The sequence below is a fragment of the Fistularia commersonii genome, chromosome 9 (genome assembly GCF_037954325.1).
Source record: "Fistularia commersonii isolate RoL2024-O1a breed Wild chromosome 9, RoL_Fcom_v1.0, whole genome shotgun sequence".
Taxonomy (NCBI): domain Eukaryota; kingdom Metazoa; phylum Chordata; class Actinopteri; order Syngnathiformes; family Fistulariidae; genus Fistularia; species Fistularia commersonii.
Genome location: NC_141292.1, coordinates 419,503 through 556,566, shown reverse-complemented (window position 1 = coordinate 556,566; position 137,064 = coordinate 419,503). Strand labels below are relative to the sequence as shown.

The 137,064-nt window shown below is 54.2% G+C and overlaps 9 protein-coding genes and 1 long non-coding RNA gene across 21 annotated transcripts in view; 5 read left to right on the top strand and 5 right to left on the bottom strand.

Moving 5' to 3' along the window:
- The window catches only part of kdm2bb (lysine (K)-specific demethylase 2Bb), a 30,682-nt gene extending 17,673 nt beyond the window's left edge, over window positions 1–13,009 (top strand). The window contains exons 13-21 of one of the 2 annotated variants that reach the window (XM_086151737.1): window positions 1,122–1,352; window positions 3,042–3,185; window positions 3,257–3,343; window positions 3,454–3,774; window positions 5,437–6,386; window positions 6,476–6,639; window positions 8,388–8,549; window positions 9,164–9,382; window positions 11,655–13,009. In XM_086151737.1, the coding sequence (XP_086007863.1) occupies window positions 1,122–1,352; window positions 3,042–3,185; window positions 3,257–3,343; window positions 3,454–3,774; window positions 5,437–6,386; window positions 6,476–6,639; window positions 8,388–8,549; window positions 9,164–9,382; window positions 11,655–11,836 (2,460 nt within the window). In that variant the 3' untranslated portion in view covers window positions 11,837–13,009. Of the gene's footprint in view, window positions 1–1,121; window positions 1,353–3,041; window positions 3,186–3,256; window positions 3,345–3,445; window positions 3,775–5,436; window positions 6,387–6,475; window positions 6,640–8,387; window positions 8,550–9,163; window positions 9,383–11,654 lie in introns of both variants that reach the window. The other variant, XM_086151736.1, reaches the window with a different exon arrangement.
- Window positions 7,559–9,533, bottom strand: LOC147230840 (uncharacterized). The gene is made up of 2 exons (XR_015106553.1): window positions 8,365–9,533; window positions 7,559–8,278 (listed from the first exon to the last, which is right to left on the bottom strand). It is a non-coding gene; the product is annotated as an uncharacterized LOC147230840 (long non-coding RNA).
- A 2,332-nt stretch (window positions 13,010–15,341) lies between the features above and the next one.
- On the bottom strand, window positions 15,342–30,760 carry rnf34b (ring finger protein 34b). Of its 2 annotated transcripts, XM_086151741.1 has the most exons (8): window positions 30,670–30,760; window positions 26,051–26,269; window positions 22,934–23,473; window positions 19,949–20,011; window positions 19,292–19,493; window positions 19,182–19,205; window positions 18,054–18,095; window positions 15,342–16,882 (listed from the first exon to the last, which is right to left on the bottom strand). In XM_086151741.1, the coding sequence occupies exons 1-8, from the start codon at window positions 30,673–30,675 to the stop codon at window positions 16,698–16,700; spliced, it is 1,281 nt and encodes a 426-aa protein (XP_086007867.1). In that variant the 5' UTR covers window positions 30,676–30,760; the 3' UTR covers window positions 15,342–16,697. The 2 variants fall into 2 exon arrangements, with proteins under 2 accessions (XP_086007867.1, XP_086007868.1); XM_086151742.1 differs by lacking the exon at window positions 18,054–18,095.
- A 5,815-nt stretch (window positions 30,761–36,575) lies between these two features.
- Window positions 36,576–65,055, bottom strand: lrrc75bb (leucine rich repeat containing 75Bb). The gene is made up of 4 exons (XM_086151743.1): window positions 64,637–65,055; window positions 60,138–60,266; window positions 56,378–56,490; window positions 36,576–38,325 (listed from the first exon to the last, which is right to left on the bottom strand). The coding sequence occupies exons 1-4, from the start codon at window positions 64,997–64,999 to the stop codon at window positions 37,722–37,724; spliced, it is 1,209 nt and encodes a 402-aa protein (XP_086007869.1). The 5' UTR covers window positions 65,000–65,055; the 3' UTR covers window positions 36,576–37,721.
- A 5,042-nt stretch (window positions 65,056–70,097) lies between these two features.
- Window positions 70,098–80,878, top strand: ggt1b (gamma-glutamyltransferase 1b). Of its 2 annotated transcripts, XM_086151740.1 has the most exons (13): window positions 70,098–70,800; window positions 73,648–73,846; window positions 74,300–74,430; window positions 74,506–74,595; window positions 75,693–75,885; window positions 75,962–76,122; window positions 76,666–76,815; window positions 77,967–78,103; window positions 78,852–79,039; window positions 79,116–79,243; window positions 79,315–79,427; window positions 79,497–79,610; window positions 80,401–80,878. In XM_086151740.1, the coding sequence occupies exons 2-13, from the start codon at window positions 73,683–73,685 to the stop codon at window positions 80,545–80,547; spliced, it is 1,716 nt and encodes a 571-aa protein (XP_086007866.1). In that variant the 5' UTR covers window positions 70,098–70,800; window positions 73,648–73,682; the 3' UTR covers window positions 80,548–80,878. The 2 variants fall into 2 exon arrangements, with proteins under 2 accessions (XP_086007866.1, XP_086007864.1); XM_086151738.1 differs by lacking the exons at window positions 70,098–70,800; window positions 73,648–73,846 and having other exon boundaries at window positions 74,303–74,430.
- Window positions 80,879–82,291: 1,413 nt separating this feature from the next.
- Window positions 82,292–88,427, bottom strand: ggt5b (gamma-glutamyltransferase 5b). Of its 3 annotated transcripts, XM_086151725.1 has the most exons (12): window positions 88,132–88,427; window positions 86,387–86,514; window positions 86,178–86,273; window positions 85,914–86,109; window positions 85,317–85,477; window positions 85,100–85,246; window positions 84,890–85,020; window positions 84,335–84,522; window positions 84,170–84,261; window positions 83,583–83,692; window positions 83,383–83,493; window positions 82,292–83,278 (listed from the first exon to the last, which is right to left on the bottom strand). In XM_086151725.1, the coding sequence occupies exons 1-12, from the start codon at window positions 88,293–88,295 to the stop codon at window positions 83,132–83,134; spliced, it is 1,671 nt and encodes a 556-aa protein (XP_086007851.1). In that variant the 5' UTR covers window positions 88,296–88,427; the 3' UTR covers window positions 82,292–83,131. The 3 variants fall into 3 exon arrangements, with proteins under 3 accessions (XP_086007851.1, XP_086007850.1, XP_086007852.1); XM_086151724.1 differs by having other exon boundaries at window positions 82,840–83,278; window positions 84,890–85,246; XM_086151726.1 differs by lacking the exons at window positions 85,914–86,109; window positions 86,178–86,273; window positions 86,387–86,514 and having other exon boundaries at window positions 82,840–83,278; window positions 84,890–85,246; window positions 88,132–88,426.
- Window positions 88,428–95,387: 6,960 nt separating this feature from the next.
- cabp1b (calcium binding protein 1b) lies at window positions 95,388–108,830 on the top strand. Of its 7 annotated transcripts, XM_086151722.1 has the most exons (9): window positions 101,730–102,281; window positions 102,350–102,480; window positions 104,514–104,681; window positions 105,491–105,521; window positions 105,629–105,772; window positions 106,123–106,232; window positions 106,373–106,447; window positions 106,514–106,598; window positions 107,524–108,830. In XM_086151722.1, the coding sequence occupies exons 3-9, from the start codon at window positions 104,616–104,618 to the stop codon at window positions 107,547–107,549; spliced, it is 537 nt and encodes a 178-aa protein (XP_086007848.1). In that variant the 5' UTR covers window positions 101,730–102,281; window positions 102,350–102,480; window positions 104,514–104,615; the 3' UTR covers window positions 107,550–108,830. The 7 variants fall into 7 exon arrangements, with proteins under 7 accessions (XP_086007843.1, XP_086007844.1, XP_086007849.1 ...); XM_086151723.1 differs by lacking the exons at window positions 101,730–102,281; window positions 102,350–102,480 and adding an exon at window positions 99,920–99,999; XM_086151721.1 differs by lacking the exon at window positions 102,350–102,480 and having other exon boundaries at window positions 101,730–102,020.
- A 7,142-nt stretch (window positions 108,831–115,972) lies between these two features.
- rab11fip1b (RAB11 family interacting protein 1 (class I) b) lies at window positions 115,973–126,147 on the top strand. The gene is made up of 6 exons (XM_086151734.1): window positions 115,973–116,372; window positions 120,903–121,327; window positions 121,402–123,496; window positions 123,573–124,088; window positions 124,167–124,272; window positions 125,314–126,147. Exons 1-6 carry the CDS (start codon window positions 116,041–116,043, stop codon window positions 125,551–125,553), a joined length of 3,714 nt encoding a protein of 1,237 aa, XP_086007860.1. The 5' UTR covers window positions 115,973–116,040; the 3' UTR covers window positions 125,554–126,147.
- Window positions 126,148–126,825: 678 nt separating this feature from the next.
- On the top strand, window positions 126,826–130,195 carry brf2 (BRF2 general transcription factor IIIB subunit). The gene is made up of 4 exons (XM_086151735.1): window positions 126,826–127,094; window positions 128,341–128,400; window positions 128,476–128,797; window positions 129,201–130,195. Exons 1-4 carry the CDS (start codon window positions 126,938–126,940, stop codon window positions 129,985–129,987), a joined length of 1,326 nt encoding a protein of 441 aa, XP_086007861.1. The 5' UTR covers window positions 126,826–126,937; the 3' UTR covers window positions 129,988–130,195.
- A 2,788-nt stretch (window positions 130,196–132,983) lies between these two features.
- Window positions 132,984–135,147, bottom strand: prlhr2b (prolactin releasing hormone receptor 2b). The gene is made up of 3 exons (XM_086153027.1): window positions 135,113–135,147; window positions 134,222–134,646; window positions 132,984–133,620 (listed from the first exon to the last, which is right to left on the bottom strand). Exons 2-3 carry the CDS (start codon window positions 134,635–134,637, stop codon window positions 132,984–132,986), a joined length of 1,053 nt encoding a protein of 350 aa, XP_086009153.1. The 5' UTR covers window positions 134,638–134,646; window positions 135,113–135,147.
- Between the last annotated feature and the right edge of the window lie 1,917 nt (window positions 135,148–137,064).

The following is a 137,064-nucleotide window of genomic DNA, read 5'->3' as shown; positions in this document are numbered from 1 at the left end:
GTCCACATACATGCAGGAGGTTCATTGGAGACCCTACACGGTCCAGACCTGCGAATGACGGGTGAATAGTGGTATGTCTCTGCTTGTGAAGTGTGTGGAGGTTTGCCTCTACATGATGTGTGGAAGGGATCCTCGCCAGGAACGGCTCCGGATCCAAAACACCTTCCTGCGGGATGAGCGGAATAGATGATGAATGAATGGATCTCCTCCCGGTAACACGCAGAGGCGGTGGAGAAGGACAGTCTCCTCATGAAATCCTAATGTTACAAATCAGCCTTGGACCTGTCGAGGCCTCCGGGCCAACAGGTCCAAGGTGACGGACCAAAACAGCTAAAATCAGTGGACCCACTGGGCGGAAGACCCTAAAGGACTCCTGGGGTTGGGGCTCGGAGCTGGAGCTGGAGCTGGAGCTGGAGCTGGAGCTGGAGCTGGAGCTGGAGCTGGAGCTGGAGCTGGAGCTGGCCGTGGGGAAGTGGAACATCTCCTCTCCGGTGGGGAAGTAACCCGAGCCGGTGGGCCAGGTCAGATTAATGCACAGCTCCAGAAGCAGTCTCCTTGAGAGAGGTTGGACTCTGCTCCAACCCGGGCTTGTCCCTCGTGAGAGGTGCCAAGCATACCTGTGGGCGAACCGTTAGCCCCCAAGGCTCGCCACCGGTACGTAGCGCTGGAGGTGAAGGTAGGGAACGGGTTCTGACCGTCCCTCGTGCTCCCGTGCGTCGAGCAGCAGCGAAGACAACCGGCCCTTTCTGGAGTCCCTGGAGGGTCTGACAGAGCACTCCTGCCAGGGACTCTCTCATTCTTCTGGGAAAGGACAACAAGACCTGGAACGGCTCCTCGGATGTCAACCCGGGCAGGGGCCGTCCATAACAATCGCCAAGTTGAGGTTGAAGGTCTCCACGGCCGTAGGACTTCTCGGACATTCATCTCTAGCTGCATATCTACGCCCTCTGTGTAGACTAGGAGTGTACAGATCCATCAGTCTGAACTGAAGTGCTAAATATACCGTCAATGAATCGAGCGTAATTAGTTTGTGTTGAATGAAATAGATTTTTTTTGCTTTGTGGTCTATAATACTGTTTAACTCCTTCAACTCCCGGCAGTGACTACTTTTCTTCCTCCAGCCTCGTCCGCCCAATCGGACAAAACCCAAGATGGCGGCATCGCCTGCGTCCGCCGTCAAGATGTCTGCAAGTCGGGGAACGTCGGGCGCCAGGAGGCGGCGGACGCGTTGTCGGAAGTGTGAGGCGTGTCTGCGGACGGAGTGCGGAGAGTGCCACTTCTGCAAGGACATGAAGAAGTTCGGGGGTCCCGGCCGCATGAAGCAGTCCTGCATCATGAGGCAGTGCATCGCCGTGAGTCTGCGCTTCTTCTCCATGAACGGCCGCCACGACACACCGCCGTTTCAACACTACATCGCATTCACCCGCTCACAGACACTCCGCCGCCATGCAGGTGCTCACCAGACCAGCGGCAGCAACCGGGGTTCAGGGTCTTGCTCGAGGACTTCGGCATCCAGGCAGGAGGAGTCTTGGTCCAAATGCCGACCTTTCAATTGGCAAAAATACCTAAAAAAAAAATCAAATGACATCTTTTCAAATATGTACCGTCATTTCCGGACTTTTTTCACGTAAACAACGACGCGGCTAATATATGGACTTTTTTGGGTGGGGGGCGCTAACGAGCTTCACGCCGCTAAAACGTTTATCCTCGTCACGTGGGACGGATGAAATGACCGGGAGATTCTGAGTCCGTTCAACTCCGACACCGAAGAAGACGACTTTGACGGTTTTAGTGCAGGAGGAAGCCTGAGATGGCGAGCGGCTCGCCCAGGGGTCGGCAACCCGCGGCTCCAGAGCTTGGGTAAATAAATTATGAATATTTAATTGAAGTGTATTTCATGTGGGTTAATTCCCTTTTTTAACTTTTCGTTCTAAGTTGAAAGATTATTGTGATCTTGAAATATTAAATCAAATTATATTTATTATTTTTCGCCGCTCAAAATAACGTCACACTGGCGGATGCCGGTAAAGTCCCGATGTGCAGATGCTGTGCGCAGAAGTTCAGGAGCAAAAGTCCCATAAACCCGGTAAAATAAACATTTATGAAGATATTTTGCAAATATTTATTTTTTATTGTTTACTGACACAGTGATTTTTTTCCCCAATTTATTTTTAAAATTCAGGTCAAGGCTCCGCTACACGCTCTGAAAGCCCAAAGCTCAAAATGAGTTCATCACATAAATAAAATTTCATTTTTTCCGTAATACTTTGTGAATTTTAGGAGCAACACACTTGTTTATACAAAGTGTAAAGGTACTAAAAAGCAATATATACAGTGGTGCCTTTATTTTAGACGTCAAAAAGTAAGCGCGGCTCCCGGCGTTTTCTTTTCCGAGGAAACCGGGTCCAAATGTCTCTTTGGGTGTTACGGGTTGCCGACCCCTGGACTAGCCGGTGCGGCTTATACTCAGGGTTGTCTTTGGGCGAGAGGTGGGGTTGGAGAGTCAAACGTTGACTTCAATATGAACTTTGATCCCCTGCTTACGATGGGGTTCGGAGGTGTAACACGGGGGTCGGACAGCTCCGCGGAGACGGACCGAGGAGCCTGGGTCTGGCCGGGAGTCTGAAGGATTTCCGAGCAAACAGAAGGCGGCGCCTCCCGCCGGTCCACCGCGCCGTTCGCGTCTCGCTTCCGAAGTCGGTAAACTTCGAAGTAAAAGCGTCGCGGGCTCGCGGCACAAATGGCGGAGAACCTCCTTGTCCCGCACGAGTCGCCTGGCGTCGGGCGGCGTGGCTTCAGACGTGGGATCGACCGTGAAAACTACAGACAGATACGGATGAGCGGCGACAACAGCTAGACCTGGTTCCTCCGTAGGAGCCGACAGCTAACACGAGGAGAGGAGCTCCGACGTGCTCGGCGCGACGCCCAAAGACAACCCGCATCCCGCCTGACAGAATTGGGCCGAAAGGACGGGTAAGCGTGTTTGTCAACGGCGGCTTTACCTTCAACCCCGGGACGGTTTCCTTCTTCTCCTCCGCCAGCCGGTGCTGCCGCACACGGCGGTGTGCCTCATCTGCGGGGAGGCCGGGAAGGAGGACACGGTGGAGGACGAGGAGGAGAAGTTCAACCTCATGCTGATGGAGTGCTCCATCTGCAATGAGATCGTCCATCCCAACTGCCTGAAGGTGGGGCCCGGAAGATCTGAGGGCGAAAGCCGCTTGTCCGCTTCTCCGTCCTGATGTTCCCTTTTCTCCAGGTGAAGGACTCCAGCGGCGTGGTCAACGACGAGCTGCCCAACTGCTGGGAATGTCCCAAGTGCAACCACGCCGGCAAAACGGGGAAAGTAAGCATCTCCAAGGGCTCCTCGCCGCGTCCGGCGGAAGGCATCTCCGACCCTTCAGGACGAGAAAAATAAAGTTGTGCTGTTTGTTTTCTAACCTTTTGGCCTCAAAGCAAAAAAGGGGTCCAGGATTCAAGTACGCGTCGAACCTCCCCGGCTCGCTCCTGAAGGAGCCCCGCCTCCTGCGTGACCCGAAGGAGGAACCCGAGCCTCCCGCCGCGCCCGCCGTCGTCGCCGGCATGATGGCTGCTTGTCCCCTGAAGAGGAGGGCGGACAGGGACGACGCCCCGAAGAAGAAGGAAGAGGAGCCGCCGAAGAAACGCCCCCCGTTGCTGTCAATGGACGGCTCGCCTCGGCCCAGGCTGGAGGAGAACCCGCTGAGGAGGAAGAGGAAGCTCTTCGACACCGGCGACGAGCCCGTCCTTCTGAAGAAGGTAACCGTCGCCCATCGCCCGGGTTGCGTTGCGTCGTCATGTCAGGTCAGATGTTACTTGTGAGGACCCACCAGGTCAGGACCACACTCAGAATCCTGATGTTCCTCCAGGAGCAAACGCCGCCTTCCACCGGGGGCGAGAACCCTGTGAGGAACAGACACGGATGATCTATGGCCACAAATACCGGTAACGCTAACAGCTACATGCTAACAGCTGTCATAGCATTAATATTCCTCAGAGGAATAGCAACGCAGTAGATCCAGCCACGCCCCCTGGAAACCTGACCAATGAGGGACTCTGGAGAAGACTGATGCAGGCGGGTTAGATGTGAGACAGGTGCATCATGGGATGTCCCTGATGGGCCTATGGAAGCATACTTAGGAGCTAGGCTAACGCTAACCATAAGCTTTCCCACTAAATTGCCTCAAGGTTTCTCAAGGTTGTCGTGGAACAAGAGATTTGATAGCGTGTTCTTCATGTGGTAGCACGTATGAAGGAGTGATCTTTGTATTTGGTGACAGGTGCTAACGGTAGCGTCAGAAGACACTTGAACATCTGCTGCCGCTCAGAGGACATGTGGAGTCCTTCCTTCCTCCGCTTTGAAGGAGGCAGGTGAAATCGACCGTTCCTCTCAGGTCTTCTAGAAGGTCTCCAGTGCCACACAGGGTTTCACCTCTGGTTCAGAATCAGTTGTCGGGGACAAAGAAGTGGATTCAAAGGCAATGGTCTTCTTCTCCTCCCTTCAGGGTCTCCACAGCCAATCCACCTTCTCCATCTCACCCTGTCCTCTGGATCCTCCTCTCTCACACCGACTACCTTCATTTCCTCTCTCAACGTCCATCCATCTTCTCTTTGGTCTTCCTTGAGACCTTCTGCCTGGCAGCACCGATTCCAGCATCCGTCTACCAATATGTTCACTCAACATCTAACGTTCGGTCCCTCTGATGGACTCATTCTTGATTCTTCCAAAGAGAACCTCAACATCTTGATCTCGGTGACCTCCAGCTGTGCCTCCTGTCTTCTCCTCAGGTGTCACCATCTCCAAACCGCCCAGCACCAAAGGTCTCACATCCATCCCCTCCACCTTTCCTTTCCTTCTGGCTGATACTCTTTCATCACCCGACACTTCCCTCCACCCGTTCCAACCTGTTTCCTCACCTCTTCTCCAACCTCTCCGTGGCTCAGGGATGTTGACGCTCCTCCACCTGCTTGATCTCCACCCCCTGCAGCCTCATGGTTCCACCCAGGCTCCTCTTATTCACACACACACATATTCTGTCTTGCTGCAACTAACCTTCATACCTCTCCTTTCCAGAGCATACCTCCACCTGCTCCCTGCACTCACTACAGATCACAATGTCATCTGCAAACATCACGGTCCATGGAGATTCCTGTCTAACCTCATCTGTCAGCCTGGCCTTCATCACTGCAAACGAGAAGTGGCTCAGAGCTGATCTCTGATGAAGTCCCAACTCCACCTTGAACTTCTCCGTCACGCCTACAGCACACCTCAGCTGGCATACATGTCCTGCACCAGTCTAACATACCTATTCAAAGGCAACTTTTAGAATTTGTTTCTGGAAAAAAAAAAAAACAGTAGGAAGTGCTATTGATGTCTACACAGGTGATGATACTCTCTGACCTTCTCGCCGCTCCTCCTAGAACAAACTGCTGGACCAGGAGGATCCCTCAGCGCCGCGGCAGATCAAGATGGAGAGCGACCAAGCCGAGGACGAGGACGAGCAGGAGGGTCCAGAGGAGGACGCGTTTCCCTCGGACGGGACGGACTTAAGGGAGAAGAAGCACGACCAAGAGGAGGAGGAGGACAAAGCCAAGGTCCTCTTAAATCCACTGCTGAGAACGGCGGCGGACAGAGATGGCGAGCAGGCCGCCGTCAGCTCCCCCCGCGCCGGAACGAGCGGCGAATCGCGAGACGGCGAAGAGAAAGCCCGGCAGACGCCGCGCAGACGCCTCCCCGACCAGGAGCCGAGCCCGGAGGTCCCCGGCTCAGAAGACCGCCAGAACAATCGGACCCCCGGCTCGGTGAAGAGGGAGGGAAGCCCGGCCAACCACAGCCGGCGCCAGCTGACCCCGGAGGACGCCGCCGCCGCCGCCGCCGCCGCCGCCGATCAGGACCGTAAGCCGCTGAAGACGGAGGAGCCGCCCCTGAAAATGGAGGACGGCGGGAGCAGTCAGAGCAGGCGGACGCTGAAAACGGAGGAGACCAACCAGAACCACAAGCAGGAGGCCGACGATCCCAGGTGGACGCTCAACAACGGCAGCGGCGACCTGGGCGACTGGCTGCGGCGCCGCGGCCGCGAGCTCAACGGGTCGCCGCGCGGGTTCTCGCCGCTCGGCTGGAACAAAAGCGTGGCGGCGGCGGCGGCGCCGGCGAGCCCCCGCCCGCTGCCCTGCCGCTCGCCGCCAAAGTGCATTCAGATGGAACGCCACGTGATCCGGCCCCCTCCCATCAGCCCGCCGCCCGACAGGCTGGCGCTGGACGACGGCGAGGCGCACGTGATGCGGCGCGAGATGTGGATGAAGGTGTTCGGACACCTGACCCACAGAGACCTCTGCGTCTGCATGAGGGTCTGCAGGACCTGGAACAGATGGTGAGTCCAGGACCGCCCGCCGCCATGGCCGCCGCCGCCGCCACCGCCGCCGCCGCCACACTCAGGCTCTCCTGCGGGTTCCTCACCAGGTGCTGCGACAAGAGGCTGTGGAAGCAGATCAACCTGAACCGCTGCAAGTCCATCACGCCGCTCATGCTGAGCGGCATCATCCGGAGGCAGCCGGCCGCTCTGGATCTCAGCTGGACCAACATCTCCAAGAAGCAGCTGAGCTGGCTCATCAACAGGCTCCCAGGTACCTTCAGATAGCAGCGGGAAGCTCCTGACCCGCTCCTGAAGGAGCTCGGTGCTGAGAGAACCTCTCGGCGAAGCAGGTTTGAAGGGAGGAGGAGCTTCAGCACCGATTGTCAGGGATCATCTCAAAGAGAGCAGGAGATCGATGCGTCAGGTGTTCCCGGTGTTCAGGGTGAACGAGGGGCAGCTGAAAGGAAGGGATGCATCACTTGAACCCTCCTTCTGGTTCCTGAAGGATCTGTTCTTCCCAGGAGGAGGTGGTGGTCACCACAGGGAAAGGTTCTCATTTGTCTCAACGTGAGTGCAAATAGAATCTGAGGTAGTTCCACCAGGACTCCAGGGCCTGATGGAGATCCATCCATCCATCCATCCATCCATCCATCCATCCATCCATCCATCCATCCATCCATCCATCCATCCATCCATCCATCCATCCATCCGTGAAGGCCAAGTGTTCCAGCTGACCCCTTTGAGAAGACCAAGTCCACATTCTGTCATAAGCTGGCTTTGGGGTCTCAAAAAGAAGTTCAGCTGTTGTCACGAACGTTAAGAGTTCAGTTTTATTTCTGAGGACGCTTTCGACGTAAAGGACGAGGACTGTGATCTTTCAGATGACCTACAGAACCCCACCAGGAGCAAAGGCAGAAGGTAGAACCTCCAGGGCTGGATCCCTTTCAGACCCCAGTTCAAACCAGGGGAGAAGTTTGATCTGAAAGCCACCAACGCCGGGCGCCATTCGTTAAAGATGGCCGCCAGACGTGCACGGCGGTCACTTCCAGGCCATGAGCGGAGGACCTGCTGGGGTCCAAACCCCCCAGGAGTAGAAATCCCTCAAGAGAACAAACATAGTGTTTTGAACCCTTTCAGCTGCAGAAACGGTTCGAGCGACCAGCGAGTAAATCATGCAGGTGTCCACGTTGTAGCATGAGATATTTACACACAAACATTTTTTAATCCTTTAACTAAATAGCAGTAACATCCACAAATACAAACTGGAAATTTCCCAAACAGTGGCTGCAACACAGCAGATGAAAAAGATGAATAATAAGACAATCCATCCATTTTCTTTCTCCTCCTCCAGCTGACGGTTATCTCGTTCCTCCTCCCGCGCGCTTAAACCGCTAAAGTCGTCTTCCTCCGTGTCGGAATTGAACGGCCTCGGAATTTCACGCTCATTTCATCGGCCCGTTGTGACGAGGCTGAACATTTAGCGGCGTGAAACCGGTCAATCCTTAAATGACCCGCATGTTTGTTGAAGCTGCAGCGTTCGAAGCGAGTGGGAAAAGTAGCAGCTCACAGTCTGGAGATGATGGGAGTCCCTGCTGCCAGGTAGCGCGAGCGACCACAACGGAGAAACTTCTGTTTATCTTCTGCTGACACACATTCAGCACGCAGGCAGCAGTACGGGGGTGGGGGGGTAGTTTCCCAGTTTCCATGACGACGGCCAAACGGCGCCCACCCGGTCTATTGACGAATCATCCCCGGCGTGGAACCGGCGTGGAACCGGTGTGGAACCGGTGTGGAGCTGCCTCCGTAGCGTCTCCGTGCCGAGCTCCTCCAGATGGGCCGTCGGTTCTGCGTACGTTTCTTCACTCTGCGAGGAGGTCGGCTCTCGTCGGACGTCCAGACCGGCTGAAGCTCTGCAGACCAAAGTGGGGCGCGCACATAAATCCTTTGCGGTTTTCCGTTAAACGCGACGCTTTTGGCGTATTCTGTGTTTTCCCACCTGGACCTCCATGTCGCCGGCAGGCCTGCGGGTGCTGCTGCTGTCGGGCTGCTCCTGGGTGGCCGTCTCGGCCCTCTGCACCTCCAGCTGCCCCCTCCTGAGGACCCTGGACGTTCAGTGGGTGGAGGGCCTGAAAGACGCCCAGATGAGGGACCTGCTGTCGCCGCCCACCGATCACAGGCCAGGTACGACCAAACCCTGAACGCAAACACCTTGAATCCAAACATGTGACAAGCTCCCGATTGGAGGACGCAGTTAAATGAATGGTAAAGTAAGAAACTAAAAGTGATCTATCAGAAATGACACATTTATCAGTCCCACTGCTGCAAAGCGGGCAGAGATAACAGATGGAGGAAATACAGATCAATGAGGTGAGGTGAGGTGATGCAGAAATGGTCAATATGTGACTTTGAGGTGGAAGAGGAAGCCAAAGCATCAGAACCAGGAACCGGTGGATGTGTAAGCGGTGTTTTGGCCGAGGGCACCGTCACAGGCAGGCGGGAGGAGCTGGCTTTCCCTCCGACAACCAAGTTCATTTGTTTTGAAGTCCACGGGGTCATCGCAGAACGGCTCAAACCGAGAGACGCGGAGATGTGAAGCCAAACTCACAACTAAACATCTCCTTCAGAGCGAGCGGGAGGAGCTCTGCATGAGGAGAAGGTCACCAAACATTGAAATCCAAAATAACCTGAAGGGAATGCGCAAATAAACCCGTGAATACAGAGTTCTGGAAAGAATCGCAAATCCAAAGTTCAGCGGATCTAAGGGAACCTCTGAACCTTCGCTCTCTGTCCGGCAGGTCAGCTGGAAAACAGAAGCAAGCTACGCAACGTGGAGGACCTGCGACTGGCGGGTCTGGACATCACCGACACGTCTCTGCGCCTCATCATCCGCTACATGCCCTCGCTGTCCAAGCTGGACCTCAGCTACTGCAACCACGTCACCGACCAGTCCGTCAACATCCTGACGGCGGCGGGGACGACCTCCAGGGACTCCCTCACGCACGTCAACCTATCAGGTGAGACCCTGTGGAACGACCATCCATCCATCGTCCATCCATCCACACACTTTGTCCTGCAGTCGGGAGGTGGAGGTGGAGACCGCGCCGGGCGGGATCCCGTTCACCCTCTCGTTCACACCTCACGTGGAGACACACATTCGCCTCCTGGTTCACAAGTCCAAGAGGAAGAAACAAGCATTCAGTCGTTCTGATGTCGACACAAACGAGCATTAGCTTGGTTGTTTACGTCAGTGATTCTTAACTTGGGCCTCGAGCGCCTCCTAGTGGGCTGCAAAAAAAATGTTTTGTCCGTGTGGGCCGCGAGGCTGCGGGACGCAATAACAACTCCAGACCATGTAGCGGCGCTAACGCATCAGTCGGTTGTTACTTTAACCAGCTCCATAAATAAGGAGACACTCAGCTGGCTGGAAACAAACAAGATGGAGAAATATTTAAAAGGAAAAAATGAAGACGACCCCCCCGCCAAAAAGTAAATTTTTGCGCAAGTACAATCCCGACTTCATGAAGTACGGCTTCGTAAACGGAGGTAGAGCCCAGTGTGTGGAGTGTGTGTTAACGCTGGCTAACGAAGCACTTGAAACGTCAAAACTACAGCGGCGCCTGGAGACCGAGCATCCCACGCTTGTGGGAAAGCCGGTGGAATTTTTCAAGAGAAATGAAGATGGGCTGCAGATGCAGAAAAGATGGATGGTGTCACTGACTGGCAACTCTAAACGTGCACTGAAAGCTAGCTAGCTCGTATGTCATTTTATTTGACAAGGTTTTTGCTTGGTAAACTGTAAGTGGATTTGAATTATTGAATTGAATTGAATACAAATCAAACCAAGAGTGAGATAATTATAAACCTATATAGTGTATATATATCAAATAATACATATTAGACAATATATATATATATAATTAATAATAATAAATGATATATATTAAAATTATATTTAATGGGCCCTGGGCCACCATGTACTGAAAAAAATGGGCCTCAGGGTCAGAAAGGTTAAGAACCCCTGGTTTACATGATATAGAGACAAACGTTCACCCTCTCGTTCGAACGTCATCTCTCATCGTTAGCCTAGCACGTAGCAGCATTCACCCCGTTGTTCGCTCGTCATCTCTCATCGTTAGCCTAGCACGTAGCAGCATTCACCCTGTTTCGCTCGTCATCTCTCATCGTTAGCCTAGCACGTAGCAGCATTCACCCTGTTTCGCTCGTCATCTCTCATCGTTAGCCTAGCGTGTAGCAACATTCACCCCGTTGTTCACTCATCATCTCTCATCATTAGCCTAGCCCAGGGGTCGGCAACCCGTAACACCCAAAGAGCCATTTGGACCCGGTTTCCTCGGAAAAGAAAACACTTGGAGCCGCAATTACTTTTTGACGTCTAAAATAAAGGCACCACTGTATATATTGCTTTTTATTACCTTTACACTTTGTATAAACAAGTGTGAAGTGTGCTGCTTCTGAAATTCACAAAGTATTACGGAAAAAAAAAAGAATTATTTATGTAATTTTTTATTTATGTTAAGCTCCCTGTCATTCATGCGTCATCTCTCATCGTTAGCCTAGCACGTAGCAGCATTCACCCTGTCATTCGCACGTCGTCTCTCATCGTTAGCCTAGCACGTAGCAGCATTCACCCGTCATTCAGACGTCATCGTTAGCCTAGCACGTAGCAGCATTCACCCTGTCATTCCTACGTCATTGTTAGCCTAGCACGTAGCAGCATTCACCCTGTCATTCCTACGTCATCATTAGCCTAGCATGTAGCAGCATTCCCCCTGTCATTCACGTGTCATCTCTCATCGTTAGCCTAGCACATAGCAGCATTCACCCTGTCATTCCTACGTCATCGTTAGCCTAGCACGTAGCAGCATTCACCCTGTCATTCACGCGTCATCTCTCATCGTTAGCCTAGCACGTAGCAGCATTCACCCTGTTTCGCTCGTCATCTCTCATCATTAGCCTAGCACGTAGCAGCATTCACCCTGTTTCGCTCGTCATCTCTCATCATTAGCCTAGCACGTAGCAGCATTCACCCTGTTTCGCTCGTCATCTCTCATCATTAGCCTAGCACGTAGCAGCATTCACCCGTCATTCAGATGTCATCTCTCATTGAGACATGCGACTATTCGCGCGTTGCCGACGTTGGTAGTCTCGTTGTCGGGCGGCGGCGTTCACCCTGCCACCCCCGCCTGTGAGGAGGCGCAGGTTTGGCGATGTGGCGTCTGCAGGAGCTCCTGGTTCTTGACCGAAGCGCCTCCTTTGTCCCCCCAGTGTGTAACCGTGTGACGGACCTTTCCCTGACCTACTTCAAGCGCTGTGGCAGCATCTGCCACATCGACCTGCGCTACTGCAAGCAGGTCACCAAGGAGGGCTGCGACCAGTTCATCGCCGAGATGTCCGTCAGCGTGCAGTTCCAGCTCATCGACGACAAGCTGCTGCAGAAGATCAGCTAGGAGGGGCGGCGGGCGGCGGGAACCGGGCCGTCCACCGGGGGGCGCCGTCGAGGCCGGAACATAAGCCGCGAGCGACGTCCCGTGAAGGCAATACTGCAAAAATCTTCTCTTCGGGGTTCGTGTTCCTCTTTGCGCCCGTTTCTATAATTTATTTCGTTATATCTGCGTATCTCTTGGTGTCCACAGAGTATTTTTTTGTTCCTATGCGAACCGGATTGCATTACAGAGTAAATATTTTTGTATCGGAAAGTGTTTGATACCTCCCACGCGCCGTCTCGAACGATCTCGCCGTCGGAATCGATAGTCGGTCGGTTTTTATATTTGATTCTGGGTGCCGGGCTCAGGGGGCGTCTCCGGCACCGACTCCAGCCAATACGCCGCCGTATTCGCGCATACACTATACAATGTACAGTGTGGAAAGCCTCCTTTTTTTGAAGGCGTCTCGTCGGCCATCTTTTTTGTTTTCCCGGTGCCGTGCGTGTTTTGTGTAAGGAAATGTTTTAGCTCTGCATGCAGCCGAAACCCAGCCGGAGCGGAGGAGGGGAGGAGGACGGCGAGGAGAGCGGCGAAGGTCGGAGGTGTTTTCCAGCCTCGACACCAATCTCCTTTCTTTGTTTGTTTTTGTTTCAAATGTTTGTTTCGGGGTCGAAGTCGCGCCTCCGTCTGAGCGTCCCGTGACGTCCTCCGGCTCCGAACGCCCTCGGAGGAGCCGGAGGAAGGAGGAAAAAGTTTGGGAGAAAAGAACACCTTTTGGAGCTCCGTGGTTCTGCTGGGTCCGAAGGAGCTCCGCTGGCCTCCGGATACTTTCTTCTCCTCCAGGCGCAAAAAAGCCTCAGGTTTTCCAGGTGCACCGGGACGTGCCGGCCTTCATCCTCCTCCTCCTCCTCCTCCTCAGCGAGCCCAGAGCCGCCGGGACGTCAGAAGAAGACGCTTTTAACGGGAATGTTTTCATAGGTTTGCATTTTTCTTAATCTTGAAAAGGTGAAAAGAAGTTTTTTGGTTAAAAAAAAAGGAATGTCTTTGAAAGAGTCGGCGTCGCTGTTGTCCGTTTCTATGGATATTTGTTTCCGTTTCCATGGCGATTTTTAGTACATGAATGTTCTTATTGTACATAATGTACATGTAAAAGTCTAGAGAGAACTACGTCGACCTTTAAGAGATTAAATTCATATTAAATATGGAACAGACTGTGTGTGTGTGTGCGTGTGCGTGTGTGTGTGCATGTGTGTGTGTGTGTGTGTGTGTGTGTGTGTGATCTGCTGCACGCTCGCCATCAGAAGGTGGGCTGTTCCTCTCGGCCTGCTGACACCAGGTCAGATGTTATTTCTGTGGGTCCGACCTGGACGTCTGAAGACCCTCCCCATGCAGAGCAGGTCTGGACCACTGAAGGTCGGGAGGCACCAAGATCTCGTACTTCGGACAGCAGTTAGTAGCGTGCGCTAACAGCTACGTGCTAATGGCCGACATGATGCAATGGCTTCAATATTCCTAGAAGTAACAAGAATGAGATGCTGCCGGGGCTCAAGCCCCGCCCCTTTAGAATCTGACCAATGAGAGCCCAGGGACACTGGAGAAGATAGGAGGTTCCTGTTGTGCAGATGAAGGGACGCCAGCGGAGACAGGAGGTGGACGAGACGGTCATCCCTCAGCATCACCGTCGGCTAAGCTAACGCTAACTATGACCTTTCTCAAAAGGAATTTCAGGCAGGGAGGTTTAAAACCATTCTTTTTGAAGCGTCCTCGGCAAGCAGTTTTGTTTTTCTTCTTCCTTCCTTCTGTTCATTGGGAAATTCCAAAACCACAGGATTCTGAGATCACCAGCGCTCCTGAAGACCCGCTGCTCCGCCGCCGCCAGGAAGGTCGCCGGGGCCACGAAGCCGTCAATGGTTAAAGAGACGATCGGACGACGTCCACGAGGACCTGCGAGTACATTCCTGAAAGAACCCCGATCTTCTTCTCAGCCTTTCAAATGACGCGCTCTCAAGAGAAGATGTAAAAATATACATTTAATAACTCATCAGTAAACAACCATAGAAGCTATCTATCCACGCTACCTAGTACAGTTACAGACATCCAGTTGGCTTGTTTCTGGTTTCTTTTTTTGGACCACAAACACACACTCACACACTCTCACTCACACACACACACACACACACGCAGGTCTGAGCGGGGTGTCTGCTGCGACCAGAAAAACAAGACGTTGTAAAGAACAGAGGTTTGCATACGGGGTTGTGCTGGCGGAGGAGGCTGCGGCGCCGCCCGCCTGCAGACCCTCCGCCGACGCCACAAACAACCAAAGGAAAAGAAAAGTTCCTTTTATTTTTGTCCGGCGGTTCTCTCCTCTCAGAACCGAGAGTTCTCTCCTCTCAGAAACTCCAGATCCGAATGAGTACCGTCATTTCCGGACCAGAAGCCGCGACTCTTTCCACGCTTTGAACGCGGCGGCTTAAACAACCATGCGGACGGTCGATGATGAGCTGACGAGCTTCACGCCGCCGAAACATTTAGTCGGGTCACAGCGGAGCCGCGACGCGAGCGTGAAATTCTGAGGCCGTTGGATTCCGACGGCGAAGACGACCGCGGCACTGGTTTTATCGCGCGGGAGGACCAAGACAAAAGCGGGGATAGAAAACGGATGGACTTTTCCTTTTCTTATTTATTATCATTAATATTATAAATGATTTATCTTTGTCATCAGCCGTGTTACAGGCACCGTTTGGAAAAATGCATTTCCAGTACATTTTGTGGACGTTCCTGATATGTATTCAACTCAAAGTAAAAATGTGTGTAAATATCTCATGTTATAACGTGGACACCCGCGGCTTCTGGACAAGTGCGGCGTTGATGTGTAGATTTATTTTGTTATTTCCAGCCGCTGCGGCTTATATTCAGGTGCCCTCAAGGGTCCGGAAATGACGGTATTCCATTTAGCGTGAACGCTCGTCGTCTCCTGTTGAGAAAATAAAGTCTGACGGGCGCCTACTCGCTTTCAACCGATGCTACTTGAATACTTTCACTTCCCTCCAGCTCAGAGGGAAACCCGGGACTTCCAGCGGCAGTCACAGTTCCAGTAAGTAGAAATCAAACAGTAATATTTTCTAAAAAGTCTCTAAAAAGGCTGAAAGTATTGCTGTGCGGCGTTCCGACCAGGCGCCCGAGTACCGCCATGCTTTGCGACGCGGGACTCGGAGCTGAAGCTTGGCGTGCGGGTACAGCGGCCCTTAACATACCAGCTGAAGTGCGTTAGAATGGGATTTTCTTTGGATCCTAAATGAATTTTCCCCGTTTCAAAGAACAGAAAAGAAAATAAGGATATTCGTTCAGATAAAGCCTGAAAAAGAAGGATGACGTGAGCCAGATTGAAAAGAACAATCGTGGTTTTCGTCAACTTAGCGTCCAGATGGAGGCCAGTGCTTACAGGACAAAAACACACGTTCATTAACATCTCAATGAACTCTTGATGATTGTGAATGAAATCAACTTCAATTTTACTTTTGAATTTTAGTTTTCTTTTTTTTTATTCATTTTCCTCTGACTCACTGTGGCTAAATAACACTCTTTTCTTACAGAATGAATCTACTGCGCTTTGCTTTCGCCTATTTTTTTTCAAATGTTCGGGAAATGTGTCGGAACTGGGTCCGTGCACGGCTGCCGTGCACTTCTGCCCGGTGTTTTCGCTCAATGACATCAGTCCATTTCTGATACTAGCCTGGCGTTTCTTTTACATCCTCCACCTCCTGGCCGCCGTTCTTCAGGCGAGAGCGGCGAGCGGCGCCGATTCCGAATCCTGAGGTGCTCTGGAGCTGCGGGAGCTGCCTTGGCTCCTGCCGCCCAGATCAATTTGGACATTTTTTCCGTATTTCAAGGATAAAATTGACTGGAATCGCACTTCGTATCTTGAAAGAAGCAGAAGAAGTGACTGGTATGTTCAGGGGCCACTGGACCTCCAAACTCACAGGAATACTGGAGCGACTCGGCGACCTGCCATCAGCTGAACTTTGACCTCCACCGGCTCACGTGTCCACCTCCGGCGGGTGGACCTGCTTTCTCCACCGGAAGATGTTCCTCCTCTCGTCCCGCAGGCTTCCTCAGCTCTGACACACACACACACACACACACACACACACACTTGCACAACTCATTAGCATAACAAACCCTTTCTGCTGTGATAGACCTGGAAACCCTCCTCTGGGATGAAGAGGAGGAACATCTTCAAGGGGAGAAACCAAGTCCGGCCGCTATCAAGAGACCTGGAGGACCCGACAGGACCTGGAGGAGCCGAGAACAAGCGAGATCCAGGCCCGGAGGACGAAGAGCAGAGGTAAAACAAAAACCAGAAAAAGAACGGGAGCTTTATCACCCCAAACTGAGGCTGGAGACGGCGAGATGCTGCGAGAAGAACCTTCACTGGGAGCCTGCTGGTTGCACGAGGCGTGCCGATGCGGCGTCGCCGTGGTGTTTGGTATCCTTTCGGACGGAGGTTGCCGTGGAGACGGCGGGACGGACGCGGGTTCGGTTCTAATATTGCACATCCTGGGGGGTGAATATGTAAACCATGTCGACTCCAAAACCCTGGGAGCTCATCTCCTCATCCAGCTGCTTCTCCACAACACCTCAGTGAGGGGCGGAGCCTGACCTGACCTGACCTCCGACCTTACACGTGTGTGTGTGTGAGTGTGTGTGTGTGTGTGTGTGTGTGTGTGTGCGTGTGTGTGGAGGGTCCGCTGCAGCTGATGTTGTCCTACCAGGGTGGGGGGGTAGCCAGGAGTTAGGGGGGGTCCGTGGTGGACGCCGTTCCACACTGGACCCTGGAAACCTCATGCACAGCAGTTCACGTGCACGCCCGGCCGCCGCCACAGTTTTAGGACTTGAAGACGTGCACGGCCCGCACCACGTACTGCCTGCAGATGGGACACTCGCTCATCCTCTTCCCGCATTTGGTGCAGGTGACCATGTGGCCGCACTCCAGCAGCACGCAGTCGATGATGGCGTCCATGCAGATCCGACACAGGTTCTCGTCCGAGGCCAGCTGGGCTTTCACGCCGTCTGCGGAGAAGACAGACGGAGCGTCGACGTCTAACCTGGAGAAGTCTGAGGACCAGCAGAAGTCTGAGGACCAACAGAAGTCTGAGGACCAGCAGAAGTCTGAGGACCAGCAGAAGTCTGAGGACCAGCAGAAGTCTGAGGACCAACAGAAGTCTGAGGACCAACAGAAGTCTGAGGACCAACAGAAGTCTGAGGACCAGCAGAAGTCTGAGGACCAGCAGAAGTCTGAGGACCAGCAGACCCCTGGGTATCAGACATCTCTCAACATCGTGGGACTGAGAAAAGTAACAGCATGGAAACAAAGGGAACATGCAGAGTGATGTATATGACACACACACACACATACACACACACACACACACACACACACACACACACACACACACACACACACACACACACACACTTCTGGATGTGGATGAAGATCATTGAGCCCAGGGACAAAAACCTCCATTTTTGTTTGCCTCGGTGGTCCTTCATTCTTCGGGAACGCCACCGTCCTGCTGTGATTGGCCGAGAGGCGGAGCTCATTCTCGACCAATCACAGGGCCTCATGTAGAGACATGGATCCATTCCCATATCTGGACCATGGAGGGTCTCTGTGAAGCTCCCGCATGTGTTTGGACGGTGGGAGGAACCCGGAGAACCCTGAGGAACCCTGAGGAACCCCACGCAGACCCGGGGAGAACATGGAGACTGGGAATCCAACCTTGGACCTTCTGCTGCCAGGTGGAAGCTCCAGCCACTGGCCTCCTAATTTGCATTTCATTTGAGACTTTGTGTCCTTCACGGGGAGAAATGAAGTCAACGGGAATTAAAATTCTTAAAGTTTGATTTAGTTTGATTTAAACCAGCCTCCTGTCTCATGACAGGATGGAGGCCTCTTTTCCATCTTCTCATCCCCTTCTAAGCCCCGCCCCCACGCCCCAAGCCCCGCCCCCTCCACGCCGGGCTGATAAGGTCCGCTTGGACCTGATGGATGGAGATCCTCCACCGCGAGGGGAGGTGATGAGAGCTCTTAGAGACTGGAGGATGAGAAGATGTCCTCACAATGGAGCGAGATGATGCAGAGCAGAGGGACGGTGGGGGGGTGAAGACCTTCATGCCATGATGCACAGGATGAGGAGGTACCTCGGTGCTCGGAGCAGAAGCAAACATCTAAAGGTCTTACCTGCCACTCCACCGTCACACAGCGGCGGAGGGTACGCTACCACTTTAGGGGCGGGGCGGCATCAGAGGAAACAGAGCGGCACGTTAGCACGTTAGCATGTTAGCATGTTAGCATATGACCATTAAACACACACGTGATGTTCAGTGCAGAAGGTGCGGCCGTGAAGGGTCTCCGCGGACCTTCACGCCCTGGGCTGTCTGGTGCTTCCTTCATCCATCCAACGCCGTCCGAGATGTTACCGAGCCTCTTTCTCCCCGCGGGACCTTCTGCAGCTCCGAGAACCTTCTCCAGAACCGAGCTGTTCATCAAGAGGAACCAGGGAACCAGGGACTGTGGACCTTCACTTCCTAGAGCCATCTCAGCTCCTCCTCCCAGGGAGGATCTTCTTACGTCTCCACGGGAACTCCTAGTAGCTCGGCGATTGGTGAAACTTATAAGCCACGCCCATTAGCAGGTCCTTCTTTATGAGCGCTAGTTTTGAAGACCGCCAAGGTCACTGGTCAGATGTTTTCTCTGACCAGCTAACCACAAAGAGGTCCAGGCTCTTGTGTCCTGCAACACCTGGGAGGGGTTTCCAGGGCTCGCAGAGGAACATCTACACTTCTCCAGAGTAAGTGTGGAGTTAGCTAACTGCTAACGGAGGCGGTGCAGGGAGAAGATAGAAACATCTCAACCGTCTGATGGTCCATGCTTGTTATTCCACGGACGCTGTGGCAGCTTCCACCTCCATGGCGTCCACGTCCTCTTTCTCTTCTTCTTCTTCACAGGTTTGTTTTGGAGTGAGGCGCCGGAGGTGCACGTCACACCGGTCCATACCGTGGTCCCTCGCTGTCTGCAGGAACGCTAAGCTAACGGGTTCCCCTGGAGGAGGCTACTTCCTGCAATGGCATTGGAGCCGGACACTTCTTGGAGGTAGACTAGAACTCCCGGACACTAGCCTGAGGTGGTAGCTTCGCATTAAACTGTACGTCCGGGTCACACCGAGTGTAAGCCAAATTTCCCTGAGTTTGAAGTGGCTCATGAACCACCTTCACGTCCACAGCGGACGAGGTCCAACCTCTGGACGCGTCCCGGGTTGGAGGACAAAGGTTAGAAAAGCATGAAGCCAGGAAGCACGGGCAGATTTACCTGCGGTTATGCTCACGTTTTCCACTGCGGGGAACAGAGAGAGAGAAGACGCGTCACATTCGGGACATCTGGACTCAGAAGCTGCTGAGAAGGAGAAGACGAGGGCCTACTGGATCTCCGGTTCTGCTCGTTCTCTCTGTAGAGCCGGTGGACTCGCTCCAGAAGCTCCCACTTCTCGCAGCAGCCGGAGTAGTTCACAAAGTTCCTGGCCAGGATCTCCTTCAGCTGGCGGACGGAGAGGTTCTCGATGGCCTCCTCGTTGTCCAGGTCTGACAGCGAGGCCCTGATCCTCCTCTGCGTGGCCGGGCTGACCTGCAGCCAACACAGGAACCAGTCCTGAGAACCTCGCCGAGCTTCTGGGGACTCAACGCTCGGTATCTTCTGTCAAAGCATCGAAGCCCGTTACAGGGAGACACCGTGGAGAACCGAGCGGCGGAGAGGCTGCAGGAGAGCTGGAGGAACGTGCGAGAAGGTTGCGACGGCCGGAGGAACGTGCGAGGGGGGACGGAGGAGTATGAAAGGAAAGGTGGAGAAGATGGAGGTGAGAGCAGCTCTGTGGCGTCTGCTTTGGAGACACCGAGGAGATGACAGGAGGCAGCAGAGATGGAGATGTGGAGGTTCCTCTTTGGGAGGGAGGAGGTTTATGGATGGAGGGAGACAGGACAAGAAGGTAGCTGGTGTGGAAGGAGAGGGTTGGATGGAAGGAGATGATTGGCTGAGGGTCAGATGGAAACCTTCATGCTCTGAAGTCTTTCTGAAGCGTTTACCTCCAGCATGTCCTCGGCGCGATCCAGATTCAGGAGGGACATCGTCGGCGTGTCCTCGTGCTCCTGGGTGAGAAGGAGAGAAGGAGTTACAAAGATCTGGACAACCACCAGACAGCCTCGTGAACATGGAGAACCAAACCAAACTCGAAAAACGGACGTTTTAAGGGTTTGCTTGTGTCTTCAGGAGAATCCACATCTCAGCAACTTGTGAGGGGCAACCAAGAGGAGGGTTGGAAAGGGTGACTTTTGACAGCAGAAGCTTATCTTCATTTGAGGGAACCTTGAGGAACCGGAAGTTTCCAACACAGCGGAGCTCCAAGACGCTCCTCGTCGTCTCACCTCGAAGAACGAGGAGAAGACCAGATGTGAGGTATCTCAGCGGGAACCTGGGCCTCCTCCCACCACGTGGCAGACCTCCCTCCTCCTCTGAAGCTGCCGTTAATAATGCATCCTTCAGCGCGGCGCCGCCAGACGGCCTCCCTCGACACAAAACACCAGCAGCTCCTCTTCTTCTTCTTCTTCTTCTTCTTCTTCTTCTTCTTCTTCTTCTTCTCTTCTCCGAGTTTTCAATCCCTCTGTGGTTTCCAGGCTTCAGACGTCAGAACGTACTAGAAAGTGCAAACATCAGCTGCCGACTGCTTCACCGGAGGAGGCCCTGGAGATGCTTCTGGACGCAAAGCCCCTGGATGGACACATGAACGCACCATCTGACGGACGTCCCTCTCCACCTCCAGCCAAACATCTTCAAACCCGAAGCAGCCTCGCTGACACGTTTCCCAGAATCCCAGAGGACGGAAGAAAACAATCCTGACGTTCTGCTCCAGACAGCCAGCAGACTCCCCACAACTTGTCTGCTCGAAGAAGAGGAGGGGGAGATGTTTGAAGAGGGTTCCTCAGCAGAGGCGGCTCCGAGCCGTCAAAGAGTAAATATGGATTTGAAGAACCCGTCGCGCTACAATATTTAGCATCCGCACACCGACGGCTGAGGAGGATCTCCAGGAAGTCCTACTGGATCTTCATGCAGACGGAGACGCATCGTCACGGCGACAAGGCGGCTGTATTTCTGAGTGACGTGGAGAACATCCTGGAGACCTTGTCAGGTGATGGACCACACCGAGGAGCATCTGTGAGAGGTTCCCAGTCCTCCAAGATGTTCTACAAGGATTCTATGAGAGCGTGAACGGCTGGACGTCTCAAGATGGGGCCCTGTCATTGGTCCAGGTGAAGGTCTCCTCACGTCCAATCACAGCAGCGATGGACTCCGACCCCGACTGCAGGATAATCGATGAACGAGTGAATATCGGCAACGTGCTTCTCCCACGCTATTCGTCTTCGTGAGCGAGAGCAGCCAATCAGCACGGCTCGCGAGCTGCTGGAACATCACGCAGCTCCACCACCATCACGCAGCTCCACCATCACGCAACTCCACCATCATGCAGCTTTGAGCTCCACCATCACGCAGCTCCACCATCATGCAGCTTCACCATTCCACAGCTCCACCATCACGCAGATCCACCACAAGCAGTTCCACCATCACGCAGCTTCGAGCTCCACGTCTCGCCTCAAACCAACTCGGCACAACTGTTTTTGGAAAGCGACCCAACGAGCAGATCCCATCCGGCCGCCGTTGAACAGGCCGCCCTCCACGTGCACGCTCCTGGCCGTGCACGGGGCGGGGGGGTGGAAGCCCTCTGACACATCATCTCTGGAGACGTGCAGCTTCTGCTGCAGCTGCTGCCGCTGGAGGTTCTCACCAGGAGTTACGTAACAGACTCAGACCTAAAAAAAGGCAGAGGGCTTAAGCTGGCGTGCCGGCCGGGATGAAGGCTCCGCGCACGTGCACGGCGTGCACGGCGTGCACGGCGTGCACGGCCACGCAGCTGTTTCCAGCCGTCACATGGACGCCAGCTGAGATCTTTTCAGGGTGAATGGAGAGCGAGAAGGAAACACGGAGGAGGCTTTCATTCAAGAGAAGCAGCTGCTTCCATGTCTGACTGCAGCTCTGCTGCACCAGGATGGAGGACCAGGGAGGAACATCCACAGGTGGAGCTCTGTGGAGCTCTGTGGAGCTCTGTGGAGGGCTGTGAAGGTGTGTGGAGGGGTGTGGAGGTGCATGGAGGTGTGTGAGGTGTGTGAAGGTGTGCGGAGGTGTGTGAGGCGTGTGGAGGGGTGTGAAGGTGTGTGAAGGTACGTGAAGGTGTGTGAAAGGATGTGGGGGGGTGGAAAGGTGCATGAAGGTGTGTGAAGGTGCATGAAGGTGCGTGAAGGTGTGTGAAGGTGTGTAAAAAGGCATGGGAAGGTGTGTGAAGGTGCGTGAAGGTGCATGAAGGTGCGTGAAGGTGTGTGTGAAAGTGTGTGAAAGTGTGCGAAGGTGTGTGAAGGTGCGCAAAGGTGTATGGAGGTGTCTGAAGTTGCGTGAAGGTGTGTGAAGGTGTGTATGCAGCTGTGTGACGGTATGTGTGAAGGTGTGTGAAGGTCTGTGAAGGTGTATGGAGGTGTGTGAAGGTGTGTGTGAAGGTGTGTGTGAAGCGCTGTGAAAGTGCGTGAAGATGTGTGAAGGTGTGTAAAGGTGTGTGAAGGTGTGTGTGAAGGTGTGTGAAGGTTTGTGAAGGTGTGTGAAGGTGTGTGTGAAGGTGTGTGAAGGTGTGTGAAGATGTGTGAAGGTGTGTGAAGGTGTGTGTGAAGGTGTGTGAAGGTGTGTGAAGGTGTGTGAAGGTGTGTGTGAAGGTGCATGGAGGTTTGTGAAGGTGTGTGAAGGTGTGTGAAGGTGTGTGTGAAGGTGTGTGAAGGTGTGTGAAGGTGTGTGAAGGTGTGTGTGAAGGTGTGTGAAGGTGTGTGAAGGTGTGTGAAGGTGTGTGAAGGTGTGTGTGAAGGTGTGTGAAGGTGTGTGAAGGTGTGTGAAGGTGTGTGTGAAGGTGTGTGAAGGTGTGTGAAGGTGTGTGTGAAGGTGTGTGAAGGTGTGTGAAGGTGTGTGTGGTGTCCCACCTGGCTGGTGGTCCCTGAGCTGCCGCTGGGGCTGAGCAGGACTCCCTGAGAGGTGGAGATCTGGGAGTGCTGGGAGGCGGAGCGGGTGGGGGAGGGGGGCGAGCGCAGACTGTCCGAGTCTTCTTCTTCTCCTTCTTCTTCTCCTTCTTCTCCTTCTTCTTCTTCTTCTTCCTCCTCACGTGTGTCCTCCTCCTCCACCACCTCCTCCTCCTCCTCCTCTTCTTCTCCCTCTTCTTCTTCCTCCTCCTCCTCCTCCTCCTCCTCCTCGTCCTCCTCCACCACCACCACCGCCCTGGGTGTCTCCCTGGCGCCCTGGTGGCAGAGCACCAGGTCCACCAGGTCCTCCTTCTCCCTGCAGGTGTCGGTGGGGATGTTCCTCAGCAGCAGGTACTGGCGGAGGTCCTTCACCCGCAGCTGCATGAGCCGCGGCCGCTGGAAGGCGGTGCCGCGCAGGAGGTGGCAGGTGGTGCAGCAGCGGAGGTTCTCCTGGAGGACGGAGCAGAGGGCGCAGAAGCTCTTCTTACAGTCGCAGCAGATGTGCTGCGGAGAGGAAACACAATCAGACGCCGGCTCAAGTCGATGAAAGGTCGACGGGATTCCACAGAGGAGATGCTCCTCAAACACTCATTCGTTCATTCTCAAAAGACCTTCTCCGGCTTCAACCGGGGAACACATGGAGACACGGACGTCAAGCCATCTGGACCATGCAGGGTCTCCATGAACCTCCGTCCAAACACATCCGGAGAACCCCGAGGAACCCCGAGGAACCCTGAGGAACCCCGAGGAACCCTGAGGAACCCCGAGGAACCCCGAGGAAACCTGAGGAACCCTGAGGAACCCTGAGGAACCCTGAGGAAACCTGAGGAACCCCGAGGAACCCCGAGGAAACCTGAGGAACCCTGAGGAACCCTGAGGAACCCCGAGGAAGCCCACGCAGACACGAGGAGACCACGGAGGCTCCGCGCAGGAAGGAGCCTTGTCACCTGAACGACGCAGACATGAATCCAGACGGCGGCGAGAAGCTCCGCAGACGTGAGCTGACTCCATGAGAGCGTCTGAAATGAGGCCGTCACGTGACGGCGTGCAAACATACAAGTCACTGCAGACTGGAAGAGGAAATAGAATTCATTTGGTGTGAAAGAGTTCCATCACCTACTGGACCTTCTGCTGGTGCTTCCATGAATGATGGAGGATGGAGGAGACCTGGAGGTTCATTATTGATCAACCTGCTCCGTCTGATTGGGCGGATGAATAATTGAGGAGGCATCAAGGGGGGTAAATACTTCCATCCACCTGCTGACGGCGGGAGGAGCTTTTAATTTGGGGAAAAGCGATGAACTAGAAGATAGAAATCGCGACGGACCGGTTCCCTCGCCGCCCCTCGGAGGTTCGGCGAGAACGCTGCTTTTTCAGGAAAAGAAAAAGGCGAAGTGACGAGACGGCGGCGGTTGAAGTTTGACATTTGAGCGTCTCCTCGGCCTCCTGACGCCTCCTGACGCCTCCTGACGCTTCAAACGGCGGAGAAAGGAGGTCAGTCCCGGCCGGAGACGCTTCCTTATCGCAGATGCACAAACACGCTCTACTTCTGCAGACACCAACTTCACACACACTTCTCTGGGATCCTTGCTAGCTAATCTGTCTTTCACACACACACACACACACACACACACACACACACGGGTGTGTCTGCGAGGTGTTTGCCGCCCGCCATTAAACCCCTGACACGCCGCGGCGAGGAGATCCTGGAAATGCCAGCATGAATAAATATGGCGGCGTGTCTGAACGCCGTTGTTAGCATCTCCACGACGCTTCCCTACATGAGGGTGGATGAGGAGAACGCTGAGGTGGAGAAGGTGGAGCACGGGAGAGGGTGGAGAAGATGGAGGTGAGGAGCAGCCGTGGCGTCGGGTTTGGAGACACGGAGGAGAAGACAGGAGGTAGAGATGGACGAGGACGGAGAGGAGGGAGTCCATCACAGGGACGGGACATGGTAGATGGTCTGGAGATAAGGTCAGGCTGAGATGGTTTGGACGTGGACAGAGGAGCGATGGAGAAGATCTGGGGAGAAGGATGCTGAAGGTGGAGGTTCTGGATGGAGGGAAAGAGGACGGGAAGTTAGCGAGGGTGAAAGGAGAAGGTTAGATGGAGGCAGGTGATTGGTTGAGGGTCTTTCAGAGCTTCTCATTGAGAAACAGCATAAGAGTGTGAGGAACCCGAACCATCAGCAGGTCCTCAAACGCACCGTGAAAATAACAGACAGATCACGCAACCAGCAACCATTACATCACCTTGACACGGCGCAGAGGAGGATTACACAACCACACACACACACACACACTCATCCCTGTCATCCCTGGGCGCTGTGATGTAATGTCTGTTTGTTTGTGTGTGTGTGTGTGTGTGTGTGTGTGTGTGTGTGTGTGTGTGTGTGTGTGTGTGTGTGTGTGTGTGTGCGCGCGCTGCGTTCGGAGGCCACAGGCAGTGGAAGCTGTGGATGAGGAAGTGGACTTCAGAAGGTCAACACACACACTCCTCCTCCAACCCCCAGGTTAGAGACATCTGGATGATTGTGGACGTTACCTCCCCCAAACCAGACCCCGACCCCTGACCTCCGACCCCTGACCCCCGACCCCCGGACCAAGAAGGTCCCTTTGTGGAGCCTCCATGTTCTCCCCGTGCCTGCGTGAGGTTCCTCAGGTTCTCCGCGTTCCTCCCGCCATCCAAACACCAGCAGGGGGTTCAGCGGAGACCCTACATGGTGCAGACGTGTGAATGGTTGTCTGTCTCTATATGTGGCCCTGATTGGTCCGGCGTAACTCCGCCTCTCACCCAATCACAGCTGGGACAGGCTCCGCCCCCAAAGGCCTGACAGAAGGATGATGAACGAACGAATGAATGAACGAACGAATGAATGAATGAATGAAGGGTGAATAAATACAGCTTGAATTACAAGGAGGACGAGCCAGATGGAAAAAAAAGGATGAATGTTTGAATCCTCATGTGTTTATTGTCCACAATGTTTACATTTACCGCTAATCAAACATGCTAACCGTCTTTCTCCATTCACGCTGATGCACAGCGACGTTCCCCCGAGTCCGCGGAACTCTCCGGGCTCACCTTGCGTCTGAACACGGAGAAGGCCAGCCCGCAGGCCTTGCAGAGCTGGCCGGCCCCCCCCGCCGTGGTGGGGGGGTAGGTGGAGTACCCGGCGCTGGGGGCGAAGCGGAAGGGCCCGGCGCCGGCCCCGAAGCCCGGCTGCTGCGCCCGCACCGTGCCGGTGCCCATCACCTCGTTCAGCAGCCCGCAGCATGACGCCCACATGGACGAGGCCCCCGCCTGCACACACACACACACACACACACACACACACACACACACACACATACACACATATCAGAGAAACGTGGACAAGCTGGAGTGTGTTTCCCTCTGGTCCCGGTGGAGCAGCCTGGGAAAACGCAGACGCAGCGGCCAGCTAGCGGCGCCACAAGCTCATTAAGACGTCCATGAGGCGCGGCGGCAACCAGAAAATGGATTTATCACACACAGATGTGTTTTCAGGAAGGTTCACGGCACGTTTGCCCGCCGCGCACACGCCACAGACTTCCTGCCGTCGAGGTTTCCCGGGATTTCCGGCAAAGTGCGCGGCTGGCGTCTCCGCTCGGAGGGATCTCCTCCTCGCCACCGACCTCCGGTTTCACCCAGCCGGTCGACGCTGCGCATCTGATCTGAAATCAATACGCTCCGGGATTCTGGGAAACTGTGCTTTCAGAGCCCTCGCAAGTACAACCGCCCCCCCCGTCCACGCACGAGCGGAGCCGCCGGGCAATCCGCCGCCGAGCGGGGAATCCGACCGCCGACCTTCTGATCGGAAGCCATCGGAGCAGAGCTTTTAAGGATCACGGGATTTTCGAATCCCCAGGAATACGTTATAAAAGATAAAACTAGTGAGTCACTGAAATATTGAGCACGGCAGCCTCAGTGAGGCTGATCTGGTTTAGCCTGCATTTGAATCCTTTTCATGTCCGAGTGATTGACAGCCGCCGTTAAATGTCCCCGCCGGGGGGGGGGGGGGGGGGGGGGGGGGGGGGGGGGGGGGGCGTGTCGGCCTTCAAATCGCTCCGTCAAACCCGCCGGGCGACTGGCTGACCTTTAAATGAGGTCTTCTGGTTGTGGAGCAGCTCAGGAGGGTTTCTGGAGGCGGGTCTGACTCCGTTGTTTTTGGGGTTGGAGGCTCACTGATGCAACTTTGCCCCGCTCCCCGCTCTCAGTAAGACGGGAGGTTGCAATTGGAGCGCAACCATCGCTTCCAGACCGGGTTTCTTCTGCCATGTTCTTGGACCTCCAGGAGAACCTCCCCCGACGGAGACGCCTCGGGCTCAGACACCGGATACCCCAGGCGGGCCGGGACATTGACGCGCCGGCCCGTGCACGGCCGGGCTCGCCTCCGGACGCATTAACCCGATCGATAACCCGGCGTCGTGGACGGCCGAGGACGAGGAGCGGCTTCAGGAGACACGGCGGCTTCAGCAGAGCTCTTAAGCAGCGCCTGAGGTTAAAGCTCATTAGACAGAAGGAGCCCCTCAGAGCTGCTATTAATGATCCTCTCCCAGGAGACGCCCGTTAAAACCCATTATTTGGTTTTACGACCTGATAAACAAGCCGGGCACGCGGCGGGCCGAAGGCCGGCGAGAGGGAGGCCGGCCGTCCGATGGCGGCGGAGCTCCTGCCGCGGGAGAACACGGCCGCCTTGTGTTCCTCCTCCCTCGGGGTCAGGAATCGACGGGCGACAGGAGCAGAATGGAAGCCCTGTGGCCCCGAACAATGGGCTCCACAGGCCGGCCCCCCGGGCTCCCGGCCCCCGGGCTCCCGGCACCAGCGCTCCGACCTCGGACACCCGCTTAAGGACTCCTTATGTAATCCCAGAGCAGGCGCTATATGCGGCGCCCGCTCAGAGGCCGGGACGCCACGGCGCCGCCGCCGCTGAGGGACGGATAAAAATGCCCTCCAGGACGTGGCTTTTTCAGTGGCCGCTTGTGGCAGGAGGTCAGGAGGAACATGACGGCTCTGAGGAAACATCCAGAACACATCTTCTCCTCCTGAGGGACAGCGCTCGGTAGATGTTCTGGAGATGAAGCCACGTGGAGACGGTTGGGACGTGGACAGCGGAGGAGGTCCGGGCAGAAAGATGCCGAGGGTGGAGGAGGTCTGGAGGAAGACCGGAGAGGAGGTTTATGGGCAGCGGCGAGGAGGACAGGCTGTGGGATGGAGGCAGATGATTGGCTGTGGAGACCCTGAAGGGAGCAGCACAAAGGAGGAGATACTTCCTGTCTCTGGAACGCCGCCGTTCACGCACGTTTGTGCGTCAGCCCGTGGAGGCGCCGCCATTTCACCAACATGCACCCACTTTACGTGCACGGTCAAACCCCGACCCCTGACAGCCGATCTGCCAGAAACAAGAAACACTCGGCGGGCCCCGCATTAATTTTGACAGACTGTGTGTGTGTGTGTGTGTGTGTGTGTGTGTGTGTGTGTGTGTGTGTGAGGCCCCGGACAGGCCTAAATGGGTCACGGGGGAAACGGATATATTCAAGACCTGGAGCGAGTGGGACGCCACAAACTGGCCTTGAGATGAACGCCCTGAATATTTCATATCTTTCAGGGCTCTGGTGCATGCAGACGCTAAGAACGCCATCGCTACTGCTGCCGCTGCTGCCGCCGCTGCCGCCGCCGCCGCCGCCACTGCCGCCGCCGCCGCCAGGCCTCACGCCTGTTTGGAGATTTCTATTTTCCATTATCCTCATTCGCATATGTCAGGTGAACCCTGTTAGGCGGCGGCCTCACGCCTGCAGACACACACTCCTGCAGCGAGCCGCTGATTCATTCAGCAACCTGGCGTAGCATCAGCTACATTCCAGCACTCTGGTGTGTGTGTGTGTGTGTGTGTGTGTGTGTGTGTGTGTGTGTGTGTGTGTGTATTTGGGGGCTGCAAAGAGTTGAGCTTGAGGGGGGAAACTTTGAATCTGCATGCATGGTAAAGGGATTTGCAAACTGTGCCTTAAAAAGGCAGTGTGTGTGTGTGTGTGTGTGTGTGTGAGCAGAACATCTAAACATGATGAGCAGCTCCAGCAGCCTGGACCCTCTGCCTCCCAGCAGGCAGGAGTGTGGGTTTAGTCAGTCCAGATCCTGCCTGGCCAGGTCAGAGTGTGTGACCCGCCTGGGATGCAGGGGGGACCAGGAGGACCAGGAGGACCTGCAGCTCATCCCACCTCCACACCTTGGACCAGGGCTCTCTGAGGAACCCATGGGCTCGGTTTGGTGCAGAGGGTCCAGTCAGACCTGCCAACCTTCAGCTCCTGCTCCTGGAGACTCTGTCCTCCTCCTCCTCCTCCTCTTCTCCTCCTCTACTTCTCCTCCTCCTCTTCTTCTCCTCCTCTTCTTCTCCTCCTCTACTTCTTCTCCTCCTCCTCTTCTCCTCCTCCTCTTCTTCTTCTCCTCCTCCTCTTCTTCTCCTCCTCCTCCCTGTCCTGACAGCCCCGCTGTCTCGCACTGCAGCGGATCTCTATGACTCGGCTTTGGTTTAAACCGAGTGACGCCTGCGACGGGGAGCCTTCATTTGCATGCAGCGCCACGGACGGGGTTCCCCCCGCGCCGGTGCCAGCCGGCGGGAGGGAGGGCCGGGGGGACCGGGAGGACCGGGGGGACCGGAGAGACGCCGGTCGATCGGCTGTCCGTCCTCACGTTGCAGTGATATCATGACGGGCAGACGGTCCGCCTCCTGCCGCGGCGCCCGCAGGGCTTAATTCCCCCAAATGCTGCATTCAGGATCCCCGTCCGGACCAGGAGATCCCGAACACACCTGACCTTTGGAGAAGATACGATCATCCCCCCCCCCAAGGTCCACTCCAGGGACCTTCCCAGGACGGGTTCTCCTCGGGTCTCCCAGAGTCTCCTCCAGGACGGCCGGAGGAGAACCCAGAACCTGCGGGAGGACTTTCACCTTCACGCCGTCCAATCAGCAGCAGGGAAAGGACAACAGCGATGATTGACAGCTCGCCCCCCCCCCCCCCGTCTCTTGATTGATCGATGGATTGATTGATTGACGCCCGGATCTGCTGACCCGCGCGCTCTCGGAGCACCGATGACATCATCCCCGCCTCCGCGACCTTCATCCTCCTCATCCTCATCAGCTGCCTTTCCTCTGCCGTGCGTCCCGTCTGACACGCACGCGCACCTCGGACAGGGGTGATCCTCGCTCGTCGCCGTGACGTCTCCCAAAAACAACCCCCGCGCACGCGCACGCACACACACAAACACACACACACACACACACACACACACACACACACACACACTCCATCTCATTAGAGCGGATTAGGAGCCCGCCGCAGCGGCGAGCCGCCACGCCGGGGTCGGGACGGGTTCGTCCGGGTCCGCCTGCGTGGATCCGCCTGCGCGGATCCGTCTGCGTGGGTCCGCCTGCGCGGGTCCGTGGGGAGTCCGGAATTCCGGTTCCAAATAACCCAAAACACACCGCCGGCGCGGCAAAACATACATGCGCGGATATCGGTTCAACGCGCGGGGAGCGTGCGTGTGGCTGCAGCGCCGTGCGCAAAAAATAAATCAAATCACAAATTTTGATTTGACCCTCCGCGGCGGCGCCCACGCCACGCCACGCCACGCCACGCCACGCCACGCCATGCGCGTCCGTCCGCGGCGCGGAAGAAGCGACCCACCTTCATTGCGCGTCCCGGTGCAGGGCTTCTGCTCGCAGCGGCGGGACGGACACCATCTCCGGTGCACCGGAATCAAACCATGACGTCTTCCCTCTCTCCAGCTGGCCGTGAGCGGAGCGCGCATGACGTAATGGCCGGGGGGGCCGCGGCCAATCGACGCGCGCACAGCCGCGCCGGTATCTTTAGCGGCCAATCGGCGGCGCCGCGTCACCCGCGGTGGGCGGACACGATCCGTAAAGAAGCGTGTGTGTGTGCGTGCGTGTGTGTCTGCGTGTGTGTGTGTGTGTGTGTGTGTGTGTGTGTGTGTGTGTGTGTGTGTGTGTGTGTGTGTGTGTGTGTGTGTGTGTGTGTGTGCAGGACGGACGGACCGAATCCATGAATAAGCGCCTTCCTCAACAGTTGCTGCAGGGATCAGGACCCGGATCATAACTGTCATTTATCCAAAAGACGCTATTGCTAATGAAACATATAATAATGTAGACAAAGATATAAACATATATATATATATATGATCTCTGTTTATTTGTGTTTTTTTGTTTTTTTTTGCAGAAGAAGCGCGTTTCCACGGCGGGGGGGCTGCAGGAGGTTGTGGGTGCAGTACCCGCAGGCGCCGGTAGGAGGAGCCGCGGACCGACGGGTGCAGTACCCAGAGGCGCCGCTGGGGGGCGCCAGAGAGCGGAGAGAAGTCGTTCTTAGCATGCAGACGCCGCCGAGCCGCGGGCGGAGAAGGTTGGACCATCGAGGAGAAACCAGAACATCTGACAGCGACCGGGTGTGGGGTTGGATTTCACACAGCCACATTAGAATTTGCACGGTGGTGTGTGTGTTTGTGTGTGAGCGCATGTGTGAGTGTGTGTGTGTGTGTGTGTGTGTGTGTGTGTGTGTGTGTGTGTGTGTGTGTGTGTGTGTGTGTGTGTGTGTAGGCCCCAGGCCAGAGGTGACACACTTTTGAGCTTTGGATTTGGCCTGAATTCTCCTCCCATGTGAGAGCAGGAAAGTTGGAACTGGAGGATGGAGATGTTTGGAGCGCTGGTTTCAGCTCAGGAGGCTGTAGAAACATCTGTAGAACATCCATATCTCCTTCTTCTCCTGTCTGCCGCTCCGTCCAGGGTCTCCTCAGCCAATCACCTGCCTCCATCTAACCCTCACCTTCGTGTCCTCTTCTCCTCCATGCATAAAGCTCCTCTCTGGTCTTCCTCTAGACCTCAGCTTCCTTCTTCCCAGATCTTCTCCATCCACGTCTAGACCGTCCCAGTGTGACTTTATCTCCAGAACATCGCCCATGCACTGTCCCTCTGATGGACTCATTCCTGATCCTCTCCGTCCTCCTCTCTCCCAAGGAGAACCTCCACATCTTCTCCTCTGTGTCTCAGACGCCACGGCTTCTTCTCACCTCCATCTTCTCCAGCTTTCCTTTCCTTCTTGCCGATACACTTTTCTCCATCGGTTCCAACCTGCTTGCACACGTCCCTCCACCTCCTCTCCACCCTCTCCATTCCTATTTGAACTTCTCCATCTTCTTCATCTCCAGCTCCTGTAGCCCCGTCCACTCCCAACCGCACCAGAGATCACAATGTCATCTGCAACTTCATCGTCCACTGAGGTTCCTAAGAAGGAATGAGGTTCCCCACCGAGGTTCCTCTGGTCCTTCAGAAGGAGCTCAGACCTTCACTCCTTGTAGGGCCGTGCAGGAGGTGCCATTTCGGCCCCCGATCTCCTCAAGCCTCCAGCCATCTTAAGGTCTTCTTCTTGATGACCATGATGGAGACTCAGATTCACAAGATGTTCCTGCAGAAGCTCTGGTAGCTAATGCGTCAACGGGGCTGATTTCACATCTTCTGGTCTCTGTGGATGGAAGTCTCCGAGCTCCACCTGAGGATCTCGGCGGGAAGCCGACGGATCCACATTTGCATCGTTTCCCGGAGGACGAATCTCCTCTCGGGGGATCTTCTCCAGCTCATCTCAGCCGGAGAAGGTCCCTCAAGAGCGTTTCTGTGATCTGACCACCAGGTGGCGCCACCTTCTCGACCGGATTTGCAGTCAGTGTTTGCTGTCAGATGTTGCGTCTGACCGTGTCTTCTAACCTTCTGACCCCTGGAGCCCGAGAGTCTTCTGGGTTTCCACGCCTGGTTGTTCCTCCCAGCGAGGAGCAAACACCTGGCAGCTGAGAAGCTCTCAGAGGCCAGGAGAAGGTCAGCGACGGCTTTATGATGCGTGCTGGATCTGGGCTTTGGTGGTCAAACGTTCGGTAAACGGTTCCTCAAGGCATCCTTTTCATCTCCTCCTCCTCCTCCTCTTCATCCTCCTCCTTCCTCTCAAAGAAACCGCATTAGCTGACAAAAACAACCTTTGCATGAACTTCCGTCGTGAAGGAAGAGGAGATGAACCAAAGTTCTGCAGCAGCTCAACTCGCCGATGTGGCCGACAGCTAAAAGTTACGTTCCACTGAAAATGAGATGTTGCCGTGGAAACACCATGTTTAGCCAATGTTTTGGAAAACGGTTTCTGCTTTTAGCCTCTTAGCGTCACGACTTCTTCATTCCAAATACATCATTAAAAATCCCACCACGTGATGGTACGGCTGAGATGTTTGCATCTGTGGAGGTGTGGGTTTGAGACACCTTCTCTCACCTTCTCTCACAGATCCAGAAGATCTCACTGTGGACCCGGTCTCGGTTATCCCACCGTGAACCAGTAGAGGAAGCCACAGCACCGCCTGTCGTGTCGGCACCAGCCCTTCAGCGCCGGCGGTTTGGGACTACAACTCCAGTAGGGAAATGTAGTTCATAGAAACTGAAGGAAGCCTCAGAGAAGTGGTGAAAGAGGAGTTTTAAAGTACAAACGTGTGATAAAGTGAGACAGTCAAGCTTTCAGGGTTTCATATATTATATTATATTATATTATATTATATTATATTATATTATATTATATTATATTATATTATATTATATTATATTATATTATACAGAGTTACATATAAAGACACACAGCCATTCACCTTCTCCTTCACACATCTGGACCAGGTCTGGTCTCCACTCAACCTCCTGCATGGGTTTGGACGGTGGGAGGAACCTGGAGAACCTTGAGGAACCCCAAGCAGACTCCACACACCAAGGGTTCGGAGTTCATTCGTGTTCCAGAGAATGTTTAAACGCTGATTCAGCTCCACACACACACACACACAGACACACAAAACACACACACAAAACTCTGTTCTCACTTGTTCTCTCAGGTTGCTTTCACACTTCAGCTCAACCCACCCACGTGCACGCGCCCACACACACACACACACACACACACACACACACACACACACACAAATAATTTCAGGTGAAAGAGAAAATGTTAATTTGCAAAGAAAAGCAAAGAATCACTCATTCATTGTAAGAGTGGCTTTTTGGAAATCACTTTCATTTCTGCTCTTCAGCGTGTGTGTGTGTGTGTGTGTGTGTGTGCGTGCGTGTGTGTGTGTGTGTCAGAACCAGGACCCCCATTCGACACACACACACACCCACACACACACACACAGAACATATTTCTCCGGGGGTTTACTTGTCAAAATAACACTGGATGAGACCCAAAAAGACATGTTCAGACTAAATGTGAGGCTTCAAGAATCTGCAGCCAACCCTGAGAGGAAGTCCAATCTGCAGCGTTGTGAAACACACACACACACACACACACACACACACACACACACACACACACACACATCTTAAATCAACTCAAACTGTCGAACAACACATGATGTTTATCTTGTTTCATGTGTCCCTCGGTTGAGTTTAAGTTTGAGGAGAAACCACTCTGAGAAGCAAACCTCCACCTCCACCTCCACCTCCACCTCCACCCCAGGGCCGTTGCCCGTTGTGTTCCTCCTCCTCTCCTGTCACCCAGATATTATATTTCTCCTAAACCCTCGTCCGTCATGTTTCCTGGTTCCTCAGCCACGTCCAGCCACCAGTAGATGGCGTCAGTCTGGCTTCCAGGCTGCAGGTTGTTGGTCTGGAGGCTCCAAACTGCCGTCTTCTTTGGTCCAGCAGGGTTTTAGCAGAACACTAATAAGTCGTTGACTGTAATTGCAGTTCATTTCTTCTGGCAGAGCGGCGCAGCGGTTCAAACACACGCGTGTGTTCCCGTGTTTGACGGGTCCAGGGTGAACCTCGACTTTTGGCCAATCACAGCTCAGATGGGCTCCATGAACATGGGATTATAGATGTGGATGAATGGATGAATGAATAACTGCGCTTCATCGGTACTTTTCAGTTAAAGACCGAATGACGATCGTCTTGATTGGCGGGTTGAGGGGTTGTCATGGTGACGGTGGATATGGAGCAGAAGATCGCTGACATCTACGGCTACAAACTACAAGGAACGCTCAAATTCAAGGAGATACGCTTACGTAACATCTTCGCCGTCATCCATACGTACGGATGAATACAAATAAAACCAAAATATAATCCATAACTTAAAAATGTGCAGGAGTGGGAAGAGGAGCCGAGAGCTGTTTTATTTATTCATTTTGTTATTTGCAAATCATCGTAAAAATTGTGAGTCACTTCAGGATTCCAGGTTTTGATTGGGACGCCTGAACACCACACACACACTGCTGCACCGGTGTACTGTACACACACTGTGTGTGTGTGTGTGTGTGTATCATACACCGGTGTGCACACTGTGTGTGTGTGTTTATACTGGTGTACACACTCTGCGTGTGTGTGTTATATACTGGTGAGCACACGGTGTGTGTGTATCATACACTGCCGTACACAGTCCATGTGTAATATTTACTGGTATACACACTGTGTGTGTGTTATATACTTGTGCATACACTGTGTTTGTGTCTATTCTATGCTGCTGTGTACATTGCAGTGCGTGTGTGTGTGTGTGTGTGTGTGTGCGCATTAGTTCCATGCTGTATGTGCGTGTGTGTATTATCTTCTTCCATGCACACTGTATGTGAGTGTGTATTATACACCCATTTGCACAATGTGTGTGTGAATACCAAGCTGTTATGCACAATCTGTGTGTGTATTACACATGCTGTGTGTGTGTGTCTGTGTGTGTGTGTGTGTGTGTGTGTGTGTGTGTGTGTGTGTTATCTGTAATATAATTTCCTCATTAGCATCGAAGGTTTGCATTACAGCGCGCTCATGTAGCTCTCAGTGCATCCAGTGAACTGGACGGAGCGTTAAATGTACAAATGAAGTATAATGTCGACTCCTTGCTGCACGTGTGTGTGTGTGTGTGTGTGTGTGTGTGTGTGTGTGTGTGTGTGTCATAAGCTGCTTTCTCATAAAGGGCTTGAACTTCTGAGTGTCTGCAGGGCATTTGGGTGCTGTCTGCAAAACAGAGAGGGATCCTGTTGTTTTTTGACAATTTGCTAAAAGGGAGGCAACGGGATCAACGATGGATGGCTTCTAACCCCCCCCACCCCCCCAAAACCCCCAGTAACCCCCAGTAACCCCCCACCCCTTGCAAAACATGAAAATGCCTGGCTGGCAAAGCTGCTACCCGTCAGCAGGATGTTGATATTTTTCTTCCTCTGACAGGTCCACACAGGGCAACGCTCGCATTCACACAAGATTAACTGCTGACATGGGAATGGGTTTCACCCCCCCATCCCTCTGGCCCTTCCATCCCCCCCCCCCCCCCCCAACACACACACACCCCCCATACACACACACACACCCAACCCCTGGAGCATCAGCATATTGCCAGCATTGTCTGAAAGAGAAGAACTGTATCCCTACGAATATCACTCACATCAGTGCCCTCCGACTCACCACGACCGCACCAGTGATGTCATCTGTGATGTCATCTGTGATGTCACCCTTGATGTCACAGATTTACAGTTTCCAGCCGAGGGGCCGAAATAGAAGAAAAAGTCCACAGGAGAGAGCGACGTCCGTTCAAAAGGAGTTTATTTTTTGAAGCGACAGCAGCAGGCAAACATCACTTTTACCACAAATCCTCAGCGGGCGCTGATCTGTTTGACCGCCCGAATCAGGACGCCGGCAGAGACGGTCTGTCAGGGAGCGCCCGCTTTGCTGTGACAAACCTCATGAAAACAAACAAAACACAGTTTGCATGTGTGTGTGTGTGTGTGTGTGTGTGTGTGTTCAGGGGCCGAGCTGTCCTTAAAGTGCAAATGAGTAAACATTTCATTTCCGCCATCAAAGGTAGTAATTTACTCTTCATGTCCACAACACATACAAACACACACACATACACAGAACTGCACACTTTAATTATGTCACTGTCGACACACACACACACACACACACACACACACACACACACAAAGCTCATGTCATTAAGGAGCTGGTAAACAGAAGTGATCAGACCCTCCTGTAAACAGAAAGGAGACCACATGGACCGCAGGACGGGTCGGGGTTCGTCCTCTCAGCGAACACCCCCAAACCTTCTCCGCAGTCCTGGAAGGAAAGGGAACGGGAACATGCCGGTGTCTCCGTCCCGGAGACCAGGAGAAACAACACCAAGAGTCATGAAGGGCGGCAGCACGACGAGGACGGGTGCGATGGAGAGGAGAGCCATGACATGTCATCGCCTTCTTTATGGCGCCATCGCCTTCCTCCCGGCCTCCCCCGGGGCCCGGTGGCCTCCCTCGCGGCCCGGTGGCCTCCCTCGGGGCCCGGTGCATAAATTCCATCGTTCAAATTGAAATCCAGCATGGCTGACTGGAGAGCCGCAGGGGGTATTTTAGAAAAGGCTGGGAGGGTCGTGGGTTGGAAGCCCCGGTGATGCTGAGTTGTGTCTGAGAGGAGAGAGAAGCAAAGGTGTCCCTCAGCGAGGTGCCGACGCTCTGGGAACGGACATTCTAACCCTCCATAGCCAAAGGTGAAGTGCCCTTGAGCAAGGCACCTTTCCATGGGAGGACGCCGAATGAGAAATGCCGGGAATCCTTGTTTTTGCCAAACCCGAATGAAGATGGACTCGATCCGCCGCCGCGGTGTCACTCGTCTCGTGGAGTCGGGGCGTCTTGAGGGACGTGTGGGGGGTCCGGGGGTCTGGAGCGGAGGGGCGCCGGACCATCACCTCCCGCAGAACTGCAGCGGCACGTTTTTGGACAGGCTTCCTCCTCCGAAGCCCCAGGACCGCAGCTCCAGCCGGTCGTCGTCCTCCTCCCGCTCCTCCTCGTCCTCTCGCTCCTCCTCGTAGATGCTGGGCTCCTCCACCGACGTCTCCATGTTGGGGTTGTAGCCCCCGAACCCCTGCGCCTCTCTGTATTCGTAGATGGTGGGCAGGCTGCTGCGGAGCCCGAAGCGGCGGCGCAGAGCCACCAGCAGCGGCTGCGGCACGGTGAAGATGTCCACGTTGTTCCCCAGGTCGATCCAGGCCAGGCTGGGGAACTTCTTGGGATCCTTCACGGCGTCCGTCAGGTCTTTCAGGACGGCCGTCGTCAGGCGGTTGCCGTTGACGGCCAGCACGGCCAGCTTGGGCAGGCGGCCCAGGTGCGGCAGCAGCAGGCGCAGGCCGTCGTCCTGCAGCTCGGTGAAGCTCAGGTCCACGGCCGACACGCCGTCGCTGCTGCTCTGGAGGTAGAAGGCCACGCGGTGGACGTCCCGGCCGGACAGCGGGATGCCGGACAGGTTGACCACGTCGCCGGACAGCTTCTTCTTCAGGGTGGTCTTCAGGCTGTTCGGGAGGAGGAGAGGGAACAGAGCCGGGATTAGAAACTAGAACTTTCAGGGTTCCTCCGAAGGTTCTCCCGCCGCCCCCCCGCCCCGAGCCGGCCCCCCGCCGCCTCCCGGTAAATGGGATTTTTGGGTCAGTCCTGATCCCGCCGCGGGAGCAGAAGGACTCGTCTTAAGTGCTTAGCGCTCGTGATGCTAAAGGCGGACCGGACCGGAATTACCCGCCAGCAAAACCGTCTTTTGCAGACGCCGAGAAAACGCCGTCTCCTCGGCGTCCCGCCGCGTGTCCGGGGAAACATCTCGACTTAATCACGGCGTGCATTATCGATTCGGCGGGGGAACTGCACCGCTTGCACAATATTGAAAAAAAAAGAAACAACCCCGACCCAGCAGCCGTCAGAACGTCGCAGCGAGCCGGGCGATCGATGACATCCAGGGAGAATTAGCATTTAAATGCCTCCTGGCCCGCAGAGGAGCGGCGGCGGCGGCCGAGGCGGGTCGGAGCCGGTCCCGCCGAGGAGACCCCGAGGCCTCGCTCGCCCGCGGGGCCGCCACCGCAGACAGCAGATAAATGGGCCGCTGATGCGAGCGGACGGCCAACGGAGACCCCCCCCGTCCCGGCCAATTAGGAGCCGGCGTGTCCGAACAGGAGCGCCGAGGAACGGCTGAGCCGCCGTCATCAATTCAGAAAATGGAAGTCAGCGGAGAGGCTACATTTTTCCCGTGTCGGCCGGACGGACGGGAAGGACGGCCGTTCCCCTGCGGCCGAAACACGCCGATGCTAACTGGGACTGGAGCAGCGGCTCGGAAGGTCTGCTCGCCGGATGGAGGGTTTGTCAGAAAGGACGGCGAAGGTTTCCTTTTTCATCCTTTCAGTCATTTTCCACACCAATTATCCAGCGCTCTGTGCAGCTCATCCCTGCTGGGATTGGACCAGAGGCATGTTCACCCTGGACCAATCACAGGGACACGTGCAGAGACGTCCAACCCTTCACCCTCTCATCCACACGTCTGGACCATGGAGGGTCTCCAAGAAGCTCCTGCATGTGTCTGGACGGTGGGAGGAACCCGGAGAACCCTGAGGAACCCCGCGGAGGCTGCACTCAGGAAGCAGAGTGAGCATCTTCTCACCAGAACCTGACTGGAAAACGCAGTGGATGCAACAAAGATGTGTGTGTGTGTGTGTGTGTGTGTGTGTGTGACTGATGTGGCTGCTGTGCAGATGCTTTGTTCACGTGGAAAAGAAAGCACAAGAGGACGTGTGCTGAACAGATGATGGTGAGGAGGGGGTGGATCAGAAGACGTCACAGCTCCTGCTCAAGTTCTCCCAACATCTGTCTGACTCAACAGGCTGTTCTAACATCTCCTCCATAAACTGTGCAGTAAAGTCCTCCATAAAGTGTTGAAGAGGGCTGTAACAGCTGTTTACAGATAAGATACCACTCTGTCCCTGAGCCGCCGGGTAAAACACGGACAAAGTCTTCCTGTGGACACCAGGAAGAGCAGAGTTCCTGCCGGTGATGTCCTTCAGAGATAGCTGAGGTCACCAGGGCGCAAACAAGCTCCTCTGACTTTTGTCTGAACCAACACCTTCAACTGTTTTCTTCAGAATCCATCCAAAGTATCTGAAAGAAGCATTCGGATGGCGGTTGGAGCCTCGGCCTCTCAGCCAGAAGGTCGCGGGTTGGATTCCCACAGGGGGCCGACAGAGTCTCCACGTTCTCCTCGTCTGCGTGGGTTCCTCGGGGTTCTCCGGGTTCCTCTCGCCGTCCAAACGCATGCAGGAGCTTCACTGGAGACCCTCCATGGTTTGAGATGTGTTTCTATACGAGTCCCTGTGGTTGGTCGGCGGTGATCCCGCCTATGGTCCAATCACAGCGGGGCTGAGCAGGATAAGTGGTGTCGAGAATGAATGAGTGACTATTCTGATGCTTTCATGCACACATTGACAACTGTTTTCTTGCGTTGCTCCTTTTCCGTCCTTTCTGGACTCTCACTTCCTGTTGAAATTCAACAAAGTAACATCTAGCTGGTCCAGGAGAGGCTCTGGTCCAGGTCACGTGGCTCCTCCTGTCCAGCTTCACCAAACGCTCACGTGTGTTTTGAAGCGAGACGGCGTCCGATGAGCACAACATGAACTCGCTCGGCTTCACGCGCACGATTTCTGCACATTCGGTCGGTAAACTCAGAACTATAGTAGTAAAACTCAGAGCTGACGATACCCCTTTTATTTCTCTTCTGTCCAGGAGTTGTCTGAGGCATACCTGTGTGGAGCTTGGCCAGCAGATGCCCTGCACACACACACACACACACACACACACACACACACACACACACACACACTCACGCGCCACCGCTGTGACTCTGCATGGCCGCGCATTACAGTAATGAACCCGACAACCAGCACAGACTCCATGTTCTCTTGGACTTATTAATAGCGGGCTTATCCTGCCTCTGCCGGATCCTTCCCCTCTCACCTGCGGCCCGAGCCTGTGTGGGAAGAATTTTCTTGTGCGTGTCGGAGCAAGCGGGTAGGTACGCTAGCTGAGTGGGTGGCGCGGGGCGGCGGCGCTACGCTCTCATGTGCTTTTAATGAGACACAGAAAAGACGACTTCAGACTTCCTTCCAAATCCGCCGCCCTCTCGCTGCTCGGCTACACTTCCGCCCACCGGCTGCTGGTCTGGCCGCGGGCCCACGGGCACGGCCAGCTTCTCTCAAAGCTGCGGTCTATCACCATGAAATGATAACAGCATAAACAACGACAACAAAAACAGCCGCTTCTCGCTCCCTCTGATGCGTCTCGCCCGCTCACGGCCAGTGGCGCATACATCTTCAAAGGATCCGCTAACCCACAAAATGACAAGCACGGAGTGTGTGTGTGTGTGTGTGTGAGTCTGTGTGTGTGTACTGCACCCACTCCGAGCAAAAGCAAGCAACTGAGGGGGATATCAATGTATCGACATCCAGGAGCCATCTGATTCCCCAGCGCAGGAATCTGTGGAACCGACGCGCACGTGTCAAAGTATCGGCCGCCTAATGTGGGCCTGGGCGGACCGTCTAATTGCGTTTCATCGGCTGTCTTTCCTCTGGGATGTCGTTAACTTTCAAACACTGAACAAGGATCCATGCTATTCCGCAGTCTTGTTCCCCCAGAGGTGCGGAAATGAAACATCTGGGGTTTTGCCATTAAAGGGAGTCGATGCCCAGGGGCCGAGCGAGGACCCAGGGGAATCGGCGACCGCGTCTAATCAACCGATGACAGAAGCGCATCGGTTGATCGGGGGCGAAGGCAAAAACTACAAAACAATGAAGAACTGGTCCGATGCACCTGCCAGCTGATCGCACAGGCTGATTAGGGCCGTTCACAGATAGTGATGTCGACATCTAGAGAGACACTTTCCAAAGTCAATATTGTCAGTATTTCCAGGGTCATGTATGGTCAACTACAACAGAAATTTGCACTTTTCCGATCATAAAATAATTAAGATATCAACATGCTGATGGTGTGACTTTTTGCTTTATAAGTAGTTTGTGGTACAATTTAATGACAATACTTATATAGTAGTCTTCATATCTAAGAACAGGTTGATTGTTTTAGGAGCTCTCTCATGACTGTAGCAGGCTGGGAAAAATCACTCATAAAAATAAAAAAAAAAAAACATTATTTACATGCCATAAAAATAAAGTATATTGGAAAAACTGCAGCAAGGACTCGCGTTGTAATAATCCATCTCGCCGCTAGGTGTCACTGTAACGCCGGGCCAGCCAGGAAGCGCTGAGATCTCGCTAACGTTGGTCGGGTGAGAACAGCGTCAAAATGGCGCCCTAGCTGCCGGTGCTAGCAGCCGGGCTCAGGCTAGCAGGTATGTCACCTCCAGCGTGAAAGAGTAACAACGGATTTTGCGTTGTGTTTAGTTGTTTAAAGATTGTCTAGTAGCTCCTTTCGTTTGTGAAGGAAGCGCTCAGATCGGAGTTTCTGTCGTTTGGTCGCGTTGACGTCAAGCTAATTAGCATCTCCGATGCTAGCGGCGGCTTCTTAGCTAACCGGAAGTGCATCTGCTGTGTTTTTCTGTCAAGGCCTCCATCGTCGCGATTATCAACTTTTATTTTCATATTTTAATCTTTTTTGACCGGAACAGAAAGTTAAAATGTTACTCTAATGTTGCACAAGTCAAGAGCGTATTAACTGGAACAAATATAATCACACTTCCTATATATTGATAGAGGTATATTTATCCAGATAAAATATAGGATAGAAAGAACAGTAGTTCAAAAAAGTATTAAATAAAATAGATAAGTAAATAAGTAAAGGGACATATATTCAGGGGTCTATAGTTAATTAAATTCTGGTATAATTGCACAAACTTTTTGTCATGGGTATTCTTTTTTCATAAACTTGTATAATAGAGACATTTCATTTAATAGTGCATTTATATTTGGGGGGATTTTGCAAAACGGCATTCATATATATATAATTCTTTATTATGATGATTGTATTGTTTACAAGTTAATCAAAATTATTTTTTTGTAATTGTTCCCGGTTGGATGGTCGATTGTCAACATTTATTTCCTCCTTAAAAGAGGTGCTTGTAGGGAAAAGAGGGAGAAATGCTGGGATCTCATGAATGTGTGTTTTGTATGTCATAGTTATGTAACAGTGACATGACGTGGCGCGATGCCAGAAGGTAAAACCGCTTTTATTTGAATTTAATGTTTAATCCATCATGACTGAAGCCCCAGAATATAACGTCTCTTTAGAGCAGGTTAGCAGTATTTGACTCATATGTGACTCATATTGACTGTGGCTTCCAATTGTATTGACCGTTTGAATCTTCAGTGTAAAACAATGACATTTGAGACGATCAACTAGAGTGACCAAACGTCTTCTGTTTTTCTGTTTTTTTTTGTTTTTTCTTTATAAATGTGAGATAATGTCAGGTTTTCTTTACGGACCATTAAGGACGAACTTGATATGACTTGCGCTTTGCACAGAATACTACGGTAATGGCGCAACACGATTTGAAATATTTCCCTATTAGTTTGTTGATCTCCATGAAGGTGCAGTGAGATGAGCTCTGCAGCAGCTCAGGGCTGAAGAAGGAAGCTGAAGACGTGTGTTTGTGTGTTACGGGCCTGCTGTTTTATTATTATTACACGCTGGAAGATTGGAGGATATATTTAGATTTTCTAATACAGAAGAGCTTTTATTTGTATCGCAATGTAACATGTTTTGATTTTTCCAAGAGGACTTGAAGGAGATTTGCTCATTTGACAAGTCATTTTTTTCCATCATTATTTCATTCCAGAGATTTACATTTGTATGTATTTGAATTTGTGAAATAGAGATTGTATTTTAAATAATAGCGTGTGTTGAAGAGGCTTTTCAGAATCTGCCTCTGTGTCTTTGGTTCCCAACGGTTTGTATTGTTGCATAACTTGAGTTTTTTTTTATCCAAACAGTGGAGGCCGACTTGAAATGTATTAAAGTTATAAGGCGCCTTTTGAGTAAACTTCAAGTATCACTGAAGTATGGAGGCGAAGCGGAGTGTCCTCTTTTTTTTCTCTCTCTCTCTCTTGCTCTTTCTGTCTCTGAAGATGAAAATCTGGTCACCCTATGTTTGACTACACATGGTGCCTGGGCTGAACACACACTGAAAACTCCACCGCCAGGCAAGACGGCGCAGCAGAAAGCGCTCCGGGCGGAGGAGCCCCGAGGACCGAGGTGAGCAACACAAACATCAATAGTGCTGTTGTTTAAAAAGAAACTCTAAGACTCTGCCGGGGTTTATCGTAATACCTGTGCACACACGCCGCAGCTTATTCATCCGAAATGACCAAAAAGCGCTGAATAAAACATGCAATTTATGATGCGCCGCACGCACTTTGCACCACTGTTTCCCCCAACGTGCGCTACACATTTGTGTCGTCGTTACTTCCTTATCGGCCTATGCAGCACTTTGCCTGGAAAGATAAACACTTGCCCGCAGTGCCTCTAATGACCCGTTTCCTTTCCCTCTCCTTCATGTTCGCAAGTCCGTCTTCGCTCAGTCGCCTTGATTCTCGCGGCGTTATAAAAGTTAAGTGCTCATCACGGGGGCGGCGTTCTCCTCGGCGAATCAATCTTTTCTCTGATGCAACCAAACGTTGCCTCTTAACAGAATTTGAAAACGAAGGAAGGGCCGGGGGGGATCAAGGCTCCGTACGCATTCTTCTTGATTAAAATACGGTCAGGTTTTTTTTTCCAAGGAGAATCACGCACCCCTTCAATATTCCGCCTCAGGGGTGAGATTTAAAAGCGAACGGCCAGAGAAACTTGCAATCTGCCCGCCTACGTTGGAGGCATGCTCCCCTTCATTTCCTCTCAAGAAAATCAGTGATACAGCGAGACCACCCGCGTGCTCCGGGTCACGCGCCTCGAGATTAACAAGAAAAACAAAGCGGAACAATGAGCCGTTAATCTTTGTACGTACCGTCTAAATAGTGTATGCAGATATGTTCACGTCTTATAAGTGATAATTCAGTTCACGAAATGTCATCGTAGGGATTATTTTTAACGGAAACCTTATTTGTCTTTTTAAAAACATATATTTTTCATTTGATCTTAGAGTAGCGTAAAGAATTGAACCTTCAATGTCTTATTGTTCCCGAGTGATACTCATTTGAATTTCATGGGTTTTCTGATATTTTTCTTTTATACTTTTGCCCCTTTTATCTAAAACATAGTATTAAAAATTAACTTCCTTGTTTTCATTTTTAACATCACCTTTAAAAATTTGATTGAGACCCCGTGCTAAGCTAACCCGCTGCAGGCCGCGTCTCACCTACAGCACACGCAGAAGTGGGTTTTGACGCTTTCCTTTTTTTTAAAATGACTGAAAGCCTCAGCTGCTCCCAGAAGAGTAACTGGAGAGCGGCGTCCCGCCGTCCAGCCCGCTTCCATCTTTTCATTGCTGCCTGCGATCAGCGTCACTCCTCATCTCTGTGTAGTTCAAAGAGAATTATTCATGCTATTATTTCATCACACGCAGACGACTGCACCGCCTTGTTTACCTGCCTCCGATCTGCAGCTGTGACCCCTGCATTATCCGCCAGCCAGACTTCTAATGGAGACCAGACTCCGCTCACGTCGCCGCTTCAGCCTCTCTGCGGCTGCGGTACGTTTTGGTTTAGACTCACTCTGGAGTGTGACCGGTGCAAGGCTCCACGCGGGGAGTAATAGATATTAATGTCCGGTTAATATCTGCACTACTTATTTGCTGAACTTTAAATCATGCAATTATTTGAAAGTGCTGAACCCTTGAACCTTTAATTAAACCTCAATAGAAAGTGGGTTAGCCTCGGTTGATTTCCTCTTCGGCGGATCAGGTTCACGAAAGAACGTTCCCCCGCCTTAGACCCGGCGGGCCCGGCAGAGAATGGAAATAAGATCCGGCGGTATCTGCGCCATAGGACAAACCCTGCCGAGCACGAGCACGCGCACGGACACTGAACTCGTTTCAGGGGGAGTGAAATAAAAGCAGCGGAGAACCGATGGACACGGACGCCGCTTCGCGGGCCCGCGGGATCGGCCGGATCAATGTCTGCTTCATCAACGCTTTGGTCCTGACTTGTTTATTCCTCAGATCGATCTGAGCGCTTTTGCCTCGGGGCGCCTGTATAATACATGCACGGTAGTCTGGCCCGGCCGTGGGAGAACCTCCAGCGGTCTAATGTGTTCTTCTAGAATGGTGAGTCAGCGCAGGAATGCTCCTTGATACTTTGGATTTATCTGACTGTGACTTCAGGGGTGCAGCTGAAGAACACTGGAGCGCTGAAAATAACCCGGGGAAAGAGGGAAAGAAGCCGGATTAGTTTTAGGGTATGAAACGCTACCTTCGCTGTCAGGCGGTGCTAATGGGAAAGCCAGAAGTCAGACGTTTCCTCCACTGAGTCATACCGGTGGAAAAGCGCCGGGTGACATGAAAGCGGTGACTACGTCTTAGTGGGATAACGACAATTTTCTGCAAAGAGAAAAAAAATGGTAGCTCCCGAGCTCATTTGGATTAAATTTCAGCGAAAGATTTAATGTAAGGGCTGATTAAGGCTCCTCTGCGTTCGCCGTCGTCAGCGAAGCCGCTCGGGGCGGCGCGGCGTTTTGACGTCTCGCATCCGTCACGGCGCCGGGAAAAGAATTCTTAGTTTGAGAGGAAAAGTACCGACGGCGGAGATACGAACGGCCCGGATAAACAACAAATCCCAGAAAGGCCCGAGTTATTACAGCCATTAACTGAATCCCGGCCCCGTCGGATCCCTGAATGCGCGCTCATTATTTCCCTCTTGTCTTTTGTAAAGGTGTGGGGGCTGAAGCCGGAGTCTTAATGAGCGCTGAGAGACTTCCCGATCCATCAGCCGCTCCGTCTTGTGGACCGTCAGGGAAGGAGCGCATCACTTCTGGGTAAGAGGCCGCTCTGGATGGCCGGCGGAGCTTCTCCCATTCTGATTGCTTCCCTGACAGGCTGTGGTTTGCACGCCGCCGATTATGTCAGTCTGATTTTTTTTTTTTTTTGGTAGATAGAAAACATCTGTGCTCATTACGTGCTCTGGCTTTGAGCTCTCAGGTAAGAACACATTTGGTGCGGCACAAACCGGAAACACAAAAACAATAAGCGGCTTTTTGGCTTTTTAAAAATATACTAAACGCTGCTTTTGTGAACAGCCTGTCAGCCTCTCCCCTCACCCCCCGAGACACCGCTTCTGTTTATGCATTTTTAATCTCTCGAAGCTATTTGGGATCTCATAGAATACAAATACAGAGCATCTCATTTGGACAAGAAGTAGTCGTTTTAGAAGAAAACATGTTCATTTCTTGGAATTTAGAGTTGTAAATTTTTGTGTGTTTAAAAAAACGCTAGTTTCATTCTCTATGTTCCTGCTCGTCTGTCTGTCTATTTATGTTGGACGTGCAGACAAGAGTGGCCGGGAATCTGACCGCCAACCTTCCCACTGCAGGGATGCACTCCTTACTACCTACTGGCTAAAATACAGTTTCAGATTCCCACAGAGCACTGATAGAGTAACCTTACAGTTTTGATTCTTTGATTTATCAAACCTTTTTTTTCACGTTACCCTGAAAATAACCCAGGAGATGCGCTGCAAAAAGAAAACGAAAGGATAAAATGTATTGTTTCTGGCAAAGATCTTCTTTTTTTTACTTCTGTGTCTGTCAAACAACCAGCCACGGCGACATGAATTACTTTTAATCTCTGACTCCAGACCGAAAAGATAACCGCACGTTTACGCCGCCATGGCAGAGATGATAAAACCTCCCGGTACAGATCGTACCGTGATGTATAAGATGAAAACTCCCGCGTCCACGGCTGTGCTATAAATTCATCAATGATATGATCTGATGTGACAATCTGGACGCTTAGGAGCGAAGAATACTGAGACAGAACGTGCATTACATAACGGCGTGTCACGGAGCGCCGCGCTTATTACTGCAATACGATGTCAAGGCAGCGTTATGAAACCCGCATTAAAATGCAGGGCTCCAAACGAGTGATCTGGATGGGAGGCGTCAGAGAGGAGCGGACGTATCCAAACCTGCCTATTAGCAACACCTCGTGTGTGTTGTGTTTCACAAACCGCGCACTCCTTCTTGGCCGATTCCACACCCCTCTTCACCCGGAGCTGCAGAGAGTGGAGTGATGTTACCGAGTGCCGCCGCCCCACCACAATCCTCCAGGATCTCAGATTGTACTGCAGGAAGCCTTCAATTATTCATGGTCAAGGATGGGGGCTGGATTTAAAAAAAGTCTATTACAAGTGGAGGTCACACAGGAAGCAGACGGGTCCACCGAGCGCAGCCGTTTGTGGAATACGGCTTTAAAACCTATAATTTTGCACGTGAAAACGCACGCCAGCCCCCCCGACATCTTCCCTTTCCTACGCTGTCGGGTCGTGGCGCCTCTGGAGCTGACCTTGCGGATTAGTCAGAGGTCAGCGTGCCGAGTTCCTGGGCCCCCCAGGGGTCAGATGGTGCTACAAAAAGGTCATAAACGTGTTGACGCCGGATGACTCGGTCTTCAGTGCAGATTCCACGCGTACAGTAACACACACTACAACGCCGGCATGTTAAGGATAAAATCAAGCCACGGCTTTCACAGAATCAGTGCCAGATATTTCACAAACTGCCCGATAATATACCTTGTAAAACCACGGCCGATTTGTCGGCCTTAAAAACCCTTCTTGACAGCCGATGGTCGGCTCCCGTCGAATGAATGAGCTGCGTTGGATGGCACAGACACGGACCTGCAGACCTGAGTCCAGTGGACTGGACCTGCGAATGCAGCTCAGATGTCAGCTTCTAGTCAGCGTCAGGTCTGTTAAGTGTCAGATGCTGCCGGCGCCGACTGTTGAATAATTCGGTGGATGATTTTCCTGAGGTCGCGGGTTCTGCGTCTTCGCCCGGTCTTTTTCGCTGGCAGCCGGTCTAACGGGTCCACCTCAAACATCAGGACTCTCTAACTGAACCGGGGCTGGATTTGGTGCCAATTTTTGGGTTCATGCAGCTCCATCAGCAGAAAGCTCCTCGTCAGCAGCAAGCTAAGAGAAATAACCCTCACGACTTTGACTCGACTCTGGAGGAGTTCTAGCACGGACTCCCGCCTAGATCCTTTTTCTTTTTTTTCCATTTTGTCGTACGGCGTGGACAGCTTTGCTTTGTTCCATCTGCGATCGATTCATATTGCGTGTACGGTCGCTTGTTCGATAAAAGCGTTTTTTGCTGAAACTTGTTCTTCTGGGGGAAAAAACAGCTGAGCTTTGCGGTGATCATGATCCAGAGTGCCGTGCAGCCGGTTACAGCTCTGAAATGTACGCTCACCGCCGCGACGCCCCACCCCGACGATCTGCATACCGAGCAGGTCCTTAACTGGGTTTGCTAATCGAGAAACACAATTCTATTTACAATGAATCCCCAGGATGCTTCGGAGCCACGCGGGCCTGCAGCCGCGCTTTCAACCCCCAGCTTGTCCCATCGATTGGCGGGTAAAGTGGGAGTTTTAAAGCCACTGGTTTGGAGGGGAAATGGTTTATATCTGCAAAGTCTGAATGTCTGGGTATGACCTGCATCTCTGTGCCTCAGTGAATAAGGAGAGCTGCCAAGCTTGGAGAACAGATGTTGTCATCGGGGCTTCCTGGTCTCATCCTGTCATCATATCTTCTGGTAAAATGCAATTACTTTGAAATATCAGACCTTGACAATGTGTCTGCTATTTGGTGATGGAAACTAGAAGGTTAAATCCATTTCTGGGTGGTGAAAAGTTGAGATAATTCCAATCCTTCAGACGTCTTTGTAAAATGACTTCCTCCGTGCTTGTTCTGTTTTCTCCGTGGAAGTCAGAGTTCGGTGGCGGTTGTGTAGATGCCACTAAATCAGGGCTCTGACTGACATGTTGTTTTCAGACGGAGGGTTGGGTTACAGTAAGATCGATACACTCGGTCGCGCCGCCGTTTCCGCTCGGCGAGCCCTTCTTCCTGTACCTGGCGCCGGGGCGAGGGCCGCGCTCTGTCGGCGACTGACCTCCCATTTCTGCCGCAGCGGTGACTCAACTATTAAGAGCTTAGGTGGCGGAAAAAAGTTCCTTACTTTAACTCTTCGTAATGACATTTACTCCTCCTTCCTCGGCGAAACTTGTCGGAGCATCTAATAACATCTCACAGGTGGAAGCGGCTTACACAATAACCACCGGCCCCAAACTAGACAAAAACAACCCGCAACAATAATTGTGTTAACAGGCACAGGCCTTGGGCTTCTCCCAAACCTGTGCGCGAGTTTCATTTTAGAAAATGAGGAAAGCGGCCCAATTAAATAAAATGGAACGAACACCACCGGAGCGAGGTGGGACTTGAAGGTGTGATTGGCAGCCGTGATGTTTCCCCTGCTATGATGAAATAAGAGGACGCCGATGTTTGCGAGGTGTGTTATTAGCTTTCCCACTGCTCCCCCGGTGTCGTCGTGGCGACGCACTCTGACGTGTCCGTCACGCAGGCTGAATCTGAGTGCGCCGCCCGATAAAAGGAGGCTTGTCGTATTAGGTTACGGGACATTCTGAGTTTTTCAAGCTTAGCTGCTTCTAAAAATCAAAGCTTATCTCTGTCCTTTATTTTCATCCCTCACTTCAGATCCCGCAGCTCTGATTGACCAGAACCGTTCATCCAATGTCACACCTGAGCTTAAGCTTCCGCTTTATCGCGTTGTAAGATAATGCGGCGACGCCATTGTATAGAATTATGTGCGGTTGCAAATTACGCTGATGCTTTAGAGGGACTCGAGGGTTTTTTTCACCCCAAATAAGCCGCGGGACGTTATCGTTTTTCTTAAGCCGAACTTGGCTAAGAATGATAAGAGCTGGAACGCGGATTGTTTCCACGGCGAAAGCTACGGTCTTCTGGCTTCTGTCTGACGACACCGGGATCTTTACATAACGGCCCGGCAACGGAGCAAACCATCGACCTACAAACGGCGTAGGGCTTTGTTTGAAGCTAAAGCTGGAGCGAGAGTCGACACCCTGATGGATTTTGCCAATAAAGCTGAAATCCTGGGTCACAATCATCTCACTCTGAGGCAGGTGTCTGGCTGTGGCGGCTTGAAGATCTCAAAGGATCAACAGCTCATCAGGACAGCGGAGGGGATTTCTTTCAAAGATATGAGCAAATTAGCTCGGGCAGAGCGCAGCCATGCAGGAGAGAGGATCCCAACGAGCACTTCTCCCGTAATTAGCCGGCGACGCGCCGCCAAGGAGGCCGCGGTGGAACGCCGCTCATTGAAATGCGGTCCGAGGAGCGGTGGCGAGTCTTTACCTGCAGACAGACACCGCCATGATGCATGGCCTCATTCTCTAATGCTTGCAGGGCCATGATTAAGGGTGGAGAGGACAACTTGAGGTCTATGTTTGCTTTTTTTTCCCTCTTCTTTTTAGTCGGAGCAAGACAAGAAACGCTGATCTTGTTGAAGTGGGAAGGACAATTTAACACCGGCAAGGAGAGAGAGCCAAGATTGCCAGTGAAGGAGAGTCACAGGTGTGTGTCCGTGTGTGTGTGTGTGTGTGTGTGTGTGTGTGTGTGTGTAAAATATGGAATTGCCTTGTTGTTGCCAGGATGTGCTTGGCACCGAGCACTGGCATCATGGACTTTGGATATCTGACAGGTTAAATCCACCAGGGGTAGTGAGTGTCCAGTACGTGAGCAGTGCATTAAGGAACTTAAATCTTGAATTTTAACCCTGGATATACTAACATATTTATGAGTGGAAGTATTCTACTGTGCAGAAGAAATCTGATGAATTACATCTCACACACACACACACACACTCACACACGGCATGACGTTCCCTTCTCCCGATACAATATTTGATGTTGTGTTTTGATCCTCTGGGCTTTCATAGAAAAGGTTTTTTTTCCCTTTTTTTTCTTTAACCAAGAGGCGAGTGTGTGATTTCCACAGAGAGTTTTGTTTTTTTTTTCTGTTACTGACTTATTTTGAAATATCAGTAGACGTCTGTTACTGCTTGGTTATGACTCAGGCAGCGGTATGGCAGCGCGGCCCGCGTAATATCTGCCTGTTTTCACCTGTTTTAAAGGCCCTGCCAAGCAAGCGGAGCTGGAAGGTAACGGAGCGAATCCGTGCAAAAGCGAAGGAAAACGTCAACAACCGACGTTCAGGTCAACATTGTTCGTTTTCATTTGCCTGGAAAAGAACTTGGATGAGTCGGCCGGGTTCAACAACCGCAGCTTTACTCTCCGCCGTCAAGGAACACAAACGGTGCATTCCACGGGGAGTTTGATGCAAGATCTGTTTAAAGAGATTACAACTTAGGCATTTTCTTCCACTAATGACCCAGAATTACAGCTCTCTGTTCTCTGTGCTATTGAATGTTTGGGCATTTTCACTGTGTATTGCAACAGGACCTCCGTCCGAAGCACGTCTGAGCCGTCAGATAAAAGAGAAAAGCCTTTTACCTGGTTGTGATATTTCTTTAGTTCTGTGTCGACATTCCACCTCTTTTTCAGGGGCGGAATTAATGAAATCTCAGCCTGGTGTAACGAGATCTTACTGAAAGAGTGTGTGCAGTTCGGGAGATGAGAAGGTGAGCACCGCCACACACACACACACACACACACACACACACTCATATGCATCCGTTTCCCTCTGAGCAATCATTTGGAAGCAGAGTGTGAATCCCCACAGGGATGCTAGTTCTTTACAGCAGAAGACAATCAGATCAATAATGGTGACAAAATGGTGTTTTGGGCCGGCTTTGCTAGCAGAGCGTCTCTTCGCCAGGGAGGTCAAATGTGGACCCGCGGCCGCCGACACCTGTTCAAACAGCTGTCAGAGCCGGGACTGATTTGAATGAAACCCCGAGCGCTGGCGCTCGCTCGCTCGTTCATGCGGCTGAACAATGTGCGGCGAGTCAAACGCCACGGAAATGTCAGTGTCTCTCCGTCTGATGGGCTGAACTCCATTCTTGAAAGGAAGCGTCGGGTCGCTGCGGCGAGAGCCTCTACTCTTTGCGGTCCCGCGGTTCCCGGCGGCTAATGAAGTATCTGCTGCAATCTCCAACTCGGATGTGCCGGAAGGCCAATTTTAGCATAATAAAACATGCGAGCTTGATTAATCTGAAATCCAACACCAATTAGAATGACATTAAAGAAATCCTCCAGCGACTCGGCGGCGCCGTATTCCCAGAAAATGTCACGCGGAGCTGCGCAGTAAAAATGAAAGTGCCTTGATAACATATTAAGTGTGACGCTTCAGCAGCGCAGTCACAGCGATATGGAAGCGAAAGCGGCGAGAGTAATAAAGCCGCGAATTATGATTTAGGTGTCGCGTCGGACGGATTTGCAACCGGCGGCGTATAATTCATCAAGACAATTCGATTTCAGTCGGGTGGATTCCGGGGTGCGGCGCATCGCCGTGTTCATCGACGAGACGTTTCAATATCACTCCCAGGAAGAAATGGAGGAATGTAAAAACGTAATAAGGGTTCCCACGATTGGCGATGTGTTTCATTTCTAACTAAGAAGAGATCAAATCCTCACTGGAGCGGCGGGCCAAGGAGAAAGAGGGGAGGCATCGCCTCTAATCAGCAACCTCGCAGCGATTCTTCCTCCTCCTCTCCGTCTTGACAGCGTTTTTCCCCCGAGCCTCGGCTCAAACTGCAGAACCACTCTGTGTGGCAACTGTTGAGCAAAATGGACTCTTAGAATGAGGGCGGGGGGGCCGTGGGAGGAGAGGAGCGCCGGAGAATCCATGCAAGGGAAACCGGAGACGTGGAAGTGCCGAAGGGAGGAGCGGGATCGGCTTTTAGCTCGGCTCCAAACACACACCGTTTAGCTTTACGCTTCGCTAACGAGGGAAGTTCGGATAACAACGGGACAAAGTGCCATTGTGTTGTCCAGGAAAATTACGTGGTTACGTAACATCCAGGGTTAAAATCCACCAGATTAATTAAGTTGCGGCATTCATTTGATGAACGCGCAACGACGCTAATCCCGCAATTCCACTTACTGGCGCAGGTCGGTGCTCCGACGCTATCAACGCTATACGGCGGCAGACGTGGCTTCCATCGAGATGGATGAAAACTTCTCGCCGTTGGGCCTCCGGACGGGACGTTTGAGTCAAAACAAACCCGAGACCGGTCGATGGAGCGGCAGGAAGCGGGCGTCACGCTCTACAGGAAAGGGTTTTCCTTCCACCGAAGCACTTCCTGCCTAACGAGCCACGTCAGCGCCAAGCCGACGTCAGTCAGGGGTTTCCTCCGCAGGAACCGGGGTCAACGCCACGCCGGATGGGAAAAACCCTCCGGGCCTCAGACAAGGTGAACAAGTGAGTCTCAGCAGCTGTATGGAAGAAGACCACCGGGACGGGAGGGTTCCTTTGGCGCAGAAAACAAAGGAAGCGTGTGGATGGTAGATGGATATGGGGAGGTTGGTGGTGTGTTTGTTTTTAAACACGTAAAGAGTGTGTATGTATATATATATATATATATATATATATATATAATATGTATGTATGTTTGTATGTGTCATTTCATGAGACTCTCGCCCCCAGACAATGAAATGCATTTAATCATGAGTTGGTATGAATCAAGATTAGTTGCAATGAATCCATTGAGGCCCTTTGATTAATCTGATTAAACATTTTAGCCGTTAGCCCAGTAACAGCTGGACCCTTTTTTTAAATCCGGTTTTAAAATTCTTCCACGTTGTAGTACAGTGGGGTAACTGCCGTCATCTTCCCTTGCTAGCTCGTTTAGAGGAAGCGTTTATAGTTTGCGCTCGCGAATCGACCCGAGCAGGATGATGACGAAGGTGCCGACGGGGTCGAACGACGAGGCCAAACAAACACTCTGTCTTTTCTGGAGTTCATCCCCCGCCGCCTGTGCTAAAGCTCCGGACAAAAGCGCTACGTTTTTGACGGAGGGTAAAATAAGGTGAAGGGAAAAGTTCAACAAGAGAAACGCGGTCAAAAGATAGCAACAGATTAGTGTGCGCTAATGAGCGTCTGTCAGAGGATCCTGGGCCGAGCCTCCCTGCGCCAGGGAGGCCTAATGAGCTCGCCGGGCGAGCCTGCCTCGCCGTCGGTTGGCCGGTTGGCCGGAGTGCGGTCTGAAAGCATCGTCTCCGGGTTACGAGGCGTCCGCACGGCCGCTCTGTCTTCCGCTCGCCGGCACAAACAATCAGAAACAGCCCGTGCCCGTTGATCCGCGTTCAAATCGTCCTCCGCCGTCCTCGCGCTTCAGTCACGGACCTGATTAGTTTTCTATTACATTGTGGTCTCGTCGCCCCCGCCGCTCGCCGACGGCTCGGGGCGGAACACTGACCTCGCTGTTCCACAGGAAATAGAACCCTGGGCGCTAACAGACGCTAAAAACAACTGATAATTGTCAGTGTTCAGTCTGATGCGAGGCTGTCGCTGTTGACGCGTGAACAGGAAATTGTTTCCAGCGGGAGAAAGAAGCCGGAGAAGGCCTGATTGGGAGGCAGAGCTTCAACGGCTCCTCTGAGATGCACGAATGCACCTGCTGCTCGTTCGGTCGGTCACATCCCATCGCTCATTTGTTTTTTTCAAACTACGGCGAACAGCTTTATTGTCCCGTTTCTGTCAGAAAGTAATTATTCCGACTCGCCGTCGATCCTGGACGGAAGAGCCGAGTCCAAGGCTTTTAATTGGTTGATTTTTGTCTTTTTGCTGATTTAAATGTCCGATTCCAAATCGATAAACAATTATCCTCTTGTCTGAGTGATGAGCAGAGCTGTCGGAAGGGGTCCGCTTGTGCGGCACTAAGCTGTGAGGGACGGTTAGCCTGGTTAGCTTAGCATCGACACCCGTAGAGCCAGTGGAAGACTGCGGCTTTGTTAAGAATAAGAATAATTTCATTTATCCCAAAGGAAATTGTTGTGCCAAAGTTACAAGAAAAACATGACAATAATAAATAATAGTAGAAAATTGTATAAACAGTAAAAAAAAGGGAGAATAAGAAATACAAATAAACTATAAAGTGTTGTTACTCATGGTTTCAAATGTATCTTCTAAGCTGCTGCAATTTGTATGGATAGATAATCCTCTATAGGCTAAAGGCAAGCTATGCTATCCATTTAGCATCAGCTAGCAGCTAGGTGTTTTTTTTTTTGTTTTGCTAGCCTGGTGGCTAATCCACAACCACCCGCATAGCCCAGCAACATCAGCACCCGGCGTTTGTGGGTCAGATACCGGTTCTTTCGCACCGGCCAAAAACCCGTTTCTGCTGCCAGTGCAGAAAAGGCCGGTCCACACCGTCGGTGTTTTCTGAGAAACCCGGACCGGCTTTGCGAGCTGGACACATTTGTTGTGTGAGCGTCTCGTCCCTCCCCTCCCCTCCTCTCCCCTCCCCCGCTGCACGTGGCAGCGTGATTCCAAGTGAACTTCCTGTGAGTCAGATTAGAATTTTCTAAGAGGCTCTTAGGGGATTAACCCGATGTTTATGTCGAGGATGTGTTCTGCGGTGGAGAGTGATGGCGCCACTCACCAGGCCTGAGACTTCCTCCTGGGCACACTTTGTCTGGTCCACTTGGAATGAGGGGTCAGGTGGTAAATCAGCTGGCGGCAGATCTTGTTTGTCGACTTCAGAGAGTCAGCCTGCTGCAATACAAATGAAGGACGAGGGCCGGGCGTGAATAGAAAGTCCGGATCACAAAACAACCCCGACGGGCGGCGTTCGGCGAGGAAGACTGGATATCAGCAGCCGTTTCCGCGAGCGCCGGCCGCCTTCTCTATGCCTTGGCCAAACAGATTCTGTGATTTTCACACAAAGCTTTTCATTCTGGGCCTTTGAACGCGTCTTTGCTTCCCCCGGTGTCTCCTCCTCCCCCCATCAAAGACTCTAAATGGAATGGGTTGCACTGAGCCGGGCAAATCTAATTAACGGCACAACACGACAACAAGAAAGAGGCAATGTGGCGACAGAGCGGGAGAGGGGGAGGGGAAAGACGGACCATTCACCTTAAGGCGATTAACCCTTTCCCTCGCCGCTTCTTCTCTGCGCCGACCGACGAGCCTCGTGCCTCAAAACCCCCGGCGCGCTCGCTCGACTGAACGCAACCCCTCCACCGCCGCCGACTCATAATAATGCGAGTGGATTCTCGGAAAAGAATCCGCCGTTTTGAGGCGACGGGATGTGCGAGCGGCGTCCTCGGACCACAGGGCTCCGGATCCTCGCCACGTCGCTCTCGGCGTCCTTCCACGGGTGGTTGGCAGCCAGGAGAAGATCCAGCTTCCTCCCTGCGTCCCCTCCGGACGGCCCCCCGGCCGAAAGCAAACGGCGATAAGACGGGACTTCCTCGCAGGTCGCCGTCGTCCGGGTTCCGTACGTTAAGTAAAAAAAGAGCCCGGAGTGACTTTATCTTCAGCCATCCCATATTTCCCCAACACAGATAACAGCAGAGCGCCGATAAGGGCCGTCCCTGCCGGCGCCGTGTTTTCCAGCCACTCTGGCTGCTTATTTCTGAGTCTCCGCCTCGTTCCTCCACGACTAAACCTGAATTCTAAGCCATCTGATGGGTCTGAACGGCCGCCCCTCCGGTCCGACTGTGGAAGGAACGCTCGGCGCTCAAGCGGGATCCACCGGTTCGCCTTATGGAGCGAAGGACGTTTACGTCATGTGCTTCCACCGCGGCCGTCTCACAAAAACTAACCTTCTCGGGGATGATTTCATCTGTCAGGGCTCTTGCGTCACCCTCGCTCCTGTCAAACAGGCTCCCAGAGCGCCAGCCAGCTTTTAGCAAGTGTGGAAACCCTGCGAAAAAACTAGGCCCGGAACTTTAATGCGTTAATATTGATTTACTTCTTCAGAAATGAACTTTGTTGAGCGGCGCAGATCGTCTGGCGGTGACGGATTTCTCACACACACACACACACACACACACACACACACACACACACACACACAGGGGGATCGCAGGACAAGACACTTCTCCAGATGGAGGTTTAGACTTTTTCTTCTTCTTCTTCTTCTTCTTTCAGCTTTTCCCTTCAGGTGTCTCCACAGCGAGTCCACTTTCTCCATCTCACCCTATTCTCTGTATCTTCCTGTCTCACACCAACTACCTTCATATCTTCTCTCACCACGTCCAGAAATCTTCTCTTTGGTCTTCCTCCAGACCTCCAATTCCAGCATCCGTCTACCAATATATTCTCTATCCCTCCTCTGTCCATGACCCAACCATCTCAGTCTGGCTTCTCTGACCTTCTCTCCAAAACATCTAACATGTGCCGTTCCTCTGATAGACTCATTCCTGATCCTCTCCATCCTGGTCACTCCCAAAGAGAACCTCAACATCTTCATCTCTGCAACCTCTAGTTCTGCCTGCTGTCTTCTGGTCATTGGAACAGTTTCTAGTCCAAACATCATCTCTGGTCTCACCACTGTCTTGTACACCTTTCCTTTCCTTCTGGCTGAAAGTCTTCTATCTCTTGGTACCCCTGACACTTTTCTCCACCCATTCCAACCTGATGAACCCGTCTCTTCACCTCTTCTCCACCCTCTCCATTGCTAGCTGGAGCGGGCAGAGCGCCGCCGAGAGAGAAAACGACAAAACAAACCCAGCGGCCGGATGAGGATGGACTGGAAGGAGAGACACACAAACTTACACTCTTTTCTTCTGGTGTCAGATATTCAAGTGATTCATTTGGTTAATTAGAATCCTTATCCTGTCAGATGATGTTGGTAGATCTCAGCCGCAGAGGGCTCTGCTTTCTCCTCAACACAATATATTTCGAGGTATTAAAGCGTCTGAGCTGTGGATTCCAGTTTGGGGGACCCCCCCCCCCCCGCACAAAGACCCATTTTATCAACCAGTTAAAGAGAAGAGCTTCATATTGAACTGTGGAAATCTTCTTGTGGTGGCAACTGGACCTCTTGAAGATATTCTAGTCGGGTTTCCACCACCAGATGACCGAGAGCCTCCGCAGACACGTTCTCAACTACGACCATGATTTCTGGAAGGAGTCGTCTCCTGGCACGCCGAGCGTTATGGGATGGAAAGCATTTTGCTCGTGTTTATTGACCTGCCTGGTCGCCGCTGTAACTTTTATCGGTGTTTTTATGCGGCGTTCCTCATTAGAAATAACGTCTCCTACCCGTGTTCGGCCGCCAAGGTTTCAATGAGCCTTTCTGTTTTGGGCCGAGCCGTGAGCGATGTCGCACACCCGGGTCACGAAGCCCGTCAGAACCCTCAAAGCGGCCTCGCCGCTCCGGCCTCGGACAAAGGGCGCTGTGTGCCATCGATTCCCCCCCGAACCCCCAGGACTGAGGCGAGACCCGCCCCCCCCCCCAAGCCGGAAATCCTTCCCTCCCACGGCCGAGTCCAGAAAGAAGGTCACTGCTTCGACCGAACAGCTGCCGGGTCCAGCTGGAACCGCCGGGCGCTGCCGGTGCATCTGCACCTGGACGGGCCGATGGACGCAGGGACGCCTCGCCTCCGCCGGGGCTTCTCAGCAAGAGGTGAGTGTTTATCCTTCGCCCTGAGGTTGGAGTGTAAAGGTGAGCCGCTTTAATTCCCGCCTGGCTGTGCTGCCAACAAGGGCTTATGCTTCCTCTGGAGTTATTATTGTAATTTACGCAGCGCGGATGTGTTTAATCCGTACATTGTACTTATGTAAACAGCCTGGCAGTGGATTTGCGGATGAAAGTGCAATTAAGAAGATGAAATTGAGCGGCGCCCGGGAGGCCCTTCTGCTGCTCTGAAAACGGCGCCCAATCGAAGCTCTCAGGTCGGAGGCGGCCCAGCGACTTTGGCCCCGGACGCCTCGGGTCCCAAACGGGACGCAAAGTTAATCGCTCAGCCGGGTTCGCTGGCGTTCAGACCCGCGTGAGTCGCAGCGCAGGTCAATGAACACCTGAAATACCTCGCGCTGCGCTGTGTTTACACAAGGTTGCTCATTAAGACCTCTTGCGCCGGGACTGAGCCTGGAGATGTGGACTGAAGAGGCTTCTCTGTGGGATCTCAGCGCTCGACAAACCTGACAGCAGGATTTACTCCATCGTCTTAAAAATAACGCACACTTATTTCAAGATTTCTTTCAAACAGCACAGCCGAGGTGAAACCGTCCCGGACCGGGGCCTTTTCTGCAGTCGCTTCCTTCCCGCACACGCAGACCCTGCATTGGGTTCATGGAAGAAAACCCAATATCTGAGAGCGGCCCCGCGTGGACGGGTGGTGGCAATCGTCCGCCGCCCGTCCCCGACCGGTCGTGCGCAGCAACCAACCGGCGCGAGCGTAGATTCTTACCCTCTTGGGACACTGCAGGTCCCGGGCCAGACTGAGCAGCAGCTCGTGGGAGATGGGGTCCACCAGGTTGAGGAACGCCGCGTTCTTGTACAGGATCTCGTTGAGCGACGTTCCCTGCAGCCCCAGGTCCTGGGAGGAGGAGGAGGAGGAGGAGGAGGAAGGTGAAGAGGCAGCTCCGAGTGAAAGCTTGAATTCAATATTCACACGACGGATAGCGAGAAGAGATTTCCGCTGTTTCTGAGCTTCGTTCTCGATCCCTCCTGTCGCCGCGAGAGCCGGGGAGGTTCTGTCCGGGTGGCTGGGTTGGCGTACGTGTGCGCGTTTCATCCCATTTGTACGTTTATATTGTGTTATTACACAACTCGAGCAGAGGCCTTTTCTAGACCTCCAGCCGCCGTCCTCTCCGCAGCCAAAACACCCGGTGATTTGCCGAGCGGTTTAATCAAACGTGGAAGCGGGACGCGTCCCCGGTGGTTGATGATACGGTATTTGTCTCATCTCCAGGCCCGCCGCCGTGTCAGTGTAAATATATATCCAACCCACAGCCGACGCTTTGAGCGTCGGCGTGTCATTAGCGGCCGGCTTTCATACCCGACGATTTCCGACACGCCGTCCTGCCCCGCCGGTGCGCCGAGGAAAAACAACATCAAACAGTCAGAAAGACAAGAAAGCGGCGGATCAGAGGACCAAACGGAGAAGAAAGGAGTCAGACCTCCAGCGAGGCTCACAGGTGCAGCGCTTCTACCTAATGAGGGCTGGGAGGCGTGAGGAAAGATTAATATCACAATACTTCGAAGAACCTTCCCTTTCAGTATCAGTACACATCACATCACCGAGCCTCGCTCGCAATTATTGCCTCACAAACCAAGACTCTCGAGTTCAAACGACAATCAGCGCATTTATTCCTGCTCACTTTTCTTATAAATATATATGTGTGTGTATAAATATACAGTATATGCAGAGCGGCAGAAGTATGGCGCAGTGGCGCAGGACATGTATGCCCCTGACAGACACTGGCAAGGTGGAGGAGGGAGAGCGTCAGGGAGCAGCTCCGATCCCCTTCTTTATGTTTGCAGATGATGTTGTGATTTGTAGTCAGAGCAGGTAGAGGAACATCTACAGAGGTTAGAGGTATGACCTGGAGAGGGGGAGGAATGAGGGGAGCGGTGAGGGCACAGGGGGTGGGGATGAAGAGGGTAGAGAAGTTCAAGTATAGATGGTCAACAGGCCCGAACGGAGAGGGTGGAGAAGAGCTGGAGGAACACATGATGGCGGTTTGCAACCGGTGGAGAAAAGCGTATTGCCCTTATTAAAAGAAGGTGAAGAAGACGGAGGTGAGAGAAGCCACGGTGTCCACGGTTTGGAGACACTGAGGAGAAGACAGGAGGCAGAGCTGCAGGCAGCAGAGATGGAGATCTGGAGGTTCCTCTTTGGAAGTGAGGAGGACGGAGAAGATTGGGAAAGAGTCCATCAGAGGGACGGCACATGGTAGATGTTCTGGAGATCAAGTCACACTGAGGTGGTCGGACATGGACAGAGGAGGCATGGAGAAGATCTGGGTAGAAGGATCTGGAGCTGCCAGGCAGGAGGTCTGGAGGAAGCTCAGAGAGGAGGCTCACGGATGGAGGCAACGTGGTGAGAAAGGTAGTTGGTGTGAGGGGAGAGGGTTCGATGGAGGCAGAAGATTGGCTGTGGAGACCCAAGGAGGGAGCAGCCAGAAGAAGGACATCCTGACCGATGTCTTTGAGAGCTTTTTCTTCCAGGGATCAGATCCCTGCAAATCTCATGTTGGTCCCTGACAGGAAGTCCAGCCGACAGTGTTGGATGTGCTTCTCCTCCCCTGCGCAGCTCATGTATCCTCCATGATGGGGAACCTTCTGAAGCCTGTGTGGAGCTGCTGAGATGATTGGATGCCCCGTGTGCTCCGACAGAAAACTCCCATCAGCACTTTCCCCCGAGTTGGTTTATTGCGGCGGTCCTGATCGCCGCTTCGGAGCCCGACGTGGACACGGGTTCTGCAAACACAAGCGGAGGAACGATCGGATCCCGGGGATTCGTTTTACGGATCCCGGCTCATAAAAGCGTGAAGCTCCTCCGGGTTTCCGAGAGAATCTCCTGCGCCGCCCCCTCGCCTTCTTCCCTCCGCCCGCCTCCTCGCAGAATAAAGTCTGAAAGGAGCGGCGGGTCCTGGAACGCCACAATCCCGTCCCACGCAGGCGCTTCGCCGGAATCCAATTACATCTGGAGCCGAGCGTGACGGATCCAACCATCCAGAGCCCGCCGGGTGACGGACCTTCCAGCGGCGCCTCGGCGTGGGTTCTCCGTGGAAGAACGCCGAAGAACGGAGAACTGACGCTCGGCGGGGCGGATCAGGAGAGGCTCGTTCCCCGGCCGCCGTCTCCTGGAGTCTTCTCCGCAATCCCACGCCTGATCTCCACGTCCGCAGAGACCGAACGCTGCGCACGTTGTGATTTAATCCACTTCCGGAGGCAAATCATATCATGAAAAGATTAAAGCGTGACCGGCCGGTGAACCGAGGGTCACGACGACCCTCGTCCGGTTCGCCTTCGAGCCGGAGATCCTACATCTGGAGCTCTTCTGCCTTCTGCCGCCCCGTCGTGAGGAGACGGTTTGCAAAGGTTCCAGGCCCGGCGTGCTGCGCCGTCCATCTCACAGTGCAGCATCAGAACTCCAGATCTCCTCAATCCACTGTCCAGTTCCACCTGGTTCGGGACGCTCCAGACCGAACCTTCTCACCGCCCTGGATGGGACGAGAGCCTTGGAGAAGGCCGGTCTGCAGAAGACCTGGGCGTCCCGAGCGGACCTGCACCGTCTCTGAACGGAAGGACAAATGGAGGAACACGTCTCTGATGTCGGTGGCGGACCAGGGAGATGTTGGTGGAGCGGCTCTTCATCAGCTCTCTCCGGCCGAGCAGCTCTCCTCAGAACATTGAGAAGCTTCTTGAAGACCTCAGCCAGCCTGCCGGTTGGTGTGTGTCCAGAAAGCTCCGCTCCAGACTGAGCAGATAACCGCTCGCACTTCTGTGTTCGGTTTGCCTCCTGAAGAGAAGGTGACGGCGTGAAGGACGGGCCGGAGGATCCCGAGCACCGGCAGAATCTCCTTGAAGGGACTTGATGATCACCGAGCGCCGTATTTCGAGGATCTCTTTCGACGCGGCTGCTTCAAGCTGAAGAACCCGCCGGACTCCTAACTACTCGTTCCCTGAGGAGACGCCTTGAACCGGCTTCTGCTCTGAGCGTGCACGCTGGTCACTGATGAAGATCCCAGACTAATGAAAGCAGCGGATCTGCAGCACCTCCGAGGTTCTCGGCTGCTCCTCGTCTCCACCTCCACCACGGGAACATCTCCAGGAGGCCACCTCCACGTCCGTCCTGCCCCAGGGCAACGTTTGGCCTTGCGCCCCAATCAATGAGCTTCTTGAGCAGTTACATGTCGCAGCTGTGTGTGTGTGTGTGTGTGTGTGTGTGTGTGTGTGTGTGTGTGTGTGTGTGTGTGTGTCAAAAGAAAGAAAGAAAAGAAAGAGTCACATCCCCTTCTGCTTCTCCCAAATCTGAAGATGTTTGCACTGTCCCGTAGGTGGAACCTTCTGGTTCTCCAGCGTTCACACCGTGATGCGGCGCCGCCGGACGAGAAGCTGCTTCTCCTCGGCCTCCAACAACAGGAGCCTCTGATCAGACTGGCTGGGTCAGAACTTCTAAATGGTCCTTTCATCAGCCTTGGAGAGGCGAGGCTGAAGAAGACTTCTGGAGGAGAGGCTTTCATCGTGCCGCTCTGAGAGGGAGAGCAGATGAAGCGGGCGTGGAGGACGTGGAGGACGAGGAGGACGTGGAAAGACGAGGAGGACGAGGAGGTCTCAGATGAGAGCAGGGGAACAATGAAGCTGAAGATGGCGGATCTGGAGCCACTTCCAGGAGCTGCTCCAGATCCCCCGATGAACCGCTCCTTCCTCCTCCTCATCCTCAGGTCTGCAGCCTGCTCACCGGAGGGCAAAGCAGGCTCCCCTCCAGACCAAATGTGAACATGTCACGTCGTCTCCTGGTTCTCCTGAACCGTCAGATGATTTGGTTTTGAAGAGCTTCATTCGCAGCGGTTATTATTTCACCAGTTTCTGGCGTCGCCCTTTGGAGAGAAGGTGGGACCGAGGCGAGGAGGGATGGTGGATGTCTGGGTAGAAGAAGGTTGAGCTCGGAGCCGCCGGCCAGGAGGTCTCCAGGAAGGTGGATGGAGGGGCAGAAGATGTGAAGTGAGTTGATGAGAGAGGAGAGGACAGGGTGAGATGGAGATGGAGAAGAAGAAGTTGGTTTCACCGAACCTTCTGGATCGGACCGGCAGACGCACGTCCTGAGGGAAGTGACATCTCAGGCTTATCGTGGTCTCAGAGAGCGATCACGGCAGCGGAGGTTGCGGGTCCGACCCCCCGGAGGTTGCGGGTTCGCCCCCCCCCCCCCCTCCCGCACCGGGACTCCCCGTCACTGACCTTCCTGAGCAGCCGCAGCACCTCGCCCGCCTGCTCCGCCCGCCGCTCCCGGAGCAGCCTCTGGATGTCCCGGATCCACGCCACCCTGCGGACGTACGGGCTGCGGTTGGTCCTCCGCAGCATCCCGGGCAGCTGCTCGGACCGGAGCATCAGCGAGGTGAAGAGCAGCTCCCGCCCGCCGCCGCCGCCGCCGCTCCGGTCCTCCTCCGGCGCGGCGTCGCTCCTCTGCCGCCTCGTCCTGGAGACTTTGCTCCCGAGCTCCAGGCTGCTCTGCCGGCTCAACTTGGCGCCCATCGCTCCGTGGCGTGCGTGAGTGCGTGCGTGCGTGCGTGCGGCCGTCGGCGCCCGCGGCCGCCGACACATCACACGCGCGGCAACTTCCGGTCCGCTTCGGCTTTTGTTTTCCTTCGTGCGTGCGCGCGTGTGAAGTTTCCGGCGCGGCCGTCGCGAGCCGCCGCGGCGTCCGGCTCTCTGGCTCCGCCCCCTACGCCCACGCCGAGCTCGCAGCCAATCAGGAGGAGGGGGGGGCGAACCTGGGCTGGCCGTCCAAGAAGCTCTCCGGGACCGTGACAGGCTCACACACACACACACACACACACACACACACAGGGATGTCTCTTCCTCCTCAGCCAATCACGTGCCTCCATCACATCTTCTCACCTCCTGTCCTCCGCTTGTTGTGGCAACTGGACTTGAACGTCTTTAAGTTTCAGTCCTCATCCAGGAGGACTCTTCATCTCCTCTTCTTCCTCTCCTCTTCTGCTTCTTCTTCTTCATCATCAGCTCTTCTTCTTCATCAGTCCCTCTTCTTCATCAGCTCTTTTTCTTCTTTATCACATCTTTTTCCTAACCAGCTCTTCTTCTTCTTCATCAGTTCCTCCTCATCACTTCTTCTTCTTCATCACCTCTTCATCATCATCAGTTGTTTTTCTTCATCACCTCTTCTTCATCATCAGCTCTTCTTCTTCTTCATCATCATCGGCTCTTCTTCTTCTGGAGCTCTGCTTCAGCTGATCTGAGGAGGCGTCCTGGACGAGGGCTGCAGGAAAGGAAGAACTCTCTCCTGACGCTCGACACCATTTGTCGTGCAGTGACTGGAGCTACGATTAGTTATTGGTAATAACTAAAGGTTATCAATGATGATTCTTCATTATGAATTACTTCTCAGAATCTGATGAAGTTCCTCATGACATGACGTCACTTTCCAGTCATTTTTCAGACGCTTTTATCCAAAGCGACTGACAAGAAGTGCAGTTCAGTCACCGATGATCCAGAAGAACCAGAAGTCAGAAGTCAGAACCGTATGCATGCATTCATTTTGTCTTTTTTAATTTATTCTGTTTTATTTGGGGTTTGTGGCTCAGTGGATCAGTGGGGCGGCGCCCGGTGAAGAGGTGTGTGTTCAGCTCACAGCCACCTCGCTGCTCTGACCTTTTTGGGAGTTTGTTCCACCGCCGAGGAGCCGAGACCGGTTGGATCGGCGTCCGGGGGCTCGGAGTGACGGGTGGACGGTCACCTGCAGGTGGTGGATCTGAGGGGACGTGTGGCTGGACCATAACCTGGAGATAAGACGGGGTCGTTCCATTCACCGCCTGGTAGACGAGCTCCAGGGTCTTGGACTTGATGCTGGTGACTACCAGGAGCCGGTGAAGGACATAAGAAGGGGAGTGTGTGGGAGATGTGGGACGGTTGAACACCAGGCGGGCTGCTGCTTTCTGGAGAAGCTCCAGAGGCCTGATGGTCACCACTGGGCTCCGGCAAGGAGGGAGGTGCAGTCCAGAGCCTGGATGAGTGTCTGCACCGCATCCTCTGAGAGGAACCTGTGAATCTTCCCGATGTTGTGGAGGAGGAACCTGCAGGAAGGTGCGAACGCTGCGACATTGGCTGAGACGACAGCTGGTCGTCCAGGACCACACCAGGTTCTCACCGTTGTGGTCGACCCGACCACGGTGCTGTAGAAGGTGACGGCCGGGTCTCTGTGTGGACAACCTTTCCCCTGGAGAAAGAGCAGCTCCGTCTCTAATCATGATCCTAACCTTGGTTTGAGGAACCACCAGCAACGCTGGAGAAGAAAAAAGACACATTGGAACTCAGTCTCAAGAAAAAGGTCTTTAGGTCAATATTTACCAATTATGATATGTCAGCTGGATGAGGTGTGGCCCTGCTACACAAAATACCAGGAAACTACCTTTGAAATAGAACAAAGTTTATTCAACAACCTGAAATATATGTGTCTGTGTGTGTGTGTGTGTGTGTGTGTGTGTGTGTGTGTGTGTGTGTGTGCGTTAAAGGACTGCAAAAATGGCAGCGAGCTGGTGTGATGGTTGTTGCCGGCGGGAGTGCAAAGAGATGAACATACATAAAGGTGTGTGTGTGTGTGTGTGTGTGTGTGTGTGTGTGTGTGTGTGTGTGTGTGTGTGTGTGTGTGTGTGTGTGTGTGTGTGTGTGTAAGCAAAACATAGAGGAAGCAGAGAGAGATCCACGATGCTAAGGTAGAAAGCTAAGACTATCAACGGCCGGGGAGAAAGCGGCGATCCAACACTCCCAGAATACTGATGAGCGTCTCGCGCTTGCCCAGATCCTGAGACTGACCAGGTCGGTGAGTCGTTGAGTCGGTGAGTCGTTGAGTCGGTGAGTCGGTGAGTCGATGAGTCGATAAGTCGGTGAGTAAGTGAGTCAGTGAGTCAGTGAGTTGATGAGTCGGTGAGTTGATGAGTCGGTGAGTTGATGAGTCGGTGAGTTGATGAGTCGGTGAGACGATGAGTCGATGAGTCGGTGTGTCGGTGAGTTGGTGAGTCGGTGAGTCGATGAGTCGATAAGTCAGTGAGTTGATGAGTCGGTGAGTCAGTGAGTTGGTGAGTGACGCGGCGCTCCGGGGACGGGGGGGCCGCCTCCGTGCCGCCTCCGACGACCAGCGGTTCGTTAGCATGTCTGGCTAACGACGTGTCCTCTGGGGGATCGACGGGGACCGGAGACGGGCGGCGATCTGGAAACCCGGTCTTCTCTGGAAGGTCTTCAGGCGCTCTGCGGCACCAGGAGTCGAGCTCGGAGTTGCGTTCGGATCCACGGGCACGAGCGCTTGTGCACGAGAGAGCGGCCATCAGGGACATCTCAGTTGGAAACATGCGCTGACATGCTGGTCGGTGGCGTTGCACTGTGTTCCTGGCTGCTCCTGTGGTGCTCCTGTGGAGGTCACCTCTGGAACGTGCACCAGAGTTGGGGAGAAGGTCTTGAAGGGTTCACTGCAGCATGCTGGTCCATCCTTAGAACAAAGGGTCTGATCTGCTGGTGGTTGAGGAACTGAAATAGGTTTTCTGTTAGAAGTCTGTACTTGAGGCACAACAACCGGACCTGGATGATTGAGAACCTCCACAGACGTCTCCTCACCTCCTCTCTGGTCTTCATCTAGACCTCCTCCATCCTTCTACCCTGATCTTCTCCGCCTTTCCTCTGTCCGTGTCCGAACCATCTCGGCGTGACTTTATCTCCTGTGAAAGAGAGGGTGAATGGTTGGATGTCTCAGTGAGGCCCTGTGGTCCAGGGTCAACCCACGTCTCGTCCAATCACAGTGGAGATAGGCTCCGGACCCTCAACCCTGCAAGATAAGCTGTGGAGAGAGTGGATGGATGGATGGATGGATGGATGGATGGATGGATGGATGGATGGATGGATGCATGGGATCTGGGCCACAACCTGCCCAGAAGAGTCACTGCCATTGAGGAGACAGTGAGATGTTCTGTGATGAACCCGTGAAGACCAGGCTGCTGCGGCAGAGGAGGAGATTCATGCTTTCATTTCAGACGAGACAAATGAGTGACGTTGACGTGAACTTTGTTCAGGGGTTCCACAAATGTCAGGCGGAGAAAACAAAAATCCCTGGTTGCTTCCTGAAGATCTGGACCAAACATCTCCAACAGCCGCATACAGGGATCATTCATTGATCGGCTCCTGATGGTCCTGATGCTCCTGATGGTCCATCGCCCCAAAACCAGCGGTGCGGCAGATGTCGGGGTTCGGAGACGGGGAGGGCGTCTGGTCCGCCGCCTCACGGTGAGCGATGGAGGAATCATCTCAGAAGAAGGTGGAGGACATCCATCAGCCGCAGCCCGACTTCTGCTCCCCGTTAAATCAGGGATTGATCGGCGCGAGGCTGATGGATGTTTCCTCCCCAGAACATGATGAAGAGATGTTTGTTTGAAGAGCATCGATCAGCCGATTCGTCACGTCTTCCGGTCTGCACTTTGTTTCGCGAGCGGTTCAGCAAAGCTCCAGGACCTGGAGCAGACGGACGGACGGACGGGGCTTCAGGACGAAGCTCTAGGCTTCAACGTGAAGGTTCGTCACGGATCCATCACAGGGACACGTGAGGACATGCAGCCGTCCGCCCTCTCCTTCACGCTGTGGACAGCGTGGGGCCTCCACTGAACCTCCTGCATGTTCAGACGCTGGGAGGAACCCTGAGGAATCCCACGAGGAGAACATGGAGGCTCCACACCTGTGGGAATCCAACCAGGGACCTTCTGGCTGAGAGCTGGAACCTCCAACCGCTGCTCCATCTCATCTCCATCTCCATCTCCATCTCCATCTCCATCTCACAGTGCAAGCGTTGCAGTAAAGAAGAGTGTGTAGTAAGTGGTATTATCTGTGTGTGATGCGTGGCATGATGTTCTCCATGCAGTTCTGGTGGTGCCGTCTGCAGGAGACGTGAAGGTCCAGGTCAGACGGCGTCCTGCGGGCGTGGCCTTCAGGAAGTGTCTGAGCCAATAGGAGGGCAGCGAGCGAGGGGGCGGCGCCCGCTGCTTCCCGTCAGCTGCGGCTCCTGAAGGCCAACGGCCCGAGCTTCTTCTGTCTTCATCGGCCGCCGGACCTTCGCGCTTACGTCCTGTTCTTCTGCCTGCAGATGGATCTCAACAGGTCACAGATTCTCGTCCGTCACCAGACACGTCGCAGCGAGGCCTCCAGAGGGACGGACGGATCTCCTCCTGGACGTCTGGTCCTCACCCCATCCTTCCATCAGCTTCTTCAGCTTTAAAACACTAATCCTGGAGTCTTCAGTGGACGGAGAACCTTGCGAGAACCCGGGAGAGGAGAGCCAGGAGACAACCTGCATCCTGTCTTCTAGAGGAACGAGTGAATGAAGGGATGTTTTCTTTTCCCTGTCGCAGGAGGCGACCAAAGAAGGTCTTCCTCCTTCACCAGAGCCGAGGAGCTGAAGGCGCTTCCTGTGAGATGATGATTGTGATTATGTTTATGGGAGGAGACCAAGACTCAGCGGATCAGGATCTCAGTGGCCTCAGCGTCCACGCCAGCCTTCTGCTCAGCGTCACCGTGGCCTCCAAAGCAACCGATGGAATGATGTTCTATCAGAAGGTGCCCGAGGATGTCGACCCGTCCCTCCTCCTCGGCCCCTCGTCCCTGCAGAGCGTGAGAGCAGAGCAGATATCTATCTGATGGTGTGGAGGTCCTCCTGACGAACAGCCCTCGTTATATCATCTTCTAATCGCTATAAGACGGATGGACTGAGTGCAGGGAAACGCAGCAGTGTGAGGAACGTAAGCTGAAGCAGAGCTCAAGCTCAGGTGTTCACCATGATCTGGCCGACCAAGGACCTCCACGGAGAAGCTCAGGTGTGAGGCTTTTCAACAAACCCTTCGCTGACGTGAACATCAGGGATGCAAAGTGCAGGAGAGTCCCGAGGTAGAACCCGGTTGAGTTCCTGGGTGCCGCCGTCCTCGGGTCCCTGAGATCTTCTTGGCGGCGTCCCCTGCATCTGCAGGAGCAGGAGATCTTGTCCTCTCTCCTCCCCGAACCCCCGCCTGGCCTCCTCCCGTGGACCTTCTGCGGTCGTATCTCATCCGCTCAATGTTTGGCGCCCTGGATGTCGGCGCCAGATAAAGATCTGAACCCGGGCTTTCGGCCCGCCGGTGAACATTCACCCGTTCACAAGGAGTGCAGATACGGCTCACCTGGACATCTTCTCCGCCCCGCCGCCCCAGACGCTCCTCCGGGTCGTGCCAGACGGGTGTTTTATGGCGGGATGGTTAAAGTTTAATGCCTGGGTGATAGTTAACAGATTGAGGAGCGCAGAGAACATCAGCAGGCACCTGCAGCAGAGCAGGACGGACGGACGGACGGACGGACGGACGGACGGACGCCACGCCGAGGTAAGACCGCCACATCTGCTACCTGATGATTCAGGAGCTTCACGTTCCCTGTGATGCGGGAGAGGCCGGCGTTTGCCTTCTCTGATCCCAGCAGTGACTCCTGGTTCTTCTGGAGATCCTGCAGATACTTTCACATTCTTATTTCACAGATCCAGAGGGGAAACATTTCAAAATTCATTTATTCATGGGAAATACTTATCCATGTGATCGATATCTGCTCCCAGCCTGTCTGTCAAAACTGAAAGTCTCTTCTCCTGTGTGTGTGTGTGTGTGTGTGTGTGTGTGTGTGTGTGTCGGCTCTCAGCAGTGCATTGTTGTGACAATGAGTTTATCATTAATACACTGGCAGATGTCAAACATTGATTTTGAGGTATTTCTGTCAATGTATATGTGAGTGTGTGTGTATGTGTGTGTGTGTGTGTGTGCGTGTGTGTGTGTGTGTGTGTGTAGTACTGTCAAAAACGCAAAATACAGCTTTGATTTAAACCTGTTTTTTTTTATTCCTGTTATTATTCCAAGTTACATAATCAGCGCTGTCATAATTGCTGCTGTCAAAGCGCAGCTGCTTATCAATACAACTCACGTGCACGACGCGTCCTGAGAGGTAGCCGTGCACGGCGGGAAACCTCAGGAGAAACAACAAACAGGGAGTTTCAGATCCATTAGTATGTTGGATGGAGATCGATAGATACTTTATTGATACGCTAAAAGGTCTGGAAATTCAAATAGATACGTATGAATAGAATACGACTGTGAAATGTTATTTTTGGGATGGTTGTGAAGCAGATCAGCAGATCAGATGTGTGTGTGTGTGTGTGTGTGTGTGTGTGTGTGTGTGTGTGTGTGTGTGTGTGTACTGGAATGAAGTCATCTTCTTCATGGCTTCTTGTGGAAATCCTCTTGTTGTGGCAGCTGGGCTTGAGTTTCTTCACCTGAAGATGTTTCTGGTCCTGGAAGCTTCTTGTCTTCTCCTGAGCTGTGTTGAGCTTCTGAACATGGCTGCCAGGTTCAGGGCGGGTCCAGGTTACGGCGGTTTGTTATGTCATCGGAGGAGTTGATGGGCAGAAAGCAGGTCCAAGGAGGTTGTCATGCTAAGGAGTGGCTATGCTAATGGTGGCTGTTATGCTAACGGTGATGTCATTCATTGGGACAGAAGAACAACTTGAGTGGATGACCTGGACCGGGATGTGAAAAGGTGAAACCTGTCGGATCTCATGGACTGAGGCTGAGGTGGAAGTTCTGCTGGTGGATCTTGGTTGCTTGGAGGGTGCTGAAGGTCCCGGTCCGTCTCGCCGTTGATCCAGTACGGCGTTATAGGTCCGTGAAAGGTCGTGTCTGAGGCTCCTCCTCGGCCCTGAGATGATTTTCTGTTTTGACAAAGATGGCTTCTGGGACTCCTCTCGCCAACCATCTGTCTTCTCTGAGCAGAATGTGGACATTGGTGTCTTCAGAAGAGTTGTCCTTGTCCTCCAGGTGTAGGTGGACGGCGGCGTCCCGTCCTGCAGTGGAGGCTCTGCTGTGTCGGGACGTCCGTTTGCACCGAGGTCTTTTGTCGCCCCAATTTTGACGTTCTCACCTTCCTCAGCGTGGGTGACAGCAGACGCCACGTCTCCATCTTCTCCCAGGTGTTTGGTCCTCAGGCACTCCGGTCTTTGCATCAGCGTGTTGTGGGGTTTGAAACGGACCGATATCTGTTTTTTGTCGAAACAAGATTTCCACAAGAGTTCCCCACGACCTGGATGACAGACGTGTTCCTCATGAGTTTGTAAATCCTTGTAACTTGGCCCAGGAGTTCCCTCACCTCTCCTGGAGAGAAATGGGCTGCGGTTCAGGTGCGCTGTTTTCCTGCTGAGGATGATCCAGCAGTGAAGCGTGGGCGGAGCTCTGTGGCGTGGAAGGGCCGGGCCGACGGGAGGAAACCTAAAAGAAAAAAACAAGTCAAGATCCCAAAAATGGGAAGAATTTTACCGCATTTCCACACAAGTGGAGCTGAACAAACGGAGATGGTGGCGGGAAGGGAAGGGAAGGGAAGGGAAGGGAAGGGAAGGGAAGGGAAGGGAAGGGAAGGGAAGGGAAGGGAAGGGTCACTGGTTTTCTCAGAGAGTCAAACGCTGTTTGTTGAGGCTCGAGGTAGAATTAGCCCCGGTAGCGTGCTAACGCTAGCAGGGGCGGAGCCTCATTGAGGGAGGGATGGACGCTCCGAGGACACTTCACATTCCCTGCATGAGTGGCGGCGTGATGAAGTTAAGCTACACCCGTATCCACGTCCGGCCGCTTCACCGGCAGAGCAGCCGTGTGCATGAGGGCGGGAAGGTGGCGTCTGGGTCAGCGCCGCTCGCCAACCGTGACGCCTCCTGGCCGCCGGGTCCTGATGAGGAGCGACTCAAACAACCTTCCATTTGTATCCAAAGAGACACCGACTGCGACGTTATGATCGTATTCTGTATCGAAGGAGAGGCGACCGTCCCCATCTTTTATTGTTATTTTGTGTTCCCGGCTGAGTTACCTCTTGGGGGACTATAAGTGTCTGGTTTAAAGGGGTATTTCAGTTTTTGGCGACTGTTTTGTTTTTTTAAGGGGTCCAAATGGAGTGGACTGCGATGGCGGGAGGGAATCGCCTCGGAAGCTGGACGTGGACGAGAGAAAGAGGGTGGACATGAGACGGGGGTCGATAGCTGTCGTTTATTACTTGCTGAGGAGTGAAATGCTGGTCATTGAGGTTTTAAGATCCTAAATATTAAAATATACTTTATTTGAGTTGTTTTAATTTGCTTTTACTAAAAGCAAAGGTCCACTCCGGTTTCATTCAACAAGGTTCCTGTAAATGATCCGAGTGTCTCCTCGCAGACGTAAAAGTTGTCCCGTTGCCCCGGACGACCAGGATGCCCAGGAGAACCATCGCGGCGGCGCTGGCGCTGCTGCTGCTGGTGTCGGCCGCCACCTTCGTGGGCGTCTACTTTGGCGCCGCGCCCAGGCCGAGACGCCAGAACGTGTTCAGGAACGGAGCGGTGGCGGCGGACGCCGGGCCCTGCTCCGACATCGGCAGGCGAGCGGCAACGCAAACACACACACACATCACCGCCGGCCTGAAGCCAGTATTTCCAAATAAACTGCAGTCAGAGTTCAAAATCTTCACGGAAACCGTCCGCCATGTTTGCAGCCAACCAGAGGAATGGGAGCGTTCCTCCTCGGCGGCGTGGGAATCCATTATCTGAACCCAAACCAATTATGTTTTATTGCGCGGCGAAGGCACCCCAACGAATCCACCCCGCAGCGTGTGACACACACACACACACACACACACACACACACACACGCTGGTTCAGGAGCGCTCTTCATTAAAATCAAATTTTCCTCTGAAATGATAAACACCCCCCAGCTTGTCGCCACTGAGATTAGCTCTCTGCCAACGCCTCCCCCGGTGTGACCCCACACCCTGAGTCAACTCCCTGTGTGTGTGTGTGTGTGTGTGTGTGTGTGTGTGTGTGTGTGTCCTCAGCTCGATGCTGCAGAGAGGGGGTTCGGCGGTGGACGCCGCCATCGCCGCCCTGCTGTGCGTGGGCCTGATGAACGCTCACAGCATGGGCATCGGCGGAGGGCTGTTCCTCACCATCTTCAACGCCACCACGGGTAGCTTCCCCGGACCAACGCGCCCTCAAGTCTTCTTTTACCACAAACACACCTGAGGTGCGTCTGTCCACACAGGGACGGTGGAGACCATCGACGCCAGGGAGGTGGCGCCGGCCAACGCCACCAAGAACATGTTCGGCAACAGCACGGATTTATCGCAGAAAGGTGAGGAAAGGAGAGGTGGAGGAGATGCTGGTGAGATGATCTGCAAACACTGACAAGGACCTAAAGACAGGAGGAGGAGGTCGCAGAGATGAAGATGTTGAGGTTCTGTTCGGGAGCGAGCAGGATGGAGAGATCAGGAAGGAGTCCATCAGAGGGACGGTACATGCTAGATGTTATGGAGAGAAGGTCAGAGATGGTCGGGTCATGGACAGAGAAGGGAGAGAGAAGATATTGGTAGTTGGATGCTGGAACCGGAGGTCTTGATGATGAAGATGTTTGGACGTAGTGAGAGAAGATATGAAGGTAGTTGGTTTGAGAGGAGGATCCAGAGAACAGGGTGAGGTGGAGAAGGTGGATTCACTGTGGAGACCCTGGAGGGAAAAGAAGAAGAAGAAGGCGAGGCGCCTGAGGGCCTCCAGCTCGGCCTCCAGCTCGGCGACCTTCTGCCCTCTCAGCCGGTGTCAGTCAGCTCCAGTCCCTGACGGAGCCGGGCGTCACGTGCACGGCGTTCCTCTAACTCCTCTTAAAACGATCGTATACGGCTGCAAATAAAAGACTTAGATTAGGAGGAAAGCAATGAACAGGCCATAAAAGACCATCAAACCCAGGCGGCCTCTGGACTTTAAAACAGCTGAAATAAAGAATGAAGTCAGCGGCCGGTGGATTTAAGAGGCACTAACGTGTGCAAGAACACATGTGGACGCCAGTCTGAGGAATCATTGACAGGAAAACACCTACTTGGACTCATTCATAGATGGGATTCTGCATTTTGAGCAGCGGCCTGTGAGTTTTAAGACTCGCCGTTTATTATTTCCTTCATTTGTAAAAGGAGTTGACATGGAAGGCCGGCTCACGGGAGCCGAAGCTTTTCATATTTGCACGCCGGTTCCCGCGTTGCTGTTTATTTATGTTTAAACCCACGTGCATCTACCACCGGTCATCGATAGACGCGCGGATTTGATTCAATCAGCTGAAAAGGCAGAAATAGACCCGGTGATCTGGAATAAGACCCGACCGAGCGGCCGGGAGACGGGAAGCCGGGGGTCGAGGGTCGGAGGGTTCCGCGGGCTAATTTTTCCCTTTCCGCGGCCCGGCAGGCGGGTTGTCGATCGGCGTGCCGGGCGAGCTCCGCGGCTACGAGCTGGCCCACCGCCGCCACGGCCGGCTGCCCTGGAAGGAGCTGTTCCGGCCCAGCATCCGTCTGGCGGAGAGGGGCTTCGCTCTGGGCAGGGCGCTGGCCTTCGCCCTGGCCAAGAACAACCGCACCATCCTGCGGGACCCGGCGTTGTGGTGAGAAGCTCCGCCCACCGCTCGCCATCCGGGTCGTCTCCGCTCCCTCAAAGCGGACCTTCTCCTTCCCCTCCAGCGAGGTGTTCTGCGGGCCGGACGGCGGCGTCCTGAAGGAAAACGACACGGTGGTTTTCCCCAGGCTGGCGGAGACCTACAGGAGGCTGGCGGAGACGGGAGCCGAGGAGTTCTACAGCGGCCGGGTGGCCCGGGACCTGGTGGCCGACATCCAGGCTGCAGGTACGGCAACACGAGCGCCAACGAGAGGTCGCGTGAAGCAGAGGGTGAATGTTGGACGTCTGCATTAGAGGCCCTGTGATGATTCTCAGCCAGTCTCAGCCAATGACAGATGGCGAATGCCCCCCCCACCGCCGGCGCCAGCGAACGAGTGAACCGGTGAACGAATGAACGGATGAATGTTGCTCATCGGACTAAAATAGACACGGCGTCCATGATTAGAGATTTCTGGAACGCCGTCCAAAATGAAGAGAATGCCGACTTTTACCGAAATGACATTTTCATTTATGCGTCTGAATGTTTTCAGCCCTTTTCTATTTTTAAAAAATGTCAAAGAACCACGGATTAAAATCCCAAATCGAATAAAAAGGACGGCGAGAACAGCCTCCCTAATACCCGTAAAGCTGCTAGCGGTTTGCTAAAAGGGGCTGTCGGTGGACGGGATGTTCCTGAAGGCGCTCCTGTCGCTGAGCATCTCGTTCCGCTGCCACGGAGGCTTTGTATCTCCGGCGAGCGCTTTCAGCCCGGCTGTGTGTCCCTGCACAGGAGGGATCATCACAATGGAGGATCTGAGGGATTACGCGCCCGTCTTGGATGAGCATCCGTTGGTGGTGGATGTGGGGGAGTTCACCATGGCGGTTCCCAATGCCCCCGCGAGCGGCCCTGTGCTCGCGCTGATATTAAACATCTTGAACGGTAAGCCTCGACGCTCCGTCCAAGAGAAAAAGGGAACGCCGGCGGCGAGCGGGAGCGTGAGGCGGCGTGAGCTGCAGTCACGTTCAAAGACCAGATCCTGGAGCCACTCCAGAAATAGAGGAGCCCTCCTGGCCTGAGGTTACCTGAGGAGGATGGTGGGGCTCGGCGGTTCGCTTCGGGTTCCGAGTCCTCCTCAGAATTGAGCGGCGTTCCGTAACATGTCAGAGCGTCTTCAGAGCAGCGGCTCGGCAGAAGAACAGGCTCCACGGACGCTAATACATTCGACCGCATGATCGTCACAGCGATGGGCAACATCTGCAGCCCCGTCCCCTCTGCAGGAACCTCCCGCAGCTCCGAGAACCTCCTCAAGAACTACCGTATTCTCACGACCATAAGGCGCACCGCACTAAAAGGCGCAGTCTCAGTCATTTTGGCATTACTGTATTTAACTCACACATAACTCCATTGTGCGTCTCACTACCGTGCTGGTCCACTTCTTCTCCACAGTGTGACTCACCAGGATGTGGAAAGCGAGCGGCACCTCATCCATGTCGGGGACGTGGCTGGGATGGATGTGTTTGTCGGCCATGTTTTCAGGGTTGTTAAAAGAACGATGTCCGGCATAACGCACATACCCATTCTTTTATGTACAATCAACGCCCAACTTCCCCCTGTCACGTTCTCATGATGTTCTCTACTACATCCACCTTACAACAACAACACACACAGGGCACTGCACTCGAGGGCGCGCCGCACGTTTTGAAGAAAATCTAAGACTTTTATGCGCGCCTGATAGTCGTGAAAATCCGGTCGTTCTGGAGGAGAGGGTCGGGGACGGCAGAGGGTCCGAGGACCTTCAGCTCTGAGAGCCATCTTAGCTCCGGTCAGATAGGGTTCCTTGGAAAGTCATCGGCGCTCGGTGGAGCTCATGAGCCACGCCCGTCGCTTGAGCGCCGTTTCCAGAAACCGTCCTGGTTCCCGCTCAGACGTTTGCTCAGAACAAAACAGACAGAAACGGCGAGAAATGTCCGACGAGCCCGGAGCAGGTCTGGACCGCACTTCGAGAAGAACTCCGGGAAACCGAGCGGTTGTGGGCGGCCTTCTGCCTCGAGCGTCCGGGCTTACCGCCGCTCCCGTTTGCTTCTCCGCAGGCTACAACTTCACGGCGGGCAGCGTGGCGACCGCCGAGGACAGGATCCTCACCTACCACCGCATCACCGAGGCCTTCCGCTTCGCCTACGCCAAGAGGACCTTCCTCGGGGACCGCAAGTTCCTCAGCATCGACGCGGTAAAGGCCCTCCGCCGTGGTTAGCGCAGGCCGGGTTCCCGGACGTCTGGGATGAGATGCGTCCCGGTGTTTCTCCGGGGCTTTCTGGCCGCAGAGTGATGGCCGGCGGTCGGCGGCCGCAGCCTCGGCCCGACGACAGAGTTTCATTAGCGTTACATGGCTAACGTACGCGGGCGCTGATTTATAATGGAGGTAATAATCTATAAATCATTGGCAAGGACGTTATTAGCGAAACAAAAAGAAGCGTGGGCGACGATAAGCTCCAGCTTGATAAATGATTCTTTGATGAATGTGTTTTAATAAAGAGCACATTCATAAATGATGAGTAACAGTCCAGCAATATTTCTCTCAGAACGTCGCTATTTATTAATGATTGTACCAAGATACGTCCCCTCACGCTTTATGAAGGAATATAAAAGTAATAGTCCTCTCATTCCCGCCCGTTGGAGCCTCCAGCTCACAGCCGGAAGGTTCCGGGTTGGATTCCCATGTTCTCCCCGTGTCTGCGTGGGGTTCTCCAGGGTTCTCCGGGTTCCTCGGGGTCCAAACACATGCGGGGGCTCATGGAGACCCTCCACGGTCCTGATGTGTGGATGAGAGGGTGAATGGTTGGAGGTCTCTAGGAGGCCCTGTGATTGGTCCGTGGTGAGCCCCGCCTCTCAGGACAGGCCCCGCGGGATAAACGGCGCGGAGAATGAATGAACGAACGAATGACTTTCCGGATGTTTCTGTAACCTCGCCTCCGCAGCTCATCCAGAACATGACGTCGCGCTCCTTCGCCGACCAGCTGCGAGAGAAGATCAGCGACGACACCACGCATCACACCAACTACTACGAGCCCGAGTTCTACCTGCCGGAGAACCACGGGACGGCCCACCTCTCCGTGGTGGCGCAGGACGGCAGCGCGGTGGCGGCCACCAGCACCATCAACCACTTGTAAGACCTCCCGCCCGACCCCAGATCCGCCTCTGACTCCGCCCCTCGATCCCCACGGTTACGGCCTGTCCCGCAGTCTGGGGTCAAAGGTCATGTCCCGCTCCACGGGGATCCTCCTCAACAACGAGATGGACGACTTCAGCTCCCCGCTCATCACCAACGGCTTCGGGGTCCCGCCTTCGCCCAACAACTTCATCAGGCCAGGTAGACGGACGCCTCGGCCGTGCACGGCGTGAAGGAGGCGGGGCTCCGACTCAACCGCCTCCTCTTCGCAGGGAAGAGGCCCATGTCCTCCATGTGTCCGGCCGTCCTCTTCGACAAGGACAAGCGGGTGAAGATGGTGGTCGGCGGCTCGGGAGGAACCAAAATCACGACCTCCGTCGCCCAGGTGCGCCTCCTCGCCGCCTCGACCGCACGTCCCGGCCTCGGCGGTAACCTGCCGGGCGTTTCTCCGCAGGTCATCCTGAACGCCTTGTTCTTCGACTACGATCTGCGGAAGGCCGTCTCCCATCCCAGGATCCACAACCAGCTGAGCCCCAACGCCACGGTGGCCGAGCCCGGCTTCGACAGGGTGAGTGTCGGACCGCGGAGAACTTCGCGCCGGGAACGTCCATCACGCTCCGGCGGAGATGAGGCGGAGGACAACCTGTGACCGGTTCGATGCCGATCCGTCGATTAGCCTCGGGGTCAGTGATGCTAAGCAAACGTAATCGGTGCCCCCGTGGCGCCGGAGACGCAGAGAGCGTCGAAAGAACGTCGTCTGGCGAAGTCGCCGTCTCCCTCCGCGCCTCCATGCTAAGCTAACCTGAACTCCACCGCTTCCCACGCGACCGCCTTCCTGCTTCGTTTCCTACTTACCCGTCCGGCTGGACGAGGGCCGGCACGGTGCCGCCGTGGCCCCGAGGCCAGAAGCTCCCCGCTCGGATCCCCACGGGGGTTCTACGGGTGCGGAACCTCCACGTTCTCCCCGTGTCGGCGTGGGGTTCCTCAGGGTTCTCCGGGTTCCTCCCGCCGTCCAAACACATGCAGGAGCCTCATGGAGGCCCTGGATGGTCGGGTCGATGTCTGAATATGAGGCCCTGTGATTGGTCCAGGATGAGCCCCCCCCACCACCACGTGCACGCAGAGGCAGCATGTGTCTCTGAGGACAGGTCGCAGCGAGCGTGGCTGAAACCTGGGGGTGGAGGAACCATGTGGCGTCCTCCCGTGGGGCCTCAGGAGAAGGTCAGACTGCAGCAGCAGGACCAGGTCCTTGCGAGGCTTTAAAACGGCAAATCTCGTCCCTCCTTATCTTATCCGGACTTATCTTCTGCTCTTCACGAGAACCTCCGCCCTGAACTCTCCTCTCTCTCCGGCTGCAGGACATCCTGGAAGGCTTGGCGAAGAAGAACCACGAGACGGAGTTCCTGAAGTCGACGGGAGCCGTGGTGCAGGCCGTGGTTCGCCGCCACGACGGACTCCACGCCGAGTCGGATTATCGCAAGTGGTCGTACGCGGCGGGGTACTGAGGCCGCCCACGCCGCGGCTTCCTGGAGCTCGGCGGCGGCCAGAGATGGCCGAGTGATTCAAGGGCCGCCGCTGTGACCGCGCACTTCCTGTCCCCATAAGTCTGCAAGCAGCGGTGGATCTTCAGCCCTCCGTCCAGCGCATCAAGAGTCCAGGTGCATCTCCTGGAGGAGCCACCTGCTCCTCAGGCCGCTCTGGGAGGATCCACGTCCAGAATCCTGAAGCCATGAACCTTTCCGGGTGTTTCCTTCACACTGTGTGTAACTATTTATGAAGCACATTGTCAATCATTGTCCTGCCACTGCTTGTCTATTAAAAAGCACGAGGTGGAAACGTTAACTTGTCATCGAAGGAGGCCTCGGAGCTTCGCTGGCGTACGGATTCGACAGGGAGCGTCCAAAACCGGCAGAGGGTTTATTTCAGCGGTGAAAGCTGGAAATGACGCCCTTAAATCACTTTAATCTGCCATTACGCGCACAAATACAGTCAAATCCCAACACCGGGGCCATAAAGTAGCGCTTCATGCAGATGAACTCATTTGTCTTGCGACAAAGACGTCGCCGCATCGAAAGCGAGGAGGAACTTGTGTCTTTTCATAACTTCCCATCCGCCGGCTGCGAGGAGAGCCGGGCAGGATCCACTTTAAAGGGCTCATCACTGATTCATGAGCCGCTGCCGGGGTGTGTGTGTGTGTGTGTGTGTGAGTGTGTTTCTCTGCAGCTGTCAAACCGGGAATGCGCGGCGCGGATTAGCACTCGCGGGAAGGAGTGTTTAAGGAAACCAACTCCACCCAGAAAGGACTGCGTTTGAGGGGCGCCGCTGAAGATAAGCAGCCTCGGCGATTTCATCTGGGCTTATCTGCTCTCTGAACGCTAACCGTTACAGTTACACTTGTTAGCGATGGGAACAAGTGATTATCCTGCAAAACAACCAAACGGGGAAAAAAACCCCACAGATTTTCAATCTAATGACATGCAGTGACTTCAGAAGACAGGAAAGTTCTTTATTGGTGCTCAAACAGGAGAAGGAGATACAAATATCATCCACATCTGGGTCGGGATCGTGAGCAACGCTGGGTTTGGACCCAGAGGGTCGCTGCTGGATCCACGCTACCGTCCTACACCGAAAGGTGTGTGTGTGTTTCACGGTGTGTGTGTGTGTCATCGAAGCAATTAGATGGGAGGACGTGTGTGAAGGCGGCCAGACTCAGCGTTGGTTTGTTTTTTGTTATTTTCAATTACAGTCCGGCACTGACAAGTTCAATTCTGTGATAAAGGGACGGGAAATATAAAACAAACAGCACACACACATGCACGCACACACACACACACACACGCACGCACACACACACACAATCTCCAGCCATAAATCCTTCTCATGAATTTAACAGCTGGTTGCGTTTCGTGGACGTCAACAATAAATTGCGAGGCTCTCGTATGTCTGTTAGCTAAAAAAACAAGACGTAAAAAAAACAACACGGCGTCAAACTGTGCGCTTGAAAATGTGATGTCACGACCCGCGGTCGAGCAGCGGCGGCGTCCAGCTGGCGGCCAGCCGGCGAGCAAAACACAACTGTTCTGTCCTTCAGGTCGATATTGTTGTTTCTTGAACGGCTAATGATGATTCATAGCTTGTGAAATCCGGAGAAGTATTTAAAGGTTATTTGTCTGACTTTTGAGCGGCTCTTTGGAAGCCGCGGTGCCTTGTGGGAAACGGACCTCCGGGTTTCAGCGGTGTCATGGTGGACGCAGGTCGGCGGCCTCCACCGGCCCACATCCTGCAGGAAGCAACAGCTGTTAGCATGTCAACTGTTCGAAAGCTAAAGTAGCATTGAGAGCCTTGTGTCTGATGTTAGAGGTCATTGTAGCTCTGTGATTTGCTAGCTTAGAGCGGCGGTACGAATGAGCTAATGTGCTAGCATGGTAGCGTCATCCCATGGTGTACACTGGAGCATTAGCTTGCCTCTATCGTGCTAACTTTGCTAGCCCCTTGTATGGCGGGGCTCGTTGGATGGAAGTTATGCTAACGTTAAAGCCTATTTGAGCGGAAGTGATCCATATGCTAGCTGCGTGCGCTATCTTTGCTTTCCTGCTCTGTATTTCAGGCTCAGTTGGGGTTTCTTGGGTCGGCTAGCGCTAACATTCTGGATGCAAACGTCACCAGCGGGAGCTTCACTCCTTCCTTCTCTACTCGCACAGCCGATGTTTGGACGGACGGCGGCGCGTGAAAGGATTTGTGTTTTATGGCATCGCCGTTAGCGGTCAGCGTCACAACAGCTTCTCCAGATGTAACCTTCAACGACGCACTGGTTGAATTGATTTCTCGTGGGGTTCGAACGATCTGGTTCCACCTCCTGCCCCGAGTCCGGGATCCTTCTCCCGAATCACAGAAAGGACTTGTGCGAGTAGTAAAGAGTAGAAAAGACAGACAGAACTAGTTAGAACTGTACTTTTTTTTTTTTTTGGTGCCACCTCGGCCCCGGGTTCTCATCCATCATCATCCGTGCCCGGGTGGACCCGGTCCGACCCGGTCCGACCCGGTCCGACCCGGGGAGTCTCTGAGGGCGGGTCTTGGCCGGGATGGGGGTCAGTAGCCGGCCGCAACTCCCATTTTCCTCCCGTCCGACACGGCGGCGATGCAGCCGCCCTCCTTCTCCACGGCGTTCACCACGTTGAAGAAGTACTTCCAGTCCCCGACCCTGTGTCCCAGGGCTCGGAGGCCACGGATCACGGCCTGCGGCACAAACACACTCCTGCTACACGCCGTCTCGTGTCACCGGACCGTCGGCGCGCCGTCTCGGGCGGAAGCCGTTAGCGTGACGAGGAGGTCATGATTACCGTGTCGAACCCCGGCTCGAAATTCACGTTGTTCTTGGAGTCTACGAAGACGATGGGGGCGGCGATGGCCTCGCTCAGGTTCATGCCGAGCCACAGGTGGTTCACGATGGCCTGCACAGATAGCAAACCCAGGCGAGCGCACGTGAGGAGGAAGAGGAGGAAGATGAAGAAGAGGAGGAGGAGGGGCCGGCTTCGGTTACCAGGGCGACGCCGGAGGTGATCATGCTCCCCCCGGATGCGCCGATCACCAGGGTTCCTCCGGACTCGGTCTCCAGTATGCTCGGAGCCATGGAGGACGGAGGACGCTCGCCTGCAAGAACATCCACGTCAGGGGGGTCCTCCTGGAGGATCCATCCTCTGAACCCTCTGGACACGGAGCCTGTTGCCCACGGCAACCTCTACTCCATCCCAAAATACAAAGTGAATGAATTCTGTTGTGATGCAAAGGACAATTTGGACCAGAAGAAGAAGAAGGAGGAGGAAGAGGAGGAGTAGAAGAAAACACCAAGATGGCCGTGGGCTGAGGAGGGATGGAGAAGGATGCTGAGGTTGGAGGAGGTCCAGAGGAAGACCAGAGGAGGTTCATGGATGGAGGAGGACAGGAGGTTGGACGGAGGCAGGTGATTGGCTGAGGCCCTGAGAGGAGCAGAGGAGGAGGAGAAGACTACCGCTGCTAGTAGTCCTCAAAGTCTGAGGAGATCAACCACCCCGGTCCAAGTCCTTGGACCTGAGTGGATGAGAAGACGACCCAAACCTCTCCGCCCAGGTTCGACCTCCTCTGGCGTACCTGCCCTGATGTTCTCCGCTCTCCCGCAGAAGTCGGACAGCTGGTTGTTGAGGATGACGCCCGTCCGTGGCGAGTAGACGGTTCCTCCGAACCTGCGGCGAGACACGACCACGTCAGCTCCTCGGATCTGCTCGGACGGCGGCGGCGTGAAAGATCTGCGCTCACAGCTGGTTGATGGAGCTGGTGGCCGAAACGGCCAAACCGTCCTGGTCCACCACCGACACGTGGGTGGTGCCGAGGCGGTCCGGGGGCGGAGCCGCCGCCAGGTAGTAGGAGTCCTCGTGGGTTCGGTTGGAGGAGATCATCCCACGGACGCCGGCGATGAAGGACGGGTCGATCAGATGGCCGGCGCTCTGAAAGAAGGGAGCGGCGTGAGCGAACATCTCAGAACATCTCCCACGGCACGGCCAATAGAGAGCGGACGTTTGTGAAGCCGGGCTGAAGGCCAGATGAACGGTCCGCCTCCGGTCGAAGGAGGAGGAGAAACATCTGCGGCGGGAACGAGAACATCCGTTGTGTGCTGACTCGCTCGGAACCTGCGAGCATCCACCCTCTCATTCACACGTCCGGACGGTGAAGGTCTGCAGTCCACAAATGTCTGGACTGCAGGAGGAACCCGGAGAACCCCGAGGAACCCCGCAGACACGGGGAGAACGTGGAGGCTCCACGCAGAGAGGCCTCCCGTCCAACCGTGGACCTCCTGGCCGAGAGGCTCCTCACCTTCTCCTGGTTGAACGGGGGGTCGGAGATGCTCCTCCGCTGTCCGTTGGCAAACTTGGCCGCCTCCACGTAATGATGGTACAGCTGGATCTTCTGGGCGCCGTCCAGGGAGTGAGGACCCAGGGGGAACTCTGGGGAGCAGAAGAAGGAGAAGAGGAGGCCTTTTGGACCCGTCCTCCTGGAGGACACCGTGGTCCGGCTCAGACAAACCCTTCATGATGCTGAGGATGAAGGCCAGCAGAGCGCCCCCTGAAGGCGGCGGTGGGATGTGCAGGCGTGCGGCTCCCAGGGGCAAAGTCCAGGCCTCCTCCACCCGCACCTTGAAGGACCGCAGGTCCTCCATCGTCAGCTTCCCCCCTGACAACACGCGCAGATGTTCGTCTTCATCTCACAGCAGAGGTGAGGACCACCACCTGCGCCCTCCTACCTGCAGCTGCCACGTCCTCCACCAGGTCACGCCCCACCTGCCCGCTGTAGAAGGCTTCCGCTCCCTGCTCCGCGATGGTCTCCATGGTTTCGGCCAGCTTGGGGAACCTCAGGGTATCTCCATCGCTCAGGACCTTCTTGTCCGGGCCGCAGAGAACTTCACTGGGGGGGGGGGGGGGAGTCCACAGACCAGAGTGAGGTTATGTAAGGAGAAGATAACAGACAAGGGGAGGTGGTCACACACACACACACACACACACACATAAACCCGTGTGTGCGTGTGTGTGTGTGTGTGTGTGTGTGTGTGAAGGTACTAAGTGCTCATGGACATGGCCTTCACACTCTTGTCATACTTCCTCCAAAGCCCAGGGGCCCAGAGAGGACCTCCAGTTGGTTCTGGGTCAGCGAACCCGCCGCTGCCGGGGGCAACGCTGGAAGCCCAGCTCTCCTGGGTCCCATGGTGGAGGAGATGGTGGAGGAGATGGTGGAGGAGATGGTGGAGAGCAGGGAGCTGCGGCAGCTTCTAATCCAAAGGCTTCCAATCTGTTTTGTGTGAGATGTTCCTCCAGGAGGAGGTGTGAGCGAGGAGAGGCCGTACCAGAGGGACGAGCTCTCCACCGTGTTCTTGATGAGGGGCATCTGGAGCAGCTTTCCCAGGAAGGGGGGCAGAGGGATTCCCTCCCTGGCCAGCAGGACGACGGGCCTGAAGATCTCGGCCCAGGGCAGCCGCCCGTGGTCCCGGTGCAGGGCCTCGTACCCCCGAAGCTCCCCGGGGACGCCGGCCCAGCGGACGCCTGGAGACACCGGCCGACGTGAGAAGGTCTGCGACGGGTGGGAGGAGCCGACGTGAGACGCCGCCCACCTGTGGAGATCCTGAAGGTGGTCGGACAGTCGGCGAGCAGGTCGGTCTCGAAGGAACGGGGGACGCTCTCCCTGGAGGTGTACACCTTCACGTCACCTGCGGGGGTCGAGGGGCGGATCAGACGGGCCGGTTCCCTCCGCTCAGACGGAGGAACCCGGGCAGAACCCGGCAGAACCCGGTAGAACCTGGGAGAACCTGGTAGAACCCACCCGCCTTGCTCCGGACGGTGATGATGGAGCCGCCGCCGAGGCCCATGCTCTGAGGGTTCACCACCGAGCTGCACAGCAGAGCCGCGATGGCGCCATCTGCTGCCGAGCCGCCTCTCCGGAGGATGTTCCTGGAACGCAGCAAGTTTCCCTCAAGTTTGGGTTCTTCACGCCACCACACGCCCTCCACACACACACACACACACACACACACACACACATACACACACACACATACACACGGGTCTGCTTTGGTTTGAAGGCTGTTGCACAACAGCACTCGGAGCTCTGCATGGACTTGCCGAGCACGCCGGCCCTCTGAGCTCCTCAGGCAGGACCAGTGAAGGTCCACCACCAGACCTGATTGCCAACAAGTCCACCCCCCCGCTGCCCCCGGCCCTGAATGGCTTCTTTCAGCAGGAGGTTGGCAGCGGCTCTCCTGGTCCTGGACCACACAAAGCTGCTGGCAGCTCCATGCCAGGAATCTGATGACGGCAGCAAACCCGGAGAGACGACTTCACCACGGGGACCGAGGAGAACTCAGGGGCAAGAAGGTGGACCAGAAGGTAGACTAGAAGGTGGGCCTCCAGCAGAAGGAGCCCGGGTGTCCACCGAGGCGGGCCGGAAGACCCGGGGTGGACCAGTGGAGTCGGGGGGGACCAGGAGGTCAGAGCTGGACCAGGAGACCTGGGTTGGACCGCCCGAGCCTCCTAAGTGGATCCAGGTCCGGAGGAACCTCCTGAGAAGGGAAGCCGGTCTTCACAGTGAGGGTTTGGCGTGGAGGTGCAACATTTGTCCCTCACATCTCCTTCCAAAGACGCCTCATGAAGAGAAGATAAAGCGTCCATGACGTGCCCACGTGCACATTCTGTTCCGCGAGCAGAGCGGCAAATCCCTAAAGGTGCTTAACCCAGATCTCCACCGGAGACCTGTGTGTCCCTCACAGGATGGGGGAGGAACCAGGAAGCCTCTCCTCATGGAGGTCCTGGCTTGTGTATCTGTCGGGCAGAGCTTCACACCGGAGGACCTTCTCACCGCCTCCCGGCTGCGGCTCAAGCTTGCGGACCATCTAGACTTGCTAAGATTCAGGAGACCTCCTTGACTCCATCTTCACGGCGACACCAAAACCTGCCATCATCTCCCACATGGTGGAGATGACAGACCTCCGGCTCCCGCCAAGCCGACCCGCGGTCAGATGTCTCCTCGCTGAAGTCTGTCTCCTGAACGCCTCGGGGTGTGAGGCCAACAGAAGACCAGATAGGACTTCACCGAGTCCACCGTGGACACACTCAACCATCACAGCGGCTCTCCAGGTGGACCACCAGCTAACCATGACTGGAGAACATGAACCGCAGCTCTGGAGGAAGACCAAGGAGAAGATCGATGGAGGTGGAGAGAGAAGATCTGAGGGGAGTTGGTGGGAGAGAGGAAGCTCCAGAGGAGATGGAGAAGGTGGATTCACCCTGGAGGGAGAAGAACATGCAGATCCAATGGAGGAGATGGATGACAGAAACATCTCGCAGACACGGGAGAAGAAAAGTTGGAGCTGCAGAAACACCAGGTGTCCGTGGGAGAAACACCCACGGAGGAACGGGGGGGGCAATCCACGCACTGTTACGGGAAGCAACACGATCACAGCGGCTACAGGTGAAGAAGGTGTGCGTGCGTGCGTGCGTGTGTGTGTGTGCGTGCGTGTGTGTGTGTGAGAGAGAAAGAGAAGACCCCCCCCATCCAGGTAAGCCACTTACCTGCCGACCTCGGAGCAGCGCGCGGAGTCCGCGGACACGGCCGCGTGCACGAATCGTCCGGAGCACGACCGGCGGGGCAGCGTCGCCCACAGCAGCGCGCCCGCGCACACCGCGACGAGCACGAGCAGTGGGGGGGCCAGCAGCCGGGGCTTGCAGCCGGCCATCGGGACGAGCGGCGCCGAATGAACGGGGAGGGACGGAGACGCCGAGGATCAACACACACACACACACACACACACACACACACACACCGGACACACACACACACACACCGGACACACACACACACACCGGACACACACAAACACTCCACCCCACTCCACGGTCACTGGCCGCCATCCGTTTCACAGAGAATTCAAGGCCAGGGTTTGAAAATGAATCATGTCAGTGTTTTACTTTTGGAGCCAAAGATGAAACAAAACGGAAGGAACGAAGTTTCGTCAAAGGGAGGAAGAGTTTGTTATTATTGCTGCTTTCACCACCTGAAACTGCCTGGACGATACGTGTGTGTTATTACACTGTTATACGCGGTATTATTAGGATTTAAAAAAGTTGCAAGGTAATGAATGTGTGTTATTACACTGTAATACGCGGTATTATTAGGATTTAAAAAAGTTGCAAGGTAATGAATGTATGTCATTAATCGCAAAATCTTTGTACTTAAGACACTTTATAGCCTTGACTTGTTGCTTAGACACTTTATAGTTTTATTTGTATTTCTTATTCTCCCTCCTCTTTTTATACTGTTTATACAATTTCCTACAATCATTTATTATTGTTATGTTTTACTTGAAACTCTGGCACAACAATTTCCTTCAGGATAAATAAAGTTGTTCTTTTTCTTATTCTTATTCTTATTCTTATTCTTATGCTTATTCTTATTCTTATTCTTATTACACTGTAATACGTGCTGTTATTTGGCCCTTAAAAACACCATGGATAATGAATGCACATTGTTTCACTCTGCATTCTGTTATTGGGACTCAAATGCTGCATGGATAATGAATGTAAGTAATTACACTGTAATACATGCTGTTATTAGGACTTAAATGCCGCACTGAAGATTTAATGGATGTTATTACACTGTAATACATGTTATTAGGATTTTAAAGTTGTAAGGTTAATGAATGCATGTTGTCACAGTGTAAAACATGCTGTTATTAGGACCTGAATACTTGTTATTATTAGGATTGCAAAGCTGCAGGGATGGATGAGTGCATGTATGAATGCATGAATATGTCCCGTCTCAGACTGACGGGACATATTTGGACATTTTGTTTTTAATCATTCAAACCTTCTGACAGCTGCATGTCATCTGACTCCCAAACCTCAGGACACTTGAATGAACGAATGAATGTATAAATGTGTTGTTTGAGGTCGCTCAGTAGAACAATCACATTTGGGTGGAAAAGAAAAATGAATTCACTCACGTTCTAAAAAACATGGTATAAAATAAAAACATTTTTAGAATGTGTGTTCTTGGAGCTCGGGCTCTCCTGGCCGGTGCAGCAGGTCTTGGTCCTCCACTCATCTTCTCTGAGGAGGCGGAGCAGAGCCGGAGCCGCCGTCGTTACACCTCCCGGCCACTAGATGGCGCAAGACCCGAGGCGCCGCCGCTGAGGTTCTCCACGAGTCCGGACCTTCTCTCGTGTGAGTCCGCCTGTCCTGCACCAGCTCCGAGGTCTTCCTGCTCCCGCGGGGTCACGACCTTCAGCCTTCTAAACAGAAGCCCAGGGAGAAGTTCACCTTGGACCTTGGAGTGATTTGTGGACCCCCGGCTGTCCTCGCTGCCGTCGGCCTCTCGCACGCCTGGAGGTCACGTTTCCTATTTACCCCTGTTGTCCTGAGGGGGGGGTCGCAGTAAAAGCCCCCCGGGGACGAGGCAGGAACTGATCCTGACGTCCTCAGACACATTTTTACTGTTCTGTGGCCCAAACTGTCACTGTCACTGTTACATTATTAGGATATATATAATTATGGTGTGTATGAGAGATGAGATGAGATGAGAACAACTTTATCAATCCCGAAGGAAATTGTTGTGCCGGAGTTTCAAGTACAAAAACATAACAGCAATAGATAAAGTAGAAAGAAGGAAGAATAAGAAATATAATGAAATATGAATTGTCTAATATTACTATATTACTACTTATAACACTAAAATAATAATTATGAGTATAATATTTCCATTAGCATTCTTATCATCTTGTTATTGCTGCTATTATATTATTGGCACTGACATTGTAATGATTATTGCTATGGATATAATAATAATAATGATTATTATTATGATAATTATTATTATTGTTGTTGTTGTGTTATTATTATTTGTAGTAGTATGTATTAATACAATTATTGCTGCTTCTACTGCTACTACTACTGCTAATGATAATAATGGTAGTTATACTTATTGCTATTGTTGTTTTTATTTGTATTTCTTCTTCATTCATATGAGGGAAAGACTATGTTTGCTGTGAGTCTGCTGGGGGTTCGGGGCCTTCCAGCAGGCTCCATCCTGGCCGCGCTGCAGAGAAGCTGCTCTCAAAACGTCGCCAGAATCACTCCCATTATCGGCATCAGGCTAATTTCCCGCTTTTCTTTTTTTTTTTAATCACCTGCAGGACGAATCCTCCGCCTCCCTTCATCTCCAGTTTCTGTTGATGAGGAGATGATCCCTCCTCGTGGAGCCCCGGGTGCTTCTCTGCCCCCAGAAACAGGACGTTGCAGGGTAATGAGACAAACGCAGGCGATCTCCAGAACCCAGGAGGACACTGGGCAGGTTCTCCTCCCGCTGAGATCCACTTCCTGCTCCTCAGCCGTTCTTCAATCCGGTGAGGAGGTGCGGTTGATGAATGAATGAATGGACGGACGAATGAATCGCTTTATGAAAACCATGTAAATAACAATAGTAGTTGCGTTACATATCATCCGGTTAAGATGTTGTGTTTTTATGCAGATCTAATCCCCCGGTGGCCCCTCACCACCGCCGCTGCCGCCGCCGCTGAGAACCCGTCTTCCCTTTCCACAGCAACACCAGGGGGAGACGCCGCGCTCACGCTCAGGCCTGCCGAGGTCACCGGGAGAAGGGCGGCTCGGATTGGACGCCGCCGATAAATCAAAACTACATTTGGGATTAAAAGGTTCGGTTTGTTTTCATTTCTCCCGGTGTGACGGCTGAACGCCTGTCACGTCCCGCAGCCAACCACCGCCTTCTGGCAGGAAGCGGCAACGAACGGACGCAGGTGAAGGTCAGGAGATGCGTTGGTTGACGTGACCCTCTGAGAGCCACATCAACCCGCCGCTCCTCTCTTCTCCTGAGCAGCTTCTCTTCTCCTGAGCAGCTTCTCTTCTCCTGGGCAGCTTCTCTTCTCCTGGGCAGCTTCTCTTCTCCTGGGCAGCTTCTCTTCTCCACGGCGGCGGCTGAAAAGCGCCCGGATCGGCTTCATTTGAAAGGGCTGCGTTCTGTAGGTCGCCGTGGTGCTATAAATAACCCTCGTCTACTATTCAGCCCCTCCTGCGTCATCACCCACACACACACACACACACACCCCATCTCCACCTCCACCACCTCCACCGACCCATGCTGGTCCAGTGCTCCTCAAATTCATCCTCGCCTCTTCCTATTCTTCTTCTTCTTCTCCTTTCAGCTTTTGCCCTCAGGAGTCTCCACAGTGAATCCACCTTCTCCATCTCACCCTGTTCTCTGGATGCTCCTCTGTCACACCAACTACCTTCATGTCTTCTCTCACTACATCCATCAATCTTCTCCTTGGTCTTCCTCTAGACCTCCAGTTCCAGCATCCGCCTACCAATAGAGTCCCTCTCCCTCCTCTGTCCATGACCCAACCATCTCTGACCTTCTCTCCAAAACATCTACTATGTGCTGTTCCTCTGATGGACTCATTCCTGATCCTCTCCATCCTGGTCACTCCCAAAGAGAACCTCAACATCTTCATCTCTGCAACCTCTAGTTCTGCCTACTGTCTTTTGTTATTGTCACAGTTTCTAGTCCAAACATCATCGCTGGTCTCACCACTGTCTTGTACACCTTTCCTTTTATTCTGGCTGATATTCTTCTATCTCTTGGTACCCCTGACACTTTTCTCCACCCATTCCAACCTGCTTGGACCGTCTCTTCACCTCTTTTCCACACTCTCCTACGCTCTGGACTGTTGACCCTAAGTACCTGAAATCCTCCAGCTTCTTGATCTCCACTCCCTGTAGCCTCACCGCTCCACCCGAGTTCCTCTCATTCACACACATATATTCTGTCTTGCTGCGACTAACTTTCATTCCTCTCCTTTCCAGAGCATACCTCCACCTCTCTAGATGTTCCTCTACCTGTTCTCTGCTCTTACTGCAGATATCAATGTCATCTGCAAACATCATGGTCCATGGGGATTCCTGTCTAACCTCATCTGTCAGCCTGTCCATCACCACTGCGAACAAGAAGGGGCTCAGAGCTGATCCCTGATGGAGTCCCACCTCCACCTTGAACTTCTCTGTTACCCCTACAGCACACCGTACCAGTGTCTCACAGCGAGCATACATGTCCTGCACCAGTCTAACATACTTCTCTGCCACTCCAGACTTCCTCATACAATACCAGAGCTCCTCTCTTGGCACCCTGTCATATGCTTTTTCTAGGTCTACAAAAACACAATGCAGCTCCCTCTGACCTTCTCTGTACTTTTCTATCAGCATTTTCAACGCAAATACTGCATCTGTAGTACTCTTCCTAGGCATGAAGCCATACTGCTGTTCACAAATGCTGACTTCTGCTCTCAGTCTAAAATTCAACCTCCCCATATCATCAATATTCCTGAAGTTTCCTGCTCCTATTTATTGGTCCCCCATGACGAGAGTCCTGCCAGCAGAGGATGTCCTCCTCCCTCATCCTCTTCCTCCACCTCCTCCTCCACCTCCTCCTCCTCCTCTTCCTCCCAGGCTGAGACCAGATCCCGACCCAATTCCACTTTTTTCCACGTGAGCGAGGCGTCGGCGTGGCTCTGCGTCTGGGCTCTTATGTGCTCTTATGCAACTGGGTTTTGTTTGCAGCCTTTTTTTTTAAAAAAAAAGACAATCGCTGTCGTGGATGTCACTCCGGCTCTTCCTCGCCTTCACTGCCGCCGCTGCCACGGAAACAAGTGGAAATCTGTGGCTGCCAGAGGAAGAACGCAGATACACTTTCTATCTGCTATATCTTCTATCTGCAGGGTTCCACAAACCCTGCCGCCACCCGTCCTCATTTGACAGAACCAAGGGTTCGGGCCTTTAGCTCATCCCGTTCCGGATCTTCTCCCAAACCTGGGCCCGGTTCCTTCACCCGTTCCCTCGTCCGATGCTGTTTGCTGTTTATCTCCGGTGTCGTCGGTCTTATTTTGCCCTCTTTAGCTTCTGGAGGAGCGGCGGCGGAGCGCTGTGGGACGCGTCATGTAGAGGCTTCCAACCCTTCGCCCGCTCATCCACGCGTCAGGTTCATCTCCGGTGAGATGCTTGTGTTGGGAGAACCTCGAGGAACCCCGAGGAACCCCGAGGAACCCCGCGCAGACACTGGGAGAACACGGAGACGCCACACAGTTGGGAATCCACCCTGAGAGCTCCCAGTGGAAGAGGAGGCTCCAACCACTGCACCTCCACTGCTGCCGCTCCAGGTTCTGATCCACCATCTTGATCCACTCATATCCAGCGTCAAAGTCTTCCTCACGTTCCTTCCTGGCCGGCGCTGGGGTTTCACACCACTTATTCCCACCGCCACGTCTGTCCGGGTGCTTCTTTACGCCTTTTTTTGTTCCAGCTTTGCACGCCGGTATGTGCATGACGGTAAATGGGCCGTGCCGCCGCCCCGGGCCTGAGCGCCGCCGCCGCCGCCGCCGCTGCCCCGTGGCCACGGAGGAGCAGCAGGAGGAACCAGGAGGAAACAGGATGAGCGGTCCAACCACGCAGGAGACAAGAAGGTGCCGGCCAGAAGGGCCGCTTTGAGCAGCCATGCTAAGTAGTTTAGCGGGAGAACGGACGGCAACACAAGGGGAAACCAGAGGGCGACTCAGGATGACCGCGTGAAAAGTGGATATCTATATTTGTGTCTCCACATGCAGAGTCCATACTGTAGATACAGGATGTGTAGAGAAGGGATGGCGTGTGATGGAGTGAAGATACTGTACTCTGCCTCTCCCTGCAGCAGAGGAGACGCAGATGTCAGAGAACAAAAAATCCCCAGAGAGGAGGAGGAAGAGGAGGAAGAGGAGGAAAAAATAGAAAATCAGCTTGTTTCCGTGGTGGGAGCTGGGAGTGTAATTGGCTCGGCGTGTAAAAATGGCTGCTTCTGCCCTGCGTCCTGGACATCTGCTGTGGAGGCCCAACCCCGGGGCAGATGGGGGGGGAAATTGGTACCACACACACACACACACACACACACACACACCTTCTCCCCCTGTGATAGTTTCACGTGGAAAAAGAAAACCAACCTTCGGTTTTGGAGTTGATATTCTTCGCTGTTTGCCAGAGCCGACATTCAAAGGCTGCAAAAAGAAGATGAGCAGAAAATAGCCTGCCGTTCATCCTGTTTCCAGAGAGCTGATGTGCACGTGCTCTGGAGCTTCTGGAACGGCGGGTTATCGCCCAGATACCACCTCATCATTCAGAGCGGCTTCAGACCTCCTCCTGCTGATGACCTGGATTCCAACGCGCGGAAATCTCTGAAAATCTTCTAGAACTTTTCATAAGGTGGCCTCGGCTTTAGAGGAGCACCCACGGATAGAATATGAATAATTATTAGTGTAATATAATATATATCCTTATAATAATAATTATCACGATTGTTATTATTAGTCTTATGGGTCATTAGGATCATTAATTTTATTAAATAATTGTATAATAGTACTAATGACAATGGTTATCATAGTAATAATAATACTCTTGGTGATTTTGTTCATTGTTTTATTATTATTATTAGCATTATAAGTATATTATTAGTAATAGTATTATTGAATAATGATATAATAATAATGATGACGATGAAGATAATAAGAATAATGACCGTAACAATATCACTCCTGTTGGTTTTGTTAATGTTATCATTATTATTGTGGAAATATGTGTTTCTTATTCAACTTTAAGAATGCAATCAAACTTCCTTCAATCCAAGGACTTATGGGGGAATATTAATACTACTACTACTAATAATAATAATAATATGTTGTTTATTTTTCGTGTGATGTTCTGCCCCCCCCCCCCCCCCCTTCTGTTCCCGCGTCCAGCTCAGGAGAACTTCCGGTGTTTCCACGGTGACGCGCGTCGGCCGCTCCTCCCGTGGACGGGACGTATCGATGACGTCCGTCCTGCGCCGATCAGCTGATCGATCCGTGTGAAGGCCGAGAAGATCGGACGCGCATTCCGACCACGTGCACGCGGAGTGAAGTTCTCGCGAGGTCCAGACCGGAGCGGCGGCGGGAGGAGCTCCTGCACCTGCACGGCTGGAGGCGCACCTCCTCCTCCTCCTCCTCCTCCTCCTCCTCCGTGCAGCTCCAGAGCGGCGAGAAGAAGAAGAACCATGAGCTCCTCTGGCGCGAAGAGCGAGTCCACCGCGTCCCAGCGGGGCTCCGCGGGGTCTGCGGGGTCTGCGGGGTCCGCGGGTCCGGGCTGCGGGGCCCGGCGGGGCGGAGACCCGGTTCGGACGGAGGAGCCCAGCGCGCGGAGACCTCTCTGCCGGCCGAGCGCTGCGGGGCGGCGGCAGCCCGGCCTCCAGGACGACCCTCCGGTTCCGGATCCGGGTCCGGTCTCGCAGAAGGGGCGCGGTAGGTCCACCCGCTCCAAACCCCCGCGGCCCCGGCACGAACCCCCCGCCGCGGAGCCGGACCGCGGGAGCTCTCCCGCGGCGGGGTCCGGACCGAGGCGACCGGATCCCGCCGCCTTCCTCTTCGAGTCCCGGGAGAAGGTCGCCGGTTCCACCTCCAGCCTCGGGTCCGACGCGCCGCCGCAGAGCCGCGGGGCGGCGCGCCGCGGAGCCCGCAAGCTGAGCGCCGCCGCCGCCGCCGCCGCCGCCGCCGCGGAGTCCACGCTGCACCCCATCGTCAAGTCCGTGTTCGGACAGGTAGGAACACCTGGCCGCTCCAACTCTTCATCCTCACCATCCTGTTCATCTTCAGCCTCTTCATCGTCACTCCTGCTCCTCATCCTCGGTCTTCATCCACCGCATCTTCATCCCAGGAGAACTCCAGCCTCATCTTCATCCTCTTCCTCATCCCTACTGCTCTTCTCCATCTTCTTCATCATCATTGCTGCTCTTCATCCTCACCGCTGTTCCTCCTCATCCCAGGAGAACTTCAGCCTCCTTCTCACTGCCGCTCTTCTTCATCGCTCACCGCTGTTCCTCTTCATCCTCACCATCTCCTCCATCCTCGCCGCTGCTCCTGTTGATCCTTGGAGAAGGTCCTCCTCCGGTTCCAGACCTGAACGCTTCAGCAGATCTTTGTGATGATGGGGTCCACCCTGGTCCTGGTGGGGGTGTGGGGGTGTGGGGGGGCAGCTGGGGTGCAGGAGGACAGGTGGGCTTCGTCCATGAAACCTGAGCACGGGGGGGGGGGGGGGTCAAGTTTCCCGCCGTGAGGAAAAAACAAAACAGTAACCTTTGGATGATCCTGTCACACACACACACACACACACACACACACAGATCTCTGTTACCTTGCTAATGCATCAGTCGTTATTACCCCCCCCTGCCCCCGCCCGCCCCCCCTCATCTCATCATGACTGACATTAATGCCCCCCCCACACACACACACCTGCCTCCCCCCCCCCCCCCCCCCCCCCGGTTATACAGGCTGCCAGTTCAGTCCCAGGACCCCCCCCCCGACTCAGGATCCAGGTCTGAGCTCCAGTGGGCCCTGCAGGTTCCACAGAGGACCAATCCACTCCGGGGGGGTCATGACAAATCCACTCACGGACACACCGCCACACCGCCACACCGTGCATGCGCGTCAGCCACCGCGTGAAGCAGAGCAGTGAGTGTGTGTGTGTGGGGGGGGGGGGGGGGCGTGCACGTGAGGGAAAAGTGTTCTCGCACCTGCTGCTGCTCCAGTTGAAGGGACGCGGGGGGGGGGGGGGGGCATCATCTCGCATCTTCTGACGTAACACCCAGATCTTCTGCAGAAGGTGTTACTGAATGGAGGATAAAAATATCCTGATGGTGGGAGACTCGAGGAGGAGGAGGAGGAAGACGATGAGGGGGAGGAAGAGGAGGAGGAACAGAAGGAGGAGGAGGAAGAGGAGGAGGAGGAACTGATGGAGGAAGAGAAAGAGGGTGGCGGAGGTAGAGAAGGAGGAAGAAAAAGGGGAGGAGGGAGAGGAGGAGGAAGCTAACCCCTCCTATGTCTGCATGGAGGAGGAGGTGCACGTCAGACGTGACGTGACAGCTTCAGGAGGGAGATGGTCAAAGCCCTGGACGTGCTGGAGATCCACCTGGAGGCTGGAGGTTCAGGCAGCCTCTGAGAGGGTGGACATCTGCTGCCTCCAGCCCAGGAGGACCTTCAGGTGACATGAGGAGCATGTTGACCAGCAGAGGGAGCAAGCAGCTTCGCTCAGACTCTGTGTGTGTGTGTGTGTGTGTGTGTGTGTGTGTGTGTGTGTGTGTGTGTGTGTGTGTGTGTGTGTTTGTGTGTATCACATGGGTGCTGTGATCTGGTGGATCTTCAGGAGCAGAGCGAGTTGCTTATTATGAACTGAGATGAGGGATGGATGTGAGGGAACATCTCCTCAGTTTGCTCCATCCTCCTCCTCCTGTCCTCTGAAGCGTCCATCCGTCCTCTCGGGTCGGCGTCCTTCCGCCCGCTGGCGTCGACCCTCTTCCTGCCGGCGTCCCCGTGACCTTGGTGGCGCCCGGAGGAGCTCGAGAGGGAGAGGAAGCTTGAGGAGCACAGACCTCACTGTGGGAGAAGATGGGGAGAAGAGGGGGAGGGTCTCTGGATGAACGAGAGCAGATCGGCAAGCTCTGCAGGAGCCTCCAGTGTGTGTGTGTGTATGTGTGTGTGTGTGTGTGTGTGGAGAACCAGGCGCTATTTTTAGACACGGATGGGTATTTTTATATCCACAGCGGGGGGGCAGAACATACACTCATTGGTTTAATCCAGTTTTTGAAACGAAGATTAGGCACTGAAACGCTCACGTTTGTTTGTGTGTGTGTGTGTGTGTGTGTGTGTGTGTGTGTGTGTGTGTGTGTGTGTGTGTGTGTGTGTGAACCTGATGTTGCTTGAACGGGAGGGGTGTGAATGAACGGGCCGACGGGTGTAGCGGCAGGTGTGTGTGTGTCGTCGCCGTGGCGCCCGTGAAGGAGTCGTCGTGTTTTTGGAAAACGCAGAGCGGCGCGAGAGAAGATGCGGGCGGAAGCTTCCGGCGGTCAGCCTCGAAGAAGCGGCGGCGTTTCCGCCTTCCGTCCTTCATGCCCGCATCCTCCTGGAAGCAGCCGGGCCCGTTTGACCTTGACAATAATCGCCGCCGTTTGATAATCCATCAAGCGGCATCGGTACGGTGGAAGGAGCGTGCGAAGGAGAGGACGAGGGGAAAAAGTGGACGAAGGAGGCAGGAGGGCGCCGGCCCTCGTGCCTGACGTTATCCGAGCTGACGGCGCCCGTGTCTGACGTCTGATGCGTTCTGAAGTTCACAATGGGCCTCCGGTGAGAGGCCGGCTGAATCATCCGCAGAGGAGCGGCGGAGATGTTTGAGCGGGAGAGGGATCCGAAACGACTCAGGCGCGAACGTGTTTATCGGGAAACAAAACAAAGGAGAGAGAGCGAAGGTCGAAAGAGGGGAGGCTTCCTCCGAGCGACCTCCTGCGGCGATCGCTGCCGCTCAAACCCAGAGGACGAGCGTCTCGTGTCGTGGTTGATGGTTTGATTCCAGCGGTCGTTCAACCAGAGATGAGGCCGCCGCTCTCCGTCTCCTCTCAGAGGAAGTTTGTTATTGTGTTTGTTCAGACGCGCGGCATTACCCTGGAAAACAGCCGCGCCGCTTCAAAATCCAAACAAATGAGGCCCCCCGGTTCTGATCGCAAACAAATACGCCGCAAGTGACTTCTGCTCGAGACGCCTCCGGTGGCACGTGTGTGTTTATTCTTTAATAACGTTTGAAAATGGCTCTCCTTCCACGTCTGCTTTTCCAAGGCAGCGTCGCTGTTTTCACGTGAGGCTCGGCCGAGGAGCCGGTGACGTAACGCTTGGAATTTATTTCCATGACTTATTCCTCCGAGCGGCGGTTAAAAAACGTGCCCTTAGATTGTGAGGGTTCATGCGCAGCGGTGTTTGTACGGGAGTCTGAGGAACCCACGCAAATGAAGACTGATAATCATTACAGTCACAGGACATTTGATATTAGTTTCGGAGCTCTCGTGTCTTCTGCACCTGAGGAACGAAGATATCTGCGATGCATAAACAGAAAGAAGAAACGCCTTTATTGCTAAATTCAGTTTAACAAAGAGCACATCATTTATCCCATCATGGATGGCGGCGAAGGAGCAGCACCCGCAGAGCACTTGGGGTTTCAGTGTCTCGCTCAACAACACTTCGACAGGCTAGGAGGAAGCGGGAATCTTGGGTTCCGAGAACGACCGCTCCGACCCATTGAGCCACTTCATCCCGATAAGGGATTATTATCACGGATTTTGTCTTTTAACCCTTATAATTCTGATGAGTTTAGCTGTTTCTATGACAGCGGCAGAAGTCCTGCAATACCGCTTGTCGCCGCTAGATGTCGCTATGGCGCCTGGACCGGCAGGAAGCGTCGTGCTCACGCGCAGATGGGTCGAGTTAAAGAGCGTCAATATGGCGGCCGAGCCGGGAGAAGCTAACTCAACGGCTTCCATCCCTCACGGCTCCGCGGGTATGTAACATCCAGCGAGAAATATTTAAAACTGATTCTGCGTTCAGTTTAGCTGTTGATTCGTGTGTTTAAAATGCGCGTAGAAGCGAGTTTCTGTAGTTTGGTCGAGCCAACGTCATAAGCTAGTTAGCATCTCCGCTGCTAGCAGCAGCTTCCGAGCTAGCCGGGAATTCATCTGTTGGTTTTCTGTCATGGGCGACTGACAAGTTTTATATTTTTCATTTAAAGAGATCTAAAAGCTCATAGAGAAAAGAGGGAGAAATGTAATATTGGTTTTGTCTGTGACGCTGCCATGGTTAGCAGTATAGAGTAATGTAAGCAGTAATAGCAGTAATAGGGAGAGATGCTAGAAGTTAAACAGCATTTATTCATTTAAATATGAGAGTTTTCTCAACGTTTGAGACTGGAATAGGATGTAATGTATCACTGAAGACTCAGAATTCAACATCGCTTGAGGGTACATCGTTGGTAGCTCGAGGAATGTTCAATGTACAAATAGCTTCATGAGAGACGATCAATAGACAGGGTGTTTGAGCTGAGCTGGGCGCTAAATACAAACTATTGGAATTATAACTGCAAACTCCACATAGCAGGACGGAGCCAGTCTACAGGAGGAAGTCCTTGCTCTGGAATAAAACAATCAACTTTACCACACTTGAGTATGGTGGTGAAATGAATGATCTGTTTTATTTTTTGTCAGTTCCCAAGAGATTTGATATTTAAAGACCATGATTGACATTTAGTGTGTGTGTGTGTGTGTGTGTGTGTGTGTGTGTGTGTGTGTGTGTGTGCTGTAGTTGCGGAGGTCTAAACTGTCACACTTTGCCTTGAAAAATATTGGATTGATCCGAGGGTTTATACGAGGGTTAAAATATGGTTTCAGTTCAGGTTCTGCTTTAGTCCAGGTGTGATGGTAAATGCAAGGGTAAGGGCTTTGGGAATACAAATAAGGATAAGAACATCAAGGCTGTGTGTGTGTGTGTGTGTGTGTGTGTGTGTGTGTGTGTGTGTGTGTGTGTGTGTGTGTGTGTGTGTACACACCCTTCAATGTGTGTGTGGTTAAGAATTCCTTTTGTCATTTTTTCACTTGACTTGTGTTGCTACTGAATCTGATCCCTTTAAGCCTAAAAAGACTTGCTGTGTGCGTGTGTGTGTGTGTGCGTGTGTGTGTGTGTGTGTGTGTGTGTGTGTGCGTGTGTGTGTGTGTGTGTGTCCATGTGTGTGTGTGCGTGTGTGTGTGTGTGTGAGACAGTGAGAATGTGTGCACGCACGTGAGGGAAAGCAAGAGCCAGAGCCGGGGATGGATGCTGGGGTAGAGTGGGGAGAGATGCATGAGAGTGGGGTGAGAGAGTGAGTATTTTTAGCTCCAGAGCCTCACATCCTTGTATGTTTAATCGAGTGAATGTGTGTGTGTGTGTGTGTGTGTGTGTGTGTGTGTGTGTGTGTGTGTGTGTGTGTGTGTGTGCGCGCTTTTGGATTAGTCTCTGCAGCGCCTTGCTAAGGGGAAGGTAATATGCTTGTCCAAATGAGCTTCTTCTGTCACATTCGCATAGATGTTTTGGGAGTGAGTGAGGGTGGGGAAGAGAGGGAGGGAAAAGAGCAAGCGGACAGACGGACGGAGAGAGAGAGAGAGAGAGAGAGAGAGAGAGAGAGGGAGTGAGAGAGAGAGAGAGAGAGAGAGGGAGTGAGAGAGGGAGTGAGAGGGCTGAGAGAAGGGAGGGAGGGAGGAAAGACTCTGTAGGAGAGAGAGGATGGAATGAATAAGCAATCTTGGGTTTTCTACTCCTGGCGCTTGCATCTCGCTCTGATCACATGCATGCTACCACTCCCTCGCTGTCCTTGTCTTCCTCCCGTCCTTTGTCCTTGTTTACATATTCCTCCTTTGTCTCAGCGTCCCTCCCCTCTCGTCCCTCCCATCTAGATCCTCCTAGCAAACTCCTCCGTCCGTCCCCGGCTCTCGTCTGCTCCCTGTGATGCTCCTGCTCCCCTCCTGCTCTTTCCTCAGATGTCCTCCTATATCGGTCAGTGACCCATTGAACCCTGCTCCTCCCCTCTAATCACTCCTATTCCCATGCATGCCCAGAAACATATGCATACACACATGCATACACGTGTACTTTCGCACAGGCACACTAACACAGTTAGAGAGAAAACCTAAAACAAAGAGGACTCTCTCTCTCTCTTTCGCTCTCTCTCTCTGTCTCTCTTTTTGTTTTGTTTTTTGTTTTGTTTTTTTTGCAATGGGCAACTCTGTAAAGTCGCTTAAAATTTTCACCAAAAAGGTAAGGAGGTTTTTCACTTGGCTGTGGTGTCCATCAATCCCCTGACTGCTGGTGCATGTTTTCCTCAGCGTGTGACCCCGAACCTGACCGGAGGCGATGTGACTGGACCTGTAGTGACTGACCCCCGTGTCCGTACCTAAGTGTTCTCCACCGCCGCTGTCACAGCAAATCAGAGAAATATGCCTCAAGACGAGCAGAGGTATTTTGCGGTTGCTTTATGCCGGAACGGGCGATGAGAATTCTGATTATGGATGGGCTTCATTTGAAATAGCTGTGGCAATGATATAACATGGACGTGTGACGCCGTTCCCAGTGTTTGTGTTGATTTACGGGGTCGGTCGGCGCCGCCGGCGCTCACCTTCAGGCTGAGGATCGTGTCACCGCACGTTACGGTCAGTCGGGCGGCGCAGCGACGCCGCTTGACCAGCGGGGGAAGCTGCCACCTGCGGGGCGCCATCGCATCCGGGCGCCCTCTGTCCGTGTCGGCAGATGCACCGAGAGAACGCGCGTCTTCCAGACAACCGGAGTGGCGACGCGGGAGGACGGGGCAGAGCCCTCAGGACCGTCAACCCGGCGTGCATCTGCTCGGTTCAGGCTTGAAAAGACCGATCGGGGTTCGGGGCGCTCGGGACGATCGGCCGAACAGTGTCGAGCGAGGAAAATATGTCAAGCAACTGTTGATGCCATCTGTGCGGAAGGGGTCGGAGGGTCTTGAAAGTTCTCGCTCGTCTTCAGCCTTTGCCCGGTTTATTTATTTATTTCCCCCCCGGTTATATAACGGCCAGCGCACGGCTTGGTAGTAATTTTCTGGCACGGAATAGCCGTAGACAGCCCTTCTCCATGCATCACTTGGTCAGATTACCCAGTGGGCATCCACTCCTGCCGTGGGATCTGTAGGAATGCACAAAAAGGCATTAGGACTGGCATGACGGCAGATGGAGTGTGAAGGAGATCTAAAGGCTATTTTTGTTGGTATGCATGTTGTTCCATGTTCCCCGTAACACTGGTCCGGAGACGCTCCTCCATGATGGCGTCCTCCTCGGAGCCGCGCCAGATAAGGTTCTCCGTCATTTGGGTCGACGGCGACTCGGCTCGCTCGTGTCTTCACCGGGCGGGCGGGCGGGCGCTCTGGCGACTCGGGACTCGATGTATCAAGTCATTTGATTTCCTTTCCACCAGTCTTTAACACCCCCCGTCCACTCGCAGAGCTCTATCAATAGATTCACCCTCAGCTGACACCAGCCCCAACTTTCTTGGACATATTTCATGACAATTTATTAGTCTGTTTATTTTTTTTAAACTTGTGAAAGAAGCCTTTGTCCACCGCCGAGGCCCGGCGGCCTCTCATCCGTGGCCCCGTGGCGGTCTCTGTAATTCAGCTGACAGACACAGACCCTTCAGCCTCACCCTGCACGCTGTCAACAAACAGAAGATGACTGTAAACAAAAAGACTTTTGCAAGTTCTTGTAGCTGTGCTGAAATAGAAGCATCCGTCCATTGATGACCTTTTATGCCTCATTAGCATGTCTCCAGCCAACCTGCGGCCTCTCACCGACACGTGCGCAACGTTCACTCGCTGCAGCTGCTTCCGATTGATTCGCGAGTGACTGTTTTGGGTGGTTTGCAGGCCATATTTAGTGAAGCCGTGGTCATTTGAGATTTATCTTGATAGGCGGAGTTGATTTGTGGACTGTTTAGAGCGAACCCTCCTTCCTGCGATGATCACCAAGCAGTTTCTTTTTGAACTGGGGGGGGGGGGGGGGGGGGGGCATTCTGCCTCAGGTTTGGTTACTTTTAAAAGATCTCAGCCGATTTCACAGCCATTGTCACCGGTGGTTTGAAGAGGCGGCAAACATTTGCCACGATTTCACGCTGGGTCCAGGAGAGCGATGGATCTGAGCGAGATAGCGGCGCCGCGTTGGCGACATGAGCGGGAGCGAACCGATTTTCCGCCGCGGTCATTGCCAGGAGTGGAGCGTCTGTCGGCTCGCGCGGCGGACGCCAGGACGGACTCGGCGCGCTCGTCTTCCCCCTGACTGATTCCTGACCGACTCCGTATCCCCGTCTGACCGGCAGACGTGTGTCACACATCTGCTCTTGACCCCCTCCTCCCCCCGACACACACCTCCACCCCCCCCATGCTGGCAAAAAAAAACAAAAACTGAGTCCAAGTCTCCCCTGTGTTTGCCCCCGCTCCCATGTCTGGCCCCCCCGGCCCGGATGCCGCTCCAGGACCAGAAGAAGAACTACAAAGCGGTGCAGTCCTGTGAGGAGGGGGGCTCTGGGGGGGCCTATCTTGAGCCTCTAGTGGCCCTGGCCCAGAACGGAGCCAACATGCACAACGTGCTGGGGCCCGCGTGCATCTTCCTACGCAAGGGCTTCGCTGAGAGCCGGCAGGCTGTACGTAAGTCCAGAAACTATCACGTGCATGTCGAGGGGGAACGCGGCGCCGACGTGGGTCGCCGTCGCCTCTTTCTGTAACGCGGGGGTTGGCGGCGGCGTCGGGGGGGGGCCGGGTGGATTGCGTGTGCGTGTCAGGGGCGGCATCACGAAAAACATGGCGGGCGTGCTCGGCAAAATGGAGGATTATTAAGGTATTAGGGAAGGCTCGTCGCTGCGACAGAAATGCCTCTCACGTGGTTTTTTTCCCTTTGTCCGCTTCCAGCAGCGGCTCGGCGCCGCCAGATTCTCTCTCATCAACCAAAACACGGATGAAACCCGTGCAGACTTTACTTCTTTATCCACCTCTGACGCCGAGAGGCGGCTGCTTTCCACGGGCGCCGGATCTCAGACGTTTCTCCAGATAGTTTGTATTTGATGTATTTTCGTTGTCCGTGCGCGTTAGAAAGACGACTGCGCTCTGCGACGTGCCGTTGTGACACCCGGAGCAAGTCTCCGGCACCTTCTGCCGGACACCGATGTCTCCATCATGCCCTCGCCGCCTTGCACTCGTCCTCGCTAGTTATATTTGTAAATCTCTTAGAGACGGTGTGCAAAGCCCGGCTGCGTGTGTTTTTCCCCACCATTAAAATTCTGAATCCTACCGAAAGGCTCTTCCTCTGTGGCCGGAAGGAGACGGCGCTCTCCTGGCACCCCGTGGGTCTTATTTGTCAGTGTGTGGCGTTATGTAAGGTCTGCAGTGATTGGCACTGTTTCTATGACCTCAGCGGGGTTTGGACCGTGACTTTCTGCCGCTTTTGTTTTGGCAGGACCGAGAGCTGCGGCCAGAAGAAATGGATGGTACGTTACGCCGGTGCGGAAGTAATGTGCACGTTAGTGTCCAACCAAGTAGCGGTTCTTCGGGAGCGTTTACCAAGCGGGTTATTCTCGTCCGTGCTTTCCTGCAGAGCTGCGCGAGGCGTTCAAGGAGTTCGACAAAGACAAAGACGGCTTCATAGGCTGCAAAGACCTGGGAAACTGCATGAGGACGATGGGCTACATGCCAACGGAGATGGAGCTGATAGAACTCAGTCAGCAGATCAACATGAACCGTGAGTCCGCTGGAAGCCGCACGCAGCGAAAGCTCAGTTTCTTTTCAGGAAATGGCACAGTGGCTCTGGCAGCTCATCCCAGCCCTCATCGAAAAACACAAATAGCAATAAAGGGGAAAAAAAAACCTGGAAAAGTGCGGTTTCCTCTCCATCAGCGTGTTCTCTTTGGAAGCCATCGGTACAGAGCGCTGCATTTTCAATCTCCTGTTTTTATGTGCATAAACTGTATTTGGAGTCATGTGTAAAGTGCCGGGAGAATTGGGTCACGCCACTTTCGGCAGTTTAAAGATGTCAGGATGTGCTTTCAAGCACAGCTTGGGTTGGTAACGCCTGACTCCTCTCCCCCCCAGTGGGAGGACACGTCGACTTCGAGGACTTCGTAGAACTCATGGGGCCAAAACTTCTGGCTGAGACCGCAGACATGATCGGCGTGAAGGAGCTGAGGGACGCCTTCAAGGAGGTGAGGGGGCCGATTTAAAATCCCTGACGCTTAAAGAAGTAAAGCGTGAAGGTCGGCAGAGGATTTGACCACCTTCTGGGAAATCCGCAGGTTCCGGAACCTTCGAGTGCTTTGTCGTTAACACGTCTTTTCTCCTCCAGTTCGACACAAACGGCGACGGCCAGATCAGCACAGCGGAACTTCGAGAAGCCATGAAAAAGCTTTTAGGACAACAGGTACCAGGCCCTCATCTCCTCCATGATCCGGCTGCTGGGTGTGGGCTTTCACACCTTCAAACACAGTATCTTTCTCAGGTTGGCCACCGAGACCTGGAGGACATCCTGCGAGACATCGACCTCAACGGGGACGGCCACGTAGACTTCGAAGGTAAAGTCGCTCCTCGTCCCGCTCGCTCTGAAACGCTGTTCAAGGGGGAACAAAAACCCCGTGGCGTCTGGCTGACGGCGAGGTGAGGGGATGAAAGCGGTAGGTCTGTCTGTCAGATTATCCGCAGACCCAGGGATTATGTCACCTCCTAGATTACCCGCTGAGAAAAGAGATGCATATTTGGCTGTCGGGGATGAAGATATTAGGCAACGCCGCTGCCGCTGCTGCTGCTGCTGCTCTCATCAGCGCTGGCGTCTGTTTTAGAAAGCAGGCTGCCGTGGGACCACACCATTGCTACATGTGTTCCTTAAATCCGCCGCAGATGAAGATGCACAACCCTTAGCTTAGCATGGCGTTAAGACCAACGGGGGGAAGGGTGTGTGTGTGTGTGTGTGTGTGTGTGTGTGTGTTAGAGCTGGGAGTCAAGATGCTACTGAATACTACTCATCTGCAAGTAAAAACACCCGTGACGTGTAATTTGTACATATGAATCAGTTGTGGTTTGGTGAATTTGATTAATACAGTGAATCAAAAGGAAGATTCCTTCCTCAAGGACGTGTCTTATTGATAAGCTATGAAAGGAGCCAATCGATCAGCTGAATGCCTTGGTCACAGCTAATGAGAGAAGTAGGAGTTCTGTTGGACTCATGGTTCCTCAGATGCACTAATACTGTATTATTATTATTCAATGTAGATCATACGGGTAAATCCCTGTCGTAACGTTCTAGTAAATATAGTTTGCTGCCGATGTTCAGTGAGTTAAGTCTTCTCTGGGTGCATATTCAGTATGAATAGCAAGAATCTTCAGTCAGTCAAAAATGGACCCTGGTAAAGAGAAGTTTGGTAAATGATTGGATCGTATCTTATGAACAAAACAGAATTTTAAGATACGACAAATTGAATTTCCTGTTTTGTTTTGTCACAGAATTTGTGCGCATGATGTCCCGATGAGAGCCGGCGTGGAGGAAGCTTCCGGGGTCCCGAAGCGTCTCGGACTCCCGGTCGAACTCTGAACAAGACAATACATTTAAAAGACATATCAGCCCTGCCCTGAAACTGCCACGCCGGAGCTGCGAGCGCGGCCGGGAGGCGGCTCCCGATCCGACCCGCCGCCGCCGCCGCCGGCTGCACGTCTGACGTCTCTGCAAAGTCTATTTTGAAAAGAGCATTTTCATTCGGCGCTGACGTTTTTGTTTTTGCGGTGGCACCGGCGGCCGGAGGATCCCGCCATGTCAGAGTTCTCTGACTCACACTCCTCAGTGGTGACAACTATAGCAAATAAGAACAAGACTATTTTCAAAAAAAGGACAAAAAAAACAACCCAGTATGCCAGCGACGCTCCTCAGACACAGCACAGTTTCTTGGAGAGTGTGTGAGACCTTAAGCACAAACAAACCACGAGGCAATACGCAAACACCTCACCCGGCGCCCGCCTGCGTGCTGGTGTTCTATGCATACTGTGGGTTCTCCACGCCGCCTCGGCCCGCTGCTCCCACTTTGTAGTTTACATGTAATGTAGCAATGAAATCGGAGTAACTTTATGCCTAACTTACTGTGATCATATATATATATATATATACATTTATAGATCTGTTCTTTTAAGTGAGTGTAAGAATTACAAACTCCTCGGTGGAGCCGCCCCTCATCCAGACCCGTGGAAGGCTTGGAACGGAGGCTTCTCCAGATTCTGAGGAATAACCTGCACTCATGTTGGGATGGATGGGGCCCCTCCAGCTGTGTGTGTGTGTGTGTGTGTGTGTGTGTGTGTGTGTGTCCACAGGTGAGCGTCATTAATACACACCTTGTAGTAAAAACAGGTTTGGACTACTGCCGTGTTTGTGGTGTGTCTCTGAGTCTGCTGTGTTAGTGATGCAGCGTCTGCACTTGGAACCTCAATACCTCAAAGATGTGAACGCCCAGCCTCCGTCCAGCTGCCTGCTTTCCACAGCTGGAACCACAACCAAACTTGTCTGGACTATTTGTAGGAGAGATGTTTCTTAAAGAACAAAAAAAAGAGCCAAAGAAAGCTTACAAAACTCTGGAGTCCAGTTTTCAGTTTAGCTTTGAGGAAGTTGTTATTCAGTGATATTATTTAAGGCGGCTGCTCTGAAGCCCCGGGGACTGTTTGCATGCTACGAGGTGGAGAGGAAAACTCCCAGTGACTTTCATCGTCTTAACTGTGTGAAACTATGCATGCTAAGATCTACGGCAGTTTGTAGCACAAAAATAGAAAATAAAGGGTTTTATGAACTGTGCGTCTGCCACGTGTTTGCTTTAAATGATATATTTGTGTTTGGATGTGCTTACAGACGCTCCCGCCTCGGCCCCTGAGGCCAAACCGTTGCTGTCAAAAGGGAGATGGAGGTCGGCGGTGCGTGAAAGGCCTGTCGCCCGGCCCGAGGCGCCGGCCCGTGTTGGGTCCCGTCCCGCCGGCCGGGGCTCCCGGGTTCAGGGTGACCCGCGTCTCGCTGTCCTACCCTGGCCTTTCAGTTAAGACAGTCACGTTCCACATCTCGAACTCCGTAAACGTGAAAATGAAATGAAGTTGCCGTTCGGCCGTCACATCAGCAACAGGTTAAGACAAACCAGTCCGGACAGATTTCATCTCACGTCCTCTGAGCCGTTCACGCTCGGCGGACCTGCAGGGCCGACGTGGTGAAAACACCGGTTCCTCTGGCAGGGTGGACGGCAGCAGGCTCGGTATTAAACCGCTATCGCAGGTTGCTATGGCGATGAGACCGGTACCCTGCTGACAAACACTTTAGACTTTGACTTATAATTCAAAAGACCTTACTTACTCCAATATCACCAGGGGAAAGTCACACCGTTCTATCTTGGCGGTGTGAAAAGCTCAGGAGACGGAGTGTTTGTTTGCCGCGACGTTGACCCACCTGAGGAAGGTGGAGGTGGTGGATGCGAGTTCTTCTGACCAGAACTTTCCATCCATGTCTGCAGATACTGTCTCTGAGTCCTGGATCTGTGAGAAGAGAAGCGTCTGCGCAGGTTGTCCCTAGATTGAAATGATGCATTTTTTAATGACTATAAAACCCGATATTGTATCATTTCAGCCATTAGCATGTAGCTATTAGCCGTATTGATGTTAGCGGTCATAGATCGGTGCCTCCCGACCCTCGCACCCCCTCAGTCTCCGTTACACTGCTTTCTATCTCGGTCCAGGCTGAGGGGCGCCGTGATCTGTGTGTCCTCGCCGAGGTCTCCAGGTACTTGTTGAGGGGAGACGTTGGGTTTCTGTAGATCATCTCAGAGAGGATGGTCCAGACCTGCTCTGCACAGGAAGGGTCTTCAGATTTGGAGTGGTAGAAATACAGTCGGTATAAATTGCATCTGACCTGAACTATCACAATGAATGAAAAGGTAAAAGTAAACATGCACGAAAAAAAAAAAACCCTCGGTCTGAGTTGGCCTGGAATGAAACATCACTTGTGCTTGTGTTCAGCCCGAGGCACAGACAATCCCATAATCTTCGGTCTTATAATGGCCATCTCCAGCTCGGGCGCGATCTCGCCGTCAGAGGTGAGATTTCTTCTCTCCGACCTGCCTTTCACATTTCAACCTGTCTAATTCCTTGTTCCCGCTCCACCTGTAATGAGATTAGCTGCCATGGGGACGGCGCAGGATGCTCAGTGCCCCGCCGAGAGTCAGAGACCCCGGTCCTCGGGACCGAGGCGTCCAGATGGACGGCAGCTCGGCCGTCTGTCGCCTCGATGCTTCCTCGGCACGGCGGCCGCTAAATCCGGTAAGAACTAACTGTCTTTAGCCGCTAGCTGGGTCTCCAAGGCAACCCTCTGCGGCGTGGCGTTCCTCCACGTACCCTCGGAACACCTACCGGCTTCATGGCGACCACGGTCGGGTTACGGGAATTAGTTTTGTGTTCCCAAAAAGTCCAGTGTTTGGATTTGTGGGAATTTACCTGACCGGAAGCAAAGTACTTCATCTGGTCCAGGTTTTAGTGTTCAGTATCCGTTGAGCTTTGTCCTCCGCCTGCTCCCCGGGGCCGCGATCCTTCCCCTACATTATTCTCTTTCTCTGCAAACCGCTGCCAAAGTCAGCAAAGTCAGACGACGTGCCGATTGTGTTGCTCCTCGCGGCCCGGCGATAAAGGGGTTTCGTCGGCCGGCGTGAGCGCTCATCCTTTGAAAGTGAGGAAATGATTATGGACTTTGGGAAGAGGCCTGCAGCAAATCCTGTTTTATTCCTGGCCGTGCGGTAGAAGCTGAGCAGCAGTTCAGACAGCTGGCTGATAGCCGGCCGCCGTCTCGGACAACAACCTGACACCGGAGGCAAACATGGACGCGACATTTTTCTTACGTGTTGGTCTAATACAGACACTCATTGATAACAGAGCGCCCTCCTCATAAGCCCATCGTAACCGTGCACCTTTATTTTCCTGCTGTGTACGTGGTGTGCGCTGCTGCGTGGGGTCGCAGTTGTTTTCTGTTTGAAGCCAAGTACTTTCTTGCGCTTCCGCTCCCGGTGTTTGTTTCCAGAGCCGTGGTCGCCTCGCCGCGACGTTGCTTTGGTTTTCCTCCGGCGAGGGCGTCTCCTCGGCCGTCTCCTCGGCCGTGTGATCCACCCTCGTACGCGTCTTCCTCGTCGCTCCCGCCGCGTTCGGCGTCTCCTTCGGGGCCCGGAGTCGGACCCGGCCCACGAGGAGGACCCGACTTTAGCTGAGGCTTGGGTTTGAGAGGTGAACTAATGGATGAGCGGAGCTCAGCCTCATTCCAGGGAAGATCTCCTCTGCTCCTCCTCCCCGGAGGCCCGCCGGCCCGCAGGGACTATTAGACCCGTGTCGCGTTGCTGCGTCCTGTTCCACGGGGACCTCGGCTTCTCCATGCGGACTACATCTGTGGACCCCCGGGGGCTCAGAGGCCCTCTGCTCCGGAGCGCAGGGCTTTCTGGCACTTTCTATTTTAAACCCACGCATGAGCTCAGGCCTCAGCGCGTGTTTGAGGACGAAGGCTTTCAGGGCACCTTCCAGGACAATGAGGGTCGCGGGTCATGGATTGTTTGGAGGAGAGCCGTGCACGGCCAGCTGCCAAAACCCTGCAGCTGCTTCCCGAGGCAGAGAGGCTCCAGTGAACATTTCCTGGTGTCAGTCCAACAGTCAGGGTTTTGGGTTTCAGCCTAATTTGATTCTTTGAGCTTTAAAAAGAGCTCAAGGTTCATTGGTTTGGATCCAGTAACCTTCTGCCGCCGTTAGATGGCAGCGACCACGCTTGATGTCAGCAGGCTCCTCCAGGCTCCTCCAGGCTCCTCTGTCCTTTTGGGCCACAGTGGCCGGAACGTGTCCTTCAACTGCAGAATTTTCCAAAAGTCAGCTTTCAAACGTCTCCATTAGTTTTCTCTTGTTCCGGTCGGTTCTGTGATGTTATCTGTCGGACAAACAGACCAAAGAAATGTGCATCTCGATGGTGAAGGAGCCGGAGGAGGAGGCTTCATCTGGCCAGGAGGAGGAGGCTTCATCTGGCCAGGAGGAGGAGGCTTCATCTGGCCAGGAGGCCACCCTGGGGAGGTGTTCCAGCCACGTCCTACCAGGAGGAGACTCAGACACGCTGCAGGAGTTGCGTTAAAGAGGTAGAAGATGTACGATCTCCCTCAGCTTGTTGTCATGTCGTCTCCTCCCAAGATGGGGGAAGGAGAAGAGCCAGCTCCTCTACAAGCCCTGCGGTCACGGTGAATGAGCACAAGGTTGAAGGTGTCCACCTTGTTCACATCCCTCCTGTCCTGGCCTTCACAGCCGGGATCAGCGCCAAAGAGGCGGCGCCGTCCCTGCAGCGTGAGATCCAGGAGCTGTGGGCCTCCCAGACGACACACGTCTTCTTCTTCTTCTTCTTCTTCTTCTTCTTCTTCTTCTTCTTCTTCTTCTTCTTCTTCTTCTTCTGGCGGGGCCTGGAGAGCCTCCTGGAAGACGAGGTGGCTGAGCGCTTTCAACACAGGAGCCGGAAAGCTGGAACCCGCCGACCAGGAGCAACTACAACTTCCGGCGTTTCGGCGTCCGCTACGGCGTCCTGCTGCCGCCAAGGTCAGGACCGACGCAAAGACCCACCTCCAGGTGGAGAGGAGCTGCAGGAGAAGCTGGTCCAGTTTCTGGTCTCCTCTCCGCAGGGTCACCCTGGCCGTCTCCGGCGTGGCTGTGCTCCCGGCGCCGACCACGCCTGCGGCCTTCTTGCCGAACCCTGGGGGGGTCGGACGAGATGTCGGTCGATCGTCTTCTCCGAAAGCCTCCGTGACCGTCGCCGCTCACCTCTGGGTTCAGGTCCCGCCTGAGCGAGAAGGTCCACCAGATGTTTCTCTAGCATCTGTGTGAGAGCCCTGGCAGCGATCATCACCACACATGACAGGCGTCGGCCGTCTCCTGCGGGATCACGACGACCTCCAGAGGGCAAACCAGCTCCGCGTGGCCAATCACACCACACCTGTCCACGTCATCAACCTGACCAATGACGGCTGCTGATGGTAGGTGAACAATCGCCTGTGTGTGTGTGTGTGTGTGTGTGTGTGTGTGTGTGTGTGTGTGCCCGCTGCAGGTGGGCCGGCTGCACGGTCAGATCTTCGCCGCACATCTGGTTTGAGAGCTCTGTGATCAAAGACCGACACCTGGTGGTCAAAAGGCAGAACTGCAGCTTCTTCACGCCTCAGATGATCGATCGATTGGGAATTTGATCGGCTGTGAAGAAGACAATCGTCAGCTTGAACCTCCTCAGATGTTTTCATCCCAGTCCTTCATCCATTCATTCATTCATTGGTCTCCACCACCTATCTCTGCTGTGATTGGCCGAGAGGCGGGGTTTACCCTGGACCGGCCAATCACAGACCTCACACTCATTCGCACCTCGTTCCTCAGACCTCCTCTCACTCTCAGGTCTGGACCGTGGAGGGTCTGCGGGGAAGATCCTGCACGTGTTTGGACGGCGGGAGGAACGCGGAGAACCCTGAGGAACCCCGTGGAGAACATGGAGGCTCCGCGCCTGAAGGCCTCCTGTGGAGATCCAACCCAGGACCTTCTGACTGAGAGGTGGAAGCATCAAGCTCTGCAGCGCCGCCAAGCGTTCTGTTACCTTCTATCTGGAGAAAGTCAGCGTGCTCTGGTCCAGGGGTCTCAGTGCTGGAGAAGACCTTCCGGGACAGGACGTCTTCTGTCTGCAGGCCATTTGAAAGCCACTCTGAAGATAGTTGGCCGTTGAATGATCAAGCTGCTGCTCTGTCTTGACCCAAAAGTGCTCGTAACCATGGCGACGGTATCCGGATGCTGCGGCGGTTTTGACGTGTTTTGTGCTCCGGCTGAAGCCTCCAGGATCACATCGCAGACAAAGCCAAGAGGCCGTCCTGATCTTCCCAGGTGTGTGTGAGGGATGGATGACGGTTGGACACACACACACACACACACACACACACACACACACACACACACACACGTAGACCTGTAGTGCCCTATCTCTTACAGAGTGACCTTGTAAGTCACTCTTGGACACTTTGGACACTCCTGGAGGTGTGTGTCGGTGATCTGCCGCCTCCGTGAGCAGACGGGCGAGCCGGTACGGGTGGATCTTCTGCACACCGGGAGCCACCGGACGCGGAGGAGGCTCCCATCCGTGATCCGGTGAGGCTCCTCTCCACAGAGGTCCATCCCGTCCGTGGAGGTCGGCCGACCCTCCCGCGGGCACAGCGAGCGGCCGCTAGGGGGCGCCACACTCCATGTCGTTGGCCTTCAACGGTGCAGGAATCCAGGAGATCGTGATCCAGGTGATCTCAGCGTGGGACGGACGAGAAGCTGCTCAGAAACAGGACTCTTTCTTGGTGCGTTCAGACAGCGGAGGAACCAGAGACCGTGGACCTTCATCTCACCTCCTCCTCCTCCTCCACGGCAGCGTCTTCATAGGTTCCAGAGGAAGCCAGAGGTGCTTGGTGGAGCTCCAAGGCCACACCTGGGCTTACTCTGTGGAGCGCCGTGATGGAGATGTGATGGTCCACCTTATTCCATGCTTCCACCTCCATGACGTCCATGGCGTTGTCCTCTTCTTCTTCTTCTTCTTCTTCTTCTTCTTCTTCTTCTTCTTCTTCTTCTTCTTCTTCTTCTGCTCCGGTTTGTTCTGAGTGAGGAGTTGAAGGTGCACGTCACGCCGTGGCCCCTCACTGCCTGCAGGAATGCTAAGCTAACGGCCTCCACTGTCTGGAATGCTTCTGGATCTGGATATATTTTAGGACTGAATTTGTAGAACTTTTCCATAAAGAGTGAGAATGTGTGAAACTGAATCAAACGTAGTCTTTGAATATGAAGAAACATGTTTGCAATGACTTTGGATGTTTGGTAAACTTTCAGACGTCTTTCCTGTGAGCGATCATTTCCTGGGCTCAACTCCACCATGTGAAGAAGGAAAGCCTGTCAGAGTGAAGACCTTCTCTGGAGCCCAGACAGAACCGGGTCTGGAGATCAGCGGGATCCCAAAGGTCACCTCCCTCCTCGGCTCCTCGGGGACGGCGTCTGGAGCCAGACCAGGTGAAAGACGCTTGTACGGCACCTGCCGGTAGGAGGACCAGGACCAGACCGGGACCAGGACTGGATCGGGACCAGGACCCGCATGACCCGACCCTCAGATAAAAGCCGGCGTCCTGACGCTGGACTAAACTTTCACCTCGTCTGAAACACTGGGATTCTTGTGTCTGGTTTTCAGGTTGGTCCCGGATTAGGATCAGGATCAGGACTGAACCGCAGGGACGGGGATGGACGGCGCTCACACCGCCACATTTAAGTTATGTCTAGACAAACACACACACACATGCACATGTGCACACACACACACACATACACATGGCGTCACTCCCTTGTAATTGGCTCAGAGCTCTACACGTGTCCTAAAGCTCCCCTACACATACTTTCCCCTCCAGAACCATAATCCACATAATTCCACTGTCCAATCTGAGAGTGTGTGTTCAGTGTGTGACTTCTTGATGCACGCGGGTCCACATCCGGTCCGTGGGATGATGGTCAGCGTCCTCTTCCTCCCTCTGAGGGCCCTGAAGCTCCGAGAAGAGACAGGGAATATAATCTGGGATTAGGAGGTGGACACGTGTCCTGTCAGGAGGAGCTGACACACACACACACACACACACACACACACACACACACACACAGACACGTCAGACGCCGTGGGAACGATCATGTGTGCGCTCCGCCGTGGGAAAGTGGTGAAAGGAGCCGTCAATCCCGTTCCACGGAGCAACAGTGTGACCGGCCGACCCTGCCGGAAGGGGCGTGGCTTCTGCGTGACCCCGCCCCTCCCGGCGTGAGGCCACGCCCCAATCAGCTGTTTCCTCAAATCCGCCGTCGGAGTCGCGGCACATTTTTTCCCTCCTCTGCGGCTCCGCGGTGAGCCGGTCCAAGCCCGACCCAGACCCAGACCCCGATCCTCCCCAGGCCGGGATGTCCGCGTCGGACCCGTGGGGCCCCGCCGGCGTGCGTGTGGTCGCGCTGCAGGCGCGGGGCTTGCGGGTTAAGGGCAAGGGAGGCACCAACGACGCGTACGCGCTCCTGCAGGTGGGCCGGGAAAAGTTCCAGACGTCGGTGGCGGAGAAGAGCGCGGCCCCGGCGTGGAGGGAGGAGGCCGCCTTCGAGCTGCAGCCGCGCCGCGGCCCCGCGCCGGAGCTGCACGTCCACGTCCTGCACCGGGCCCTGGTGGGGCCCGACAAGCTGCTGGGCCGGGCCGTGGTCCACCTGCAGCGGCTCGCCGAGGACCCGGACCGCAGCGCCACCGGGTGAGTCCCGCTGCGCTCTCAGTAATCCGAGTACTCGCAGTAATCTGAGTAGTCGCAGTAATCCGAGTACTCGCAGAGTGTTCGAGGAGAGGGTCCATGTGTTCGTGCTGCACCAGCAGAGGTTCTGATCCACAGGAGGTCACCTGACGTCACGGCGGGTACGCGCACCTGTGGAGGGACCTCGTGTCAGAACGGAGGGATGTGGAAGAAGTTCATCTAGAAGCTGCTCCTCTAAACATCTGAGCGGGTGTTTCTTCTCGTGTGTTTGCTGATGGTCACCGCTTTGGATGAAGATACTTCTGAAACCGTCCAGACTTTTAAAGCAGGAGTTTGACCTGACCGTTCTCCAGGCTTGGACCAGGAGTTTGACCCCACCTGCCTCTGGGCTCCTGCAAGAAGCTGCCTTCAGGAGCCCAGGTTCCTCCAGGGCGTCACCTCCTGAGCACCTGTTTTCTGGTGTGACCTGGAGGAGAAGATCTGCCGGCCCTGAGCGACGCCGATCCTGTTTGAGGAGGAAGTTCTTGGCGTGGAGGAAGTAAACATCAGGAATGTGTGCAGACGCACAGCAACACAAAGCCTGGCTGATCACGCCATCTTTCACAACCTGCCGCACATCTTTCAAAGGAAGAGGAGGTTTTCAGTTGAGAGCAAAGCGGTTGAACTTTTCTCTTCCTCTGCTGGAATTTGACTCACACACACACACACACACACACACACACACACACACACACACACACACACACTCAGTCACGCTGGCCCGCCAGTCCGCTCCGGTGGGTTTGACTTCTGAGCGTTGCCTAGTCTCTCCAGTCCGGCTCATGGTATTTGCCCCCATGGTATTTGCCCTCCAAGGTGTCGATCAGCTTTTCACCCTGCAGAGCTCCATGAGCCTCCATCTCCAGCCTGGAGGCTCCAGAGAAAAGGTGGAGAAGAAGCTCCAGACTGGAGGAGGCCGGGATTCCAGGGCAGAACACACCCCGACGGACATTTCTGGTGAACGGGTTAATTCATGCCAGAGGAGGAGGAGGAGGAGGTGGAGGAGGAAGAGGAGGAGGACCTGCTGACCTTCTGACCTCTGCAGGCTGAGCTTTGAGCAGCAACATCTGCCACCTTGCTCAAGGGCCCCTGCCAGGATTCAACTCCAAGGATTTTCGGCTTCAGCGGGAGTTTTTACGCCAGGTGGAAGGTGAACCTCTCCTGGTTCCCCAGCAGACCTGCTAGAACCCTGCAGGGCAGGAATGGAACCTCCAGCCTTCAGGTTGAGGAGCAGATCCTCCTCTGCAAGGTTCTTCTGACACAAAGTCAGCGCAGACGGCGAGTCCTGGCTGAGAAGTGTGTTCCCGAGGCGGAGCGCTTTGCTTTGCGTTCTCGGAGGTGAACTCGGGTCTTGGCCTCTCCGGCACGCCGTCCACACACTCACGGAGCGGCTCCTTCCTCTCGGTCTCAGGGGATCGATCGATCGATCGATCGGTCCGGACATATTGATCCTCCAACGGATCCCGGCCTGAAGTTCTTTCCTGGGCTGCTCTCAAACTTCTACCGCTTCTTCTGCTGGCAGAGGAAGGAGCTCAACATCCGAGCCGACCCGGACACTGAGCTGCTTTCTGCAGATACTACCGTCTGAGGAACCTAGCATACTTCCTCCCTCATAATGGTGTGTGTGTGTGTGTGTGTGTGTGTGTGTGTGTGTGTGTGTGTGTGTGTGTGTGTGTGTGTGTGTGTGTGTGTGTGTGTGTGTGTGTGTGTGTGTGTGTGTGTGTGTGTGTGTGTGTGTGTGTGTGTGTGTGTGTGTGTGTGTTTAAATGATCACACACACACTCCTGTGGTTGTGTGTGCTCTCCTTTTCTTCTTCTTTTATTTCTGATCTGAACCCTGAACCCTCTGAGGGCCTTGAGACGTTCCTCCAAACCACACATCTCCATCAGGACCCTCCCGGCAGATCCAGACCTCTTCATTTCACACTTGGACCTCTGGGTCGGGTTCTGCCGGGTCCTGATTGATCCGGCGCTGGCAGGAGTCCTGCGGGTTGGATCTCCAACCTCGCCAGAAGTTCTCCTCCTCCGTCAGTGCCGATCTTCCCCGAGGGCCATCAGGAAGGGGGAGGTCCCTCATCCGTCTGGAGTCGCGGAGTCGTTTGAGTTTTCCCCAGTTAAACCCCGGAGGGTTTCTGGCGTTCTGGGAGATAAGTGTGTTTCTGCGGAGGACGTGGCGAGCTCACATCGCTTCCCGTTTGCATCGGCGGCCATTCGTCGCTTGTCGTACCGACCCGTCGTTTGTCCTCCGCGCCATCATCAACCCCCCCACGACCTCTGGGCCGACTCCTCCGAGCCTCGGGGCGCCCCTCCTATCGGGAGGTTCCCGGTTTTACACAAAAGGCTGTGAGCTCCTTGTATGATCTGCCGCCTCGCGTTCCACGGCGGTTCGTCTTCTGGACCTTCCGGATCAGACAAAGCTTCTTTCACACTCGGTCAATGATCGTCCCGTTAACCATTAACGGCGGATAGCGAGCTGTGGGGGGGCGCGGCGTCCATGTTGGGGAGATAAATCTACGCCCGACTCCTTTGGGGACCTGCCCGCTCTGCAGGGAAGGGCCTTCAAGCTCCCAAAGATCTCGGCTCAGAAGCTCCAGCGTGGTCCTTCTGGAGCCACGGACGCTCCATCTGTGCTCAGAGATAAGAAGAGCCTGGAGACGCTCGCCGCTTATCAGTCGCTCTGGCTTGACCGGGAAGTGTGTGTGTGTGTGTGTGTGTGTGTGTGTGTGTGTGTGTGTGTGTGTGTGTGTGTGTGTGTGTGTGTGTGTGTGTGTGTGTGTGTGTGTGTGTGTGTGTGTGTGTGTGTGTGTGTGTAAAATGTGGAGTCGTGCATTATTCCCCGTGCCGAGGGATTAACCCCCCCCCCCCCCCCGCTCTCTGAACCCAGCGGACAAATATTTCTCAACTTCCCGCGAAGCTCAGAGCCGGAGCCTCACTTCTGCTTCCCCCTGCGGCTCGGAGGCTCCGCCCACGGGGTGGCTCCGCCCACAGGGCGGCTCCGCCCACGGGGAGGCTCCGCCCACAGGGAGGCTCCGCCCACGGAGAGCCTCCTGCACGATGCAGCGCCGCCTCACTTCCCGCGCCCAAACCCACGCCGCACTCTCAGTGCAGTGCAGGGGCATTTATACCGTAAGGGGGGGCAAACGGGGCGACCGCTGAATTCCTCCGGTGAACCCCGACCTCTCGGCCAATGACGGCAGGGCGAGCGGTAAAGAGGAGGAGAGGATGGAGGGGTTGAATCTGAACCGGTAGAGTTCAGGGATGAGCTGCCGTCACCGGTTTTATTTCAGTCAGTCGGAGGAGAGAAGATGAGATGGATCTGATGGAGAAGTATGAACAACGTGGAACCCCAGACCCTCTCGCTGCCTTGCTCATGAGCAGGGAAGACCGAGGAGGCGGGATCACCGGAACAGAAATCATGTGTTTGCGTGTGTGCGTGTGTGCACACACACACACACACACCTGACACAGGCGGGGGGTTTACATGGGAGGTGAAAAGGAAGTGACCCCCCCCCCTCCTCCCTGACAAGGAGGCAACATTTTAGCTGCATCTGTGAAATTTAAAGGTTGTTTTCCTCAGTTGTGTGCTGACACACACACACACACACACACACACACACACACACCCACACACACCCCTTCCTTATTTCCTCATTTCCTGAGGAATTCAGATCAGAGCTGGAGTTGTTTGCTCAGCGGCCAGCTGACCTCAGATTTCTGCCTGATAAGCTCTTTTCTGCCTCTCCTTCTCGCTGACTGAGGGGTTTCTTCTTCTTCTGCTGCTGCCTGACCTGGTCTGTGGTCCGGCCCCCCATGTCACCCCCCCACCCCCCCCCCCCCCCGTGTCCGGGCCCTGCCGTCCTCGGACCAGGACCAGTTGTTAGTAAAGCATGTACCATGTTCTCGGTCGAAGCGTAGCTGAGAGAAAATGGAGGGGAGATGTTTGAAGGATCTCCAGCAGCAGCAGCAGCAGGAGCCTTCAGGAGTTGTCGGTTTGACACTCGTTCCTTGAAGGAAAGAAAAACTCTCCTCCCTCGTTTCTTCTTTTTTTAGCGCGGCAGACTTTCCAAAAACACGGGTCTGTCGGCGGCGGCGCCCGAGTCCGTCCTCCTTGGCGACGGGCCGCCTGGGTTTCCACTGAGGAGCTGGCGCTAGAACCTTCACGGGGTCTCCTGGCGCGGCACGGGAGAAGAATATTTCCAGAGTTTCACGTTGCGGTTATTTAAAGAAAAACCTCTTTGTTACTCTGGACGGGCCGGTTCAGGAGGCTCTCTGGAGCCCCCGCTGGCGGCGGATGGAAGTGCACGACGATGCGGAGGAGTTCTGAGACCATTCAAACAAAGAGGCTATCTTCTGGGAAGGACAATAAGGCTTTATTTGTGATTATCCCGAGTCGGCCCTTGAAGCCGCGTGAAGTTTGATGTCCGTGCTCCATCTCCATTGAGATTGCGTACCTTCTGCCGGAACCCCTCGCTGACCAGCGCTTTCTCCTCCACAGGTGGTTCAAGCTGCTGGACAAAAGCGGCAGGTCGGACAAAGACCGGGGGGAGGTGCTGCTGGAGATCCACTTCACCAGGAGCACCCTGACGGCCAGCATGGTGGACCTCTCCGCCGCCGGCAGGTCCCGCAGCCGCCTGGGCAAACTCAAGGACAAAGTCAGCGGAAAGAAGAAGAAGGAGGAGGAGCCGGACGGCCCGGCGCCGCCGCTCGTCCAGGTCATGACGGACAGCGAGGAGGACGAGGGACGGGGGGACGGCGAGGCGGCGGCGGAGGAGAAGAAGGCCAAGCACAAGACCATAAAGTCTCTGTTCTCTCCGAAGTCCAAGCTGCAGAAGAACATGTCCCAGTCCATGTCCGTCCTCCCGCTGAAGAACTCTTCTCTGAGCGGCAGCCGCTCCTCCGGCCTCAGCGTGGACTCAGAAGGTGAGCAGCGAGATCTTCCAGATCTTCCCTCCTCCTCCTCCGCTCCCCCTCTAACCCCCCCTCCGTCCCTCCAGGTAAGAAGAAGTTCAAGTTCATGATCCACAAACGCTCCGGCAGCTCGGAGAGCAGAGACTCCGCCCCCGGCGCCGCCGAGCAGAGCCACCTGTGCATCAACGGCAGCCATGTTTACTGCCAGGAGCCGCGGGGGCCGGCGGCTCGCCCGGGGCCCGGATTCAGCTTCAGCCCCGCCAGCTCCGGCAGAGGCTCCATGGAGGAGGTCCCGGAGAGTTCTCCTACATCTGCAGACTCTCTGAGGCCCAGGAGCCAGTACTCACCATGGACTGAGGAGGAGGACGAGGACAGGGATCTCCAGGGGGTCGCTGAAGAACGGAGGGGGAGCGACGAGGAGGAGATATCTGAGGGACACAGGAGAAGACTGCAAGAAGAGAGGATGGAGAAGGAGGAGGAGGAGGAGCAGAAGCTGAGGAGGGAGGAGGAGGAGGAGGAGAAGAGGTTAGAGGAGGAGAAGATGAGGAAGGAGGAAGAGGAGAGGATGAAGAGGGAGGAGAGGATCAAGAAGAAGGAGGAGGAGGAGCAGAAGCTGAGGAGGGAGGAGGAGGAGAGGATGAAGAAGAGCTTAGAGGAGGAGTGGATGAAGAAGAAGAGGGAGGAGGAGCAGAAGAGGTTAGAGGAGGAGAAGATGAGGAAGGAGGAAGGGGAGAGGATGAAGAAGGAGCTAGAGGAGAGGAGGAGGGAGGAGGAGGAGGAGATGAGGAAGGAGGAAGAGGAGAGGATGAAGAAGGAGCTAGAGGAGAGGAGGAGGAGGGAGGAGGAGGAGATGAGGAAGGAGGAAGAGGAGAGGATGAAGAAGAAGAAAGAGGAGGAGGATAGGAGGAGGAAAGAGGAGGTGAAGATGAGGAGGGAGGAGGAGCAGAAGAGGTTAGAGGAGGAAGAGAAACGAGAGGAAGAGAGGAGGAGAGTTCAGGAAGAAAAAAATCAAAGGGAGGAAGAGGAGAGGATGAGGGAGGAAGAAAGAGTGAGAGAAGAAAAAAGACTGGAGGAAGAGGAGAAGGAAAGGAGGGAGGAGGAAAGGAAACAGGAGGAGAAAAGGAGACTGGAGGAAGAAGAGAGATCGAGGAGGGAGGAAGAAAGGAGACAAGAGGAGGAAGAAAGGATGAAGAGGGAGGAGGAAAGGAGACGGGAGAATGAAGAGAGGAAGAGGGAGGAGGAAAGAGTGAGAGAAGAAAAAAAGAGGCTGGAGGAAGAGGAGAAGAAAAGGAGGGAGGAGGAAAGGAAACAGGAGGAAAAGAGGGTGAGGGAGGAGGAGGAAAGGAAACAGGAGGAGGAAAGAGCTGAGGAGGAGAAAAGGAGACTAGAGGAAGAGAGGATGAGGAGGGAGGAGCTAAGGAAACAAGAGGAAGAAGAAAGGATGAGGGAGGAGGAAAGGAAACGAGAGGAGGAAGAGAGAGCGAGAGAGGAGGAAGAAAGGATGAGGAGGGAGGAAGAAAGGAAACAAGAGGAAGAAGAAAGGATGAGGGAGGAGGAAAGGAAACGAGAGGAGGAAGAGAGAGCAAGAGAGGAGGAAGAAAGGATGAGGAGGGAGGAAGAAAGGAAACAGGAGGAGGAAAGGATGAGGGAGGAGGAAAGAGCAAGAGAGGAAAAAAGGAGGCTAGAAGAAGAGGAGAGGATGAGGAGGGAGGAGGAAAGGAAACGAGAGGAGGAAGAAAGGATGAGGGAGGAAGAAAGGATGAGGAGGGAGGAGGAAAGAGCTGAGGAGGAGAGAAGGAGACAAGAGGAGGAAAGATTGGCTCAGGAAAAGAGAAGACTGGAAGAAGAGAGGATGAGGAGGGAGGAGGAAAGAAAACGGGAGGAGGAAGAAAGGATGAGGAGGGAGAAGGAAAGATTGGCAAAGGAAAAGCAAAGCCTGGAGGAAGAAGAGAAGGTCAGAAAAGAGGAGCAGAAGAAGGTGCAGGTGGAAAGAGAAGAAGTGGGGAGAAGGTCAGAGGAGCTTCTGGAGCAGAGGATGGAGGAGGAGGAGGAAGGAAAGGAGACAAGGAGCCAGGAATCCAAGATGGCCGCCAAAGTCTCATCCCTCAACCCCTTCGATGAAGATGAAGATGAAGATGAAGATAATCTCTCCGTCCCGGTGGAGAACCGTGAGGAGGCAGGGTGAGTCCCCAGCTGTGCTAAGCTGTGCTAAGCTAAAGGTCCCTCAGGTGTTTGAACTCCATGGTTTCTTCTGCAGGCGGCGTCTTCCTGAGGCTGCGGTCGGGGCGGCGTCCTCCTCCGGCGCTGAGCGTGAGAAGCGTCAGGCTCCTCCCCCTCCGGGCCGGAGCGGCGTCTCTGCGCGTGGCCTTCTTCGGCGGGACAAAGACCAGGAGGTCAAGACCGCCAGCGTGGTCCCCCTGCGCTCCACCGCCAGCGCGGAGCCTCCAGCAGGAACCTCCAGGTCCACCAAGCGTCCGGCTCCGTCCGCCCCGGGCGCCGCAGACAGAAGAACCTCCGGCCTGAATCCGTTTGAAGATGACCAGGATGAAGAGGACGTCCCCCGGGCTCCGGTGCAGTGGCCTCCTCCTCCTGACCCGGATCCTCCGGCCCAGATGAAGATCAAGTCCTCCAAGGCCCGCGCCGCCCCGGGACCGCCCGCCAATCAAACCTGCGGTCACGTGACCGCGCCGACGTGCACGCCCTCGGCGGGAGGCAACCCGGAGGCGGAGCGCACGGCTGGACCTCCGCCCGAGGACCAGCCCGCTTCACGGAGGTCAGGACACCCGCTTCATCTGATCGCTTTTTGCAGATCATCTCACTGCCGGAGCTCACCTGGACCTTCTCCCTGCAGACTCCAGCCCGTGAAGCCCCTGAAGCTCCTGAAGCCTCCGGACCAGCAGCCCATCTCTGCTCCTGCCGGGGGGAGCCACGAGTCCAAAGGACGGACCAACACACAGGTACGTCCGGTCTTCTTCTCATGAAGTTGCACGGATGGGGACTCGTGGATGTGGACCGCTGGTCTCCAACGACAGGACGTGGCCGGGACTGGATCCAAGTCGGATTTGAAGACATTTCTGCGCTTCAGCTGGAAGTTCTGGACCGACTCCCCGAAACATCCTAACCCCCGAAAGACACCAAACTCTGAGAGGCCCAAAGGACTCCAAAACCCTCCAAACTCCAGAGTTCCCATACGGCAAAAGCTCACAAACCTCCCAAACCCAAAAGACTCCAAACTCTCCAAGCCCCAAAACCCACAAGCCCCCCCAAAGCTTCCAAACCCAAAAAGCGTCCATGCCCCAAAGGTTCCAAGCACCAAACCTTTCAAACCCCAGAGGCCTCCAAACCCTCTAAGCCCCGAAAGTCTCCAAACCCCAAAAGACTCCAAGCCCCAAAGCTTCCATACCCGAGAAGACGATTTAGGGACTTTATTTATTCCTCCATTGCCCTCCGGTCAAAAAGAGCTCAACTTAACACAACTTGCAACATGAACAGATTAGCTTAGCATCCTTATGTCATCAGTTCAGCCCACAGCAAACCCATCATGAAGGTACACACTCTAACCATACCTTCCTCCCACGTCCAGCTGAGGCCAAGGTCGTGTCCTGCTCCCCCAAACATCTCCGAAGAACATTTATATCGTTGTTACCGCCACTCTAGTTTAACCGTCTGCCGTCAATGTTGTGTTTTCTGTACAAATTAGCATCCAAAATAGACATCCGTTTAATCAGGAAGCACCAAAACTTAGCTAACTTTGAAGTCATTTATAGAACTTCGTGGAAATGAAAGATCACTCTCATCTGAGAGCGCCTTCTCCAGCGGGTCACGTGACTCTGATCAATAGTTTTGATCACTGATCGATGAAGCTCGGGGTCAGATTTTTGAAGCCTGGATCCTTGTGTGCTTCCTTCTTCTTCTGAGAGTGTCGTCACAGGTATCTCCTGTCAATATCTCCTGTTCTTCTCTCTGACAAGCAGCCGCTGTTCTTTCTCTCCCGGCAGGCGAGCGAGGCGGTGGCGGCGGTGAGCGAGGCGGCGGCGGCGGCGGCGGCGCTGGGGCCGTACTCCCAGCTGACGTTGGAGGAGCTCATATCTCTGGTGCTGAAGCAGGAGAAGCAGCTGTCGCTGAAGGACAAGAAGATAGCGGAGCTGGAGGAGTACATCGACAACCTGCTGGTGCGAGTCATGGAGGAGCAGCCCGGCCTGCTCATGTCCTTGAATTCCTTGAAGAAGGTGGCCTAGGCGGAGCCTCCGCCGCCGCTCGGAGATAAGATCCGCTAATCCGACGTTTCCCCGCGGCTCCGAGGTCGTCGGCCATATTTGTTTATGGTCTGAACATAAACAGCGAGGCCACGGGACCTGCAGGTTTCCCCTTCAAGCGGTCGCCTTCGGCCCGACGGCAGATAAATCAAGAGTTTTCCGCAGCTTGTGATCAAAGATGTGAATAAGATTCTATTTTTCTTTGTCTCTTGTCTTTACCAATGAAGTTGCTGTCCCACGCCATGTACACGCGTGACGTACAAGTGCATTTGTATTCCCTGCCCTCATGAGGGCCTTGACAGCCACTCAGATACAAAGGTTTTGGTTTAAGGGGGATGGAAAAACATTGTGTTTGCCCCGTTTAGGAGAGAAAAAAAAAGTGCCTTATTTTCGAACCAGGCTTTTTGTTTCCCACCGAGGGAAACCTCCCCGCTCTTGCACTGAAGGTCAGACGCTTATGAGATTCTACTGATCTGTCGCTGGCACCTTGCTCAGCCCACACGATACCCTTTGTATTGACTTGCTGTACAAATGTATGATGATGTGCACAGTCACATAAAGATACTCTCATGGAAAGCTGCTGATTTCTCCACATCTGCTTTGCATGTAGATCAGATGCCACAGTCACTCATTTGTATGTATTATCTTACTTCCCTTATCATTGGCACACTAAGCCCTGATGTTAAGACATGAATTGCCTCAGACACCATTTGAATTCACCTTTAAAAATCAAAAACAAACATATCAATGTGAAAACACAGTTTGGACACACCGTTTAACACTGCCACAATAGATCTAATATGGAGAAACCTGTTGTAATATTAAATAGAATAATTGAGTGTAGCGCATGAATGCCTACAATTGGGTTGGGGTTCGATTCCTGATTCCTCATGTCTGCAGGGAGACACTGAAGTGTGTGCAGCGCTTTGGAACTGCAAGGTGATCTGCTCTAAATAAGTGGAGACCGTATAATCCCTGTATGGGGGTACCATGATTAATGGGGCACCATGATTAACAACAGCAGCAATGACTTCAAAAAGGTGCAACACACATGATCGAGTGTAAATGTTAAAAAGTCGTCTTCACATTTCAGCGCAGCATTCATTCAGTATTAATATAAATGAGACCTTGATAAATCCATATTTTGTAGCTGCAATAATTGTTTATTCGTTTTTCTTTATGTCTTTCCGGAACGAACTTCTAGGAGTTCCTAGCGGAACCTTTGACTAGCGGTCCTTATTTCTACACGGACCTTTTTCTGGTCGGACCCAAACAGACCCGGCGATTCCTCCCGGCCGTTCGATCCTGTTCCGTCACCGGTTGTGTTTTCCCGGCCCGCCTCGGCCGCCTCTCCCGCCGGCGGAGGATGTCCGCCGGGCGGCCCGCCTGTCCGGTCTGTCCGGGCTGCGGCTCGTCCAACATCGTCGACGACGACCTTTACGCCCAGGCGCAGCGGGTGTGCGTGGACTGCGGCTCCGTGGTGTCCGAGGGGCTGCTAGCTAACGACCCGGTCGGCGGCTCAGGTAAACTCGGTTCGAACCGGGCGGAGGTTCTGTTACCGGAAAGCTCCTGGTCCCTCGGCCGGAGAGGGAAACCTTCTCTGGCCGCTCATCCGAGAAGGACGCGAGAAAAGCTCAAGTCACGGCTAAGCGAGCTAAACGCTAAGCAGCCGCCATGTTTGGATGAACCATCGCGAGATCTCAGATATTCAACGCGAGTTTGCGCGAAGACGACGGAAGCCAAGTTGCTTCAACGAGTTGATATTCAGCACGGATTATTAGAGAAATACTGTTGTTGTCATAGCGATTCAAAAACAACGAAGTTGTAATGCTAGGAAATGAAAACAAAAGAGAAGCTTAAATGCAGCAATATGATACACGATGTGACTGTAAATAATGAATAGAAAGCAATACGGTAAAGTGAGATGTGCAACTGGAGCGGTCAGTAATACTCTTGTAAACAGAGGCTCTTGTCAACGGAGAGTGTGGGTATAAATAAAAACAATCAATAATACACCGCGAGTTATTGCATTAGAGTGACATTGGGAAAAAGTCTGGAGGTTCATGTGGGTATTTGTGTGTGGCGATGGCTTTGGGAAAGAAGCTCTGGGTTTGCTTTGCTGGAGGACAACAGTGGCTCTGCCGACATAGAGAGCTGGCAACGTCCTCCAGGCTGGGTATTATTTATGTTTTCCTGGAATACTCGGTTCAGACTTGAACTGTTGATGCCATCTGATGGATTGAGCTTCAGACGGGAATAATTAGAATAAAAAAATAAGTCCCTCAAGAGAGAGTGTAATCATTTTTATTTTGAAGAAATCAAACACACAATAAGTGGAGTCTGGATCACTGTTTTTTGTTTGTTAGTTTTCCAGATTCTTCTGTGGTAAGGATATGGTGATTCAGACAATGCAATGAAACTCTTAGCTTTTACACGGATAGCAGTGGTGACAGTGACTGACAAGTAAGGAATACTAACTAAGATAAGAGTACTAACTACTATAAATGATGGAGGGGGATCTCTGCTGGCAGGAAGCCGCAGAGATCCCAACGCACACCTTCCCGTGTTTCGCCGTCCAAAATATGTACAAAATATCACGGTGCTGATCTCCTTGACTCTTGAACCTCAGGGCCAAGTGACAGTGAGGGACCTGCAGCGCCCTCTGGTGTTCCACAGGCTCAGGACGAGATCTTCCATCCATACTGTAGATGTGAGCTGGTGAGAAGCTCTGGTCCCGTGTGATTTCTCTTCATTTTGTCTTCTCTCCAGATGTCAGCTACAGCTGGACGACAGCCGTGGCTAAGAAGCCGTGTGCGAACCTGGTGAAAGGTGAGCTCCGGCCGGCCGGATGAGATCTCCCCTCCGGTGGCGCACGTATGATATTCCTTCGCGGTGTCTCGGCAGGCCGGACTCGGCTGAAAGCCATCTGCCGGACTCTCCGGGTCCACGGCGAAATCGAAGACCTGTCGCTCACGCACTATAATCGGGCCTACGAGCACGAAAGTTTCCTCAAGGTCAGCCTGCAGAAGAAAGAGATCCTGGCCGGCTGCTGCGTGCTGGTGAGCTGCAGGCTCCTCAACTGGCCCGTCACCATGGGAACCATCAGCTGCCTGCTGGACGCCGACCCCAATGCGGTGGGCGTCGTCTACCAGGAGGTGGTCCAGGCGCTCCGCATCGAGGCGCCGGTCGTGAACATCGGCGACGTCATCGAGGCCCACGCCCAGGAGTAAGTGCGGGAAGCCACGATTGTCAGGTTCATTTGTTTTGCTCTGAGGAAAGGCCTTCGCACACGGGGTTCTTCTGCTTCTGCCTGCTTTTAATTGGCTCCGAGACCTCGGCCTCCGCTGGGAGCGTTAATGGAGCCATTTCTCTCTCACGTCTGCTCTGACAAGTCCAGCCGTCTAACATTCGAAAGCCCTGTTAGTCCACCTGGTTTAAAGTGCTGTTTGTGTCTCTGCCGGTCTCGGATCGCGCCGAACGGCCGCCGGCCCGCACGCCTTTAGCGCGAAACATCCCTTGAAATGCCTTTTCACGCCCAAGCGGTCGTCAGCTGGCAAAGCGGCCCCGACCGACGGCTGGACCTTCATGAGAACCAGCCTGTGTCCAAAGGCCCTTCTCCTCTCTGGCAGGTACAAAATCAGTTCCCTTCACGTCCCCGAGGAGCTAGCGGAGAGCTGCAAAGCCCTGACCGAACGAGCCACGGCCCTGGTGGAGCTGGCGGCGGAGACCTGGATCGTGACGGGGCGTAAACCCGTCCCCGTCATCATGGCGGCGGTGTTTTTGGCGTGGCAGTCGCTGAGGCCCGGCGGTCAGCGGCTCAAACTGTCTCTGGAGAAGTTCTGCCGGCTGGCCAAAGTGAAGAAGCAGAACCCGGCCCTGCAGAGGGTGGCCGAGATGAAGGCGGTGCTCTGCAGGCTGGCCGGCCAGATCCCCTGGGTCCGGGGCCACGTGACGCCGGACAACGTGGCCCAGCACGTGGGGGATATTCTCCGGCACCGGCACGCCCTGCTGTGGAGGGCGCTGAGGAACCACCAGGAAGCGCTGCAGGAGGCCGGAACCCGCGAGGATCAGACCCGCCCCGAGAGCGCGGCCCCGGCAACGCAGAGCGGCGAGATCGCCGGAGGGGCCGACGGAACCGACGGGATCACTGTGGTCGACGGGGACGCCGGGGCGGAGCAGGCGGGAGGCGAGGAGCGCCCGGCCGCCCCCGGCTGGGGGAAGAAGTTGCTGTTCGCGCCCCCGTGCGTGATTCACCCCAAAAAGAGGAGGTTGGAGCCGCGGCGGCAGGAGGACGTCACCGGAGACGAGGAAATCTCCGACGGCGAGATCGAGTCGTACATCCGCACCCCCGCCGAGGCCAGGGACTTTGCACGGGTGCAGAAGATGCTGAGCCAGGAGGGGGCGGGGGGGTCGTAGCGCCCGCCGTCGCTCCGCCTCCGCAGCCTCTGCAAACTGACACTCGGGAGCTCAGACCTCCAGCGGAGGAGAGGCAGAGCTTGGAGAAACCTCACCAGCAAAACCAGGATGTTGTTCTCGTCTTTGTTCCCACGGCTCTCCTGGTTCCTCCAGCTGGAAGCAGACGGCGTGTCTGTCCATGCTGATAAAAGAAATTCTCTCTGAAAAACCGTCTTCTTCTTTCATTTGTTCTCACCTCTTTATCTTCTTGGCCTGCTTGTTCTCCAGGTTCTCCTGCCTGGGTTCTGTCAGGGTTCTCCGTCTTCCTCCCACAGCCCAAAATCATTCCCTATTCATCTCGTCACCTGTTTCATGCCCAGAAGATAAGGGTCTTTATGATCTGCACCAAAGTGTGTTTGGAGAGCGGAGATGAAGAAGTTTGAGTAGGAATGAAATGTAGATATCGCAGAAGGTCTCTGGATGTGAGCGTAGAAGGTGCAGGTGCAGCTCCGGCTTGCAGCGGAGCTTCTGCGGCCCCTGAGAAGAAGCCGGTCCTCAGCCTTTCCACGTTCCTGCCCTGAGCCTCCGGAGGGGAGGGAAGTTCCAGTGTGTGTGCAGGCAGAGATGATCTCCTCAGTTGTTCAGGTTGGATCCTCAGAACCACGTGGTGCACCCACAGCTCAGGGAAGAAGCTCCTCCTCTGGGTCTTCTTCACCAGCTCCCTGGTGTCCACTCCCCACGTCAGGAGAGATGAACACCAAGGTACTTGAACCCCAGCAGCACCTGCTCCACCTGCTCTCCACACCCTTGTGTTTCCTGAAGTCAGGAAGCTCCATGGTCTTGTCGATGTTCCTGAGACCAAGGCCGCCTCCGGAGGTCCTTCTCAGTCGACCGCTCCGACTCCGACGAGCAGGAGTGGGTTGAGATCTTCCACTGCAAGGATCCATGATTTGGTCATGAGGTCCCTGCCAGAACCAGAACCGTGCAGGAGGCGCTTCTATCTCCTCTTCATTTCATTTGCAAACCCTTTACCAGCCTAGAAGGAGGGGGGAGTTACCTTCTCACTTGCAACCTTCTAATCTGTAGTCACCATGTCCTGCTGGCCTTCACACACACACACACACACACACACACACACACACACACACACAGAACAAACGTGCTGCAGCCTGAAGGAGCGAGGCCACGCAAAGCAGACAGGAAAGAGGTTTTATAAAAACCTGTGGAAAAATAATGATGGGATGCACCGCAGGAGAAGGAGGAGGAGATGGAGAAGAAGGAGGAGGAGGAAGAAGAAGAGGTGGAGGAGGAGGAGGAGGAAGGAGGAGGAGGTGGAGGAGGAGAGCTTTAACCCGTTCAGAGCGGCAGCATCAGATGGCTTCCAGTTGTTTGAGTTTCACAGCCTCTCAGATAAATCTTCCTGTCGGCCGGCGAGTAGAAACATTTGCATACAGAAGACAGACGGGAGGTGGAGGAGGAGCTGAGGGACGTCAGGAGACCTGAGGAGATGAAGGATCCAAGGACACCAGAGGACGGGGAGGAAGCAAGGAGATGGTTTGACCCAACTTGGATGGATTCCGTTGATGTGAGTCTATGTGAGTCATTTAGCACTGAATATCTACAAGGAACCGGAAGAACACGGAAACTTCAACACACACACACACACACACACACCTGCCTTGTCTGACAGCAGCTCTTTATCTCCTGTAGATGAGGTGCCACCAGGAGCCCTCTGGTAAGTCCTGGTTAATGGTCATTATAATGACCTGCAGGCTCTGGGTAGATGAGATCAAAGGGGGGCAGTCCACCAATCACATTTATTCCCACAGGACACACACACACACACACACACACACACACACACACACACCTCCTGCTGTCAGTCGACCAGATCTCCCATGATAACAGACAAACAGATCCGTCCCATCACGTTGTGACCTCCTCACCCTGTCCTCCCCGTGTGGTTCATCCAGGTCCCTCCACCTTCATCACGTCTTCTTCTCTGGTGGACGTCCTCCTCAAGCCCTGCTTTCCAGCGGGGCGACGGCCCTCTTGTGTCTCCGCAGCTCCAAACAGGAAGTGCCGGCTCCTTCTTGCATGCCGGGCTTTCTGGTGTAGAAGGTTCAATGATGGAGCGAAGATAGCGAAGCGACAGGAGGAGCCGGTCGTCAGGCCGTCTGTGGACCACCGACGTGTGAAGAAATGATGATCCAGACTCAGTCACTTGGAGAGCGCACCCCCGCTCCCGCCAAGATGGCCGCCTCTGCAAGACATCTGGTCTCCGGATGCAAACCTGAGGCGGGCCGATGGAGCGACAGGAAGTGGTGGTCAAACTCAGCGGGAAGGAGTTTTCCTGTCACCGAAGCTCTTCCTGCTTGGAGCGCCACGACAACGCTGAGCAGACGCTGGTTCCTCTGGTCCAGGTCCAGGTCCAGGTCCAGGTCCAGGTCCAGGTCCGCTGGGTGGAAGAGGACCGCGTCGTGTGGAGGTTCGATCGGCTCACGAAAGGAAAGGAAAGATGTGTCTGGTCGGCGTGGAATCATTTGGAGGTTTGGTTTATTTCTTTTTATTTTGCAATCTGGACACCACATCTGTTCTCTAGCTTAAAGAAACACACTTTAACCATATACATATATGTATATATATGTATATATGTATGTGTGTGTGTGTGTGTGTGTAAATATGGATGGCCTTCTGTCACGAGTCTCTTTGCCCCACAAAATGGATCACAATCAATAACGAATGTGTATTAAATTGTGATGAAGTTGATCTGCGTACAAGCGTCGCCTGCTATGACATGATGCTTCTGTGACGGCGTGGACGTTCACGTCCGCAGAGGATGAGCTGCAGCGAGCGGGAAGCCGTCGGGCCCAAAGAACCTGCCGTACTTCTTCTCCTCGGGTCCTCTTGAGGTCCTCTGGAGGTCCTCAGGAGGTCCTCGTGAGAGCTAAGGCTAATTACAGCGGCAGAGTTTCTACGGAGACACTCGGACCAGAGCGTCGGCGAGGCCCGGCTGATTAGAGGACCACGCTGGCGGCGGCGGCGTGGTCGACGGGCACTCCGACGCGGCGGCGGCACCGGAACATCTTCCTGAGCTCGGTGCGGAAGCGGTCGTGGAGCCAGGCGTACAGGAAGGGGTTGCAGCAGGACGAGCTCATGGCGCACAGGTGGCAGAGCAGCTGGATGAGCAGGAAGAAGCGCTTGTTGATGAGGTGGATGTCGATGTCCCGCAGCACGTTGAACACGTGGATGGGCAGCCAGCACGCGGCGAAGGCCGACACCAGGAGCGCCACCAGGCGGAAGATCTTCCTCTTGCGCGCCTGCTGCGCGCCGGCCTGGCCCCGCGTCCTGTGGCCCGGCGCCACGCACTTCTTCAGCTTCACGGTGATACACAGGTAGGACACGAAGACGGCGGACAGCGGCAGGACGTAGGTGACCAGCAGGGTGCTGTAGGCGTAGGCGCGCCGCTCCTTCTCCTGGCCCAGCCAGAACTCCTCGCAGATGGTGAAGCCCTCCTCCTTGAACTCCACGTGGTAGGTGTGGGCCACGGCCGGCGCCACCAGCCCGCAGGACACCAGCCAGATGCCCACCAGGACCGAGGCGCAGGTCGCCACCGTGGTGCGCTTCTTCAGCGGGTGCACCGTGGCGTAGTACCTGCGGCCGGAAGGGGAGCGCGTCAAGTTCGCCGACCCCGCCGATCTTCAGCCGCGGGGTCGGGGAGGGGTCACATGACCGAGTTCAGGCGCGCCAGCGGCTTCTGGCGGCTCCTCGCTAACTTTGCTTTGGACCCGAGCAGAGGGGGAGACTCAGGGTTCTCACGCCGATCGGCCTCCGCCGGCTTTTTCCAACCGCGGAAAGTCAGATTTAAGGGCCGCAGAATTGGAAGCGGCTGCGACGCCCGCCAGGAAGTGAAAGTCACCACGGCGAGGAATCCGTCATTAGCATCTCCGTCAATGAAACCGTTAAAAAACATAAACATATTCACGGGCACCCATTAGGGAAAGGCATATGAAAATGATATTATAATAACATTGTTGTGGGCGAGAGGTCTGGTCCGTCAGCCCTCCTGCATTCAACAAACACACACTTTCACATGGAAATTCTGCAGGAACACTCTGGTGCACTTACCAGGTAGAACTTAGCAATTATGGAAATCATATAATTCTAGGTTGTGTAATTAAACCTCATGTTAATGTCCCTCTTATTGTCTGTGTGTGTGTGTGTGTGTGTGTGTGTGTGTGTGTGTGTGTGTCACCTGTCCACGGCGATGGCGGTGAGCGTGAAGACGGAGACGTAGACGGTGACGGGCTGGACGAGGAACACCAGGTAGCACATGGAGCGTCCGAAGACCCATCCGTGGGGGTTGAAGGCGTAGGCCAGCGTGAAGGGCACGCACGTCACGCACATGAGCATGTCGGAGAAGGCCAGGTTCCCGATGAAGAAGTTGGTGACGTTGTGCATCTTGCGCGTGCGGCAGATGACGTAGAGCAGCAGGTAGTTCCCGAAGACGCCCACCAGCAGCACCAGCGCGTAGCAGGGGATGATGAGGGGCTTGAAGGTCTGCAGCATGGCCACGTCGGCGAACTGCGAGCTGCGGTTGGAGGAGATGTTCTGGACCGCCGCCTCGTAGGCGCGGCCGGCGCTGCGCTCGCCGCTGGCGTTCCCGTCCATCCCTCCGCCCTGTCAGACACACGGGGACGGCTTCTGCTCGGGTTTCACCTTCAGGACTCATCAACACAAGCTTCACTCTAACCCTTCACTGAAGAACCCTCTGCAGATGCCACCACCTCCGCCTTCCTGATTGGACCGAGATATAAAGCCCGACTTTCTCAGCAGGAGAAACTACAGGCCGCGGGTTCGAACCTGACCGGCACCATCTGCTCACCCACAGATTGGTAGACCATCTTCCATCTGGTCTTCTCACCTCTCCATCCACCTCTCAATGCTTCCACTTGTTGCTCAGCTCAGAGCCGCCGTATCTTCTGGCCGGAGGTCCCGACGCCGCCCACCGAGGAGCCGCCGCGCACACCGCTCGTGCTCGAAAGGCTTTTCGCAGCTACAGGAATCGACTACGTCCCATCGTCGGCGTCATGGCGACTTGGTTCACCGGCCCGAGCAAAACAACGGGAGGAAGAGGAGCACCTACCTGAGCTGGAGAAGAGGAGGAGGTGAGGAGAAGGTGAGGAGCTGATCTGCCCGGCCAGCTTCTTCACGGCGAGTGAGCCGGAGCTGCTGCTGCTCCAGCAAGCAGAGATCGAGCGAGGGAGGAGAGAGAGGGAGAGAGAGAGAGAGAGAGGAGGAGGAGGAGAAGACATCTGAGGAACGACACTGAGCCAGTGAGATGAGGAATGGTTGAACTTCACCATAGCATCTGCTCCTGGACCAACAGGTCAGGACCTATGGAGGGTCGCTGACCTTCTCTCCTCACCGGCGTCCACCTTGAAGTGACGGATCTGATCTGGCTGGAACCTCGTGAGATGATTCCAAGGCGAGGAGAAGGAGGAGAAGGAGGAGAAGGAGGACCTGTCAGATGAGAACCTCAGGTCAGAGAGATGAATGGCTGTTTTCCTCCTGATGGAAACCCTACCACACACACACACACACACACACACACACACACACACACACACACTGGGCTTTTGTGTGGAGTCTCCATGTTCTCCCTGTGTCTGCTTGGGGTTCCTCAGGGTTCTCCGGGTTCCTCCCAGTCAAAACACATGCAGGAGGTTCATGGAGAGCCTCCATGGTCCAGACGTGTGGATGAGAGGGTGAATGGCTGGAGGTGTCTGGACGTGTCTCTGTGATTGGTCCAGGGTGACGCCTCCTCTGGTCCAATCACAGCTTGTATAGAGTGCAGGAGAAGTGGTGCAGATGATGGATGAATGAAGATCCCCTCCTCCGGAAGCTGCAGGAGCAGGTGTTTCTTTGAATTCCCTAAACGTTGCTCCAGATGCCGTGTTTCCCTCACACGCCACCTCAAACCTCGCCGTCTCAGCCGCTTCGCTAAAAATATCCGCTGACATTTTCCCGGCTGACGGAGGTTTGGCACCTCCTCCGCCAAACTCCCAGACCTGAGGTGGACGCAGGACCAGAAGAAACCACGTCCTCCTCAGTTGGCCGGAGACCTGAGGGGCTGGAAGAAGATGACGGCGAACAGCTCAGGTGAACACCGGCAGCTATCTTCTCCCTTCGCCGTTCTTCATTCTCCTCTGAGAACTTCTGGCATCTTCTGGCAGCACCTCGGTCACCACGGGACCAGCCGTGGAGCAGATGACTGCTTAGCATGCGGGGGCGCGTCGGCCGGAGCCGCCGCTTCCATGGACAACATGTCACCGCGGTGATGACGCCGCTCGGCGGGAGCAGACGCTCACGTTGGACCTCTCGCCCGTGATCATCTGCGGGCCTCAGAGAACCACCTCGCCTCGTCTCCTCAAACCCCGAAAATGTGTGCGTCTCTGAGTGAGTGTCATGTGTGTGCAGATGGAGCCCAGAAGCTGCGCAGATCCTTGGAAAGATGGTTTTTGGCGGAGAAGCCGGTTCTCCTCCTGTTAGCGAACACGTGAATCCGTCTGAGCGACGGCCGTTGCTGTGGGAGGAATGTTCACGTTCACCAGCGCTCCGAGGCTGGTCCTGAAGACGCGTCCTGCTCGTGGAGATGCTGACGAGGGGGCTGCGTTTCCTGGATGAGGTTGGCATGGAGATCTACCGGCCCACAGGTAAGACAAAACCCAAAGCAGGAGGAGCTTCCTTCCTTGGTCTCCTGTCAGCAGAAGACCTCTGGTGGGGGCTCATCATGCTCACGTGCACACGTGCACAGCGTCGAGCTCCCTCTAAACCCCTCCATATGAATGAGTGAGCTCCTCCTGGCTGATGCATCTGTCCAGCTCTCCTTCTCCTAGCGACGCCTGACAGATGCAGATATTGCCACATAAGGCCTGGAGATCATGGAGATCATGGAGATCATGGAGATCATGGAGCTCATGGAGCTCATTTGCATGAGGAGAGTGGCAGCATTAGCGAGCTGTCCAGACACTGCATTCCTAATGAATCAGCACTTTAAACTCCATCCGGTGGTCTGGTGCAGAGCCAGACCCCCTC

Coding starts and splice junctions, on each gene's coding strand:
- prlhr2b (XM_086153027.1), bottom strand. CDS start 134,637: ATGGACGGGAACGCCAGCGGCGAGCGCAGCGCCGGCCGCGCCTACGAG. Junction 133,621..134,221: donor ACCGCCATCGCCGTGGACAG/GTGACACACACA, acceptor TTCCGGCCGCAG/GTACTACGCCACGGTGCACC.
- lrrc75bb (XM_086151743.1), bottom strand. CDS start 64,999: ATGTGTCGGCGGCCGCGGGCGCCGACGGCCGCACGCACGCACGCACGC. Junction 56,491..60,137: donor ACCTGCAGTGTCCCAAGAGG/GTAAGAATCTAC, acceptor TTTGTATTGCAG/CAGGCTGACTCTCTGAAGTC. Junction 38,326..56,377: donor AGGAGGAAGTCTCAGGCCTG/GTGAGTGGCGCC, acceptor CCTCCCGAACAG/CCTGAAGACCACCCTGAAGA.
- ggt5b (XM_086151724.1), bottom strand. CDS start 88,295: ATGGCCGGCTGCAAGCCCCGGCTGCTGGCCCCCCCACTGCTCGTGCTC. Junction 86,274..86,386: donor CACCGTCCGGAGCAAGGCGG/GTGGGTTCTACC, acceptor CGACCCCCGCAG/GTGACGTGAAGGTGTACACC. Junction 85,247..85,316: donor GGAGGACGTGGCAGCTGCAG/GTAGGAGGGCGC, acceptor GCGTGTTGTCAG/GGGGGAAGCTGACGATGGAG.
- cabp1b (XM_086151717.1), top strand. CDS start 95,681: ATGAGCTCCTCTGGCGCGAAGAGCGAGTCCACCGCGTCCCAGCGGGGC. Junction 96,221..105,490: donor TCAAGTCCGTGTTCGGACAG/GTAGGAACACCT, acceptor TTGTTTTGGCAG/GACCGAGAGCTGCGGCCAGA. Junction 105,773..106,122: donor TCAGCAGATCAACATGAACC/GTGAGTCCGCTG, acceptor TCTCCCCCCCAG/TGGGAGGACACGTCGACTTC.
- ggt1b (XM_086151740.1), top strand. CDS start 73,683: ATGCCCAGGAGAACCATCGCGGCGGCGCTGGCGCTGCTGCTGCTGGTG. Junction 78,104..78,851: donor AGTTCCTCAGCATCGACGCG/GTAAAGGCCCTC, acceptor TCGCCTCCGCAG/CTCATCCAGAACATGACGTC. Junction 79,244..79,314: donor CAACAACTTCATCAGGCCAG/GTAGACGGACGC, acceptor TCCTCTTCGCAG/GGAAGAGGCCCATGTCCTCC.
- brf2 (XM_086151735.1), top strand. CDS start 126,938: ATGTCCGCCGGGCGGCCCGCCTGTCCGGTCTGTCCGGGCTGCGGCTCG. Junction 128,401..128,475: donor GTGTGCGAACCTGGTGAAAG/GTGAGCTCCGGC, acceptor GTGTCTCGGCAG/GCCGGACTCGGCTGAAAGCC. Junction 128,798..129,200: donor ATCGAGGCCCACGCCCAGGA/GTAAGTGCGGGA, acceptor CCTCTCTGGCAG/GTACAAAATCAGTTCCCTTC.
- rab11fip1b (XM_086151734.1), top strand. CDS start 116,041: ATGTCCGCGTCGGACCCGTGGGGCCCCGCCGGCGTGCGTGTGGTCGCG. Junction 116,373..120,902: donor CCGGACCGCAGCGCCACCGG/GTGAGTCCCGCT, acceptor TCTCCTCCACAG/GTGGTTCAAGCTGCTGGACA. Junction 124,273..125,313: donor AAGGACGGACCAACACACAG/GTACGTCCGGTC, acceptor CTCTCCCGGCAG/GCGAGCGAGGCGGTGGCGGC.
- rnf34b (XM_086151741.1), bottom strand. Junction 23,474..26,050: donor TCTCCGTGTTCAGACGCAAG/GTGAGCCCGGAG, acceptor TCCTCTCCGCAG/CACATCTGCTGCGACTGTAA. Junction 16,883..18,053: donor GTGTGACGGTGGAGTGGCAG/GTAAGACCTTTA, acceptor TCTTCTCCGCAG/ACGGCGTGAAAGCCCAGCTG.